The 121943-nt window shown below is 39.1% G+C and overlaps 1 protein-coding gene across 9 annotated transcripts; it reads left to right on the top strand.

Moving 5' to 3' along the window:
* Positions 1 to 44007: 44007 nt before the first annotated feature.
* adgrl2b.1 (adhesion G protein-coupled receptor L2b, tandem duplicate 1) lies at positions 44008 to 120693 on the top strand. Of its 9 annotated transcripts, XM_030160864.1 has the most exons (24): positions 44008 to 44578; positions 62636 to 62848; positions 76337 to 76550; positions 80599 to 80708; positions 82542 to 82556; positions 83727 to 84527; positions 93230 to 93529; positions 94865 to 94965; positions 96731 to 96916; positions 99127 to 99165; positions 101505 to 101688; positions 103259 to 103381; positions 105187 to 105392; positions 105895 to 106068; positions 107208 to 107417; positions 108230 to 108450; positions 109224 to 109290; positions 111256 to 111347; positions 112782 to 112950; positions 113387 to 113515; positions 114249 to 114345; positions 115404 to 115529; positions 117940 to 117978; positions 118643 to 118744. In XM_030160864.1, the coding sequence occupies exons 2-23, from the start codon at positions 62773 to 62775 to the stop codon at positions 117975 to 117977; spliced, it is 3678 nt and encodes a 1225-aa protein (XP_030016724.1). In that variant the 5' UTR covers positions 44008 to 44578; positions 62636 to 62772; the 3' UTR covers position 117978; positions 118643 to 118744. The 9 variants fall into 9 exon arrangements, with proteins under 9 accessions (XP_030016724.1, XP_030016716.1, XP_030016717.1 ...); XM_030160856.1 differs by lacking the exon at positions 117940 to 117978 and having other exon boundaries at positions 118643 to 119505; XM_030160857.1 differs by lacking the exons at positions 82542 to 82556; positions 117940 to 117978 and having other exon boundaries at positions 118643 to 120693.
* The last annotated feature ends 1250 nt before the right edge of the window (positions 120694 to 121943 follow it).

The following is a 121943-nucleotide window of genomic DNA, read 5'->3' as shown; positions in this document are numbered from 1 at the left end:
TTACTGGTCCTGCCCACTTGAGATTGAATTGGTCTGAATGTGGAACCTGAACTAAAAGGATTGTTCATATCTTAGTGTTATTTTTGCATTTCACAAATTCATCCGAAGGGCCGGACTGGACCCTTTGGCAGGCCGGATTTGGCTCCCGGGCCACATGTTTGACACCTGTACTTTAGAACAACGGTGTCAAACATAAGGCTGGGGGGCCAAAACTGGTCCGCCAATCCGGCCCAAGGGATGATTTTGTGAAATGCAAAAATTACCCTGAAGATATTAACTACAACAGTGTATTAGGACCACATAAGAAAATAAAAACTCTTGTCACTATGAGAATAAGGTCGTAATATTTTGAGAATGAAGTCATAATATAATGAGAATAAAGTTTAAAAAAAAACTCATTATTTAACGAAAATAATGTCGTACTTTTATGAGATGAGAGTCGTAATATTTCAAGAGTAAAGCCATAATATTAAAAGAATAGAAACAGAAAAATACCATAATTTATGAGAATAAAGTTGTACCCACTCTTCACATAATGGAGAACTTGGAACATTTTGTGAGGTTAAATAAATATTACGACTTTAATCTCATAGAAGTACGACATTATTTTTGTTAAATAATGAGTTTTTTGAAGACTATCTTTGACTTTATTCTCATTATATTATGACTTTATTCTCGAAATATTATGACTTTATTCTCATTGTGACAAACATTTTTACTTTTTTATGTGACCCTAATACGCTGTTGTAATTAACAATCAAGGATGTTAAAATCATTTTAGTTCAGGTTCCACATATAGACCAAAATTATCTAAAGTGAATCAGACCAGTAAAATACCATCATAATAACCTCTAAATAATGACAACTCCAATTTTGTCTCTGTTTTAGTATAAAAAAAAAAGTAAAATTACATAAAAATGTTTATATTTACAAACTATCCTTTTACAAAAAATGTGAATAACCTGAAATGTAAGTGCAATTTTAACAATATTATGCTTGTTACTTAATGTCTCATGTATTTGTAGATCCACCGTGATCTGTAAGTTGTAATGCACATGGGTTCAATCAAGCAGTAACGCATGGACACATTTTGTGTTCAACAGTCTCTGTCATGTAAGCAGAGAAACTTATATGCATGTATTATACATATTTAAGTAGGTATTTATACGCACTTTAACATTATGTATAACAAAATTTGGGGAGATAAAATTTTAAGGTGAAAAATGTCAAATTACTGCTCGGTAACATGTGGACTTGAAATGGATATCAATTTGGTAAGCTTTACACAAATATTCAAAACATGTGGGTATCGACAGAAATTGATGTCAAGTAGGACAAAACCATTTAGATATTAAGTTCAACTAGGCTGAAAATACATTTTGTAGTAAGATATTGAAAAGTCTCTGTTTTATTGACATGAGAATGTGGTAACACGTGGACAGGCTGCCATAGTAACACGTGGACGACTCTTTACCATTGTATGCATCACCCAAAATGTATCAAAAGATCATTACTTTCTGAAAGTTTCACTCAAATATCTGAATTATAAGTAACTAGAAAATTTTAAATTGGTATGTTTGTGGTAAGACGTGAACAGGGCCTTTTAAGCAACTCACAAATGTTGAAACTCATAAATATTAATAATATTCACAAAATAATGAAAATCTAATACTTGAAACTTAATAATCATCTATATAATCAACAGATTGAACACATTTTAAAAGTGTTTAGTCATAATTTTTAGTGTCAAATTCGAACTATGGCTATGGTGTAAAAAGTACAATCGATAAAATCAGTTGTAACTTTTTTTTCTACAAGTGGTATTTTAAAAAGGAGAACAGTTCCATGAAATAGAAATATTTAGCTAAAAAAAAATTAGCCCACTTGATAAATGATGTGTGCAAATTTACTTTTTCATATTGGTGTTCACTTTCGTGCCCACATGTGTAAATGAGAAATTGAGGAATAATATTGTTAAAATTGCACTCTTTTTTTTTTTTTACATTTTCATATGTAATTTTACTTTTTTCACTGTTATTATTTTACTGATTCATCCCACTTAAGATCATATTGGGCTGAATGTGGAACCTGAACTAAAATGAGTTTGACACCCCTGCTTTAGACTTATTTTCATTGTTTACTCAGAAGTTCAATGTGATATTTATGATTTATTTATGATTATGATTCACTGATGATACATGCTGTTGTCTATACCCACTGATCTTGTCTCTCTAAAAATACTCAAATGAAGGCTCTGCTGAAATGCATCACTCTTTTTGTATGATGTAATTCAAATAAGTATGTGTAATCTGATTTCACTTGGAAATATAAGATGAACTTCTAATTTTTAAAAATCTTCACTGACCTGTGTTGAAAACAAACCAAAAAAAAAAAATGATTGAAGATTTGACTGAAATAACACTGTTTCCTCAGATTCAGCAGGTTGATTGTTGACAGGTGATGGGATCATGAATGTTCATCACTCATCCCTTTGTACCAAATGTCATGAGAAAGTTGGCAGTCAGTTCCAAAGTAGTATTTTTACTACAAAATTGGAATGAATTTTGGTCTGTCACCATTGACAGTAAATAATATTCTGAAATTATTCATGAAATCCAAGCAAATTTTAGTGTCTGAAAAGGGGTGTAAAACGCTGTTGAATGTGTGACATTTGGCCTTCAGGTGACATTACAGACACAACTATGATATTTACATGAATGAGTGAATGAATATAGTCACATGGGCTCAGGAGGAGTTTTGAAAACCATTGTTACTTGGCACAGTCTGCTGCTGCATCCAGAAATACAACTGAAACCATCAATTCTTTGCAGAAATATAGATATTTTCTTTTGTAAGACAGTGAAAGTTTGTGCTGTGGACAACAATTCCATGTTTCAACTTGTTTTTGGAAAAGACATGACAAGTTCTACATGCCAAAGATGATAACGACCAAACAGACAGTTACCAGCCAAGGCGCTGAAGTACCATCCGCGATAATTTTGAGGAGGTACAACAAATATGTGATGGTACCATCGATGTGAAGGCATATATTTAAATTTTGGACATAAGCTTTCATCAAGTTGGCATTTTTTCCCAGAAGTCCAGGGTTATTTGAGCATATATTGTAGCTAGAAAATATACAGAATATTTACTTATATGTATCATAATCTGTATTTTATATATGTTTGGGCAAAAAAGCATAACACACTATTGTTGAGAATTAGCAAATGCTGCTAACCATAAAATGTTATAAACTGTTCAATAATAATAATAATAATAATAATAATAATAATCGTTGCACCAATGAACACCTATTTACGGAGTGGTCCACACATTACTAACTCATGGCCACACACACACACACACACACACACACACACACACACACACACATTTATTTATTTATTTATTTATTTATTTTACATCACCAAAGGGGCTCCGTACATATTCAAATCTGTTCATTGATATTTTTCCTATCATACAGTAATCTTTTTCAGTGTGTTGACTGTTTTCCATAATGTTTCCAACATCCAATTTCTTTCTGTCTCACGCCCCTTTAGCAGGGGTCCACCACAAACCCAGCTGACCCGGGAAGCTATTGGGCTGACCCAGCAAGACACTTAGGCTGAGTGGGGTTGCTGCAGACTGGCCTTTAGCTCTTTTTCATTGAAAAATGAACCCCTACTGGCCTGTTCTTGGCTTTGAAAAATTGTTCTTTTATGCGCATGGCCCCCCACTCTATAACTGTGCAATACTAATAATAACAACGATGAATGGAAACCTCCACACTGGACCACTTTACAAACACACAAAGGAACTGAGATGCTCCTCAGCATCTCAGTATGAGTCTGGTTATTGAGTTGCAAGAGATGAGGACCACTGCTGATGCCTTATTATCCGCAGAAAAGAATTTCTCAAGGCAAGGCCTGTCACATCACAATAAAGGCGCGGTACCACCCACGCAAATACAAAGCTAATATTATCATGGCTTAGACAGAATATTGTGCCACTGCTGTTATTCCAGCATTAAACTGGAAGGCAATGACTGCATTGTTTGAATGCATTTACTATGAATCAGCAGTGTCCTGTAGGTAGCAAAATAAAATTCAATCAGCGGCTCGGCTCCTCTTAGAACACCTGGTGAGGGGACAAGCATCACGCTGAGGGCATGCGCAGACCCCCCAGCATGAGGTCGCAAATCAAAGCATCAGAGGTGTTTTATCTCTGTGCTGGAGTCTCAGTTTTTCATCCGTGGTTAAGACTTAAAGGATGACACTTCACCTGTGGCTCCTCACATCTCCAGCCACGAGGTGGGGAGCATCGGGCATTAGAAGAAGCCAACCATATGAGTACAACAAAACGCTTTGTTCACAGCAGGGATGCCCATATTCTCACCAGCAACGATTCCTCCAACTGTTGGGCAAGGAGCTGCCTTGGGTGCTGACAGAGAATGTAAATAGAGGCGGCCTAATAGGGTATACTGAGTGGAATTGACTGCTAATTGAAGGCTTTCATCTGACATGGCAGCATGCGTGTGAATACAGATTACTATCAGCTGGAAGCAGGGCTGCTGTTAGAATGCCAAAGTCTATCTCCAGGCATTTGCCGTTTATTTAGAAGCATTCAGCCATTATGTTGGATGTCTCAACCAGTAGATGTGAACATTTCATCTTGAAACCTATACCTTCCGGGCTGACACACGGAATGGGACACATGTATTTAACTATACATGAGTATACGCATTTGACAGCACTTCCAACAGCTGTCTGATTTTATTTCAGTAAATATAATGTTCAATGAATCTGATCAGGTGTCAGTTACCAGATATGCTCTGTGCAGCATCTGTGATTAATCAACTACATCAATAGATATCCAGTCCTGATGAAGTAGCAGAAGTCTACAGAAGAAGAAGAAGAAGTGTACATCAAATAACACTTAAGACACTTTTTTGCTCTTCTTTAATTTTGATTGATATTCATTTAATCTATTATTTAGTTTCAAATAAAAATATTTACAAATATATAGTACTTGAAAGTATGTTTTTGGGAGCTTTAAGCATGCAGTGAGAATATGTTTTGGTTGGATGTACTGAATGAATTACTTGTGCTTTCATTATATAATTGATGTTTTTTTTTTTTTTTTGTATGAATCATTTAGGCCACTCAAGCTTTATTCCCCATTAATTAATTAATTCATTAATTAATTCATTAATTAATTAATTAGAATTATTAATTCTCAATGACCTGAACAGCTACAGGTGACCATAAAATATCCATAATGGTTTTTAAAAAGTAAAATTCAGTTTTTCAGCTTTTCAGAAACATTAGATGTGTCTTATTTGGACATGCAGAAGCTCCATAGGTAACATGGAAACGTTGTCATCTTCTGATACACTGATTCACCAATAAAACACTTGAAGATGACAGTGGATATAGATGCTTCTTTTTGTGTCCAGTCAATTATATATTTTACTGAAAACTATATATTTTCTTCAGTTTTATCTGTTTTGATAAAAATAAACTTTGAATCTACTCTGAGGTTTTGTGAGTATGATTTTAGTTAAATTTTGCTGAAAAATTGCAAAATGCAGAGGAAAGTTTAAATGTAGAAAAAAATTCATTTGGAAGTATCCATAACCATAGTTCTTGTTCTATAAGGATTAACATGCAGCACATCCAGAAAAAGATACATACACTGCTGCAGTTAAAATGATACTGGATGTGACGTAACAAAAAAGCTTATGTTTAAGTTTAAGAAAGTTGTCAAACCATAAAATATCAAATTTTTAGACTTGTGAGTGACCGCCATCCTACATCCCATCTGTCAATCAGCCTGGTGTACAACAGGAAATCAGCAGGGGGCAATGTTCTCACATCAAATATTCTAAATGAGTTTGCAGCAGAAAGGCAACACTTGAGTCAAGGACAGAGAAGCTCAGAATCACTGGTTTAGCTCAACTTCATGGTAGCAGTGCAGTTGTTTTTCATAGCTATTCCACTGGTCATCACTGGTGCTATTTTTTTTTTTTTTTTTTCCTTGTGCCACAATACTGACCACTTTACCCTGTGCAGATGTCCTCCTGTAAAAGGCATGTACACCTAAATATTTTACACACTGGAAGACTCAGCAATAACAACATTAGCGGCACGTACACAGTCAGAGAAAAATGCATTTAAGATCATGTATTCATAAATAATGAATGGAATTGTAACATGCGCTATTGTATGAAGGCTGGAAATCTTTTCTGTGTAAATGCAATGATGGAAAAGGAAGATGACACTTTGATGATTTTGCTGCTTTCATTTAATCTCCTTCTAACATAGAAATTTTAGTTAAATGTTTTTATTGTAAAATAACGTACAATAGACAGAAACACTGTGATTTAGTGATAAGCTCTCTGTCTCCTTAAAGAGTTTCCAGAATCCACACTGTGATGGCACTTAACTGTATAGACTGAAGTGATACAGCAAAGGTCTGATATAATCTCAAATGGATAAAAGGGAATAGATTAATATATTAAGCAATGAAAGAGATGAGAGAGGGGGGAAAAATCAGAGGCAAAGAGCTTTGAATGTGGTGAGTTCAGACCATATGTGCAGTAAATTCGAGAGCTGACTGACTTTATTGTTGGTGAATTTATTTTCCTCCTACAATTAAGTGGACTTGTAAATATGTTTATGTAAATTAACCCAGAGACCTATATGAATCTGTTCTCTGCTATTAATAGACAACTGTTTCTCAAGTTGAGCCACGTAGCTAATTTCAAGCAGAAACAGCAGATATTTTAAATTCAGTGAGTTTTAAGGATTGGTTTCACAGCCAAAGTTGGTTAAGGACAGCCAAAGTTCTCCTTTTCAATGTATTAGACCAGGATTAGTTTAATCCATGTCTGTGAAATAGAGCCTTGATTTTCTTGGTAATGTCTTCAGTGCATTATCTTCTTCAGTTTTTGTGTTATTTGCACAGGAGATGAAAAAGAAATCAAATCCACCCTTTCCCCCCCAGTTTTGATAATGATTTTGAGAAGGTTTACTGATTTACAATGTAGCCAAGAGAGGGCGGGAGGAAGAAAAGGGAAACAGTTGACACAAGAAGGAAATCAGAAAACAGAAAATGGGGACAAGTTTGGGTAAAGAACATCTGAAGGGGGGGCTGAGGGACTTTTTGCAGATATGATGAAAAACTGTTTATGCAAGTGATTAAAGCATGACAGAGAGGAAACTGATTTCACTGATGACAAGAGACTGAGGCTTAGTGAAGAACAACAACAATTTTCTGCCACTATTTTTGTAAGTTGGAGCAGCGTTTTGCAGATATTGCACCTGTTTTCCAAACACCTCTCAGAGTGCATGGTGGGGGTAAAACGTGGTAAACAGAAATATAGCTGTGGCCTAGATTTCTCTCACACAGCGGCTATTTTATTAAGTACATCCTGCTTGCAGCCGACCAGATTCTTTACTGCAGCTCATCTGTGACAAGGGCTGATGGGTTTTGTGCTATGAAATGCTGCTGTGCATTTGTAGTCTCGGCTGTTATCACCAATGGAAATTCTGAATTTGTATTTTGTGTAGTTATTCTATTGGTAAACTGTATCTCATTTCATGTGTCAGTCCATATCTCCCCAAAGTCTTCTTTTGGAGTTTTCCTCAACATCTACCATTAACAGCTAACATCTGTCTGTTACACACACACTGGTTAAAAAAAATAAAAAATAAAAATATATATATACATATCCCCGAGGAAAATAGAGAAGGAGATATTTTTTGCCTCAAACACAGGGAGTAAAATGTGACATCCTATCCCACACACTGTACTTTGTGAGTTTTATTGGCAGTTGCACAAACTGGATTCTGCGTGTGTGTGCAGTGTTTTTTTTTTTGTTTTTTTTTCCAGTGCAGTTGTTCAAGAGAGTCGCAGAAATTGCACATTTTAACACGTAGCTCATATTCCCCCCGGAATATTTTTTATTTTTGCTCATTTGCTGTTGATGTGTCCAAGTGTGAGTGTGCAAGTTTGACAAGCAAAGTGAAAATATGCTTGAAAGTGTCAGCGTATGTATTAAATGCCGTGTAATGTCAGCGCCACCTCACCTCATGAGTTTAACCCCAAAAGTCTAATTATTTCAAAACAATTTTAATAATTTTAACACTTGCACAGAATGAACAACTATGGAAATCTGAAGTGTTATTCATTGCTCTTATCCAAATTCTGGCTGTTAAATGACTCGTTTAATTCACTAAGACCCCACACATGTGCTGCTTGAACTAAAAGGAACATCTGCCAAGTGTTACTCCAACCTGCACCTGATTGTAATAACTGCTCTGAGCTTAATGGTATAATTACATCCATATGCAAAGTTAAGGACTATATTTATTATTTAACTATATGAGTCTGACTGTATGGAATATTTTTTAAAAATGTCGAAAAATTTGGAACTTAACCTTTTTTAACCCTTTCATGCATGAATTATAAGAAACTTAATCAAGATTTTTTTTTTTCCTGAGTGTTTTTATTCCTCTTTAGGCATAAAAAAAAACAAACAATGTGACTGAATTTGTTTTTAAATCAACCTGTTTTTCATGGAGTTACAAAAATGTCCACTCAGCTACACCATGAATTTTATTTTTGAAGCAAAGAAACATATATTTAAAACCCAATATCATAAAGTGATATGAAAACAGTGAAATGAAACCATGTTTAATGCAGCTAATCTGATGTTTTCTCACATTTTAACAAATTCTAATACTAGTTATTACTTAGTTCATGGAGATAATATGCAAAAAATAAATATTAACAATTGATTTCCACTCAAGAACCAATCAAGAACAGCAAAGTTACAATAATGGTATGAATTACAGTTTATGAGATGATGCATGAGTGTCCACTGTGTTGGTTGATATGGGACTAAAACGACAAAACCCATGAATATACAAGAGAACAGCTGGAGAAGAACTGTCCACTGGAATGACCACTATGTATGAAAGGGTTAAATTAGAATTTTTACAAAAACAGATTAACTAGTAACTTTTAATTGCCAGTTTCTCCATTGTATTTTTACATTTTCATAAAAAGAAAAACAAGAGATGCAGGACTGTCCACATTTCTTTCTGTGTAAACAAACATGAAGTAGCAAAAATAGAATATTTTCTGCCTTCAAAACATCATCTTAGTCACACAAACTGTCACAGCTGCGTTTGGGGAGAAAAAGCACACAGACATTTTAAGCTTCTTGTTTGTTTCCAAAATCGTGCGGTTCCTCGATGCGAACGCCATACTGTGCTGTTATTTGCTTATTTGTGGTCCAGTCTTTCACTTGCTCGATTCCTGGTTTAGTTTCCTTCAATTCCTGCCATTAATGAGCTGTGTTTTTCCTTTAGAACCCTCCCTGACAGGAGGGTTATGGGTTGTCCATTGTATGAAAAGCACAGGAGGGGTGTCTGTTTATGAGATACTAGAACCATCATGCCTGGCAAGGACAAATCAGAGCACCCTCTGTGTTGCTTAATTCTGCAAAGCCTGTCTGCTTGCTTTATACTGAAAACCCCAGCCATGTCCAACTGACACACCGTCTGCAGAGGAAATAAACATCCATTATGGACAGTGAAATGTTTCTAATAATATTCTCATTGCATTTCCCTGTTATTACAAGGATGTGTCCCAGTTATGAAATAACAACGTATTTTTGTTTTCTCATGATAATGCCCAAAAACAAATGGGAGATTTGCAAATAGTTAAGTACAAGCAAATTTCTTCTCAGCACATTGCACGTTTAATGAAATGTTTTTTTTCACTTATGCTGAGGTGCAGACATTGTTGTTTAGACTCTTTGTGCTGGGCTGTATTCATCTACTGTCAAGCTGAAGTCGATCTGCAATTCTCTTTGTACCAGATCCTCTTCCAGCATCTACGATCCAGACACACGAGGGAGAAACCTTGATGAGGCGCATGAGAGGAAAACCAGCACATTTGGGTATGACTAAAACCTTCAAAGCATTCTCAGTCAGCCAGACCTTTTGTGATTCACTCTATAGTACAGAGGAACAGCTCATGGAAAAAGATATTTTATATTTGTGGCAGCATGTGTTATTTTGTGTTCTTCTGGACCTTAAGGTTCATGCACAGCCACTAAATGAAGTGTGAGCTTGCGGGAACAGCTGCCAGACAGCGTGCAGTATCGAAATACTAGCTCCTCTGATGAGGTCGAGAGGAAAGACAAATTTTTAAAAGGGAAAAGGAAGAGAGGATTAGGGCCGATAATGTGTGTACAGCCTCCCACTATGACAAGTGTGCCCTGTTGCAGAGTACCTGTGGATTGTGCAAAAGCTGCTGACAAAGGATTCAAACACATTCACAAAGACAAAGGAGGAGCAATTTGATTGGCTGGTTGTGTTAGCAGCAGATGCGACGCTGTTTCAGTTACGTAAAATAGATGTGAAAGTGCTTCAGGATCTTCAGGTTATTCATGCATTCAGAGCATTAAGTGCTAACATATCCTTTTACATTATTTGCAAAGCTTAAATTCCTCATTGCAAAAAGCACACCATGTCACTGAAGCTGAATAAAAAGGTTACTATGGAATCTTTTGTTACCACTTCAGCTGTTGTTATTCATTCTGAATTTGAGGAATATTTGACCAAACGCCTAATATGCCAAAGCAAAAATACAGACTGTAATGGCTTTAATGGATGCCAGTGTGAAAAATTAACTCATTTCTATATTCTTATCAGAATATAGTAAGTGCAGTTGAAATCATTGGCTCGTATTGTTCACCATGTGCAAAGTGTTGACCTGGAATCCAATGTTTAGAGTTCTTCCCGGCAAAGAATGTATGTTATTCTCAAGGTTAACTCAGTCCAAACTTTGCAATCGATGTAATTAGTAAACTGAGTGGAACACATGTATATTTGCTCAAAAAGATCAGAGTAGCCAAATGCAATGGAAAAATGCCCGAAATCTAAATGTTTCCCACATTTTCCTTATTATCAAAAGCAGGTAATAAACCGTTTGATTGATGAAGTCACTGGCAGAGCAGCAAAAATTGCTCCCTTCCCATGTTTACACAGAGTACTGTAAATCACTGCAGAACAAGTGATTTGGCATTTGCGCTATTCTCAAACATTAATAAGACATAAATAAATAAAATGAGGGCAAGGTGATTATGAATGTCTGTGGGGATTTTCAAGCAGGATGGCGCTGACAAAAGAGTTCCAATTTTCTACGAGCTCCCTTGCCAAGCCTCTATCAGCTTCTTAAGTCATATCAGATGTTTGGGCTTTATTGGGACTTGAAATAGTTATTAGGCTGAGCACCCACCCGGCTGGATTTATCTCCTTCTAAATAAAGACCCACACGGTAATGAACTCTGCTTAGTGTGATATCTACTCTTACTGTTCTCCTACTATTTTTTATTTGTTTTTGTTTTGTCCTTCCAACCACAACTACCACACTGGCTTTAAAGAGGCAGTCGAGAAGGTAGTTAAAGCCAACACACCTCCTGTAACAGTGCATTTGCTTCAAAAGAGTACAGTTGGAATGAATAGAAATATTAAATAAAAAGTTAACAAGGTCCTCTTACAGCAGAATTGCTAAGATGTCGTCTTCATCGGATTAAAATGAAGCAGCTTCTGTTAGACAAAGAACACAGCTACGGTGGCTCTGAATACAAACCGGTTGCAGTGTATGACTGCAGACAGTTTGCTCAGTATGTACTGAATGTTCAGCAGGAGGGATTAGCAGAGAAGGTGGAGCATTTATGCCGTTCGCTGCATGTTTCCTAAATTACAATATGCGGGTCATTTCCATATGGGGAGAAGTAGGCCTGCAGCGTGTCTAATTTTTCTATAGAAATACAGAATCTCCTGGCAAGAGACATTCAACGTCTGCCTTTGTCTGACATCCTGTTACCGGAAATGGAAAACTGCACCAGTTTGCTGCTGATATTCCAGGAAATATAACACGAAAACAAAAACAAGTCTTTGAAAGATTATGAATGATTATATAAGATAATTTAAAAACTAAAGTATAATCTAATTACAATATTGTAGAGAATGTACGTGAATGAACATGAGCAAAAATTTTTAAATTCTTTTATCATTTGCAAAAAAAAAAAAAAAAAGAAGGATATTAATCTATAACATCTTTAAGAGAATTTTTTATTTCTCGTATTTCCATTTTTGTTTTTTGAGTCAGGTAAAATCATACTGAGCGTGAGTCTGAGAATAGAACAGAGAGAATTGTTGAAGATGCATATGTTACAAGAAGATAAACAGAAAAAAAAGAAATTAAATAAAAAGAAATCTCTTATAGTTTTACATTTTATGAGCTGGAGCAATTTATTAATATTTAAATGTCAACATTCTTTCGGGCTGAGATAATAATATAAAAGCAGTTAATACCGTTGCTCTATAGCAGTAATAGCAGTAACACCCCACTATATTTATTTATTATTATTATTCTTTACTTGAAGGCCCTGGCATGTATATATTACTTATATTTCACCTCTAGCATTTGGTAGAATGGACAAGAATTAAATATAAGAGAAACCTTGGATTCCTTGGAAACTCCATTCACTGGAGAAACGTAGCAGAGAAAGCTTTTTTTTTTTTCTTCACAGTATGTGAAATAAAAAAAAAAAAATGACCCATTATTCTCTATTTTAAAGCTGTTTAAACAGAGGCAGAGCTATTTCAACTCTTTAGAAAAAATAGCAGCACTCTTGTTATTCACACTTCACTGTTGATATGTGGCTGCAAAATGACAAGAAAAGTTGGCAAGCAAGAAGAATCTTTTTCTCAGCTTGTCTCAAATCACAGCTGATCCAAGCTACACTGGGATGCCTTTACCATTCAGGTGCCGGTCAGAGGGCTGGATGGGCTTGACTATTGCAAATTGATTACAGGGTGAAGGATGGCTGCTGGACCTAAATTTGGGAAGCTTTCAAAAGTGAGATCTAAGATGTTATACTTTTTCATATAGGCTACAGTGAGTCTGCTCCTGTCACTCAGGGTTATAAACCGCACAAGCTGCTTCTCTCCTTGTCTTCAAAGTTACACCCAGAGAACTGTTCACGACTAATCCGAGCTGACAGGGAAGCCAGAAGAATGACAGACTTTTTTGTCATTACCAAACTTTTTTAAAAACCCTAATTTTCAAGCTATATGTAATTGTCTCTTTTTTAATTATATTTGATTGTGCACATTCCTTCTGTAACCTTTTTTTTTGCTACAGATGAAGGTTAACCTTTGCTTGATGAGGAAAAAAGGATAAGAAGATAATAAGACTGTTAATTTTTTTCTTCTGCTTCCTGCTTTTTTTTTGTGCCCCAGTTAACATTTCTATTATAAATAAAACCTTCCAAAAATAGAAAAAAATATAACCTTTTGTTCTCTGATGGGTAAAACAGTTAAACACTTGAAAGCCCTTATGACACACTTTACAGTTTAACGCCTTCTGGTTCATCATTTAGTTTCGGTGTGTCATACATTCCACACACAAATATGACATTATTAACCCTGTTTTTAATCGAACAAGAATAAATACAGATCTCTAAATTAGTGAGGATAATTTTCTACATTTTTAGGTCACAATCAAATGATGTTAGAATAAAAATGCATTCGTGGTTCAGAAGTTATATACAGTACTGTGTGTATATGTATGTATGTGTGTGTGTGTGTGTGTGTGTGTGTGTTTGTGTTTGTGTATGTGTGTGTGTGTATGTATATAAATTTACAGTTTATGTACATAAATCTATAAATCTACCTAATATATCTAATGCAAGGTATATAATTCTTTATGTTATTAAAGTTGGATTAAATGTGGATTTTTACGAGGATTCTTCTTCCATAGAGACTCCTTAGAATCAGCTTCAGTGTGTTTTTGCTATTATATAACACTAAATTATACAAACAGAAATGCTTCCTACTTATATTCAATTCATAAATAAGGTATAAAAATATTATTGATTTGGAGATATTGTGCTTGGTTATGATTGATTATGTAGCTGTTTTATAAAGCAATGCATTTGTCTTTTATTTGTTTATTTGTCCAACTAATATGTACAATATCAGTCAAATTGATATATAATTTTTAAATGAAAATATAGAATTTTGTTGAACTCATTGTAAAGAAATACTGATGCTGGTTGTACTGAGTTCATAATATTGTATAGAAAGCGTTCATTTTCACCAAAGTGTGGATTAGGTGGTGAGGACTTATCCAGCAAGAGTTAATACTACATTTGAGTTTTAAATACAGCAGTAACACAAAAACATGAATTGTGATTGAAATGTCTTTTGACACTCATGTTTCAGGCGAACTGAGACCCTGCCTCGTAATCCTTGCCCCGCTCACATTCCTAAACGCCTTGCTGCTGTATAATTCTCACTACCTTGTGCCACCGCCATGTTACGTCCCATCATGCTGATAATGACACAACTCATTTATCACTTCACGCTTCGTCTTCTCCGTCGCCCCATGTTTGGATAAACATGTGAACACTTATAACAAATGCCGCTGCTGCTGTAAACCTAACACTGTTACCAGCAGTAACATGATCACTGTAACACAACACTGCCCAATTGACTGATATTAGTGTCATGTCTCTTGTTAACGGTGGTGGATCTATTTAACCACTGTGAGAGCAGGCCCTGTGTAAAAATCCATATCACTGCATGTTGTCACCACATGTCCCTTTCACTGTAACATAATTCCTATAATAGGTGTCTGGTAACTCTTGGTGTCTACTATATAATCACTGCAGAAACAGCCTGAAGGTGCTCGGTTTATTGTACACAATGAAATTCATATCGATAGGTCAATCTCTACAAGTACAACAGCACAGGGCAGTACTGCTGGAAAACTCTCCTGCTCTAACTCATTTTCTGCAGATCACTAACTGAGGATTTTCAGAGTGGTAGAGTGAATTTTGTCACACTGTATGGTGCTTAAAAACAAGAGGTTAACAAAACATAACCTGTCTGTCGAAGGCAATATGGTGTGGAGGGACCTGCTGCTTCTGCTAATTCCCAATGCAAGAAAAAAAAAAAAAAAAACATACAAAAATATCAGCAGAAAAAGTCTGTGCCAGCCAGAGAAAATAACACATTGCTAGGTTTAATTCTACAGCACATGTAATAGAGTTGGACAAGAAAACATAATGCCTAATCAGATAATTGGGTCCAGAAATTGACAAAATGAATTACCCGACTGTTTGTGTCACAGTTGTTGATAACCATGCAATTTTGATTTTAAAAACATAATAATATTTTGATGAGGGTCTGCTAAGCACTATGAGATAGGAGCCATGCTAGCCATCCAGAATGCAGCACCTTACTTAGCATAAAAGATAACCAAGGGAAAACACATTTTGTACAAGTGGCCACACTGTTTATGTTAAGTCACATTTAGATTTGCAAATTTAGAATTAATTTGACGAAAGCTGGGAGTATCCAGAATTGAAAGCTTTGTATGAAATTATGCTAAACAGAACAAATGTTTCAGTCAGGCTTTTCCACCCTAATTTTGCACTTGCAAGTAGCTGCACTCATATTCTATTATCTAAATGTGAAATGACATATAAGCTCACTCTTAATTCTGCTCACATGATTCCTAAATTGTTTACACAAAGTTCAAAGCCTTAAAATCCTGAAAAATACAACAAATCGTTGAATCCTCTTGGTGTCCTGTTAGTTATGCATGCAGAAGTTAATAGCAGTAAAGTGTTTTGCTCTGTGGAATACTAATTTTATAATAAAACTCTTTATTTGATACATACTATTCCAAGTTGTATTATTGTTATTTTATTTCTTTTGCTGTTTAATAATGAGTGTTGCTCAATGCTGAATAGAGAGAATGTGAACGCGGGCGTCATCTGCCCATGTCATTAGATCTGGCAGCATGGTTTACTCGCAGACTGAAAAGTTGCATCTCAGTAGAAACCTCTGGGCATTACCATAGGGATAGATTAACCCTGTCTTCTCCTGTTTGATGTGGCCATTTGATGTAAGGCGTCACAGCCAACAGTGTAAGGATGCATGAACCAGCCTACCCCATGATAATACTTGGATATGTGTGTGTAAAGCATGCAAACAGAGTATATGAAGCATACACTCTGCTGGCCTTCTTCCTAACAGCTTCCAGCCTAGGATGATGTCACTTGGTGCCCTGCAGTGGAGTAATCAGTCTCTTGCATGCCTGAAGGGCCCCTTAAGAGTTATCAGTCTTTGATACTTGTCTCTATTGCAACTGATTCAATCTGTAACACCACTTCAGGCCCTATGTGAGCATATAACAAACATACTTAATCATTCCTGTCTTTAGAAGTAGAGAAAATCCTCTGCGAGCCATCCTAGTTACGCTCTTGTTGGTGAGTATTAATATCAGAGGAGACAAACTGTTACGCCTTGCACGAGGTATGATTACATACATGCACATGACTGAGGGAGGCGAGGAGCGACAGAGAGCATGTACAGATTCACACACACACACCCGTAGGCCGAAACAAGCGCTCAGAGACAAACACACACACACAGCTCAGTGTGCCACTTCCTCATCTCCTGCTGCTCTGTCCTTAAACCTCTTCACCCTCCATGCAGGGAGTAGACACTGTGCTCTTTTCTCTTTGTCATGGTAATAACACTAAGCCTAACTGTCCCCCATTTTGCCTGTCAACTTGCATTTATTTTGTTTTCCTTTTTTCTTTTCTTTCTCCGGCATGTACTGTCAGGTTTCTTGGGGTACGTTTAAGTCCCTCCCTGCATCATTCACTGCTCCTGGAACCAATTATATTATCCGGCCAGCCCCTTTCAATTCCTACAGAGGCAAGGACAGAAAGAAATCTAGATCTATTCTTTATGCCAGCAGCATCTCACCTTTACTAACCTATTCCTAAGATGCCACTCAAGAGATTTTCATTCTTTGCTTCGCTTTTTTTTTTCTCTCTCTCTCAGAGTCTTCCCTCCGTAGTTTCTCATTCTTTCCATGAAGCCTCCCCTGACAATGTGAATAAGGGTCTTGTTGTTTGCGACACCAACATACTGCTGTGTGACACATTATCTGGTGTAGTCTGCCATTGCAGCAGGATGCTTGCCTTAGAGCCTTACCGTATTGTCTGAGCTTTCACCTCACCCCTGGCTATCTGCTGTGCTCTGGCTTAAGGCTTATCCCCAGGCCTCTGCAGAGCTGCCGGGCCAATGAACACTAACAACTTTCCCTTTGTATGCGGTGAGAACCTCGCTACACCAGCATTGCCACATTTAGTTTTTATCTCTACAACTGATATTACTGTGTATGTCTATTAGCACTGTACAATGAATGGTATTGTTCAGCACAAGCTTCTCTATTTAATACATAGTGTTGTGAACAATACATCGCACATTACGTTCAGAATCTCTTGCACAGTGTAGAAAAGGTGTTTTAGCTTAGACTGTATCTCTGTGTTTCTGACACTGCATTAAATATGTCTATTGATTTGCTGCTTTAACCTCATACCACCATATGTTAAAACCTGTAAAGATTTATATTCAGCCATACAGCAATTTATTTAAAAGCATATTTAAAGGTAGAGTAATAACAGTGTAGGAATGTACCTTTGGTTGTTATGTTTTGCAATGGCTGGACTTAGTTGGCATTCTAATTTCCGAAGGTGGCAGATTCTTCCACACTGAGCTTCTTAAGGCATTTCTTTGTAGATACCACTTTGTGCACTGTGAAATTGGAAAGCCTTTCCACAAACTGTTGCCCTCTATTTATCTTTATCTTTGTCTGGCTATCTGTCAGTCCTTGAGTAAAAATATCAGTTTTGTGTGACATTCTGTTGCTTATTAGGAGTTAACATATAAGAAGGCTTGCAGTCTTACAGTAATTATGCCACATCATCCATTTGACTTCCGCGTGGCCTTTTCACATTTCTGACACCACTGAAAGGTGAAAGTAATCTACACCCCTATAGCACATGCAGTACTTTTTCCCAAAGCAGTAAAGGTAGACATCACATAGTAAACTATTCTTTCATCTCCTCACAAGCTGCTATTGCAATCAGACAAGGCTTTGCCCATATAATCATTGGCTTTGATATGGATGCAGGTCCATTGAGATTTGTATATCATCAATTCTTTTTATGTTGTATTGCTCAGCTCCTTCACATTGATTTACTCTGACTGCAAAGTGATGCTTAACTTCAGACAAAATTTCTATGAAAGCAATTTCTTTTTTCCCCTCTTCTATGGCATTACACAGAAGTAAGGACTGAGGTATGAGCCTGATTGAAATTCCTGTGCTACATTCAAAGTTGTCCTCAGTTTCAGATGAAAAGCGGTCCTATGTAATTATCCTAATCGCAGTTTTAAAAGCAGTGGAGCTGTCAAATACTCCCATGTAGGATAATACACATATTGGCTAGAAACAAGCTAGTCGTCGGGCAAGGCAAACAATGTGTCAGAAATGTCACTTGCTGAACAAAATGCCTTCTATTGTTGTTCTGTGACACCTGTGGCTACCTTTTTTACTGACACCCTACAATTAAGTACTCAAAGAAAGATGTAGACAGGGAATATTAATGCAAATTCATCTACTATGGTATTTTTTTTATTATTATTTGTTATGGCCTATTATCAATTATTGCTGTTTTCCTTATATTGTATTGGTCTGCATTGCTGAAATAATTTATTATGGTTGTTCCATTTTTCACAGTGTACAAATATAGAATTAAATATAGATATAGCATGAGGAATCAATTTTATTGAAAAAAGTGCAAAAACATTTTGCAAATGGTTATTTTATAAATGTGCAGAGGTGCAGTGGGATGGTTGTATTGCGGTGTTGGCTGAAGCTCGGTTGCTCATGCAGGATGGTGCTTTTCTCAGCAGCCAATAGTATTGATCAAGATGTGAGTGGATGGTGATGGTAGGTGTTGCTATGACAAGATCTGGACTTGATGTCCTGACAGCATGGGGCAGAGCAGGTTCCTGGTGAGGCTTACAAGATCTCTGTGCACCCACACCTTGAGCATATTCAGCAGGCGCTCCTCACTGCTCAGGTCACTGACAGTTCAGGCTACCAGATTTCTTGTTCTACAGTGAACAGAGTCAGCTACCTATGAGAGAGGAAGTGCAGAAACAGACTACAGAGCTCTGCAGGAACAATCTTATTTAAATTCAGTGTATAGATTTAGCCTGACTCATCATGGTGCAGGAAGTATTAAACAGGCTGCTGCAGATCACGCAAAAAAATAAAAAAAATATCCTCCAGTGATGTCTAAACAAAAAGCAAATCAAATCAATCATTTACATATGACAGCTGGCATAAACAGCAGCCTTTGTGTTTGACTTCACACATTGCTTAAATTTTTATTAATTCCATTTTTTAAAGCCCACCACAGAAAATGACAATCAGATGTCAGCGTGTCCACATATATTTCTTCAATAAAGACAAAATAAATGTGAGATCACCAGTTTTCATCTAAGCCACCGCAGAACAGTCTGATCATTCCATTGAGTTTGCAGATCGTGCTGTCTTGTTTTCAATGAGATGAAACTGTACTACAGAAAGACGCTTCATCGTATCAGAATAACAACTGTTGTTCCTGATGCCACAAGCACAGTATAGAAAATTCACAGCTGTCTGTGTTTAAGGGTCTATTAATTCCAGCCATGACTGGGAAAAGATGAAACAGCTGGTCATAAACTATCCTGACAAACTTGTATGTTGTGTGAAAAAAAAAAAATAAAGGGGGGGGGGGGGGCAGCCTGTGTGTCTTATTTTATTTTGCTCTGTCAATAATTTTACAAGATTTCCTTAATTCTTTCAGAACCATCACATCTTGGGAGGATGGACAGTCAGCATATTTTATTTGCTAAGAGTATATATACACTGTTATAAACTGATGGATTCGCAATGAAAAAGTGGGGACTTACAGTATGTTGAAATATAATAATAATTCAACATATCTTTAATATGGATTAAAATAACTCAAACCCTCATCTAATGCCTCATCAGCCAAAGTGGATTTTGTAAAACCCACATGCTATTAGTGATGTATTTGAAGATTAGCCTTGAAGTTGCTTCCCCTTCCTGCCTGAGAAGCCAACACCTCTGGGGGGCAGTAGAGGCATCAACACCGCCTTTCATCTCATCCTACCTGCAGGAAAAGGGCAAGGTCAGAAGGGATTTGAGCTTGGCTCACCACCACATGTTTCTTTGCTTGCCCAGTTTTGCTTTAGGCATGGATTATCACCATCATGGCTACCGTTACAGTCCACCTTTGTGGCTTGTGTCCCACACTAGATCCTGATTGGCATGTCAGAAGGCTCTTTTCCTGCCTTTTCTTTCATATTTATGCAACCAGCCCCTTTCTTCATTTCACTGATAAAAATATACACAATTTAACATAAAAAAAGAGTTTCAAGGATTTCCATCCAAAATCTGTGCTGACAAAGGGAATGACAGCTTTGGCTTGAAATCCTTCACTTGCTGGAACTACATGTTTGTATTTTTCACCTTATTTGAGAGATTTTTCAGCAATAAATTGAAAAACCATAAAACTTTGATATTTTCCCTTAGATGGGTTTAATCTCTTATATTTTTGGCTTTTCTCCCACTGTTTATCAGCTTATTTCCAGGCAGGCAGTCAGCTGGACACCTCTTTAAGGACACTATACATTATAAAAGATTAATAAAGCTTTGGTAAGCTTGCAGTCTCTTTTGACAGTGAATCCTTTACATGGCCTAGATTTTTACCGATTGAATGACTGTCATAAACACTACGAGGGCTCCCTGAGATTATAGTAGTCTGTAAATTAGTGGCGTGTGGCTTGATTGTGTTAATGATCTGGCAGAGAAAATAAGTGTCAGGCTGAGTGTTACTGAGAATAAAATTTTCCAGTAGGTGAAACAACACCCCAAGCCATTATGGATCTGAAGGGTTTAGATTGTGAATAGCAGATACTGTATGTGTTATGCAAATTAATAACTTGACTCTCACTACTTATAATGTCAGCACTCATGCCCTTTTGACAACTCAAAAGGCAGAATAAGATTGACAGGCACGTTCTTTGTATTAAAATAAATTTGTTTAAAATAGCCCTCAGTCAAAGCTCTACAAAATTAGTTTTTCACACATTTGTCCTCTGCACAATAGATATTTTTAACTTAACACTTCTATGTTAAAATGAGACCCTTGGACTGTATTGACAGCTTACAACTGACAAAATTCTCACATTAGTCCCACTAATAGAAACAAACCTAAAATACATCAAACTCTTGCAGTTTTATATATTTTTCTAAATCTCCAGTGGCCACAGGAGGACTTTGCTCACAGTCCCAATATGCAAGGTCGAAGTCATCCAGCAGTGGCCTCCGTCTGGCATTTTACCCAGAGCACATCCTGTGGGAGCGGGAGCTTTGGTGCCGGCTGCGCGACCACATCAAACAATGGCTTTTTGTTGTAAACAAAGCCAGGGCAGCTTGCCGGGGGCCCTCTCTCTCTCTCTCTCCTCCCGCTCACAACCCGCATCCAGTCTGCCTACCATAATTCTGGACTGTCAGACAAATGTGCATCAATGCACCACAAGTCTCTCTATTCCATTTGTATTTGTACACAAAGACCACGGACCTGGCAGCGCAACAGACAAATTCAAATCTGATGAAAATAGTAACAAGAAGAAAAGCTAAAATCGAAAGGTTTGCCCCAAGAGGATGTTTAAAACTAAATCACCTGAACACTTGTTTGCCTGCACGACATGAAGCATAATGTCCTTATGTTTGTTTACTGGTGTAACCGCTGCTGCAGCTGCTTTTGTCCAGGGGATAGAACATAAGTAATGCCTTTGTCTTCCTCAAATATAAACCTACATCATACTAATTCAGAAGCTACACTTTATTTTTAGCACTATAATGTGTGTAAATACATAGATTTATGTATAACGGTTGTGTAACTGGTTTAACAGCATTGTGTACAACAGCTATTCATAAAGGTACACACTGTGTCTTTAAAGCTATGATACGTATGTAGCATTTCCGCATCACAGTATCAAAAGGAATTATATTACATTAAATCAGTGATTTTCAACCCGGAATTCAAATGGGGTCGCCTGAAATTTGTTGTAATTGATTTTTTTTTTTTTAATTGCTAAAAAAATATATGGTGAATTGAGAGAGACAATCACAATACGTAAAAGACATGACAAAATCTGAAGCTGAAACTGAAGCACTGTGGCACTGTTTATCTTTCAAATGTTCATTGTGGTCAGTTTCAGATGCTGCAGCTCTTTCATAATTCAAAGTTTGAGTTATTGTTTGTTCGGTATTAATTTGCAGCCTTGTAAATACAAACTGGACTGACTGTATATTCTGACCAAGGAAAATTTAATTCTCACTTTGTGCAGTAATTTCAAACTGGCATTTCTACCTCCGTCCATAATAATATACATTATATATACTAAATGTTGTCTAAAATTAATGTTTATTTGCAACATAGTATAGCAAAATATTACATGATCAAAAATAAATAATTTTTTTGCAAAAGAAAAAAGTCTCCATTTTGAATGTTTAGGGTTGCCAGAAATTTGTGATGTTAAAATGGGGTCAAGAGCCAAAACAGGTCGGGAACCACTGCATTAAATGGTTTCAGCCATATTCAAATGGAGGGGAACTCATGACTGTTAATTAAATAAAATGAACAGATTCATATGGTCGTCGATGTCATATCTCCTATACTGAAATTACTACTAATGCTACTATTTAATATTCTTTGCAGCTACTACATTTTAATGAAGTGACAGACTATGAAATAAGTGTAATTAAATGTGATGAGAACTTAACTTTCATACAATGTCTTGTTTGTAACAACTATTTCTATCCAGATATTCATTCACAACAGTAGCGATACCTTGACAACACCTTTTATTATTGGTTTTCTGATATGACTGCAAGACCCCCACACTGCCAACTAAACATCTTTTTTCAAATTCCATGTTATCCATTTATTATCCTTGTCTAAACAGTGAGGACAGAAAAAAAATAGCTGTCATGGACAATAGATCTCTTGCATGATAGCTCAGTTGGCACACTGACCAGCAGAACTAACAAGCCACTCTCACCATGAAATTATACTTAATAGGTACCCAAAGGTGGTGTGCCCCTATGTCACATTACGCTGAACCCCATCCCAGGATTGATTCAAAAACCACCAAACGCTTCAACCTATTGCAACCCCTGCTGTTTCATGTTAGTGCTATTAACATCGCTTCTGATGTGTCTCGCCTGTATTCGATCAAATGTGACAATGCTGAATGGTTTCACAGTGGAGCTCGTGCATATTTCAGTGATTAGCACCACGTCATTGTGTGGATTGTTGACTGCACTCTGTTGGTTTAGACCACTGATCACACTTCAGCTATGATAATGAAAGATTTTAAACACTCAACTAATTGAAATGCTGGTGCAAGGCAGCAGCTGTGATGCCTGCTCAGCTATTATCACCCCTAATAGTTTTGATCGGAAAGGGAAACAAGAGGCCGCGCTTTATGTCCCAGGAGCCACAGAGGCCCTTTAGGGCTATGGCACCTATGTATATTTCACCCAAAATGATATTCCGTAAGCAACTCATGCATAGTAGAATTTGGAGAGCTGGTTAATTGCGAGGTTTACTGATAATTGTTTCATTAATTCTAGCTGGCTCCCATTGTTCCACGCCAGGCACTTGGGTCCAAGTCTGTGCAGAGCTTGGCAGTAGTTTTTAAACGAAGGGGAAATGGAACAACCTGCTTCACTGCCCCTGCTGATCCCCCGGGTTTCAACTACTTTTTCTTTTTTCTCTCATACCTAGTGTGTCAAGGGCATTCCCTGTTTCCAGGCTTCTGGAAACCTGCGGAGGTCAATCATCCTAAAAGCTGGTGGGGGTGCACAGCAAAGGAGCAGATTTACGTACTCCTTCCACATTCCCTACGCCAAAATAGCTCGGCTGTTTGTCCTTAATAAATACAGCACATTTTACAGTCATGTAAAATATTCCCTTCAAAGAATATGTACACTATAAAGTTCAGACATCATTTGTTTTGTTTTACACAAAAGGAGGATTAGCATCCTGTTAACATTTATATTCTGATTCTGTTTCATATGAAGTGGAAATTATAATGGACTGAATTCTAACCAAGTATGTGCATGCTAATCATACCGTTTTGCTATTTGAGATCCACATGCTGACTGCTGAAGGGGAAAGGAGCTCCTATTGACTCTATTTGAATCTATTGGTGAGCACATGTTCCAATCTCAACACTGAGCGCTGGGGTTATAGAGTGTGGCGATGGGAAGTACACCAGAGGGCAGAGGCCAGTGGCTTTATTGCTATTTGGAGCACTGCTGTGTGTCTTCGAGGGCTGAAAAGTTTGAATTAGATTTGCTTCAGCACATCTCCAGCTGGGAACTATGTAAATTGTCAGAAAGGCACCTTATCTCTGGAAGAAAAGCTAACCTCTACCATCAGCTCTACAGCCACAGGCCCAAGAGTTTTATATCCTGTTCTCCAAATAACTAGTCTATAAATTGTCATGTACCAATGACTGCATGGGCTCCTGTGCTTATCTTGTGGCCATCAACAGCAAGAATGTAACCAAGAGAGCATATCCTGTTGATAAAATCTATTTTGGGTCTTCAGCATTTTTTACTTGGTGGAATTAACCCAGCATGAAAACACTTTTCAGTATCTTTCTGTTAAAGAAAAACAGAATGCTCAGCATTTTCAATTCATATGCACTTACTTCAAATAAAATGAGGGATCCAGTCCCTTCTCTGTGAGGCTTAGACTACATTTGAGTTTCAGTTCACAATGTAAATTTTCAATGCTGCCGCTGGGTTCATGGTAGTGTGTGGGTTGGTGTGGCCTGTAGACCTTGGGCAGGGCTTTACAGTGAGAGAAAACAATCCTCCGTCAAGCCTGGTGGCCGTTTTTCCTTGAACTGCAAAAACATGAGAGTGCCGAAGCGCCTCTGTGTAGCAGAGAAAAAAAGGCTATCATTTATTATTCAAATGAAATGAGGTCCGGCAGATGGTGGGAGAGGGGCCATGGGCTTGCGGCAGAAAACCTCTTGCTCTGTACCTCTGTGATTTCACTCAGCCCGTGACGAAATAAAAAGTTCAAAGGGAATCAGCGATCATGACGGATCTCATTAGCATATTTTCAATGAGCAACATTAGAAGCAGAGATGGGGGAGTTGGGGTTCAATCCCGTGCAGGAACTAATCGATGTATACTGCGTTTACATGATACTGCAAGCTCCTTTTGCATTTATTTACAATATAATATACCATACTGGAGGGTCCTGACTTAAACCTACACATGAGTTGTTTTTAGGACAGCGTAGATTATTATAAACAGGATTATAGCCTCAACACAGTCTTTTTTTACATATTTATATTTATTACTCTTATGTACTTTGTTGGCTGTTGTACTTACATAGTATGTTTCCAACAATAATCAAATTCAGACAATATTATATTTTGCCTCAGTTGGATGCAATGTGCAGTTTTATTTAATCTTTATCAATTTTGTGACATCTTTTACTAATGCTAACATTTAACGGTACATGTAAATATTTCATTAGCAAGAATTCCCCATTATCCCATACTACTTCACAACATCATTAAAGTACACATTATGGTATTATTTGGGTTAAGAGACCCCAGAGTGCATTTAATCCTTTCAATATAATTTTTCAGAGCTTATTTTTTTTTAGTACTAAAAGTTGAATAGGTATTGTACATTACTACAACTCAACATATTGTACACTAGACGGTTATGAATGAGTAGGAGCCCACAGTCGCTCCACTGTGCACACTGTAGAATTATGAAGAGAAGTCAGTTCATGCCATTTGCCTGAACACTATAAAACACTGCCATGTGTGAGGTGAACAAACCAAGGCTGGGCTTGTAAAAAAGCAGAAAACTCTTAAGCTGTCCTGCAGACACATAAGACTTCAACACCTGTCAAGGGGTAACTTAAGTGTCAGCCTGTAACCACGTGCGCCAAGCAAAACGCTGCCAGCCTATAGTACACAGGGTCTCATGTTATTTAGTACTTCATTCTGTAGGAGGCCATTCCCTCCTCTTTTCAGAAGAGGGGGAAAAAAGAGTATCACTCCATCTCTGATTTGAAATATTGGGCCAAGAGATGCTCTCACCCCCTAGGCATGACTGTATTTCACAAAGCTGAAATTTGAGTGAGTTTTTCTGAAGTTCCCTGTGGTGCTGTTCTTTTGGACCACAACAGGCCACAACTCTGGCAGCAGCAGTTTTCTCTCAGTGAAAATACAGAGAAACATCTACCCATTAAAGCACAAGCAGGAATTTGGTTTGTGCAGGAATGCAATAAAATGCATAAAAAGCCAAATTTGACTTTACACAAAGGATCTAAGAATGTCACAGAACCAAATGACGGATATAAAGGAACAAATAGATCACAGTCTTCATTTACGAGGTATAAAGAATAGAGCAGTCACTTCCAGCAATTGGGTTTTGGTTATCACATAACATAGGAATGCTGAATCTGCAGCATAGAAAAAGATGGAACACATAAACAATCCAATTTGTTAATTCCAATTTGGATTTGATTGTGATAAAACACTGATAATTAGCAGTTTTCCACCTATATAAATTAACAGTGTATAATTACAATATAATATTCTCTCTTTTAATGATGTGTTGCATTAGAAACTGAGAGAATCATAATGGAAATCTTTAAGCAGAAACATTTGCACATTTGGTTTGGCACCACTTTGCTCCTTTGTTCAACACAGATGAAATATGGCTTAAATACAGTGCACATTAATACAACAAAAATCCCATTGCTGGGGAAAAACCCACATCTTGCCTTATTGGCAACAATTGTTCTTAAGAATGTCTGTTTTATAGATTTATGACCAAGGCGTTTTAAACCATTGAGACAAAGACAGAACAATAGTGTGGCAGATTGTAAGCCTTGCATTTTAGATGAGATCAAGCAGACACTATTTGAAGTTGCTTCCTGATGACAGATAACCAGAGGGTTTTTTTGAGCTTGCACGTAACATTCTTGCAATATCAGTTTGTGAATCCTGCTCCTCAAAGGGAAGCATTGCAGTGTCACCTTGTAAATTCCTTCCTCCTGCTTTAAATTCATTTTAGTGCTTTGAAAATGAAGGGACCACCATATGTCGAAACATACCGCGCAACGCTTGCAACAGGTTGTTCTTTTTTTTTTTCCTGACTCCCACCCAAACACTCACACTCACTTGTTTCTCTCCACTTGGTGACCAGAATAGAAGCAGCAAAGCGACATTGACGAGCACACTGGGCCTGCAGCCTGACGTTAGCCCACCCTGGGATGGGGCTGGTGGAGGACCACCCTAGCAGGCTGCTAAGCCCAGGATGCCTTGGCCATTTTATGACACCTACAAGGGGAGATTGTAGACACTTTAGTTAGCAAGTGTCTGCTTCCTGCTTCCGTTTAGGGCCATATTCATGTTTATCAAAAAGATTCCTTGGGTATCTTGACCCGGCTGGTTTTAGTGCTCAAGTGGAATTTATTGCTGAGGTCTTATTTTTCTTTTCTTTTCTTTTTTAGGCTGTTAAATAGTAATAGCCAGGATCCAATTCCAATGTGGACTGGTCACAAGCCAAAAAAGAAAAAAAAAAAAAAATCAATGAAAAACAATGAATAAATAAATAAATAAAAACATTTTGAAAAAGCAACAACTGTGTAAAAAACAATGATAAAGCTGTCACATGCAACATGCTGTCATTCTGAACTGAAGTGGAAGCAGAGGCTTTGTGAGCAGATGATCATGAGAACAACGATGAAGAGAGCCAAACATTTTCATCAAATGACTCCCAGTAGACCAGAATTTTATCAGTCTACAGTGATGCAAAAATTGCACGAATTCTGATATGGTTGTCGAGACTGAGCGAAAAACAAAGATCACACCTGCATCAGATTTAGGACCACATATGGAAGTTACCGAAATCAGAATCGAAAAGATCAGTTTCCGTGTGCTGCTCACACTGTCATGAAAAATCTGACTCACATATGACCTCTCCTCCTCCCTAAGAAAAAATATATATTCATAAATAAATTTGATAAAATAATAAAATTAATCTGATTTGGGACACTTTTACCTGCTGTCTGAGCTTTGTCACAGTTTTTCCTTCTTTAAAATCATCATCATCATTAATGCTAATATTATTATTAACTCCTGAATTTGATCAAGTTGGAATGAGTCCTTCAAAGGTAGACTATAATTAGAAGCACCCCTCGAGTCTGACTGTACAAAAGGGTGAAATTAAGACCAGACCAGACTGTGGACGAGGCTTAATCCACAGCAGATTCTCCCCTCAGCTTGAATATAGCTTTGCAGTGTGGCTCTCCAGTATGTCTGCTTAACTCTGGTAACAAGCTTCTTCCAGGACTAGGAGAGAAAACAATTCATAAGCAAAGCAAGGTAGGGACAATCTCCTTGTCTTCCTCTTCAAATAGAGGCATGCTGAGCTTCACTGGAGAGGGTGGCGGTAGGGGGGCACCGGGGAGTATTCAAGCCCCCTCCTCTTCCACTTCCCCCACTCCTCACTTTTTAACCAGCCCTTTCCACGACCCAGTGTGCACGCAATGCAAGCCAAAATAGATAATGAGGAATGTCAGCCCAGAAACAGAAAATCACCTCTACCAAGACCAAGCTGTTCCAGAGGACTGGCTTGCATTCCACAGCAATTCTGAGTGATTTATTACAACCAAAAAAAAACACACAAGTCTCCCAAAAAGACATCTAGCTACACAGCTGGTTAATGCCAACTGGTTGTGACTTGTGATGAGTAATGACATCCCTTTGAGTCAGTAGCTTTGTTCTGCCATGTCTGGGTGATGGATCATTCTTCTAAATACGTTTTCAAGATGTGCAGATGATCCCTTTCATAATTATCATTTCTTTTACCAGTTGAGGACTATAAAAAGTAATGCTCCCCTCCGCCCGGTCAGTGGTGTTATCGCGTTTCTGCGGACTGTGAGTTGAAGCGGAGATGTCCACTTTTCACTGCACTCATCAACAGTAGATCCAGGGTCCATACAAACCCAATTAAGAATCAATTTGAGCCAGTGTCAGACAGTCTGGCGCCTGGAGAGGGGTAAATGCTTTTAATATGAACATTTTATCGTTGTCTCACAGTCTTCCATCGTCTAACAGTCTGGCATGTGTAAAGTATCTGTCAAGAAGTCTTATGCCTGAATACTACCACAGTTATATGCCGACTGGGTCCTCCACACATGGCATACATATGAAAAGGAAGGTAGAAATCCAGTGGTTACGGCACAACTGATATGTGAAACAATCCCACTTGAAAGGCATAAATCATAAAACACTCAACAATGAGATTTTGACAGTAGCGGTGATTGGCATATTTATTCTTCCTACTGTTCGGCCTCAATTTAGTTCCAAGACAAATGTCATGGCATGAAATATGCTCTTGAATCATGTCAAACATGTTTGATATGAGCTCAGATTGATGCGGTCCCCATGAATGCTTTGAAAACCCGACACCTCTTCTCCCTTATCTAACAAATAGCCTTGAAAATGCACTCCTACTGTAGCTTCCTGCCTCAACACATCTATCATAGCTCAACCATCAGTGAGATTAGTGGAATTAAGTGTATAGATCTCCCTACTGTATATTACCATGTGTGCGTCTGCGTTTTTCTTTTTTGATGATATAGTTTATCCTGAGGCATTTATTTCAAGTCTGATAATGTCAGCTGTGTGAAAAAAAAACCCCAGCATGATATATGTCAGTAGCAAACAGTATACAGTCCATGTATATATTAGACCAAACAACCACACTCGGTTCTCAGTGTGGCAGGTATGTGCTATTTATAATAGAGCCATCAAATCAATATCATACCATACTTCTGCCTCTGCTCTCACCAGGTAGCACACTGTACCTGTGTTTTCCATCAATTTGTAACATTTCAGATAACAAGAGGCAGCACTCAGAGCCCACGCTGCATGAAACCTGTGCTACAACAGCCTCTTTTGGGCATCTCTCCCCACATTGGCATACCTGTGGCTGTGAAATGCCATGGTCATAATTTGATATAGTGGTGTGTAGAAAGGAGCTCTAAAGAGATGATGGCTTCAAGTAAATGGAAATCAGAAAACACTTGTGTTTCTGAGCACGTCCACCTGCCCGTGAAGGTAATTTCTACAAAAAGGTTTTCAAAGTCAGATGATGAGTCATGTTTTTCCTGCTGATATTGATAAAACAATTGTGTTCACTTATTGACAGGATAGTTATTTTGTGGCAAGGTGTACTTGAGCAGTGATTTGTGACAGGTATAATAATACACACAAAACCACCTTATGCCCAATGGTCTGTGGGGTTAATTGATAATATGCCTTGATAATATGGGTGGCTTCATTTTGGCACCTATAGGAAAAAAAGATCTATCTTGACATAAATGACAAATCCATAACTGTTTTCTTCTTCTTCTTTAACACTTTGCAGACGGTTGAGGAATCTGGTCATGGTATTCTTTTCTATCTATCTATCTATCTATCTATCTATCTATCTATCTATCTATCTATCTATCTATCTATCTATCTATCTATCTATCTATCTATCTATCTATCTATCTATCTATCTATCTATCTATCTATCTATCTATCTATCTATCTATCTATCTATCTATCTACACACTTTATTTTTATCTCCAATTTTTGCAGTATACAGAATAAACAAATAGACAAAAAGAACAAAAAACACACCACAACAGTTAGAGCATCTAGGTTCACCCTTTAGACAAATAAGATACAGACAGATTCAGGACAAATTAGGCAAAAAAAAAGTCAAAATAAGCATATATAAGTATAAGATTATACAGGTTCAAGGATTTCTTTGATTAGCATACATATTCCAGTTTTCCCAATATTTTTTTTACATTTGTCAGTAGGGAGTCTTAATAAGAAGGTCAGCCTTTCCATGTTATAAATTTCATTCACAGCATGTGTTCAGTCCAGAAGTGTTGGGGGATCTTCACACATCCATTTTCGAATTATGGCTTTTTTTTTGCCCCTGCTAATAATATTAACAAAAGATTAAGGTCAGATTTCCTCATCCCGTGTGGTAGGTTATCCAATTAATTCACGATAAAATCAAATGATAAGTCCAATCCTATTATATTGTTGATTTCCTTTATCACCAATGACCAGTGGGGTATAATAGGTCACGTTACTCTTGATCCTACTTTTGACAGTCAATCGTACTTGGCGATGCTCGGCTGCTAATTCTTCCTTTATGTCTTTGAGCCATGTTTTCTTTGGCGCTGTTTATTGGTCTTTCCAGAGTGTAGGCCATTCTCACCAGAGCAGTTTGGGTTGGTGTTCATCAAACAGATGTAGCCAAACCATTGCAGCCTTTTTCTGGACTTGTTCTTCAAAGGAATGCTGATGACCACATTGTTTCTAGATCATCTCGTTCTGCCCAGAATCCATAACTCTCACTTACATCTGTGTTACATAATTAAACCTCAAAGTAAATGGAATCTACCACTGCTACTGAGCAAAAATATGCAATTAAATTACAGACTAATCAAACTGTACCCCTGGATAAATTTTTTCAATAAATAAAGCTTAAACATTCACTTTGTTGCTGCCCAGAAATCCCTAGGTTTCTGGACAGATCCTTCAAAGAAGTCAGATTAATTTTAGTGCAACACAATGAAGGGGTGGTTGGCTTAAAAGGAGCATCTCAATGTTTAAACAGCCTCCATTCATTTGACAATATGTGCTCAGATACTGGCCGGTGTTTTTGATCAGTTTTCATGTTTGAGTTTCAGTGCCTCTCATCTGCCAGTCAAATCAATGCACATTGCTCTGAGCAACCTGAGTCTGCCATCCCATGCTGTGACCACCCAACCACACCAAGGCAGACGGCTGTGTTGTCAGACAAGTACTCCTTTCAGTGCTGGAAATTCAACAATATTTAAAATCAAAACATTCCGATCTAGATTCAAGTTATATTGAAGAATCTTTAATAAAAGTTTGACAGTAATAAGTGTTGAGGTTTATACTTTTCAGCTATCTTGCTCACTTTTAAATATTTGTAGGGTCATCTGTAACCTTTCCATTTAACAGTAAGTAGACATACAGTATAGTAGAATAATAAAATTGTACAGTACAGAAAAATACAAAAAGAAAGTCAAAAACACAGTATTTTGTTGGACCGTCATTAGCTCTGATTTGAAGTCATGGAATAATTTATGCCACACAGTGCTTATTCAATGTCACAATAAATGTCACAACATTCATTTCTGTCCTGAATTGCATAAATTTTTTGCCAAGATCTTGTTCTGAGTCGGATCACTGTGTAAAGTCTTTTCCATCACATTCCAGCGATTCTCAATGGGGTTCAGGTCTGGACTCTGTGGTGGCCGATCCATGTGTGGAAATGACGTTTCATGCTCCTTGAACCTCTCACATGTTTATCCTGATGAATTCATCTATTGTCATCTTTGAATATGTCTGTGTCATCAGGGAAGAAAAAAAAAATCTACTGATGTTCAGACCTGGTCTTACATTAACTTCAGGTTCATCTGACCTAATATTTTGGACACGTAACATAACTGAACCTAGATGTGACCACCTGAAACAACCCCAGATCATAACACTGTCTCCCCAGATAAGCACCGTAGGCATGAGGCATGAGGCATGAGGCATGATGGGTAATCGTTTCATCCATCTCTCTTCTCCCCATGATGCCATCACTCTGGAACAGACCACATGACCTTTTTTTCCTCTGAAACACAGTCAAATGTTTATGTTTTCTATCTCAGTGTATTCATTGCATCAGTTGGGGTTAAGGAACCTGTGGCTGAAATGTCTTAATCACTACTATAATTATCCAATGGAGAGTTGTTACCTGTTTACTTAATTAAATCCAAACAGGGACTTTTTTTTTGGCTGGGTTGTATATACTGCATGGTTTAATCAAACTTTCACAAAAGTGCACAAATCTGAAAAGAAAATTCAGATGTATGCACATTTCCATTTGTTAATGCAAACATTTAGGGTTAGTTCATTATCATCAGTATATTTGCCAATAAGATGCAGTTCATATAATAACACACCTATCTGAGTGGATGACTGGAGAGCTAATATTGAATGATATTTTGACAAAACCCTGAAGCTGGCTGAATCACTGGTGTGGATCATGTAACACTATTTCAGACTCTTACAGGGTTTGTTAAAGCATTTTTCTGACATTTGTTTCTGCAGCTTTTCATACATGGCAGCATTTTGTTTCTGTTTCCATCCACTGTTCTTGTATCAATTTGGTGAACATTGCAGTCTCCTTATCCACTTGTTAGTGCTGATGTCATGGTGCACTAAAGTCAAATCTGGGCCCTAACAGTCAACACTGTTTGCACAATTATTAGGAAAATTTCTCAGGATCATAATAGAATACAATGCTTCAAATCAATCCAAAATGATTGTGAACCTCAAATCTGAATGTTCACCAAACGAAAGTGAGTGTTGACTCTGTCAGGGGAATATGTCTGTCTACATTGTTATTAGGCAACTTTTATTGTACAGCATTATTGTGCAATGAATTAACTTTTTTCTAACCCACCTATTTTAGAATAGAAGTTTTAGAATAGAAGAGAATCTATTCTATTCTATTCTATTCTATTCTATTCTATTCTATTCTATTCTATTCTATTCTATTCTATTCTATTCTACGCCACAGTTACAGCAACAATGAAAATTTGTTTAGTAGCTCTTTTCAGTTTAGCAGCAAAAACAATTCGTGCAAAAAAGGACCGTTTATAATATCACACAAAATTCTGAAAAATGTAAGCAATGTATGAAAGCTACAAAATAAAATATTAAATATACATATACTACTGAAGTACTATAAAGACTACTGAAATATATAAAAAGCTAACTCTTCTCAGAGCAAGCTAAACAAATAACTAACTCGAAAAGACAAATGAACATTTTTGTCTTTTCAAAAATATTTAGTGGCCAGTGTAAACATCTTTCTTCTTAATAACTGCTAAAGGTCTTCCATCCATGGAGTCTTTTCTTCATCTGTTCATGATCAACTTTTGCTGAACAGCAATCACAACCTACCAAATGCTGTTCTAAAAAGTGCGTACATTATATAAATTCCATGTTTGAGAAGGGCTCACGAGTTCTTAATAGGATTTAAGCCAGGTGAAGAAGGGGTTAGGTCATTATTTGGTTGTGTTTGAGGTCTTAGATGCATGTGATGGAATGTTGTCCTGCATAAGACCATGGTCTTCTTGAAAGCTGCAGACTTCTTCTCATCTACTGCTTAATTAAAGTATCTTCCAGAAACGTCCAGAGACCAGCATCACATTTGGAAGTTGATTTTCAGTCCATCTTCAACCTGAAAAGGTCCCATTAGCGCCTTCTTTTAGATATCAGCTTATACCAGACCCTTCCCTCCACTATGCCTGGTTGCCATGGTGCCCTGTGTACATTAGTGACCCAGCCACGGGCCCATCCGTCTGGTCCATCAAAAGTTACTCTCATTTCATCTGTCCATAAAACCTTTCTGCTTTTAACAATCTGTCGTCAGATATTTCTTGGTCCAATTTTGACATTTCAACTTGTGAACCCTATCCAGTGGTGGTCGTGTTTCAGCCTTTCTCACTTTGACCATGTCTTTGAACACTTCACTTCTTAAAGGTAGCTTCACACTTGATTCTGCTAAAACCTTTTTGCGTGTTTTACAATAAAACATTTGATAAACTGGTCATGCTCCAATACTTAAACTATTTCAAGAGTGTTTCATCCATCTGTAATGTGTTTTAGTGTTTTTGACACCGATTCAGTCTCTATTTTGACCCATTTTATCTGAAGTAAAGAAGCTGCCTAATAATCCTGCACACCTTACTATAGGTTGTTAATCATTTTTGGCCACACTCTCCCTTATTACACAAATATACAGTGCTTAACAAATGTATTAGACCACCTTTCCCCATTTGTCTCAGAGACCATCCAGCATTATGAAGTGCTTTAATGCGGACTCTTTAATTTTCTGTGAGCTCTCTATGTTTTACCATTTTTCAATAGGAATGAGGAATTACAAACTGATTTTACCTTTTTATTCCCACTCACTGAGCCTCTCTGAGAAGTCAGAAATTTATGAAGCATAACATTCAACCACTAAATGAATTATTCCGCTCAGGAATCCAAGTAAATAACTCTAATTTCACATCTTACGCAAGAAATAATAATGTGCTTTAATATTTTTGTAAAATAGTTAATTTGAAAATCCATGGATAGCAACAATAATTATATTTTAGTATTAGAAATATCTTTTTTTCATTTTTGGTTAAAGAGCTTCTACATACTGGTATATTAATCATTACGGAAACATAAAAAAATATATATTTTGGTGGTTGCTAATGCTGTTAATTTAGGTCAGCCCTGCCATAAACCTTACATTGGACAGTGGTGTAATACATTTATTAAGCACTGTATATCACCTGAGAATGATAACTTCAAATAACCAATTGGGAATTATGTAGTTTAAACAGTACATGATTTTACAAGTGAACTGGTTGACAAATAGAGCCAAGGTCCTAACCCCATGGGACCTAACTCTGGAAAAATATGAACAGAATATAATTCAAATACCATTAAAAAAAACTAACTTGCCTCTTGCTGTTGGCTTTAATACAGTCTGAAACAAGTGGTGTCAAACACAACAAACCCCGCCCCTTGCACGAATTGTAGCTTATTTTGGCATTGATCTAGCTGATGTCATCATGTCTATGCATGTGCTGATGCCAGCTTATCAATTGCCTCTATATATGTGCCAAGTTTGAAGTATATTGAAACAAAATTGATGTTTTTGTAGACATTTGAATTTTTGCCCATTATAGGTAAATGGGAGAAAAAAAAAAAAAATCATAAAAAATTTTAACTTTGACCTACTTTTCCTGAAATGTAAACACGTCTATTCTGGGTCACTGGCAATCTATAAACCCAATTTGGTATGAATTCAACCAAAAGTTTTGCTGCTACAGACATGTGAAATGTCACCCATTATAAGTAAATGGGAGAAAAAAAAATCTAAAAAAAATCATAAACAATTTGAACTTTGACCTACTTTTCCCAAAATGTAATCAGATCTATTCTGAATCAATGACAATCTATAAACCCAATTTAGTATGAATTCAACCAATAGCTTTTCTGCTAGAGTATTAACAATCAATCAATCAAACATACAAACCAAACCAAAAACAAAACCCCTTGCCTCCCCTTTGGGGGGGCAGGGTAATAAGGTCCCTTGGGGTGGTACTTTGGTTTTGTATACCTTTGCATATGAACTTCCTTCACTTCTTCTGTCCTTTTTCATTTCATGTAAAATGGTAGAATGACAACTTAATGTGTTTTATGGACTCAAGGGCACAGTTCTGCAGCAGATAAGATAATACAGAGTAATGAACAGAAATAAATTACAGCACAAGTGGATTGATCGATAAGCAGATAATTAGCTAAATCTTTATTGAATTATAGTTATTCATACTTACCTTCGATCGATATGACAGGGTTTCCACCTTTTTCAAAGCGCGGGAGCTTTGTTGCAATATTTCAAGGTTTTCTCGTTTGTTTTTGGTTGCAAATTGAAAATGCGAATAAAAACAGCTGGATGGAAGCGTACCTACTAGATAGGTACTAACGGTTCACGAGGGAAAAGCAATGAAAGTAACGCTACATAAGCCTCCTGCTGTTTAAAGGGCTGCACACCCACACAGGTGTTTTCATCTTGCTTGATTAGACATCTGCTCAGGTTAGTGGATCTACGCTGCGCTTTCCAATAAAGACTGTAAAGGTATAATTTGTCCTTTCCCCAACAGGTGCAAAAAACTAACAGGATAGTGAGGGAGAGCTGGTTTGTGTCACACCGTGCTGAGAAAAGTCCAATCAGGAATAAATGAAAACATCTGCTGAGAAAAAAACATTACCAACGTACCAATTTCCACTTTGTAAAAATGGTCACAAACCCTTAAAGAAAGGCAGAGGAGAGACGGGTTAGCTTGTGTTTTACTGGAATCTTCTTGCAGAGAAGGTTTGTTTCATCCAACTCTCTTTTTGAGCTGCTTTGCAATGAACCCTTGAGAGGATAATATCTTCCTGTTTGGTGGATTTATTATTTATTGCGTCTGCGTTTGTGTCAGAGTTAAACTGTATGGTATGTGTCTGTGCAGAAGCTGCTAAAAATAGAGGCAGTCCCAGAACTCCTGCCTGAGTGACAGGATTCCTTTCAGTGGCACGCAAAGATGACCCATTTCCTTTTTTCTTAAACATTAACCTTGTCCCACCATATATCAGTACTGAAATACATTTAATATTTTTTTGTGAGGTTAGTAAGTTTGTAACCAAGGGTGATATTTAATATTTATTGAGTTTTATTCTCTTTTCTGCATGTATTTATTATATTTTTTATAATAGGTCTCGCACAGCTATTCAGTGAGAGGAAAACCTGCAAAGATCAGCTACTGTTAAATTATTAGAGGCTGTAAATCTTCTTCGTTTTTGCTGTCCTTTATCCTTACCATTTTCATGCTGGAACAATGAGCATCTGTTTCCATTTTTCAATGTTTCAGCCTCTACGCGGTGGAAAAGGGAAAACTTACTGTGCAACAAACCCGAGATGCAACACTTCTAACTGCACTCTAACATAAACATTCACCATTGGGAACTAAATTAAAACAAATGTTGCCAAGTGCTTCACCAAGTGCTCAAGTATATATTGAGATGCTTTTTTCAGATAAGCTTGTTTTGGGGCTAAGGCTTGCTCATATTTTTAGAGCAAATCATACAGTTGGAAAGCAACAACTCTGTTACATTACATTTATTTGTTAGGCACTTTTCCCCATATAAGAGCATTTCTCAGGCTTCCCAAGGACATAGGAAAGACAAAGTTCTGTGAACCAAAAAGATCTAGAGAGGAGACAAGCCTGCATCTATGTTGCTTGTCAGATTTTATCTATTGTAGAGAGTAGAATTCGCTTTCTATGCTTGATCTAACTTCTGTCAGCGGAGTCTCACGGGGAAAAAAAGGGAGGATACATATCTGCCAGTGGGTAGACTTTACCGTATGGTTTCAGAAATTTAAAGCCACCTCTAAAAAGACTTTAAAATGATAACTGAAGGAGCTATTTATACAATGATTGACAGTAACTGCCATAACAGCAGATTTTTCTAATTGTTTAGTGAGGACTTTTGCAAGAGGAGGACAAGAGGAAAGCGGTATGTATCTTTTTACCCACAAGTCGTATAGACTGTAGGTCGCTCTGCTGAATAGATCAGAGTTTTTCTTTTGTCAGTTGTGGTCGAGCTTTATAATTGAGCCCATTCCATTATGGGAACTGCCATTACATGACAATCAGGATCGTGATAATTCCCACCCTTTTCTTGGTGCTCTATGATGACAGTACGAAAGAAAGCTACTCCACACAATAAGAAAGGAAATGGATGCCGCAGGAATTAGCTTTCTCTTGACTGCAGAAAGAACAGAGTGTTTCTGTCTGTGTGGAACAAGAGCATTTATCAAATCCCATAGAAAACCCTCAAAAAACTCACGTCAGATCCTTTTGATTTTTCTTTTTCTCAATAAATGGCTTTTCCTTTTAAGGTTTGAGATCGCTTTTGAGTTCACAGCTTTGATCTTAATGAGTAAAACCACCTAATAATGACTCGAGACATATTTACCACAGCATTCCCTGCTACTCTCTTATTTACCACATGGATGTTTGTTGAAACACCCCACATTATTACATGAGGTTTTCGCCCATAATGTGAATGACACATTTGAAGGAGGAACACACACATACACACAACACAATCACACATGAAACGAGAACATGTACTTTCAGAGGTGAGGGGGCTTTAAATGTGAAACTTTGCCTCTCTGTGGGGTCTCTGCAGCTCTGAAAGCCACAAAAAAATTTAATTATCACTACTATAATCCAGTGTAATGTCAGAAGTTTGGACTCGCAAGAATTGAAGTTTAAAGCATGTGGGCTGCTGTTCCTGCAAATAATTTAGAAATAGGAAAAAATTGCCAACATCAGTACAGCGTTAGAGCAATGCGGAGTAATCCATATTGTAATAAATAAATAATAACAATAAAACTGATGCAATTTAAATTTAATAGAGCAAATTGGATCCAGTAAACACAACATAACCACAGTATAAATGTACATATTCTGCACTTGTGGGATATTTATTTCAGTCCCGCATTAATGTAGCACTTAGGAGCAATAGCAGATGTTGTCATGTGTACTGTACGTATGGACAATATTTCAGCTCTCCAGGGCTAATTAAAGCAAACTGAGTAAAAGCTTAAATGTGTACGATAAGATGTAGCATGGGGCGAAACAGGAAAAGGCAGCTGTTGTTTCAATGCTTCAAAGTTTTTTTGGTCTGACTTTAACTGCAAATTCGTAAAGGCCTATAATTTACAGCAAGGAGTCTGTTTTTATGATAAAGTCTCATCTCTTTCAGTGAAATATATGCGTCAGCAACACAAAGGAGTCTCGCTCTTAGCTTTGTTTGTGTGTGTGTGTGTGTGTGTGTGTGTGTAGGTGTGTGTGTGTGTGTGTGTGTGTGTGTAGGTGTGTGTGTGTGTGTGTGTGTGATATTATTGGGGGTTTTGATTGCAGACTGAATGTGGGCAAGAATGACAGGCCGCAGTAAAAAAAAGCCAAGCCCAGCATTTTTTGACAATTTCATCCGAAAAGAAAAAAAAAAAAAAAAAGGGGAAAAACACAGCGAAGGGCCGGCTGTGTGTATTTGCATATATACTACATTGACCACAACGAATTAAACACTAGCAAACCAAGCTCTCCTGGGTCAGTTCAAATGAAATAGAGAGTTTACACTTTCAGTAGTAGTCCATACATAAACATTGTTTCTCTAAATAAGAATATGTGCCAGTGGATCTGCATCATTACATGTGTTTTCTTTTACTCTCCTAGTCTTTATTATGTAAAACTATGCCTCGGAAAACATGCAAGCTCTGCACTAATCCTCTCACTTTCCACCTGGTGAATTTGACCCAAATTCACATTTCCCCTGTGCGTCCAGGGGACGGTTTTTTATTGAAGCCACGTGTAACAGAGACCACTGACCCGGCTATGTACTTTGGCTCGTGAGAGGAAGAAGTGAAGAGAAGTGATATTTAGGACATTATTAGTTCGAAACTTGGCTATCAAGTGTTTGTTCTCAGACAGACTTTTCTCCAGCAAATGTGTTCGTCTCCTGAATTTGCACCACTGAGGTAGTGCTTTCATTACAATGCAGAAAGTACGGATCTAAAAATAGGAGTAGTGTTGGGGAAGAATGAAAGCTCCTGCTAACAGTATAATATCATGTTCAAAAGAAAACTGCATGGGGCTGAACTTTAGAAACCTGAGGAAAATGTTACCATAAACTCTGCATCCAGCTGGGCAGATCATTTTCCTTCCAGTACTTCCATTCTGAAGAAATGACAACTGAAACTTTGCATGATTTTTACAGACTAAATGACAGCATATCAAAAATTGCATGTCGCTGAGGAGAGGCAGCTCGGCTCACAATGAGAACGCAGCAGGCAGCAAAACAGGTAAACATTCCACGTCACATCAACCATTACTGTACTGTATCACTTTTACTTATCGTCTGTATAATGGTTCATAATGATAGTCTTAGTCTAGTGTCTGAATACATCAGAACATTATGAATAACATTTATTTCTTCCCCTTTTACCACTACTTTGCAAGACAGAAAAACACGTAGCCTGCAGCTGGCATATCCAAAGCTGTCAACAAATCATGACTATATAATCAGGGATCTGCTGTGCACAAACATGCCGTTGTCCAGTTTGTCATTAAGATTATATCATATTTGTTCACAAATGGCAATTTAATGCTCATGTTTTGGAGCTTACAGTAAAATCCTAATGGGCTTTCAGCTTTGAAGTGTAATTTCATTGACAAAGCAGAATCATTTCCAGTCAACTCAGTTTTAGTTTCATGTTTTGGGGTGGCAAATCAGCTACAACTCTGGCCTCCTTTTACGACCATAAAATCAGGATTCAATTTGCCCTCTCGCTGTTGTAACCAACAAAGCGAGAATGGCGCACTTCATAAATGAAGGCAATGCCAATGCAAAAAAATATTCCTTTTCATATCATGCTCAATTTCTTCACTTAAAGCCAAGCATCTGTGGACACTGGCAACACATTACACATGGATATATCGATATAGGGATCTCTGATTCAATAAAAACACATTGCCTGAGATAGACATATGGCGTGAAAAATCTCTGTGAGGGTAGTGAAAACATTCCTATGCGGGACTAGTAGTACAACACAAGATATTGACTAAATATTGGCATAAAAAACAGCCAGTTGCTGTAGTATATTCAACATAATGGACATGATGTATGCATGAATCATTCTATATAAGAGTCAGATGTAAAATCAGATTGTAAAACACATGGGATTTATTTGATTGGACACAAATCTAGCAGTGTAAAATTTCCCATTTTCCCTGTAAACATGATTTATAATGCATTTGGAAGTAAATTGTGTCTTGTGTGTGAAAGTAATCTTCCATTTGCGACACATATAATTCTATATTTACACATACAGTACACAGACAACATAATGAGGAAAGGGTGTGAAAACAACTGCACAAGGGAAAAAAAAAATCCTGCATAATTCAAAACTAATTCAAGAAAAGAAAGCGGATAATTCACAACGATGCCAGGATTCAACTCAACATTTATTTGTAATATACAGAGAGATGACTGCAACCAAAAATGCATATATTTTATGGGGGCTTCACATGTGACAATAGTGGACTTTAAATAAGATTACAAATACCAAATACATTCAAAGGTGTGTTACCCAGGGTTTCAGTGGACCATTTTAACATCTCATTAATACTGTTTCAGATGCATTTCCATATTAATAAGATGAATTTCAAAGTCATTCATTGTCATAAACATTAAAGTACTGTTTGTGTGCCCACAGTAGCAGTAGCATCTGCTCTGTCAACACACCAATACTTTTGCTGCATGTTTGTATAATTACAGGGTGCAAAGTAATGTTGTATGTTAAATTCATTGATGGTTACAGCAACAAAGAAAAGTTATTATGGAAGACATAGTTTGCATCTTAAAGTCTTTGTTGCTTTATTGCAACTTCTATATTAATATTCCTCCTGGCATACCCTGGATCTCAGCGTACTATACTGGATATAATTCTTTAGAATAATTAGAGACATTAATGCATGATGACCCAAACATTAACCGTCTACTGGAACCACTTCCTGATCTAAACTTTGTAATACCTGTTGATCCATTAATCCTGTCAACACATGTAAATAATTGGTGTAAAATACAGTTATTCATCTTTTCATGGTCATCAGAAATGACCCATTTGGACGTTCAGAGGCTTTGTAGTTACCGTGGAAACACCGTAATTTTCAACAACATTGATTTACCAGTAAAACCCATGGAGTTGGATCAATGACAGTGGATGGACACACTGGGTTTATGTTCATTTAATGAGAGGTTGGACTGGAAAAGTCACTTTGTCTTCAGTTTTCTCTGTTTCTGATATCCTAACCCTCAACTTTAATCTGAGCTTTTATGAACATCTACATGACCAGTAAATGAAATGTAGGAAAATACCTGATTTGCACTGAAAAAACACAAAATACAGAAGATGATATTAACCCTTTCATGCATGAATTATGAGAACCTTACTCGAGATTTCTTTTCCTGAGTGTTTTTATTCCTCTTTAGGCATGAAAAAAACAAAGTGATTGAAATTTTTTATGGACCTTTTTTCATGGCGTTATAAAAAATTCCACTCAGCTACACACCATGAATTTAATTTTTGAAGCAAAGAAACATGTATTTAAAATCCATCATCAGAAAGTGATATACTGTGTGAAAACTATGAAATAAAAACATTTTTCATACACCTAATCTGATGTTTCCTCACATTTTAACATACTCTAATACTATTTATTACTCACTTTATGAAGATAATATGAAAAAAAAAAAACTTTTAGAGTAAGAAAACTGTTAATTACAGATCTAACAACAATTACCAATTGATTTACACTTAAACATGTTACTGCAGATCAGGTTTACCAAAGAACAGCAAAGTTTCAGTAACTGTATGAATTACAGTCTATAGGGTGATGCACATGCCTTCACTGTGTTGGCTGACATGCAAATCAAACAACAAAACCATGAATATACAAGAGAACAGCTGTAGAATAGTCTACTGTAGTGACCACTATGCATGAAAGGGTTCAAATAAATGACCTAAGGAGGATTAAATATATACAAAAATTAATTTGGGAATTGCCAGAAAAGTAACACTGGGTCCTTTTGGGTTAAACATTTCATAATCACAAATGCGGATTCTTCTTTTTGATTACATTTTCAAAGCCATCTCTTTAATTTTCATACATTTTCATAGTGTACTTCTCAACACCCAGAGGGTTAAAAAAAACCGCTTGCCTCATTTCCAATGTTTCAAACCATATGTTTCATGTTTTCCAGTAAGAATAGAAAATTATTCATGTGAACAGCTTTAGTAGGCTAACATAGGCTATTTTTCTCTTGATAAATAGCCTTGCACTTTTTCTCATGATTAAACTACAGGGAATAGTGGAAAAAGAAGTGCGCTGCATGGTTTTATCGAAGCCTAAAGGGGAAAAGGAGGGGATGAGAGAAAGTGTTTATTTTTAACACGTACATGAGTGTGAGCATATGAGCTATGGGTTTAATATAAGCTTTATTGCGTCTGTCACAATTAGCATTTGAATCCAGTCCCCTCCTCCCTCGTCAGGAATCCGCTCCAGGATTTGCTTGCCTCCCCGCACAGCCAGCTGCTGCAGAGCAGGGGCCGGTGCGCCGTTCCTCCTCTGCCTGCTTTGCCTCTAGTCCGGCTCCAGCTCCGACTGTCTGCGCGGCGTGTGGATGAGGCGCACAGGGAACAACCGGGCGCGCACCGAAAACCAGACTAAACAAGTCATATTATCCCCGTTCGGGCTGTGCGTATGAAACGGGCCGCTGGAGACTTTCCCACAGACTTGACAGTGTGGAAGACGTGCTCGGAGTTCTCATTCTGGAACCAGACTGAGGCGCATCTCGTCTCCTTGAAGTGATCCTTTTTTATGCAGTCTATCCGTCGGAAGGAGCCCGTGTACGCGCATAAGGAGGAGAGGAGGGGGGGAGTAACGATCAGTACTTTTGAGCAGACCCCTCGCCATGGAGCTATTCGTCCGGTCTCGGACGTATTGGCTTGAAGAAGAACAGATACCTGCCACGGGAAACCCCACTATCTGCCCACTGTGAGGAAAGTGGAGCATGCAGTCGAGCCCCAGCCGTCTTTGTGCGACCCGCTGCTTAGTTTCTGGGGGCCTCTTCTGAAAAAAGGAGAGGAGGGGGCTTCTGGTGTTGATCTGAAATTCACACTTCACGCCGGGGATCCATATTTTGGCACGGCATAGCCTACCACTGTAAGTAGCCTTTAAAAGCTTTTGTCTTCCAAGGGAGATGCTGGGTTATGCCTTCCTAAATCGATACCATTTATTTACACTCCCAGGATAGAAGAAGGCAAATGTCAGAAATCAGGCCCACGGGCTCCTGTAGCAGTTGAAAACAGTTGTGATGAGACCAATACATATCCCATACCAGTCTATATGCTCCTGTTTTGTAGTTCTAAACCATTACAAAGTTGTTTGGATGGTGCAGTCCAATTAAGATTTAGTGTAATTTATCTGAGCATGATCAGATTTAATTTAAAGCCCAGACAATGAGGCATTCACTGGTACATGAAAAAATATGAGGAAGGTTTTTTTTTTTTTTTTTTTTTTGCAGATCTTACTAATGGATTTTGTTTCTGATTTAACATTTATGCAGTGAAAAAAATGTCAAGCGTATAAGTAGAAATCCAGTCCAATGAATGGGACTTGATTTATAAGATATGCAACAATGATAATCCGCGTCATAACATGGTGAAAATCTAGAGCTCACACAAACATCTCCACCCAGTCCAGGACACAAGGAGCTAAGTAGTTGGATGTCAGTTACTGTCTCCATTTACCTCTCCATTTTGCGGCTATAAAATAAGATCATTTCACAGGGCATGTATAATTCACAGACCTGAGCCAGCCATGTGTGATGATGGGACACACTCATACACTCTTTCTCACACACACACATATACACACACCTACACAGAGTTTTTACAGGCTAAAGAACCATATCTCACTCTCACGTGAAGCTTTTAGAGATAGGGCTGCATAGAAAGCCCTGAGAGAGACCAGACCGCTGTGGACTGAAATATAAAGGTTAAATAACATTTACACATATTCAATACTTTCGATGCCAAATCAGGATAGTGGTGCAACATTATATAAGGCATGCTGACAACTTAGGAAACTGAGAGCTTCTCATACTTATATAACAATTTTCATGCAGGGATGTATATGTTCTCTGTATTACCTCCTGAACTGGAATTTTTTTCTGTTACGAAAACAAGCAACATCTTATATTTTATTATTGTAAAGACTGAAAACTGCAACATTATATAAGCCCTAAACCCAGTGGGAGAAACAGACTTGCCACCAGACAAATCCCGGCATGTTTTGTCCATAGCGGATGGAAGTTTTTCAGTCAAGCCAGCCATTTTGGAACACCAGACAAAAAGTCTGCTTTGATGGGATAATGCTGAAATGTGGCTGCTTAATACGGACATACCCGACTGTGATTTTCTGAAGATGAAAAGGTCATTAGCTCCCCTGCCAATAAGCTGTAATGTGATGTCTTACTGGCATTCATGCAGGTGAATGAAGATACTGCACTGTGAAAAATCCTGCTTTTCAGTTCAGGCTAAGTCTATTTCTGGGTAATGTAAGCTCAACAGTCAAATCTAATTTACAAACTCGCCAGTATAAACAGCTGCACTGTTTATTTAATTAAATAAATTCCTGGATAGTCATGCTATCATTCAGAGGAACAAATGCTCTGTTGCGCCTCCCCTGGAACCCCTCTCTACCTCCACACCATCTCCCACTCGCCCCAGACGTGCTGGTTTGGTCCATTTGTCTATGTTGTCTTGGGAGGAAGTGCCATCTCATCTCACATTGCGCAAATGGTTTCAATGCATGCTAGTGTGAATTCTAGCAGGTTTTTGTAACTGCTAATTTCCATATCAAAGTGTCTGCATTTCAATAGGGAGAACTTGAGCTACCAGCCCCCTTCCTCTAAGCAGTTTTGTTCTGATAGAGTGTTTCTGCTGGTGGAAGCAGCGATTGCTGGACACTGCAGTTGGTTGTGTGTGTGTGTGTGTATGTGTGTGCTTGTAAGAAACATTGTGCAAGTGTTTGTGTTGGAAACAGATTTAGTGTGGACTGAATTTGTTGGCCATAATCTAACACCAAAAGCCATGTATTTAGCGGAAATGTTGGACGGCACTCTGAGACGTGGTCATGTTAAAAAGATTTCGTCTGTTAAAACATTTCCCAGTATTTCTCAGTGCGAGCATTAAATAACAACAAAGGTCTGTATTTTCAAGGAGAAAGACAACCCTCTCAGTCCGTTGGGAGAATAAAATGCACAAAGATGTTAACAGAAATGTGTTTACTCATTAAGGCCGGTATTTTTGCCACAGCAGTCAACAACTAAAATACCCCGTAATGCCTAAAACAAATGAATTTGTTTTCAACTGGTTGCAAAATAATTGGTTTAATTCCAGATTCAGTAAGTGTAGACGTCAAGACGCTGAGCGTTCACGCTTTGTGTGAGACTCTGAGTACCTAGCGGTGTCTGATTGTTTTTCTGTCGCAGAGATAATATTTATTTCCCATTCTGTGCAGCTGTTGTTTGTCAGTGAAGGAATGCAGCAAGACAGTGTTTATTTTGATGGATTTCTGCCTGTCTTCTCCTCCTTTGTCTTGTGATACACAGCTTAATGTTCTCTCCAGTTTTAGGATGGTTTTAGTAGGGCGAAATAAACATTAATGTGTAAGAGGAGGCAAAGAAGTGCTTTCCTTCCTTTGTACATGCCTTCACTTTGGAAACAGGAGCAGCACAGGTTAATAGTGAATGGAAGTGCAGTGTTTGAGATGTTATTACACAGAGACAGGGAATGTAAATGCCATTGGAAGCACAGTAGGGGTCGGTGGCCCATCCTGGTCAACCTGCTCCCGGGTAATAGCATGAGCCAACTGCTCTCCAACCTGCTGAGGCTCGTAAAGAAGAGAGCTTGCTCCTTCCTTTGTTCAGACAAAATAACACCACAAAACTTAGGATAGCCAGGAGTGGGAGGACAGTTTTTTCCGTTTTGAACCTAGAGAGTAGGAAAAAACAGAACTTCACCTGCCATTTTCACTCACGGCAGGCGGTTTGACAGCTGTCTTGTTCAATTCTTCTGACAGGCTCCCTGTGAAAAGTTGGACAAACAAATGGACAGAGAAGAGGGAAATAGGGAGAGATGAATAGATTAGATATATATATATATAAATATATATATATATATATTTTTTTTTTTTTTCTATTGCATTGGTTGTAGAGGAGGAGAAATCAGCCACAGGATACTCTTTAGACATCATACATTTATGATGCTCAGTGCATTTTATGGTCAATAGTGTCAGTTTTTTTTTTTTTTTTTTTTTTTTTTTTTTTTTACATTTGTACAGACTTCACATCACTCAGCCTCATCGACTTCCTCTTGAGTTAGTGATTTCCTGCGATGTCTTCTGACAAAGCTCAGAGAATAGGGCTCCCCGCTATGTATACATGTAGGAGGATAGAGCAGGACAGATAGCAAAAGGCAGCCTGATACGTTTGTTGAGTCAAGAAAAAGTGAAAGGAAAGTGGGAGCCATGCTGCGGTGTGTTGTGAATGGTTGTTCAAATGATTAAAAAGCTGCTGAAGACGAGAGGTACATGCATTCGGTCGAGGCCGCTATCACTGGAGAAATTGGCATCGCTGCTCCCTTTAAGATGGATTTTTTCCTGTGTGAGTGTTACAGCAAAATGGTCCAGAGTCTAGAAAATGTCTCTGATTTTGAGGGGCTGACACCAAACCTGACATTTACCGGTGATGCTGTGAAGAGTCTAAAAAAAAAATTTCTCTACTACAGCATGACATTGGAACTGTACTGGTATTCTTGTGTTATTCACATTTGGCTTGTTAGCCAGAGGAAAAAGAAAATACACAAGAGAGTGGCAAAGGGCATTCTGTTTATTTAACAGAAGTGCTTGAGGGTGAGTTTCTCATTTAACTGAAAATACCCCCAGCTATTTTGTGGCTTGACTCAAAAATAAAGAGACAGATGACTGGAACGAATGATTATGCGTTAGGGTAGTTAACCCGATGGATGGATATATGGTCTCGCTCTTTTCAACGAGAAAATACATCTGAGGAAATTCTCTCTCATACAGCCACCTCCTGTGTTTAAAATGACAGTTAACTTTCCCCCACTGCTTTAAAATGGATGTTTAATGATCAACAGAGGCTTGGAGCTTAGGTCTAACAGTCACGCTGGCTCTATATGCACTCACTGCCGAGCTTCCCGATGCAGTACTCCACTCCAGAAATCTCCCCCGTCGGTGTTGTTAAAGGACGGTACGCTTAAAGACGGCTGGTTTTTGAGTGATGGATCATCAGCGGTCTCCATGGGTGTGTGTGTTAACCCTTTGGTGTGTGCAGATCTCTCCCAGTTGGGGAGCCGTCGGCCTCATGTGATGGATGTGTCCTGGGTCTTTAGGCTCCATATATCAGAAGATTAGCACTGACCTGTGAGTTGTCTGGGCCGCCCTCAGAGCTTCTTCACCAACACAGGCTGACATTAGCATATGAGGACACTGCTCTGTCTCAGGGGGATACAAAGATGGTGTGCTTTATTTGGTTCAACCATAGGACAGGTCATAGGAAGTGCTCACATTAAAGGCTGAGGGCTTTGTGTTGGTATTAGGTGCATCTGACAGGTCATCTGTCTTCAGCTGAAGAAATGCCTTCTCTCTTCCTCAAATTCCTAAATAGTATCATATAATTATCCCAGAAATTGAGGTTTAGGGATGGTTCACTGCATAGAAATGTCTCCCTGTCCTCGTTCGTGGTATTCATGAATCACATAAAAATGTAAATCACTTGGCTGATGTGGTGTAACATTGTTATTTGTCATTTTTGTGTAGAAAAAAAGATGGGGACAGGTATACGCCCACACCCATGTTTTATTTTCCAGATGAGTGAGCTGCAAGGCCTTTGAATGTGATAGACAGCTTAAATTCTTCTATTAAGCGCTTTCACATTAAGGCGTATTTGCTTCCTGAGAAATCAGTTGTTCAGCGTGTTGAAAGGTTAAATTAAATATATATACACACACACATATATATATGTTTTCCAATTTTAACTATGCCTCAGTTTGCAATTTTTTTTTATACTTTGTTGCTTTTTTTTTTTTTCTCTCAGATGATCAAACAATCACTGCACATTCAGTTCTCTCATGCAGTGCATTTTCCATCCAACAGTTAAATGTCACCTCCCACAGTATTGCTGGCATTTGTTGTTGTTTCTTTATGTTTAGAGAATACTTTTATTGCCAGTTTTAGTGAGATGTTTTCATATGGGGGAAAAAAAAAAGCCCCAAAGCTCTAGAGACTGTTGCAAAGACACTAGATCACCTGTAGTGTTCTTCTGCCATGTCTAATGGCTATTTGATGCCTACTTGGTGTCACTTGTGTGTCTTATGATGAAGCCAATGTGTTTTCAAGGTGAGAAGATATTGTCAAAGCCCTTGAACGTTCTCTGGGCTTTGATTGGCAGGCCTTGTCACAGAAGATGAGAAGCTGTGGGAGTCACACAGCAAAGAGAATCTATTACCTAGGATGGCAAGGCGTGCTTTCACAGTGTGTCAGTGCAGTCAGCCATCTTGCTCTCGCTGTGTCTGTGGAATAGTCCCTCCTCGGTGCGACGAGGGAACAGCTTTCAAGTTTAATTTTGGCGGCTACCAGAAGTATGGTAATTGATGTTTTATACTTCTGTTTCATGGTGTGCTAAATTATCTTAAAACCAAAAAAGACATGTAAGAGTTCATGACTGGCAGTGTATAATCAGTTTTATGATTGCTGGTAGTCAACAATACATCACAATCATGCGAATTTCCAGCCTAAATAATATATTAGTCAAAATTTAAAAAAAATTTAAAAAACAACAACTAAAAGGCAACATAGAACTTAAAACCAAGCCAAGCTCTTTCTTGTGGAGTTGTGCCGATTTCCTCCATTTCAAAAGCCTCCTTAATACAGCGAGATTGCAGCCTGTATGAGTTGCAGTGAGAGGAAAAAGCTTGTTGTTGATCAGCCAAGCAAATCAGATCTTGATATTTGAAGAGTGGAGTTGTGATTGCTAATCACTCCACTGCTGAGTTTTAATTAGGAGACTCATAAGCATTCTGTCATTTCACAGCAGAGTATAGTCAAGTATCAGATGTACTTAAGAGAACAAATAATTAGTTTTCTTAGTAGACGGAGATGTAGAAATAAGCACAGGTTTTTTTTTGTAGTCTGGATTAATGGGTATTGTATTTATGTTCTTGTGATTACAACTGATTAAAAAATATTGCAGCACAAGTATGTTTTCATGTGGGTTCACGATCTTAACACTGTTTTAGGTTGTGGCTTTAGCTTCCCTCTGCCTTTTCAAGGGATAAATTAGACTTATTGTGAGCATGGCAATGCCCGGATCCCTTTTGGGCTTTCTGACACCAAAGAAAGCCTGAATCTAATCTTAAACAATTTTCTTGGAGATAGTGCTATAGATTGAACTGAGCTTATTTTCAATGGGTAGGTTTCTGTCCTGTGCTCCTAAGACCTTTGTTAGGACATTTTAATTACAGCAGAGCTGGATGTAATTGATCTAGGCTTAGAGGGATTTCACTGTCAATGAGAATGAGCCGAGGCGTTAATACAGCTGAGCAAAAGCTTCCACCTCTGTGCTGCTCCCTCTCTCATACGCACACAAGACGAGGGGAGATGTGTCCTCTCTTTGACTATCCTTAATGCAGCAAGGCATCTGTCTTTTATGTGTAATGGGTAAATCAGCCTCACAGGGCCGGCTGACACAACGGTGCAGGCAACTTATCGTCTGCCACCCCTTTAACATATCTGTTGCCGACTTTGTTGCCACCTGGAGTGTCTTCTTACGGAGCACTTTCTTCATAGTTCTGTGTTGTCACCCACAATCTTTAAAATTTCATAAGGCTGTTAGATAATGCTTCCCGATGAGGGTGAATTATTGATGGTCTTGTTCGTATGAGTGGGACAGGGCAGGCTTTTAACTCTCTGAGCTGCTAGGTCTCTTATCCGGTAACTAAGGGACACCGCACAAACACCCAAAGGAATGATGTACTGGAGGAGAAAAAACAGTGGAGGCAGGGGGCTGAAAATAAAATAAAAGAAGCATGCATCCTTTACACTACTGTTGGGCTAAGCCATAGCACAAGGAAAACTTGGCAGCAGAGAAAAGCACTACATCTACAGAAGCCCTTTCTCTGCTTTGGAAGCACTGAGAAGTGGTGGCTGTGTATTTGTTGCTTATTTTGTTGCTTTGTAGAAGGTACATACAACCTTATGTGTCTTTTTTCATTAGTTTCAACTTAGGTGTATTTATTAACTTGGGAGCTTTGTGTTGTGATGTGAAGCTTAGAATTAAATAAGTCTAAGAATGAAACAACTCAGTTTTGGGGGTTTGGGTGGACATTTTGTAGCTCTTCCTAACTGGAGAGCTAATGCAAACCATTCGCAGTCCAGTGCAAATAGCAAAACAAATGTTTTTTCAGAATTTAAATGGACCAAAATGGTTACTATGTGATCTGCCTGTATTTTTATAGGCTCAGTCCAAGTCAGCAAAAACAGTGTTTAGGAACGTTTCTGGGAGGGAGAATTTTTAAGCTGTTTCTTTGGCCTCTGAATGGTTGAATTTAACATGCTGAAGACACAAAATGCTTGTCTAGACTCACACATGTAGCTACATTTTAGTGAAATCAGTATTAATTCAGTGCTTGCAGACCTGTACTCCCTGACAGCTGTCCTGTTTCTTACAGCACGTACTACCGTCATTGTTCCAGCTCATTCTGCATGCATTCGTATGGACATCCAGTTTGCATTACAATGGCAAGAGAAGAACAAACACTTGGACGTGGTGGTAAAGCGTATAATTTGGGATGTTGAAAATAAATCAGCAGTGCTGTCATTTAAACTGCATTTTAAGGGTCCATTTTAACATTTACAATGGCCAAAAATGCTTTATTTGCACCTTGAAATGGTTTGTTTTGGTCAAAATTCTCAGATTTGTTTCATTTAAGCCATGAAATCCATCCAATAGTCTATACCAAGATTGGCCTCACATTTTTAGAAACTTATATAGGAGTTTAGAGGCCATGTTGTGTAATTATCCCGTACTTGTTGTTTTTTCTTACTCGTTTGAACTCGGGTTACTTCTGCGTGGAGCCCCTAAGAGAGTACATTTTCAGCTATTTTTAATAGAGATGTGCTGAACTGGTATGTAAGAGGAGACGTTTTAGGCCCACCGGTAAATCTGCAGAGGTCCATCTTTCAAAATGAAAATGAAGAGGTTTACAGCTGAGTCAGGGGTAGTAACTTTTAAATAACTTGAGATTGTTGCAGTGAAGACAGGAAGAGAACAAGAAAGTAATTATGTGCAAAGAAACAAGAAAAACAAGTCCAACCAGTCCCTGTTTCCCACTGGAAATGGTGCAGATTGATGCCTGAGCCGTGGTTTCCAAAGGAACAGACAGAGTGGGTGGACAAATTAATAGAAACCAATACTGAGAGAAGGACGTTGAATTGAAAACAAGCATGAAAGCCATCCAGGCCTTTAGCGCGTGTGTGCATATTAAGTCCATGGCTCATGTCCAACTTAGTACAGCCTAATGTAGAGCTGGGCAATATGGCTAAAAGATATTAGCTTGATATTTTAATCTGTGATGATAAACTTTATCTCAGCAGAAGGATTTCTTTAATCAGAGGTGTAATTAAGAATAATCAGGCTTTAATAAATGTGATTAGATTCAAACAGACCTGTACAAACTATATTTTCATTTGGCATTATTAAATTATTTTATTTAGTTATTTACAGATTTTCAAAACTAAATAATCAAAGACTGCCCCTCAAGGAGCTTGGAGAGGTTTTTTGGTGATTATTGCAGCCCAAAATAATTGGACCAGAACGTGGAGCACTTTAATTAACATTTCATTATTTTCAAGCAGAGGACACAAACTGACATTAGCTGCCACTCATGTCATTAAGAATAGCTTATTTTTGTTTCATTATTTCTTTAACCCATTCATTTTGTGGTTGAAATTTTAAATGATCAGTTATGTGCAAATTAAGCAAATTGCTACTTTGGAGAAAAAAAAAATCAACCATTGTCTGATTATTAGGTGTATTTGTCACAAAAATTAAGAAATAATTTGGTACCATGCTTGAAAATCACATTAAACAGAGTGTATGATTTTTTTAAAATACAGCACTGATATCATTCCTTGATGATATGATGACACTTGACATTGTCAGTACTCTGTGCCAAAACATTTAAGTCTGTACCCAAAGGAAAAAAAAAAACCCACCCGTAAGGTTAACAGTCCAACTTGAGCAGACAGATCTGTAAAAATAACAGTGGATGTGAATCAAAGCTCACAGACATCGATGCACCCGCACTTACAAGTGTAGCTGGTAAACACAATAAAACAGGGACCTCTGGATCTGCACATATTTGAACTAACACCCCTGCAAAACTTTCCCTGCACAATATAATTCCCAACCATCAACCCCAAAGCAGGTATTGACGGTGAGGATGCCCTTCAGAAAACACTTTAATCCAAGGCCAAGTAACAAACATGCAGCAGTGAAGGGTAGATGAGGCGAAAGCTTGAGAACTGAAATGCTACTCAACCTGTCTTGCACTTTTTCGCATTTCAGTTTATCTGCGAAGAAGAGCAAAAAGATATCAGCTGTCGGCTGTTTAACATGCTGGTGGGTCCGTAATGGTATTGGCAGCCATCTCGAGAGGCTCATTAGGACTGACAATTACTCTGCACTGTTGTGTAGTAGCCAAGGTATATGAGGTAATTTTACAGGACTCCTGTAGCTGCACCCTGTGATGCAGTGGTTTTGTGAATTAAATCAAGTCCCGCTATGGTCTCCACGCTTGCCAGATTTGAACATCATTTAAAATCATGGGACGTTTTGTAGCACAGATTGTGTCATTATGCTGAAATTTATAAAGGGACACATAGATGGCTTACCTTTAGGTTTTGTATTTGAAATAATGAAAGTTTTATTCATTATTTTCGGCATTTTTTTTTAATCGCAATGCAGTGCAGTTCGGTATTTTTCTACAGAGATAAGTCATTATATTGTTGAGTCTTGTTTGTTGTTCCAAGTATCACCTTTTGTTTTAATTCTTACTTTATTTAATAAAGCATACTCTCAGTATTTTTTGTGTAAAAGTGTTATATTCAATCAAAATGTAATAATGGCCTCTGTGTTTATGAGGGCACATTATAACTATGAATTAAGTCAAATTAATGCACATCAGACACTAAGGATGCTGAATGAATAGAGACCACACAAACCGTCCAGTTAGAATGCAACACATGTGCTGACCATGCATAGGTAATGCGAGTCAGATCGGGTTTTGGACAAAAAGAAAAAAGGCTTAAAGTTAGACAAAACCACAGCTTTTACAATGAATCCAATCCAGGAAGGTGAAGAAACCACGATGAATGTAACACCGTGTGTATAGTCTTTCATTAAGCTGTCGTGCTGAATAGTCTTTTCATTAAATGTTTCCAGCAACATGATAATAAAATAGCTTTTAGGATCAATGCAGTGAATATGAAGTGTAAATTTAGGATGTCATAAGAGGCTCTGCAGCTTGTTGAGTAGAGGTCAATCGATAGTGGATTTTTAAAGACCAGCACAAGAACGATATGATCAAATGAAATCAAACACTTCTTGAAAAAAAATGACATTGCTGGAAATTAGCATCTTTGACTTTCAAAAGCCTTAAAATTGTTTAACAGAACATACACAGAGGTTAAGAATACAGAAAATATACTCTACATGGACAAAACTACTGGGACACATCACACATACAGCTTGTAGGACCTCTCGTTCCTGTTGAGTTGACATATTATGATGACAAAATGCCCATCTTAGTAGTGTCAGTAATTATGATAAATGTCAAATCAATTTTTCTCTCCAAGTTTAAAGGCTGATTTTAATTTCTGAGTGAAAGTTAATGAAAGCGTAGGGTTATTTGTGGGTTTTACGTGGTTATTTAAGGTCAGAACATTAGAAATACTTCAGAAATGTAGAGGTAGAACATTTCAAACAATTATAATAACAATAAAATCAATGTGTGAAGATGACAGTGTAAACAAATTTACCTGAAGACAAATTAAAATGTTCAAGTTTCTGAAATTCAATGTGTCTATTTATACAGAAACAGAACTCATGAATATCAAAATGAATTTGGGACTTCACATCAAATAAACTGTAAAAAAGGGGAGCATTTTTTTTTTTTTTTTTAAATTCTTTTGAGCTATTGTTTTCTCCCAAAGTCAGTAATTCCACTTGAGAAGCCTGATATTATCCATAAAGGCGAGGGTATTTCTACCAATATCAATAACGCTGATGCAATGTTTGGTTTGCTCAACGGGGTTTTTGTATTTACAATTGTGACAAATTGAAATTGCAATGACTGTATTAATGGCACATGGGAGTTAATTTTAGAAGGTATATGGTTACTAGAAGGGGCTGACAGTAAACATAGGTTTGGGTTTACAGTTCCAGACCAGATATCGATGCCACTAATGCAAGCGATCAGACCGTATCATGCTTTAATTACACCAAATTAACAGTTAGTGATTGTTGTCTCGTATTACTGGATGTTAGATTTTCTAGCGGAGTAGCTGCATCTACATCCTATTGCTCACTGTGATAAGGAGGGGAGGCTGCATAAGATGAAGTTCTGCAGTTGAGATATTTTGCGAGATGTGTGAAAAGTAGGTTAAATCTGTGGCTGGAAACTATAGCAAACCATAGCAGCCAATAAGTTGTTGCAGTCCTCGGGCAGTACCTATGCAGCTGTTGTACTTACACTGCCCAATGTGTACTTACATTTTTGAGGGGGCGATCGTCAGCTGTGTCTGGTGTGTGTGTGTTTGTGTGTGTGTGTGTGTGTGTGTGGGGCCTAAATCATGTACAAGCTGTAGAAAGAATGTAACCCATTTATGAAAAAGTAAAAGCTACAGTTTGCAGTACATAAACTGGACTGGAAGTGCAACATAAGTGGGACCACTTAAATTCACAAATTCACTCCACTTAGTAACTGCTGACTTCACTGATGTGCCAGTGCAACTTTGCTGGATGCAGGAAGTCTTTAGGATGTAAACGTAGATATACAGTTCAAAATATGTTTTCCATTTAGATCTTGCAAGCTCTCCACAAGGATTAATTCGGCTCGATTAATGTGCATATACTTCTTAACTTAAAACTTGATATTCTAAACTTTCTGCAAAAAACAGGTCACTTTATTACTGTACCACTTTTTCATAAACCCTGTTTGATTGGGATTAGTTTTCCGGAGCAGTATAGGGAAATGTGTCTGAAAATGGAGCATGTCTGTAATTTTAGTCCCATCTGAATCTGCCATGTCAGTAACTTGCACCCAGCCAAATCTGGGACCTCCTGCGCCCAGCAGTAATAACCTCTGATAAAACCTCAGCCAGTCCCATCCGAAATGACAACCCTGAGATAGTTTGCAAATAATGTGTCATTTCCTTTGAGGAGGTTTCTGCACACTCTTCTGGCATTTTCCCCCAGACTGAGATCACTCTGGTCCAGATGCTGCGTTTCCTTTTCTTTGCAGACATATTGTAGTGTTTTGCCATTGTTTAAACATGTTGATGTCAGTTGCGGAAGTTATTTATGATTTCTGCGATACAGTTTTGATGTGATGGCAGCACATGAATGGAGTTTTGTAATACTCTAGAGTGATTACACAGATTTTCTCGCTACCCGCATGATGTTGATTAACAACGCAGATGTTATGTATTAGCAGTTGTACAGGCGTGTGCAGTGTCCTGAAAATTAATGTGGTCTGAAAGGGGCGAAAGTATGTGAAAATTTTTGCCTTGTGTTAGAATATTTTTTCCTTACAAAACATTTCTATGAACACATCACCCACTGGAAAGAGCGTAAATGACTGAGTGAATGTGTTGTAAATGTAGGTGAGGGGGCAAAGTATCCGTGTAAAAAGGTGAGTTAGCATAAGGCAGGTAGAGAGAGCGGTGGTGTGTTTATATTTGTGTGTGTGTGTGTGAGGCAGAGTGGATAAAGAGCATGTAGGGCAGTACTGCTATTGTGCGAGGAGGAGGCGAGAAGTGAGGCTTTCAGTAAATTTATGAACAGACTGATTGAAAAGTGAACCTCTCTTTGGCATGTCGGTGCCGAGTTGCTCTCTGCTCCTCTGAAGTGACCCCACTGCTTAACCAACTGCTCCGAGGTCAGCTTATTCATTTCAGTGCCAAACAGAAATGGCTGCTGAGCTCAGAGCAGCCTGTGAAGCAATATTAATGAGTTAAATAGACACTGTCTAAGTTTCCTCACATTGTCAGGCTACTGCTTATCTTTTAACCTTTTTGCATGGGAAATATTCTTGTGGTAAATTTCAAAATGTGTCTCCACAGAAAGTCTGTCTGGTCCTAAAATGCAATGTTTTAAAAAAAATTGGGAATGACATAGTTTATTGCTGAAAGCATTAATGGTCAATCAAATAGATAAAAGAAGATTAATTATGTGGTATTAATTTGGGTCAAGCTAAAACATCTAACACACACTTTTGTTATTTTTAATTTTTAGGTCATTTTGGTTTTTGTGTATTTTATATCCATTATTGATTTAATATCTTGCATCTTAATTGTGTGACTTTTATTTTTAAAAATCACTTACAGGTGAAAAGATAATGAACATTCTCGATCCTTTTGGCCTTGACTTTGAAAGGTGAAGTAGACTGAAATAATTGCCATTAGTTTTCAGGTAGGTTTCATTATTGAGCTGACACAGAAATTCACCTGAAAGTCTTGACAGAGACAGCCACTTTTCCCCTGTCTGCTCCTCCACACAGCTCTTTTGAAGACTAACACACCTCCCTTGCTTCATTTTGCTCGACACTAACCTGGTTGTTCAGCCCGGGTCTTCTTTGTTCTCGGTACTTTACTAAGCTTCTTTACTCACCCCTCTCTGTTTCACTATGTCCATCTGCCCGCTGGCACTCTATCTTATCTACTGCCTCAATCATTTGGCCAAGAGCCTCTGAACACACCAACTGTTGTGCGCTCTCAATAAAACAGTGAAGCTTTGCACCTTTCAAGGTTTTTTAACTGTTTGGACTTTTTGAGCTCTTAGACTTAAAAGCAGTTTTTTCAGAGGTCTCCTTTTTTAATTTGGATCCATTTATCCACAAAGAAAGCAAGGTATAAAAGATACAGTTTAAATGGTTTGAATAAGAGCTGTGCATATTCAAATGCTACAAAAACCTGTGGTGACCCAGACGTGTTAAGATGCCCGGAGATCTGTTAATCATCTTGAAAGAAAATATGTTTGTTAAAATTATAGGCAGTGTAATTATGATGGAATATGCAATTCATACAAACTAAGCCACAGCTACATTTTGCTTAGAGTTGACACAAACCAATGCACCATCGCTCGCTGTGTTTACTGTAACACATGCACAGTTTGCTTTGTTAAAATTGTGTAGAAAGGTTGCTCTTCAAACTGTGGTTGCTTGTACACAGAAAAGTTTGATTGTCTTTCTCTGTGTGGCTGCAGATCTTGTTTATTTTAAGTTCTACTCTATGTTATCATCTTTGCAATAAGAAAACACACTCTAAAGACTACGCTTGGTGTCGACCCCATCTCTGTCGTTGGCAGTTGACGGCAAGTTCTCTACATCACTGGTAGAGCCAAGGAAATGACATCATGTCCCTGCAGGGGTTGAAAGCGCAGCCCTGACAGGACTGTCATGACAAAAGAGTTCCTTGGGAACATCAGGGTGCACTGAGGACAGAAAAAAAATGTTTAGAGGCTGTGTTTTCTTAGTTCATGTAGTTCCTGTCTACCACTTTTAGCCCATCAACCATTTTGTGATGTTTGAAATTCTTCTCTCTCATGTTTGTCTTTTTTTTCTGTCCTGAATGTGGGACATGGGGGCGGGGCTGAAAGTTCTTCAAATTAGTAGTTATTCAAAGAGTGGAAGACGAAGTATTGTGTTGAAAAGATCCAGCTCAACAGAGCTGCATCTCTGTTTCACTTGTAGGTTTTCAGCTTACACTTGGACTTAAGCATTAGTTTTGTTCCAGTCTTACTTGATATGTATGTATGCACTCTTTATCTCTCTCTCTTCTCGGCGTTGACAATTGAAAATAAATTAACATTCCTGGGCTTTATTTTTGTCTTCTCTAAGCCTGTGGAGGAAACTTGGAGGCGAACCCAGGAGGTCAGACCATACTCACAGGCTGTCAATCCTCTGCGGTGACCCTGCCGCCCCTTTCTTTCTCCCCTTTCCATTCTTCTCCTCCTCTGCTCTCTGTCTCCCATCCATTTAGTCCCTCCCGGCTTAGAAACTCCCCAACTACCCCCTTCTCTCACTCTCTCTTTCACTGGACGCCTCTCCAGCTTGAGTGAGGCAGACACAAGCTTTGTCAAAGGAGCCTCACATTCATTCAGCCGGCTGTTGCTCACTGCCTTGTATTTCATGTTAAAACATGTGGGCTGTCTCCTTCTATCCATTTATTTTAATTACGTTTTAATTGCTTGCCGTCCTCTTTTAAATGCTTGCTTATTATTTCTATCAGACTGATGTGAAAAATTTGCTGTGGACTGTGATTTTCTCCATTATCTTAACTGATGATAGATTTCCCTCCTTGGGTTTCCACTGTGTATGCATAGGAGACAAAAGAAAAACAGATGTCGTGAATGTTTATGTATCATTTTTTATTTCATTGGAAAATTTTTTTGGGTCTTTTTTCCAGAAAAATATACTGATAGTAGAAAGAGAAAACCTGAGGGAATGTAGATTCCTGTATTTTCACAGGAAAAGGGGCTTAAAGCACAGATGAAAATGAATAACTTTTATTAGTCACTGGTCTTATGGTCTATATTAAACATTTGAGCTCATTAGATTTAGTGTAGGTGGTGACAGTTTGTCATAACTGTGTATGTTTTTTTTTTTTAAACTGTCTCAGTAGAACATGATGAACATTATGTGAAAATTGCTGGTCGAGTAACAAGTAACCTTAATTCCCAAGCTTCAGGGGGCTTGCTGTAGATATTTCCTTAACGCAGTCTCGCAGGGGTTCACGATGCCTTACTTACCTCTTAAAATAATTTTCTGCTTGACAACATTTCACCCCCCCGCCAACAAACATCATCCCGTCCCCTGATGTGATATTATGAAATTTCTGTCAGTATTTGTGCAAAGCATCTTAATGTTAATCGCATAATCCTTTTATCTCGAGTCCGAACCAATTCAGTCCAGAAATCCGACCGAACAAAACAGTGTTTAAGAAGATGAGCAGGGCTGTGTCCTCCGTCAGCTTAAGGGAAAAAGGAGACATGTTACTCAGTGGGGCGACAGAGCAGGCGGGGTTGATCAGGAGAAAGAACCCCAGGGTGATTGGGACAAGTTTGCATCAGCATGGCCTGGCAGGCTCTTACCCCCTTGTGTCTGGAGGGGCTCAGAGGCTCAGCAAGCCCAGCAGGCCAGAGGGGCAGGGGGACGTACCCCCAATAGTTTCCAATCTCCTCCTGTCAACCACCATTATGGTTACCCCATGGCCCCAGGCCTCATATTTGGGGATGATAAATGGCTGAGCGCTTAGGGAGGAAAAAGTCATATGCATCCCTGGAGATATGTTGGGTCTCAGCCCAATACTGAAGTTGATGCAGCGTTGTTAGAAAACTTAAGGTTATGAGCAACAACATCCACAGCAAGCGCAAAGTGAGACTTCCCGTGCAGGGGAGCGAGTACCCTCCAGTTTAGTCTTATCTGATCTGGTTCGGCGCCACTGGCAGATAAACAACTGGAAGACAAATAAAACTGCAATTCCTATAAAACCACCCAACTTTAACAGATAAATTATAAGGTAGCTCCATGTGTGTTTCTCTGGCAAAAAACTATGCTGCACAACTGCTCAGCCAGGGTGACCTCAAAAGAAAATAAATACTTGAGGCTGCATCAGGGTAGGTGGAGATCCAATGGGCTTTTATTCAACTGCAATACCCTGACCAGGCGTTGGTCATATATTGAGTGGATCCAATAGTGACTTAAATTATTACTCAGTGTGCTAATGTGAAAGCTCGCCATGTTTTGTGGGTTTTCATGTTGCCAAAAATATCCAAGCGCATTAGTGAGGCCTAGAGAGCGATCAGAGCTGACTGCTCTGCTGCTCAAATTTAGGTTCATTATAAAATAATCAGGGTAGTTGACGGGTGGCTGTGGAGGAGCGCATTCAGAAAAGGGAAGCATTCACTCTCCTCCTCTGCATAGCGACGGCTACCAAGTGACCAAACCGGTGTACAATGTGCATTCATGTGTGTGCATTGGGGACACACTGGATGACAGTTACATGGGAATAAACAAGATACACTCTACCTCAGTGTGTGCATTTGGGTGTATGCGTGTGCCTGCCTTTATTTGTTGTTGGATGATTTCTCTGCTTGTGTTTCTACAGTGACGCAGGTGCATATCTGCTGCGTATATGCTTGTGTAGGCATCTATATGTCAGTTTAAGTGCAGTGTTTGTGTGGCATTTAACATATGACACAACATATTCCTCCTCAGTATTTGACTTCAGTAAGCGGCTTATCTGTCTGCTGTGTTAGTCTGTCTCAGACTCTAACCTTTTGCTGCTTTTCCTGACAAAGGACTGTTTTTGCCACCCTCTTGATAAGGAAGGAGACAAAAGTAGCTCACAAAGCAGCTGTGTCTCTAATGGCGTCCTGTGTGAATGTGTTGCTGGAGCGACAAGCTTTCTCCCGTGGGGATCTGGGAGTAAATGGGGAAGGTGGAACAGGGAAGAGTGGGAGAATGAGGCAGTGTAAACATTCAGTTACAACACGCTGCTGAGCGATGAATAAGTGCCAAGCACCACGCACCGTATCTGCTTTGTTTCCTGTCGTTGCCCTTTCAGTTAGACACAAACATTCAAGAACAAAGTTTTAATATTTATCTGAAACGTGTTCTGAAAATCCCTTTATTTACTCATTCAAACAGCTACCAGGATGTTTTTTATGGGCTGCATTATGTTTCAAGGGTTTGACAACATTAGCCCCTCACACAAGTCCTGTATGCCCATGTGTAGGAGTGAGATAAAAAAAAAAAAAAAACACACACAACATGGCAAAGTCAAAGAAGTGATGATGAGGACGATGGGGCACATCCAGGTTTTCTAATGTCTTTCTTTGATTTTTTTTTCCAGATGAGAAGATGACTGGTGATGCTTCTCTGAGAACTACTGATCCTTGACATTACTCCAGGTTTCCACTCTTCCTCTGCTACACATCGAACCACTATTATTAGCCATCAGGCTCCTGGATCGTTTGCATACAGCACACAATGGCCTCTGCACTGTGGAGGTGTCCAGTGTTCCACTGCCTCCTGCTCCTTCTCTTATGCGTTCACTGTTCACAAGGTGAGTTACCATGGAGTTTTATGGCAGAAAGCATTATTAATGTAATTCCGGTCAACCCTTGAAGAATCTACCTATTATGCAGCGTATGAATCTGTTGAATGTATTAGCACACATTGTTACTGCAACAAAAAAGAAATGAAGAGCTGTTATGTAGCAAGGTTGTGGAGTTCTTCTTCAGTGGTTTTACCCTTGGAGCATGAAAAAGGTGTTTCAGACACAGAACTCATTGAAGACTCCTCACAGCCTATCGACACTTTAACTGACACTTTTCTTTACTTCCAGAACAACTCTCAAACAAAATGTCAGAGTCCTTGCCCTAAAGGTTCATAACTGCTCCTTTTCTGTACAATGAGCTTCATAACTCTGTGTTCTCTGTCAGATTGATGCCTCTGAGAATAGATACATTTTTAATTTTTACCTAAATCAGATCATGGTGAACAGCATAGTATACCTGGAACCATCAGAGGTATGGCACTTGAATGAGTGCCAGGTGCAGGAACTGGGAAAGAATGTCAGTGTTTTTAATTGTCTGCAATGACATCCCATGGCTCTTTTCTGGTTCCTTCTCCCACTTTTGATTAGTCCATTTGGCTGTAATTACAAGTATTGTCACAAAACACTCCCTTCTGTTACGTGCCCATCAAAACCACTATGCTGGTATGTCTGCTTAATGATGATGATTAGATTTTTCCCTTTTCAGTCACATTGTACAGGGAAACAAAGTAACCCAAAATCACATGCTTGTGTGCCAGGCATTGATTACAGATAGCTGTTGAGGCACATTATTTTGGGGAGCTTCCTATTCAATTTGGATTTTGTCTTTTTTTTCCTTCTCGCTGTTATGTTCTGTGATAGATTTCTCTTCCAGTTTTATTTTAGATCCGGCTGCGGTATACAATTTGTTAACAAAGATGGATTGCTATGGACCAGGCTATCCCAGCAGTCTTCAAGTTTTGTTTTTTTGTTTTTTTTTTTGTAGATTAGCATTATTGCTTAAAAATCTTACTGAGGCATTTGAAGGAAAGGTCTTTGATTTGGCCTGGCTTAGACTGAGCTGCATAGTCCTGTTGAATATCTTAGCGAGGAATACTTCTTTGGTATGCAGAAAGTCATGGTTTTGGGTTTCAGTTGATGCGAGGACCCTCATCCGTAAGAATGCATATTTGCCCATCCATCAATAAAGGAATGTGTGTGTGTGGCTCCCGCTGAAAATAAGTATCTGATTCTATCCACATGCCACTCACCTTCAGCCTGTCCAGCCCTGAGGGCCTGCGTCCCCGGTCTTATGATCTGTGTTTCCACCCGAGTCCCTGCCATGCAAACTCCACCTGATAATTACCTCCTGTCTCTCACCAGGAGAAAGGATAATCAGGTTATCGTTTTCACCCAAAACATTCCCCACGCTTTGAAATGCTCATTGACGTTGAACTCTCTCTTCTGGTTTGACTTCTCTGACCAGTGGGAGAAATGAACCCGAGTTGAGATATTGACAGACTTGCTCAGAATTTGAAGGGAAATCTGGGTTAATCTTCTCTCACACTGTTTATTTTAGTATTTACACTGAAGTGTTATTCCATTTAATTATGTCAAATGTTTTGACATCTTTTCAAAATATTGTTAAGAAAAACTCACACTATGCCTTTTTTTTATATTTTCTGTATGAGATATGCCTAGCTCTCATTATTTGTGCTCCATTTCATCCACATCCTTGTGCCATTATATAACAGATCTATAAAATGACGCTCCTGCAAAAGTAAACTAGGTCACGCAGGTATCAGTTTTGTTTTAGATGTTTCAGACCGCCCAGTCTGCAGATATGAAAGAAGACAGCCAGATTCAAAAGGAGCAACCCGCAAAGGTGGGGTGAGTGCACAGGCACATACCTGCTGTGACTGAATAAAAGCTGTTATTCAAGTCTTTAAAGTAGAGAAAGCCAGATTTAGGGGATTATGTCGTGTAGTCAGTGTCAACATTTTAGTTGGCTCCCGTGTTTAAATGCCAAAAGGAGAGCTGCACATCAGCCTTTGTGTCTAAATATTGCATGAAAGGGATATATAATGATTAAGTGTTTTTTGTTTGATAGCTCTGTCATATCTGACTGATCACAGTAAGAGGCTGTGTTTGTTTCAGTTTCAGCTTGTGTTAACAAGAGACTTTAATATGCAGTGTTTAAAAATCAAGCACCAGCATTATATATGGAAAAAAATGCAAAATGAACAATAGGCATCTAAAAAAAGATTTCCTACTCAGTTATTTTTGTTGATTTTGTGCAATATGAGCCCTTATTGCTCTCGCTCTCTTTAAGGGTGATTTTCTTGATTGGGAAATATGCTCCAGTTCAACATACCAGCATGCTTGTGTTTCTTCCTAAAAGGTTATAAAGGTTAACAACATGTCTCAGCACAACATTTATCTCAAGCAGTGCCATACATTGTGCTGACGGAGCCCCCCCTCCTTTGTGCCACACTGGTATTTCCAGTCCTGGGGTTGACTGAATGGGGAAGCTATTGTGCTCTAACTCCTCTCTGGCCTCGGGCCATACACATCCAGTCTGTCATCCATTGATATGCTTGGCTTGCCATTTTATAATTCATATTGAATGCTGCGGGTCTATGGCAGGGCGATCATGAATTATCAGCTAAACCATGGGAGATTCACAGATGACTGGTCAATCTGTGTAGTGAGAACAAGCATAGAGGAAAAAAAATGTAATATATCAGTATCACATTGAAATTCAACCCAACTGGAAGTATTTGGAGAAATAAGGCAGGGGTTCATCATCTGGATTAAATGGACATGCCTGCAGATTGGGAGTCATATTGAACCACATAAATCATCATATTTTTCATCTTTACATGTTTTTTCTACTTACCTATAGAGTTACATCAGCAATTTCCCATATAAACTGAGCACTGAGCAGATTTGTAGTTTATGTGCACTCGCTGCATCATAAAATATATATTTGTTGTGTAACAGTATGCTGTTTTAATAATAGCTGAAAATCTGGAAAATTTGGAATCATAAGAGAACATGAAATTGAAATGAACCAGAGTTATATGAATCTCCAGGATCAGTATTTCACTCAGAGGAAATGAAATACAATATCACCCTTGATAGGGTCATCCTAGATTTATTGCAACAGCGATTTCCTGAGTGCGTTTTTGGTAAAGCAAAAGCAGCAAGAATATTTCCATGCAATATGTGAGAGTAAGTCTCTTTTCCTTTAGGAGAGAGGTGTGTGCTTTTATTGTGTGATTAGACATGATTGTAAAAGTCGCTGTTATATGGCTAGCTGATGAAGGAACACTAAAATTAATGAGCAAGGAGCCACAGTTTCTGACAGTTTGATTTCATTTGTTAAGCATGCCTTAAATCTCACTTGCTTGCAGCATTGCCGAGCCATTCAATTCACACCCCTTATGGTAACAAGTTGTATAAACACTGGGCCAGATGCCCTCCTCGCTCTTTCGTTTCTTAAATGCTGTCTACACTTGTTTTTTTCTAGAGGCAGCCTAATTCAAATAATAGATGAGTCCGGCTTACAGTCACAGTACAACCAAGTAGTATGCCTCCTAAATCTAAACTTTCGGATTTGCTCCGTGTAAGTCACTGCTTTACAGGAGGGTTCAGCTGTCATAACAAAGTAATGCATTTAATCTTGAGAGGAAGCAGGAGGCTTTCAAGTAAAATCAAGTCTACACTATAGAACAGCGTAGACTTTTCTTTTCTTTGTGTGTAGGAAGGTGTTTGCCAACAACATAAATCAGGTTTGGATCAGAGACAAAAGTGCTGAAGCAGGCAACAAGAACCTGTCGGATTCTGGTGTGGTTAAATGTTCACCCAATACTTAAAAATAGCTCGGAGGCATGTCGGAAGTAATTTCACTTGAACAAAAAGTACAAGAGCTAAACAAATGTGCTAAAAGAAAAGGAGGAATATAACATTTAGCACTACAGGGATATTGTGGTAAGATAATAAAAGCAGATTGTGAGCCTGTTAAATAAATGCGGCAGTGATTTTTTTTTTTTTTTTTTTTTTAGCATTGCCACAGCTACTTTCCTCTTAATCGTGACGTACATTTTAAGCATTAATATGTTAAGGGGAACAGATTTTGGAGACACATCATGTCTCTAAAAGAACATGAAGGCCAGCTGAACAAAAACCCACTTATTATTAGAAAAAGAGCAGAAAGAGAGGCTGCAATTATATTTACTCAGCATGAAAATTGTCCAAAATGATGCATTTGTCTCTACCTGTCTTCCTCACTTCATATCAGAAATGTCATAACAGCTCAGGTCTCACATTTTTGTTGCTGTTAGTTATAATTTACACAGTAGATGTTGGTGTTAAAACTAAAGTTGACAGCGGGGAAAGGATGGCAATCAATAAAAGAAATTATGATGGATTCAGTAAATGTGCTTTTGTGTGCTTGTTGTGACTCAAGTGTGTGTTCTAGAGTGTGCACAGAGTTTCTGATGTATCCTATTAATTCACAGGAGGAGAAAATAACATAAAGGGGCTGATGTTTGAATATAATTTTAAAATGGTTTCAATGTGTTTCACCTTCCCGTGGCTTCTTGCTCATTTCACTCACTTTCGCATGGGTAACAGTCACATATGATTCAATCAGTGTAATGATGTGTGTTGGGGCTTTTCTCTGCGTCTGTCGACTAGCTCCACTACAAGCCATGAATGCAGATATGTTGCATTCACTGTATTAGTAATCTTCTCAGGCTTAGAGTCTGTGCCATAGAGCATGACCACACATTTTTGTGTCCAGGAATTAAATGTCACCTCAGGGTGGGTCACCTGCAAACAAAAGGCCACCAGTCGATTTGCAGGTATAAACAGTCTAAGATAAGGAAGCCCTCTCCTGCCGTGCAGGAAATTGAATAAGTACGCAGCATGAAAAAAGTCAGAGAAACAGTGAAGCACAAAGAGCGTTTTTGTTTGCTTTACGCTATCAGTATTGAACCCCTCTTGTAGCGCATACCCCCATTGAGTGTGCAAGGCACAATGGCCTCATCGAAGATGAGGGGCAGGAAACTGTCTGTCATCAAGATCTCCCCATCTGTGCATCTCTTATCACTGCTCCTGTTTTGTACTCGCATTGACCGGAATGCTGGTGAAAGGAAATGGGGCAAGGTCATCACGCTCAAGTCAATCAAAGTGGTCAGTGTTCCAGAGATAGCTAGAGGTTATTGCCAAGGAATGTACCTGGATATTTTTTTCGCTGACTATCCTGGTAAATCTTTGAGAAAGCCACTGTACGGTCTTTGAAAGAGCTCAGAGCTACTGTGCATTAAAGTCCTTGTAGGCTCCCCTGGTACATTATACAGTATGTGAGTGGATACGCAGTGAGCTAGCGGCACGTTTCTCTGTATAAACTCTGAGGCCTTGTTCAGTTCAGTCGTTTTATGTTAAAATGCATCCTGAGTGATCTGATCACGGCTGCGGCCAGCTCGAAGAATGCCTCTTCACACCTGGAATTAGAGCGTGTCTACAAATGTATCTTGAGTGATCATTTTTGATTGGATCTTATTTCCCCGCTCTATATGCAAATGATTAAACTCAACTGTAGCTTAAAACATAGCGCACACTTTCATTTTATGTTTTTACAGGCTGGAGAGGAAATGCTTCTTTGCAAATATGATTCACAGTGGTTCAAGGGCTGCTGGCAGTTTTTTGGCTAGAATATTTTCTGCATGAAGTGATTGTGTGAATCAATCAATACCCCTAAAATATCAATATGACATTTTAGACAATTCCATTTCTTTTGTCGGCTTCTCTTGTTTGACATACACTTTAGTGATGATTGATTCTGCGGAAAGTTCTGGAGTATCATTTTGATGCACCACCACACACATGCTCCTGTAATATACTTTATCTTCAGGGGCTTTTTGAAAAAAATCACACCTTTAAAAAAAACAAAAAAAACAAAAAAAACTAGTAGGACACCATTGGTTGTTCTGTGCTGAGATCAATGTACACAGATGACATCTGTGTATCCATTCCAGGACACATTCATGTTCACGCTGCTAAAGAATGTAGACATATGTGTCCCAGACCAGCTCTTAATGTGTTCTGAGTGAACAGATCTCGGAACGCCCTTAGCATTTTCACACCTCACATTGGAGGTGTCCACGTGAACACTCTGGCTGCATGTCAATGTAAGGTCTGAACTGGGCCAGAATATAAATATAAAAAATAGGTGTAACCAGTGTTTAGGAGGTACAACTCACAAAATTATTTTAATTGTGATCAGATAAATGTGTAATAACAGTACAATCACTAATCAAAATCTCTGTGGTTACAAAGATGTCATTGTTTGAGCCTGATTTTATTGTGCGCGGTTTAAATACATGTTTTAGGACTTTTTATTACCCAGTTAAAACCATATGTCAAAGGAGTAATGATGATCTATCAAATATAATAACTTCAATTACTTTGAAGTAACTAAACAGCTTCATCAGTTATTATATTTTAGCAGGGTAGCTACTAATCTGTATTTTATTATGTCTATTGTATTTCAAAAGTAACTTTCCCAACACTGGGTGTAACCAACAACTTTTAAATGCTTACATGTTCAGTCCTGTTGTGTATCCATTCTGCAAAAGTGGTTAAAGCTGGATGAATATAGTTAGCAGGAGCTCAGGATGTGTCCCGAAGACATTACAGATAAGTATCGGCCATTAATGTAAGCCAGCACAGAATCTGCTTTAATTGCATTAAAAATTGCATTTTAATGTGTAATGACGTACAGTAGATGAAAAACGTATGTCAGAATGAAAGAGGCAACATGAAAGGCTGTTTGTTTCTTTTTTCATTTGTACCGTTACTAGCTAAAACTGGTAAAATGGGTTGTGTTTGGAACATGCAGATATTGCAAAGACAGTGCTGTAATCACCATCATTATAAGAGATTCTGAACTGCAGCACTCAGGTTTGTCTCCATTGTGTAAAAGCGAAAAGTTGAAATCAACGTAGGCCTATTGAAAGTGATAATGTGACTGTGTTAAGGACACTGCTGACTTTACATCTGCATGAAGATAAAGCCTGTGTCTGTTATCAGCATTGTCTGTTCTCTATCGTCACAAGGCCCCGATCTCTGTTTCTAGCCATCCTTGTAGTCTCTGACTCATTATTCATGTAATCCGTGTTCCAGTTGCAGCTTCTCCTGACACCCTGTCGGCGTGACGTACTGCATAAGCCTCCTGGGTGAGGCTCTGTACAGGCAGGGCTGGGTGGAGGGTGGGGGGTTGATTAACCGGGTGAAATGGGGAGACTCTGCCCCAGCAAACAAGAACAGAAACACAGGCATGTGATGGAGGAAAAACCCACATCCTCCTTCTCCTCCCCCTCATTCTAGTCCTCAGCTTTATCCTACCCCCTTTTTCCTCTCCATCCCCACCCTTAGGGAGGCACCTGACTTATTCTGAGACATTTTCTTGAGCGGAAAATCCAGCTGGGCTTTAAGTGCAAGGGTAAAATATGGGCTTTAAGGGGAGTTAAGCATCACTCAGGGTAGATCAGACCTGTGAAGCTAAAACTCTGCTACACCTGGGAGAGTTTCTTTAACACACCTCTTTCTGCATGTTTCATCAACTCCCATGCATAAAGAGATGCAACAATACATTCGACATTGAACAAGAAATGAACTAATTCTGTCAAAAAGGCACTCTCCTGAGAGCATATAGGTTTTTTCATCTTCCAAACATTCAAACATTTCTTTTTCTGCAAATGTTTAGCCTCAGTGACAGCTATTTGTGTCATTACTAAAGGGTTGTTTTCTGTGTATACACACACAAGTTGTCAAATTATACTTTTCTTTAATCCAAGTGATGTGTCCACCAGACTTTACAAAAGAAGACATTAGATCTGGTCATGTCTTTTCAACTGAATTATTCCTGTCATGACTCATATTAAGCACTGACCTTCTTTGCATTTAGAGGATTATATGCATTAGTAATATAATGATGCTCCCCTCTTCCGTTGCCGGTTTTCTTTGATGTGCACCCAGAGGGTCAGGGATCATCCAGCCAATCGACAGAGGAGAAAACCTTGATTCTAGCAGCCAAATTAAGACACAGTCATTACAGCCTCCACTTTGTGCTTTTTTCTTTAGTTCTCATTCCCATGAGAGAAATTCTTCATTGGCAGTCTTCTGCAGCTGAGTGGACTGTTCAGTGGAAGCAAAATAATCCACTGTGTCTACTATGCATTGGTTGCGGCAAAACTTAAACATACTCTATGTGTTGTGCAGTTTCAGAGAATGGTTTCTGGACATTGAAAACAAAATGGTCCATGTAGGTGAAATACTTGAAGAAGTGGTTTGTCTTGTTGGTCTTTTTTCACAATCATAACTATTCTTTCCAAAGAGGCCTGCTACCCTTTTCTTTATGTTTTGTTGAATTTTTATGGTTTGCTTTACTTGCTGGTTGCTAGTAGCACTTGGGGTGAAGTGTTAGAATTGTATTTAAATCAGAATAAATGACGGCAATGAAAACAATAAGAGCCAGATAAAAGTAATGGCTTTTTTCTTTGCTTTTTGTTCTAAAGTTAAAGATAAAATGTAACACTCATGCACAAAGCATAATAGGAACTTCAACTGTGCGCAAATGGACCCACCTGAAGAGTTACAAGGAGACAGCAGGGTCTGTCATGTCTAGCCGCTGCAATATGACAAAGCCTTCCTTTTACTTTTACACTTGTGATGCTATGGTGCATGTTATCCTCTTCTCCCTCCCACTGCTTTTTTTTTTTTCCAAGTCAAGAAAATATTCACAAGATGAATTAGAGAAGAGGCAGTGGCAATGAATACAAATGGTGGGTTGGAATTTGAAGTGGCAACACTGAATTCATGTATCACAAGAAAGAGAAAAGGGATACGAGTTAGAGCGCTTCATGTAACCACAAATGGACTGAGTTCTATGTTGCCAGTGCTATTTTAGAATACTTATATCGGAATCAAGAGTGTCTGATAGCAGCAGTCTGGGAAAGGCGGGTGTAGCCCCGGGGTTTGTGGTCTTGTCTGACACTGTCTTTAGAAACAATTCCCAGCAAGGTGGACCAGAGCTGGGACTAAAGTGTCATGGGATATGGTGCCATATGTCCAACTAGATTTTCAGTGTTTCACCGCATTTCGACAGCTGAAATGAAATATGAGCTGTCACGGCGTAGTGAAGAGTTTTTGGGTGTTGTCTGTACTCGAAAAGCAGGTGTTATTTTTTGCGAATCCCAAATCTCCTTTCTAATCTGCCACCTTTGTGTATCTTTCACGTCTGATAGGAGGTCATGCGCTGCATTTGGGAGCTTGTGTTGCACATTTTATGCAGGAACAATGGTTACATCACAAATTTAAGGATGCGCAAATGGAAACGGAATCATTCCTACACTATTTAGAATATTTAGTCTGTCAGGGAAGAAACAAGTACATGGGTAACGTAGTGTTCAGTTTAATACATAAAAGGTTTACATCAGTCTTGTGTTTTCTTTTCTTTTTAAGCCATATTTTTTTTCCTTTGGCCATGAATCAGAATGTAACACTGAACAGATTACAAGAACTACAATAAAGATCAAAGAGGCTGGAAAAAGAGACAAAACTCTGATGACGCTTTGTTCCTTGATATTAAGAATTCAAATATGTTTTTAATTTTGTTTTTACCCAACTTTATGTGTTCCCATTGAAAATCTTTACCTCACCAGAGAAAACATGCGATGACCACTCCGGATATTGGATTATAGAGGCATCCCCTGCTGTTGGAGGAAAAGCTTGACTCTTAAGATCTGCTCTTTCTTCCAAAGATGTTGGCTACCAGTAATATCAGGAATAAAACAACATAAAAAGACAAACAATCTTCAAGTGCTCCTGCTGTGACCATGGTGGGGGCACTCTTATTTGACTAAAGGCTACACCCTCCTTTATGCTGCAGAGAAAGCGTCCCTGTCAAACCCAAGCCCAGAACAATGGGGGCCAGCCGTGGGGAAACAGGGCCATTTGCATGCAGCTGTTTGCCGTTTCCAGGACCGTTTCAAAGGCCAATCAAAAGAACCTTAATGGAGGATGACAAGCGTCAACCAACGCCTTTGCTCTCTGTCTGTGCCAGCCCTCGCCACTCTGTCTACCCTCCAAAAATGGCCCATTTTTTTTTTTTTTTAGGCTGATCAAACATTCCTCCAGTTTTTTCTCCCACAGTCCAATGTCTTGACACAGTAGAGTTAGTAGGGTTAAAGGTTGGTCACAACTGTGCTCTCAAGCAAAGATGAAGTTCAACATGTGTGTTATGGTCTGGTGCTTCCAGGTGCCAAATGGCAATATTTCAACACCAAACCTCCATTATCTTTCATTTCATCTCTAGGGTTTTAAAAGCCACAGACTGTAACTCCGTGGATGGTTTCAGATGCACCCATCTGAGCCACAGTGCCACTTCCAATTTCAAGGGTGTTGATAGAAAACAAAATATGTATTATGAGGTGGGATTGTCACTAGTGAATTATAGGCTGTCAACTGGAGAAGAAGGAAAACTCCCAGAATGCATCATATTGAGAATCGGTCCTGGCCTTTGCTTTGCTCTCTTGAGCTCAATAGAAGGCTTAGCAAGCAGGTCAGGGGGAGGAATTTGAAAAGCTACTTCCCTCACAGTCACTCACTGACCAGAATGCATGATAAGGCATTGTGTCAACAAGGCCAGGAATAGGGATCACAGCCAATTATAGCTAAGTCAAAGTGGTTACCATGGCGATTTGACTAAATGTTCTATATAGAGCGTTTTTAATTCCCTGACTGATTGTGTAATTTAATGTTAATCAGACATACTGATAAAGACTGAGCAGCCTTGCCTTTTCTTACACTCACACACGATTTGTGCTATGGATTTTTCCTCCATTTTTCTTGACACCATTTTCTCTGCAGCTGGTGCCCTTCTGTCGCAGTCTTCGACTGCTGCAAAGTTGAGCAGTCAAACAAAGCACAGCACGCAAGATGAAAAGCTTTTCATACCTCTGTAAGACATTGACATTTGTGCACACAAACAATCTGCTATTTCCACGATCTCGCATAACTAGTTTAAACCAAAAAAGAAAAAAAAAAATCAACACAGAAAAATACCAAGATCCAGAAACTTTTGTTGTCACTAGGTTTTCTTTCTTGGCTTAAATCATGATATTTTATGCAACATCCAGTTAAATCAACTAAGACTATTTTCTTTTGAATTCTGTTCTTCTCTTCTTCATACAGAGCAAAAAGCTCCTTTATTAATATATATATATATATATATATATATATATATATATATATATATATATATATATATATATATATATTAACCTTTTCGACAGATTTGTCATTACTTGCCCAATTACAAGCTGACAAGACAGTCATTAATGAGTCCAAGACTATCCACAGTTTGGAAAAGAAGCAATTTGTTCTTTAGGCCACCAGTACTGTCTAGATACTCCCCCTAATTGATGTAGTGTTAGCCTATGACCAAAGTGATCTATATGGGTGAGTGAAAAGGAGGAGGTTGGTGAGGCACAAGTCTAATCAATTGCTAGCCGTCTGTTGACAGCAGCATGCCATCACATCATAGTGCCATGATAAATGGTGGGAGTCTCCAATGGAAAGGAGGATACAAAGGCAGATGGTGTTCGTTTGTGTGTCCATCAGTTTTTTTTTTTTTTCTTTCACCAAGAGGTTGTCTCAGTTCAAAATTTCAAAACCCTATGAAATGCATTCTTTCTGTCTGCTCTATGTAGCGGCCGTGATAAACCCGTCACTCCTTCCATGAGAAATGGCAGGCGGGATGATCATTAGTCTTTGCAGTAAAGCCGGCGACTTCCCTCTGTGTTTTATCATCCACCACTCTGGACAGGTTTTCTGAAAGGTTTGGGTAATTGTATTGGTTATTGGAATAGATGGAGTGACCTCACAGGCCTCCACTTATGGTTTGGCTACCCTGACGTCTCCTAATGAGGTGATAAACAGTCCAGCTAAGCAGAATCTACTGGCCATTAGATAGATCATGGTACTATAATGAAATGTCTAGTGGCTGAATGCCAGAGAATTTATACCATTAGTTTCACATTTTGTTATACTTCTACTACAACTAGTATATGCAGGAGTTTCTCCTAATATGCGATGACTTCCACATTAGATTTTCAACTATGTATGTTTCACAGATGTCTGAGTTTTTTTTTTTTTTTTGTTTGCCAGTGTGACATGTGCAGACTGACATAGAATATCATTATAACTGAGCCAGGCGCAGCAGGCTAAAATGACTTGCAGACATGTGGGTCGGAGTTTCAGGGGAGGAATTTCAAGCCGGAATCACTTCAACTTGGAGCCGCTCAAACAATGCTAATTGCGTCAGCTCCTGACTGTCAAAAGTGTGAGGATAATTAGAGTGAGGGGGCAAAATGAACCCGGGGTGGTAAGTGTTAGTACATGACAATGCATGGGAGCCAATGGGAGCATGGAAAAGGTAACATGCTGAAAGGAGGGCTAATTAGGAGAGAGCAGTGCAGAAAATACAAATGGTAGCTGCCCCCTCAGGGACCCACCATTGCTGCAAACAACGGCGATTATTGGCAGTTCATGCAGTGCTCTGCTTGCACTTCTTAAATGGAACACATTTGCATGTTCTACTTAGATTTTACCTAATTGTTTTCTCAGAATTGCAGACAGTTACATTTTTTTCTGTGGATCATTTAAACCCCCGATAATGGATCTATCTCTTTCTTTTCCTCACCAGATTTTCACAAGTTACATCCTATTCACAACATGACATTTTATTACTCTGAAAGAAAAAGGAAACACAACTGAATACTCTTTCATCCTAATTTGCCGAAAGAGAGGACAGGACTGATTGAAATAGTTAATTTCCTCCCAAAGTAGAGCTATTTGGCTGCGCTCCCATCTGTTGTGTTCCATGTATAGATTTTTCCTCCTGTGTGGACTCCAGACAGTCCCCTCTTCGATCGCCGACACTGTAAAATGGATTATATTACACTCCATTCTGCCAGGATTCAGCCTTTTTCCTCTATCTTACTTTACAGAGCAAGTAAAGAAAAAGAAACAAATGAGGGGGGCTTGTTCGACTGTAGAACAAACTATTCTCAGTCCAGATATGTTTGGCTGAACTGGAGGTGGAGGCCGTTCTGATGCTCTGTAGCCTTTGTATTTGCTCAAGAATTTATGAGGTTACCATTGGTCTCCAGTGAGTTAGAGTTGATGTCTTAGCCAACATTCAAGACCACAGTGAGATGGAGAGATGAATTGTTTTGTCTTTCCCTATTCCTGTATCGTGTGTAATGGCCCGCCTGTTTAAAACTGCGGTAAACATTGGACTGCTGTTGCCTATTGACTTTTTTGCCAGTGGATTTTTACAGCATGATGTGTGGTCTTATTGTATTGCAGCAGTGATCCCTTTAAGTCATTAATTTTATTTGCTTAAGTTTTTCCTCTGTCTTTGTGTGTCTCGCCCTCTGACAGGGTTCAGCCGTGCAGCCTTGCCTTTCGGGCTGGTCAGGAGAGAGCTCTCATGTGAAGGATATGCAATTGATCTCCGCTGCCCGGGGAGTGATGTCATTATGATTGAGACAGCCAACTACGGCCGAACTGACGACAAGATCTGTGACGCTGACCCATTCCAGATGGAGAACGTCAACTGCTACCTCCCCGATGCCTACAAGATTATATCACAAAGGTAAAAAGCTGGGGAGACCAGGGATCTTATTTCACAAATATAACCAGGAGCTGGGGAGGCAAGGAATGGACCTCAAGGGGTCTATGTTTTTTCTTTTTTTTCTTTTTTTTTTTTTTTTTTTTTTAAACTGTGTGTGACTTTACCACACATAAGAAATCCTGTTTTACAATCTCCTACAGGCACCTACACAACGGACAATTACTCAACACGTCGCACCTTTTAAATCTTTTGGCTCCTTCATTGACTAGATTATGTAGGTGGCATTTTCAAATACATGAAACTTGGCACTGGCTAATTCTTGACAGGCAGGAATTGACAACCATGTGCTACAGCTCTTCACACCAGCCCAGTTTTGTTGCTCCTGTTTGAGTGATAATCAGCGTACCACAGAGAGACTGCAAGTCACATGAACACCCTCTTAATTCCCTATCTGGAACATTGGGCTTGCTTTGTTCAAATACTTGTACTGCATTGAAGTGGCTTTGCCTCAGGTAGTGAGCAATGCCCATCATCATGCTTTTTATCCCAGTTACCCTCTCACAGGATGCTGTTCTGCTGTCAAACGACAGTACAGCAACACTTCAACTCGACTTCTGCTTACCCCTAGAGGTGTGTGTATTTTTAAAGGGCACTGGATGAACTATTCATAAATAGTAACCAGCGCAGTTCATCGTCGAATGCACTGCCCTGTCCTAACCTGGCCCCTGTAAGCGAGCTTTTGAACATCATCGCCCACCATCTTACACCTCTGGGTTTTTTCCTGCCTCTATTCTCTTCTGTATTTACTCCTGTGAGATGCACCTCTATAAAACAGCTCAGGAGTAGATCACGTCTTTCTAAATTTACAGCACAGTCTCAGTTCCCTAACGCAGTAACACCCTGCTGACGGCGTCCATGCCCCTCGGATTGACTGCAACCTGCTTTATTGTGCATCACATCTGCTGACATGTCAGAGTCTCACTTGCCTGAGCTGCACTTCAAACTTATCTCCGTGGAAGATCCCCTGGAGGCATTGTGTAAGGGAAAGCTTTGAGAAGACTTTGTACCACAAACCCTTAACCACAATTATTCTAATGATTCAGATCAGAGGAATTGGGCTCCTGACCATAATTAAGGTTGATGTGATAACCAAGGATGTTAGAGTATTCACCATGCTTCGGAAGACCCTGATTAGTCGTCTACTACTCTGCAGCAACCTAAAACAAGGATTTTTTTTTTTACTGCATCACATTAAAGGAGACAATGCACTGCCCATATGGGGAAGATTAACAAAAGCCAATAGCAACACAGACAGATAAATAAACATATTAAACAAGACCACAGAGATGGGAACAATGAGAAGTCTGCTGCACAAAGTGGCACTTTTGTTGGTTTGGAAATTGCAACAAAAGCAGCCCAATTTCACAATGACAACACCCAGACAGGAATCAAACTACATAATTTCAACATCTGCATTGGAGGGTTTTGTCATGTGAAATGCTGGTTGCAGACAAAATATGTGACTAGATGAAAAATTTATGAAAAAACCGAAGGAAACTGTTGTTACTGGGCCTGTGTTAGAATCAGGTTATCATCTGTGTAAATAGATGCATACCTGGCCTCTCACTCTTCTTGCCTTGATCCTTCCACCTCTCTGTCCCCACTGGTGCTGGTACACAACCTGTTCATACACAAGAAGATAATACCAGGAAGCTTGTTTTGCTGAGTTGCATTGCATCATTTCACTGGGCCACCTATTACCTGACCCAGTAAAATTGACAGAATAAATCTTTTAGCTAGTCAGGAGTGCAGCTGTTAGATAAAAAGCAAGCAGGACAACACTTCCCTGACATGACTATGTGCTCAAAAAATATTTTCGAGTACATGCTGCAGTTTCAGCAGCTCTTTCAAACAGAGGAGCCATGTCAAAATGCTTAGCAACAGCATCCTCCCTTTTCTCGAAAGCTGAAGCTTAAAAATTAAAGTACAATAAATGATTGATGAAATGAATTGAGCGAAATTTTACAACTTAAAAGGAACAAGGGTGGAGGAAGTATTTAGATCTTTTTTAAAGCTGCACTAATCAATACTTTTTATACTTAATGTGGATGAAATGATCTGTCATGTGTAAAAGGGAACACTTGGAATGAAGCTGTGCCTTTAGTGTCTCTCAACTTCAAGCATTCTGGCTATAAATGATCCTGTTTTGCAGGATTTTTACCAGTTTTCTGTTTTAATTCACAGGTTCCATTAGTGTTCATTTTTTTCAGATGGTCGGCAGCTGTTTTTAGCAAAAAAAGCTGTGATAAACCCATTGCACATCCAGCACTTAACAGCAGAGTTGCAAATTTAACAAGTAGCTCATGAACGCAATAGAGTATAAGCTGCTAAATTTCCAGACACCTAAGAAATAAGAAAGACCAAAGAAAAATTGATACATTTTAGACTTATTCTTATTAAACTTTTCATGTTTAATAATAATTTTTTAAAAATTTAAATCCAGCAATACACCTCTGTAAAATCCTGCACTGAAAATAAGTAAAAACCCAAAAATGTGGTTAAATATAAAGGTTGGCATATTTGAAGTGTGGGAATTGTAATTATTTTATATCAGTCAAATAAATGAAATGAAAAGTAAAAATTCCTCAGAGATATGATGGAGAAAGTAGAATTTAAAAAAAGAATACTGCACACTATTGCTACTTCAGCTATTACTTACCAGTCCAGGTAGCATGAGTCAGTGTGATTTGTAGACTATGGACTCAGAATTAAATGTTCTACCTTGCAGCCTCACTATCATCTTCTGTCCATCAATGATGTGGACCCCCCCCCCCCCCCCCGTAACTCGCTGTACATTCACTGCAGACAAACCATTAAAGTACATTTCTTAAATGCATCTGGCACCATATTGTCCACGATGTTAAACCATCATAGGGAATATTGATGCCATTTTTTTTTACTTCATAATGGACTTTGCACCTTTTTTATTCACATATAATGTTTAATAATCCATTAGTATCAAAGGGAGAGTTTTAACAAAGGATATAGAGTGAGGTTTGAAAAGTAAAGTCTGGTTAATGTACACACATTTGTCTTTTGATTCATTATTTTAACATCCTGCATAGCGGAAAGTGCACCGTCAAAGCTTTGTGTGGTTTTCAATTTGGATGCTGTGCAGCTCAGTCCTATTTTATAGCGACAGAAAACCTCTTGAATTACTAATGGATCTTTGAAAGTTATGTCCAATGTTGAAATGTATGTCCAACTTGCATGACTGCTACTGACCTTGTGAAATATTTATCTCAGGCTTGCAAATTGTTGAATGTCCTATTTTGGTGCCAATTTTTTTTCTTGTTTGCCTCTGTTACTGCTGACATTATTCTCAATCCCTCGGCCTCGAGAGAGCTTGATTGAAGCGGAGCCAATTTCACCCTATACAGTATTTACACAAACTCCGTCCTCTGCTGTTCCTACCCAGTCCCCCCCTTCCCCTTTCATTTACTTGAACTTTTTTCACCGCCAGAAACATCTCCATGCACACACACACATATACGTGAACACACATCATACTGTTATTTCACTGCGGGACTCCATTTATATACTGATAGGGAAATCACTTCCTGCAGAAATAACACATTCACACCGTGCTTGTTGCGCACATGCGGCGGAGCTGCTCTGTTCACCAGAGGCCGCCATTCCGGTCCAGTGCATGCCACAGCCACCTGCCATGTGTGTTTTAATGAATGTCTTCCCTTTCAATAGCGGTATGAAGACGTTGTTAAAGGAAATACCATCACTAATTCTTAACATGCCTTTAGCTGCTCTGTCTCTGTTACTCATTATTACATTAATTTACATTCATTTACTCTTTCTTAATGCTTTCAATCCTTTCTCTGCCAAGGTTTACACTAGAATTCGTATAAGACAGCCCTGCCTGGGATTTCATCCATTTTAATTGTAGCGCTGCAATGAACTTTTCCCCTCCTGTGTTATTAATGTTATTTTTGGCGAGTACTCTTGCTAAGGGTAGTCATGATGAAATCTCTGGTCAATCTTTTTTTTTCTTTAGGTGCAACAACCGTACGCAGTGTGTGGTTGTCACTGGCTCTGATGTGTTTCCTGATCCATGCCCCGGCACCTACAAGTACTTAGAGGTCCAGTATGAGTGTGTTCCTTATAGTAAGTATCGCCATCCAAATCTCATACTGAACTCTTGCTGTGTTTTTTTCCAAGTGTAAAAAAACATGCTGTGACTACTGTCTTCTTTTTACTTGTATGGATTATATAGAATCTGTTGTTGAACTATATTAAAGGATATTTAATGTAAATTATTGGTAATGATGCTGAAGGTGAAGAGTTGAGTCATTGAAAGGGACGGTAACCCCAAATTAACAAAAAAATAAAATAAAATGAGATTGTTGTATTGTACATATGTCTATATTAATTGTGTTAGTCATAATCAGATTTTTTTAAGTTTAGATGTTTACATAACTGTGTTTGACGAAGGTGATGGGGAGTCAATAAAACATACAATAGGATAAATTCATGCCTTGTTAAATAAAAAAATCAACATGAAGATCATGAGCATAGACAAATATGTTTTATTTAGGAGCCACAGTGGAAATAAAAAGCACAAGGCTAAATGTCCTGTGCTTACACTATGAGGTAATAGAGTTTTCATTTCTGACATAAAAAAAAAAAATCAATAGTGAAACCTTTTTCCACTAGTCTGGATCTTAAGTCTTCTCTGGCAACCATTTTTATGGGGGCTGTTACATAGACCACATTATATTAATTTATAACTGAGAAATTAACTGTATCTTATTTTATTGTAAAAGCTTATCTAACAAAAGGGGTGAAGAAAGGAAAGACTGGATGAATGCAAAGGATTCAGTGTGAGTCTTCCTTTTTCTCATTTGGCTGAAATGAGCTTTAATTTTATTAGACTGTAAGACAGTGTAAAAATCCCCAAAATGTTTGAGATCTTTCTGCATCTTTTCTTAGATTAACCAATATCCTGTTACGGAGTGGCTCTAGTCTTTCCATTCGAAAATGTTTCGGTTTAATGTACTTTGAGAGTTGTTGAAATTCAACACCATTTTAAAGTCTTTCTGGCATCTTATTGGAGTTAATCTGCCTTAAAAGGGTGTTTACAAGTGGCTCCTAAGAGCAGCTGTGGGTTTCATCCCTCCTGTGAAAGTACTTAATATTAAACTGATGAAATGTAAACATTTTCAGATATATTGACTCTTTTTTTTCTTCTTTCAAACAGACCTCCCTTTCACCTCCTCTGCAGCTCCCCCTGACTAACCTCTTTGCTCTCATTTTTTTAACTCTCAATTTTTCATTTACCGTCTCTAGCCTCTTCCCCTGACCCAGTGTATGCAGAGTCCGCTGAAGAAACTCCACGTTAGGCAGACTGTTCATCAGTCATCTCATGTGCTGCTGCGCTGTTTAGCTCATTTAAGAGTTTGGTCCGTAACATGCACCGTGTCATGTTTAATGTGTGTAGGCGAGCGAGCTGGAATCAAGTTTTGATTTGTGTTTAAAAAGTTTGAACAAATCCCACCCTCAGTCAATAAATATGCCAAAAATAACTTCTTTGCTGTTTGTCTATGAATGTTATCCATCTAAATATGTCCAGGGTTTCAAAAAACAGACATGCATTTTTTTTGGAGGGATTTATTTTGCATTTACAGTGGCCAGTACATTATTTTGTCAGCAGTTTAAAGATGATATAGGAATGAAATGTTTAATGTGCTGGAAAACGTTGCACATACTGTAGCTTGTCTCCAGCCATAACTTGTGTGACTTTATATCCTAGGATGAGAAGCCTTTCACTAACAAACATCATCTTTTCTTCTAGCTTTTCTTTTTACAACAGCCCTGCAGTTCATCTCATGGTCATATCTTCCAACTAGTATCTTCGTTTGTACCTGGTAGTTGACTAATGATAACCTTTCTCTCCCTTTTGCACTCTTTTTTTGCTTTCTTTTCCAATGCCTGAAATAGAAGTGGAGCAAAAAGGTAAATGAGTGGTCTGGTCCTTTACCCCCCCTCCGGCTCCTTGTTCTGTGGTGTTGAGCACAGCTCCCCTCACGTCTCCTCCCCCCTGATTGCCTCTCCTGTCAAATCCTAAACCCTTAGGAGGATTGTATGCACCAATGGAGTCCAAATGAATTCCAAAACAGAATTTCAAATGACATCCACGGTCATCGAATGTAGTTTTTCCTCTTAATGCGAAAGAAAAACACCAACTGTTCGGTGTCTATTTTTTCAGGGACTCTTACTTAGCACTGTGTTCACCCTTGAAGAATAAATTGTTGTGTATATATATATATTCTTATTTGGCTTAGTCGTAGTTTGCTTGGCCCTACTTCTGCTGCACCCATAGCACGTGATGTGAAATAGCAGTGATGGCTGAGTGAGATTGGCATGGACTAAATGCAAGTTTGAAAAGAAGAGAATTCATTGTGCTCATTTCTATCCAGAACCAATTAATTTAACCCGTCTAAATGGGAACCTTGCCATGGCCTCCCTCAACCATCAGTGGTTACTCCTGTCTTTTGCCACAGAAGTAGTGAAAATCCTTTACCACTGTTCGATCTACTTCCCCAACCTTCACTTTCATCTTACCTCTGCTTTGCTGCCGCCACCACCATTGACAACCTGTTGTTCACTCTTATCACAAGATGTGAAGTCTGTTCCCTTATTGTTTTCTGTTTATGACCCCAGTCATGTGAATATGCATGTGCAGTGTGTCCATACACCCAACTGTTCATGTGGCATTTGATGCCAAATGCAAGCTGGTAAATTAAAAAAGAAAAAAAGACAAATAAATCTGTGAACTTCTCCCATTTCCCATATCTTTCGTTTGCAGGATTTTACCTTTTTTGTTTATATTTTGTTTTGTTTTGTCCCTGTTAGGTGTAGCAGCAGAACCTTGATGCAAGTTTTCTTAACCTCACATTTCTCATACTGATTACACTATGACACATTCATTTTTTTTCACTATTCATTAGCAATAGTACACAGCATTAGTAAAAAATATTCTTCCAAATTCACAGTCCCTGATCTTTTTGTCCTGCACTTATATTGTACAGCAGCGAGAGTGATGCGTGTCATAGACAAATGTGCTATATGTCTTTGTCCTATTTTGCCTCATTGTGTTTTTGTTATTCTCTTCTTTGTCACTAGTTTTCATTTGTCCTGGGACTCTGAAGGGTGTAGGAGCTGCCACCTTCCTGTTTGAAGCAGAGCAACAAGCAGGTTCATGGTGCAAAGACCCACTGCAGGCTGGAGATAAAGTGTTCTTCATGCCCTGGACGCCGTACCGCACTGACACCCTAATAGAGTACGCCTCTTTGGAGGACTTCAAAAACACTCGCCAGACAACCACTTATAAACTGCCACACCGTGTTGACGGAACAGGCTTTGTGGCTTATGATGGTGCTATCTTCTTTAACAAGGAACGCACAAGAAACATTGTCAAGTTTGACCTGCGAACACGCATAAAGAGTGGCGAGGCCATTGTTAATAACGCCAACTATCACGACACCTCGCCATACCGTTGGGGTGGCAAGACTGACATTGACCTGGCAGTAGACGAGAGGGGCTTATGGGTAATCTATGCCACGGAGCAGAACAATGGGCGCATTGTGGTGAGCCAGCTCAACCCATACACGCTACGCTTTGAGGCCACATGGGAAACAACTTATGACAAACGCTCTGCTTCCAATGCCTTTATGGTGTGCGGCGTGCTACACGTGGTGCGCTCGACCTATGAAGAGAATGAGAGCGAGGCCAGCAGAAGCCAAATTGATTACATCTATAACACCAAGCTGAGCCAGGGCGAGTACACTGACATTCTCTTTCCCAATCAGTACCAGTACATAACCGCTGTGGATTACAACCCCAGGGACAACCAGCTTTACGTGTGGAATAACTTTTACATCCTCCGCTACGATCTGGACTTCGGGCCACCAGATCCTGCTGAAGGTGAGATCTGCTCCATCTCTGTTTGGTGCATCATCTTTATGTAATGCTTTTGTTGTGCGGTTGCGGCACAGGAAGTCACAGATGGCTGCCTTTTAATTTTGGATGCAATTCAGGTGTGATAAAGAAAAGAGGGTTGTGTTAGTCTTGGGGAAAGGGCTCATTTGCAGACAGAAATTACAGATTCACCTTGGAATGAGGGATAGCTCCTGGAGGGATTTCACCGCTACAGAACCGGCTTCTTTATTACCATGAGGCAAGCTGAGGCACTCTCTTCAGCTGAAGCTCGGACCCTATCAAATTCTTTAATCTCAGGCCTTATCCAAAACCATTATGAACACTGCCCTCCTGAACTTCCCTCTAATGCTCGGAATACATTTGAGAAGTATTGTGCTCACTATGTTGGTTATCCTCTCCTCATTACCTTGGGAGTTGAAGTTGTGTTGCTATGGCTACCTCATCAACTTCACAGGAGTGTAATAGATCAGGAGATAACAGTCGTCCTATTGTGACAAAGTATTTTTAAAACCGCCACGCTGAAGTGTGTGAGTTATGCGCCACATGGTGAATCAAGGTAGATGAATGGCTGAAAGCTGTAAAGAGAGATCAATTACAGTGAAGAATCTTGTCTGGCGGTTAGGGGGCTTAAATTAATCTGTGAAGTGTTGAGAGGCGACATACGTGTCATTAGACAGGGACCTTACATCAAGCTGATAATAGGCCTAATTACCTGACAGCAGCCACCTTATCCCATAGAGCCGGGCTAAGGCTCCTCTATGAAGTGAGAAAACAAGAATCTTGACCTGACTTCGCGTGGTGTCAGAGGCTCAGATTGCCCCTGAGCACTGGTTCGGATTAGGTTATGATTTTTAACTTCTGGATATTGGGGAGGGGTTGCCGGGGGGAAATCTGATTCTTGACTTGTGCTGTTAAAGGAGGTCAGTGTTGATGTCTTAATGGAGGCTGTGTGCGCCTGAACTCTGGCCTCTTGTCAACACGTCTGTTTGTTTTCCTGCCTTTCCCTGGAATCTCCCCAGCATGATACCTCGACACTCGAGGGGGCTCCAAGTTTGTGTCTGTTTTGCTGAACAACGAAAGCCTCAATTAAGAGTATGTTAGAGGAGGTATGAAAAATACTCAAACTTTAATGAGTTCTCCATGCATGGAAACTGCCTGCTCGACTCTACACATCCTGATGTATGTAAATGTAATTAACAACTGAATTATCATAATTACCCTCCTTGTCTCAAAAGAGGCTTAGGGAGAAGAGGAAAGTGGCCATCACAGAGCATTTTCAATGAAGGGTTTAATGTGCTCTCTCAGCGACTGTAATGCCTCGGTAAACATAAATGCCATATAGCCCTGGTGTTGCCACTTGCTGCAGGAACAGTACATTTAATCAACAAACTCAACAGAACATAGTTGTTGATTTCACTCATTATTCTAAGTACCCGTTTCCGCTGCAGTTATTGGGATCCAATCAGAAATGCATCTTTGCAGCGCAACGTCACTGTGGATCATTAAATGTGTTTTATAGGAACATTTTGAAATGTTATGAGCTCAGGAAGAGAGACGAGGTAACTAGAGACACTACTGCTAGCAGCAGTACACTGGGCCCCGTGAATGGCACTTGAAAATAATTGGTTCTTTGTTTATTAGTGTTTTTTTTTTTGTTTTGTTTTTTTTTTTGCTTTTTAGATCTGCACCGTTCCAGGGCTGAATTGTAAGTGATTAAGATTAAAAATAAACTCTAGAAGATAATTGCGGTGCTGGCATCCAGTGCCAAACTCTGAGAAATTGGCAAGATAACACTTCTATCTTAATCTTTGCATGGCACATCTATTGTTTATGATATAGCTGGTTTAGCTCAATTTCAATGATTCGCTATCTCTGCAACACAATATAATGATGTCTTTGACATGAAATCAAAGCTGGTATTTCCTTACACTGTTGATCGCTTTTACAGTTTTTAAAAATTCCAAGTTCAGTGGAAAATATTTAGGGGCATCTAATTGCAGAAATAATATGTGGTGTTCATAATTATGTTTCATTACTGTACAAAGTATACTGAGAATGTACAGAGAATATGTTACTTTAGTGGTTTGGGAGTAGGTTGTGTATTGCCATATTTCTGCTATAGCTCTGTATGGACTCTTTTTCCTCTCTCCATTTTTATATAAAAATACTACCAATTGCCCCTTTAACTTCTTTACTGTGTAGCTGTAAGGATTTATTGCTTTCCATGATATGGCATTGAATTAAACATCCTATTCTACAGGGTAATCTAATGGTGCTGAAATAATGTCTCTCTCTCTCTCTCTCTCTCTCTCTTTCTCTCTCTCTCTGAAACGGAGGGGCACTTGAGGCGTAAAGGAAATTAATTGTGCCCATTAAGATTCATCGACCACAGACTGAAGTTACCTCGAACACCAAATTCAGAGTATTTCTCCCGTTTGTAAAAGTCATGTAACACAATAAGAGTCTGTGTCCTTTTCTGTCAGAAGCATCAACCTTGGCTGTAATGCTCATCCTAGACAGGCACTGAGGTGCCAGCAGGATCCAAGGGTTATATTAGAATTTTAGCAAAATGATCAAAGCAGAAAATAATTGACCGTTGCTACTTGTCTGTATTTTTCTATATTTAAACCTAAGTGTTTGTAGTGTTGCCGATTTCCTAATTGTGGTCCAGGTTGGAGTGATTAGCTGCAATCATTTACCATATTGATTTTTCTGCTTATTGTTCTAAACAGTTCACACCTATTTAAAGAAAATGTCTATGTTGTGCTAATGTGTTGTGAACACAAGGCGTCCATGATCGATACTTAGAGAGTATACCTCCTTAGAGGTCTCTTCAAAGAGGTACATGCCAATAAAAAGCACCACCAAGCGCATGTTGTTACAAAACTTAGGGGGACACCAGTAATGTATTTTCTGTGATGTGCACAGACGTTAACTGAATTCAGTCCAATGAATTAAAAAAAAAAAAAAACTATCAGAAAAGCCAGTAATTGCAGAGAGAATTTCAAGCTAACAAGGAGAGAAAGGAGAAAATTAATTTGTCTTTGAGGTAGCATTGATCTGAGGCCTAAAGACGAGAGGCATAAAATGAACGGCTTTGTCCGAATCACTGAGGCACTTGGAGTAATCTGGTAGCAGTGAACACAAGTGGGCTCCACACTGGATTGAAATGTCAAGTAAAACCCCTATTTCATATCCTGCATACCACACATATCTATCAGCACAAAGCTGATGCTTTTGCTCAGCCATTTTGTGGCTAAACGCAGCTGTGCACCTCGCTGCACTTTGGTCTGCTTTTATATCACTGAATGACGCCTCCAGGTGAGCCTTCAAGAAGGGGGACATTTATAGCTGTATCATGCGCTAAGCTTGTGTTCCACCCTCTGAAGCAACAGAAATAGAGGCTGAGGTACAGGAGTCAGGAGACTAGAAAAAGCTCTAATTGTTGGGCTTGTTGCTATGGCTTATCACTTTCTGTATTTTGGCAAGAAGTTGTTTAAGACGACATTATAAGCATGGATAGCAGGGAGTTTCAGAGCATATTTATTTGTGCCAATATACCCTGTTGTCTGCATGTCTGTGATTATATGTGTCTTATTGTGTATTGTCTTGCCACCTTCCTCTCATTCACTCCATCTACTTGTGACTGTGCTACGTCTGCAGCTCTGTAGTATTCAGTTTCAGGCCTCATAAATTACCCCATGCAAGACACAAGATATGTCCACCAGAGCTTTTTCTGTCTATGGCTCTTTTAGAGACAACTGCCAAAAAGCAGTAGCCCTCATAAAAAATAAAAAATAAATAACATTCTCAACAGCTTTAGTCTTTTCTTTATTTATGGCTTTTTGTTTAGACAAATAATGATATTTTCCACAATGCTGAATGGAAAACTACACATGAATTGTCTTGTGGCCCTTACCTTCGATGCCAAGCCCTGCGTCCCCGTCACGTAGGCTTGAATGAAGCAAAACAGCATGAGCGCATATAAACAGCCTAATGTATAATTCATGTCTTGTGGGATTTGTTTCTCTGTCATTAATTACTGGCTTTGGCTCTAGGTAAAAAGGCAAAAAAGACGGAACAGTAGCTCCTGGACTGTTCATAGCTCTGTGAGACAGTCTTATCAAGCCGTGCTGAAATGCTCAATGAATAAAGACACATGGATCGAATACATAAGGATCAGCCAACACACACACAGACATGGAGTCACACCATGTATTACTCATCGTGGTATATTGGGCATCATTAGAATGGCAACATGCCTTTTAGCTTGGTTAAGTGCTAACTGGTGTTCTCTTCCTATCCTTGTGCTTTTTATGTGAGAAAAATGATGCTTCTGAAATTTGGATACATGACATTGCTCATTATTTTACACAATTTAGAAAAGGATTCCTGCTAATATAAGAATGATTTTGGTCCACGCTGTGCATATTTGATATTTCCTTTTGCTCCATTTGCTGTAGTGGTGGAAGGATTAGCCTTGAGTGATTCACCTTCCAATTTTAAACCACCTTAATAATTCATTAATACCTTAATTTTGGCTCTAAGTTCACATTGCTGTTCATAATAGCAGGTATTAGATAACTTACATCGCTATATTCAGGTTGGGTTTGGGTCAGGTAGATTTGTTTAGATTAATTTTGACTATGTGAGTTAAAAGGGCTTTTTCAATGCAGTGACATAAGCTGCAAAGATGAGAAGAAGTGCAATTTCTAGGCCTCTCATCATCTGATTATGGTTTAATATTTTTGTCATTTTCCTAACAGATACCTCTGAATTTTCTCTAGGGGGTTATAAAATTGTAAAACTAATTCTACTCCATCTCTGATGTCTTGACTAATGACATCACATAATGCTTTTTCTTCCTCTTAGCCCTGTTTTAATTTACACACTCTGTTTAGAGTCTGGTGACAGTCATTTTTCAAGTGTTCATTCTCAAACTTTTACATTATTTACAAGAGGTATTATTCAGCATATGGCAACAGTATGCCTTTGGTGTCAGATTGCCCATCAAGAGTGACTTCACTGCCTCTTGAGAGAAATGGTAGTTAATTGGTGCAGCCCTCTCTTGGTTGAGTGCTATCAGAGGACACAGGACTCTTACTGGAGGGGAATTTTCTCCTCACAATCAAAAGAAAAATTGTTGCGTGTATGGTGCAGACACATCAATGTATGCTCACAAATACATCGACATCTGACAAGCGCTTTACTTTATGTAGTATTGAATAGATATGTTGTATACTTGATGTTCTTGATGTTTTTCACAATCACACTGTGATACCAAACCCAAGACACATTGACTACAAACATCCAAAGAGATTGTATCTTCTCTTTGATTAAAAAAATCACTCAGTCGACATCTGAGTGCCCTTCCTAATTAAAGCGATATGATTCCATGCCTGCAAGAGTGAACACAAGCAAGGCAGTGTCTAAATGCCTCATAACAAGAACTCATACATAGTTTTAATTGTGAAAAATAGTACATTTCATGCTTGTTTTATAAACTTGAAATTAAGTATTTTAAGCCGAGGCATCATTTGAGGATGAATGTACCAATAGGAGGAGCATAAATATGGATGTGTGTGTGTTTTTCTGGAGCAAATTTATGTGGAAAATTTTGTTTGCTATTTTATTGTATAACTTGTTCTCACCTCATTATCATCATTAACTGTGAAAAAATGTATTGCAGAGAAAAAGACCAAAATAAAAATTAAGCTCAAGCAAAAAATATTTCCCTATGATTAGATGTGTCAACTATTTTGACTGTTAACAACTATTAACAGAAAATGTAAAGCTTTGTCTTAGGAAACTGTGAGGAGCATGTTTTCTGTAATTTAATTAGTCAAACTAATATTGAAAAAATAATCTGGAGGATAATAAATAACATACAGTAGTTGCGGCTCTTGACACTATCCTATAATTTTATAATTTGTGCTGAAATGTTTGAAGAGCAGCTCCGGGCTCCGTGCGTTGGAGCAATATGCTCTCAGGAGCCAGTTAATCAGGTGATGCAAGCATGCTGTTACAGGCAGATGCATATTAGAGCTCATATCAGCCTGTGGAAAAGCAGAAGTTTGCTCAGGTATTGAGAGGTTTAATATTCTGAAACCCAATTACACTTGCCCTTGTATTGCATTATATGCAGATATTGAATCAACCAAGTCAGGCTATGAATCATCTCACTTCTCCTGAGTCAATAAAAAATCTTCACCAGCGATACATTGTATATTTGAAACAGTTCACTTTTTTATTTTAGACGTCACATTGTTATACTATTATGTTACAGAGGTAGCTGTATTTTATTTGTCCATTTAAAGGAGAAAAATAAGTAATTGATTATAGATGTAGCTTCCATTATTTTATATTGTGTGACTTCAACAGACTTGGGAGAGTTATTTATACAATGTATTTCAGTATAAACTGCTCAACACATGCCCTTAAAAATGAGATGGGGCATATTCTCTCATATTGCATGTAACAATGAACATCGCATTTGCACAGCACTGCTACATAAAGTGGGCTAAACCAAGGACTATATGAACACTTGCCATTGAGATCTAAACTATATAGGCTATAAGCGTACAAACACAAAAGCAGTGCAGTGTTTTGTCAGCTTTCCTTGACCTTTTATTTTCCACAGCTAGAGTGAGAACCAGCGAACAATGATGAAATTAAAGTATGTGAATTTACAGTTCGTTTGCAAAACACTTAGTTTTCGAAGTTGCGCTAATCCTCTGGCATCGGAAAAGGCGGTTTTTACCTTATCTGTTTTCACACAGCGTGAAATCTGTGAAAATGAACACAAATAACAACAATCTAAATTTACTGTGTAATCCATCATGCAGCCTGACTGCCCATTGTAACTCCATCCTCTGTGTTGTAGGGTATATGCTATGTAGACTATTATGATGCTGATGTTTATGTGTTATGGGGATTTACTCATGGTGTTTACATTTTCAGAGTGAGTAGTGATTTTATAAAAGTAATGGCTATTCGGTTTAAGATGGAAATGTATTCTAATTACCACCTTTCATAGCAGTAACTATAACGTAATAGAGTTTCTCTTGTTTTACTCCTTAAATGCATGTATTCCACTACTGGATTAAGCAACAAAATACAGTAAGACGACTTTTCTATCCATGGTGATATTACATCTTCTGCATGACCAGACAGTGTTCCTCTAAACAGAACGAGAGGTTTCTAATGATCTCAGGGGATTATGCTTTCAATTTCTGGTCATTTTAGCACTTTTTTATTCAGTCGTTCACTTACCGCATTTCCTGTGGATTAATCCTAAACTCCTGAGTAGCTCTTGCTGCTAAATAAAGGCTTTTCCTGTTCATACTAACCACACATGTCAGCTGTTACTTTTGTAGCCATGCCGGCCAGAACAACCTGTGAATGTGTGGGTGACAGGCACACAATGACTGGACTAGTTTAAGGTAATTAGCCAGGGCTCTTATCAGGGGAAAAGGTCACCAAATAAAATGTTCCAATTCTTTCACGTTACGGGGGGGGTCCAGGGTTCATTTTTTTTATAGCAACACAGGAACAACTGTCTGTGGCCTCTTGACAACATCACCAGATATCGGCTTTGTAATAAGTTGGATATTTCAGCGGAATAAAAAAGCAAAGACTCCCCCGACTGGCTGATTAGTGTGAAATGTGAAATGTGGGCTTTGTCACCTTTCTCTCTCAGGAAATGGAGATATGTGTGTGATGATGGAGTGTCAGATAGCATGATATTGCGTTTTCCCAGAAGCACCCGGGGAACCTGAAGACAACACTGTAGTGCTTTTCATGGCGGCGGACCTCATTGTGGGAAGTTGCTTTTATCTTCAAATACAATCAGGTGGTTGTGGGCAAAATGTATGATCATTCATGCAGGAGACAAGTAGTCTAGTATATCTAAGTAGACACACATGCACATACACACAAACATTGGCTGTGTTTTCCTTTTGACTTGTATTGGCTATTCATACAGTATAAAATTTATAGACTTCCTATTTCGGCTCTCATTTCCTAGTTATCTCCAGGCTTTCTGCGGCAGATATCCATCTATGTGCACACACTGATTTTAAACAAGAACACACCTGAGCAATAGAGCAAACACATATGCACTTACACACGTGCATGTGCACAGTCGCACGTAGATTTGCTTCACAGGGTAGGCGTGGATTGAATACAGTGGAATCGCATTATTGCTGATGTATGGTTTTTGCTCGGAGCAGTGCAGTTCTCCTTCCGCACATAAGCTTTATCAAAGTGAGAGAGATGAACTGGGCAGAAAAAAAGTCAAATGCAGGCAGGCTTTGTCTTCATTGTTGACATTTAATCAGCCCAAAGTACTGGCTCTATTGGGGCCAAATCACTGCTGTGTCAAAGGATGCCCCTAACATCAGTGCTTGTCTTATTTATGGGTTTAAGTGTCTAAAAATAGAAACAGATAGTGTGGCGTTGGCAAATTTGGCTTTATTTTATTCTCTGGAGGAATAGAAAAAGAGGATGAGCTACCAGAGGAGGCTGTATTAAGAGTTTGATTTCCAGGTAATAAACTGGCAGTGCCAAAAAGCAACAGGAATCAAAGTACCGTAGTTGAGGTGTCCTTCCTGCTCGGTATAAAAATAGACAAGGACATTCTGCCTTCAAAGACACATCCTAACATCTTGACTCTTCTTGTGCTCTAGTGCCAACCATCGAAGACTTCTCCGTCTCATCATCTGTACCCAAGACCAGCACGGTTTTCACTACCACCGCTGTATCCACCATAAAAGGCCATGGTGACACCACAGTGGCTGGCGCAGACCCAAGGGAAGGAAGGGACCCCTTTGAGGACTCTCGTGGCCAGGGGACGGTGGAGCCTACTGTACCAGAGCTGCCACCGACACCGAGGCGCTTCTGTGAAGCGACCAGAAGGAGAGCCATCGACTGGCCTCAGACCCACACTGGCACCACTGTGGAGAGGCCCTGCCCTAAAGGGACCAGAGGTAGGCCCAACACAGGACTGGTTCATGATTTCATGTAAACACACCACATAAACATAGACTAGAAGGGCAAAGTGTAGACTGTGTAGAGAATATTATTAAATGACAAAGAAACCACAAAACTGTTTTTTTCCTCTGTCAGCTTGTAGTATTGGTGAGTAAAACTGATTTTTATTGTAGTAACAATGGTATTAGCATTAATTCATCACTTGGTGCATGTTAGCCAAGAACGAAGGAGAGAGGAAACTCCAGAATCTGCTTGTTTTTCTGTCTCTGCCTCAACATTTCAGAGGTTTGTCTTCAGCTCACTTCCTACTCTTCAGCCAGTTTTGTGAAAATGGGTGCAGTAGTTTTTGTGCAACCCTGCTGACTGACAGTTAGACAGACAGGGCTGATCACATTACCTCCCGGGCTGAGGTCATAACTAATCACCGTCTCTCTGAGGTCAAAGTCAACAGCATATACACATTACACACATTTCACTCTCCCAACTCCAAAATCCATTACGTCTTGCCACAAAGCTCGTGCATGGAGTGCACAGTGCCCATTTCCCTGTTTCACAAAGCACATACATCACCGGTGAAAATGATGGATAATATTTGGAAAGGTATAAAAACAAAGTTCTACAAAAGACCAGTGTTTCTGAATTCTCTAATTACATCCAGAAAGTACATTCGGCTGCAGTCATTAAATTACAACCGCTTTGCATGGCTAAAATCTCTAGAAGTGTAGGAAGTCAGCCATCAAAAGAGCCGGCAACGGGAACATTGCGCTGATGGTCGTTATACCAGCTCAGTTGACAGTGATACTCACACAAGAATCTCACACAAGTTACCTTAACACCTCATCACAGAGACTGACAGAACTGTCAAAATAAAAAGCAGGGCTACTGTGGGATGAAAGCAAGCAAGAGACAATGTTTTGACTGTGGGGTTGAAAAGGGAATGAGTCTTGGATTACGTATGTTGCTGCTGTTGTCAGTGAAGTGGTACTCATTAGGAATAATGCTGTATTTTAACTAGACATTTATAGTATGGAATATGCTCACATTACGTGGAATTCATTTGTTTCGGGACAATAACATACTCCCTTTTGTCGTCATGTTTGTCCAAGCTTTGTTATAACTTGATAGTCTTTTAGTTTTCCTCTTCCCTTTTTTTTTCTCATATGAACTGCACTTTGCTGGCAGCCTTTTGAAATTGCTGAAAATGGTCGTTCCTGTTGAACAGTTATTTTCCTCCACCGGGTCTGGATGAATGAAGGATCAGCAGGAGAAACTGTATCTGAGCAGAGTTTTGGCTTCCCTCCAACAGTTGTGTTTATTCTGTGGTACTATAGGCATCGCCTCCTTCCTCTGCACGGTGGCAGGGACTTGGTGCTCCAAAGGGCCAGACCTCAGCAACTGCACCTCCCACTGGGTGACTCAAGTGGCACAAAAGGTAAGACAGGGCTGTATCAATTACAAAATAGAGCGGCAAACAAGCATCTGTTTGCTATTTTTAACCCATTTATTTCTTTATTCATCCCTCTCCTTAAAAAATAACCCGCCAAAAGTACTTTAAAAGAAAATACTTGAGCCCATTCCTGTGTTTTTACATTACAATTTCAGTGAAACAAGAGAGAAACTATCTATAATAAAAGCAGTGCAGTCAATGCTAAGTTCTAGTTTGAGTTCATCAGAATCAAAGAGCCAGAGTCTCTTCTTTCTGTGTCTCCTCTTCTTTGATGTTCAGCAAACATGCAGGTAGAAATGGAACAGACGTACAGATGCACATTTTCAGTAGCCAGAACAAATCGCTGTGGCATGCAAACACACAACACGTTACATTTACAACAGAGAAAAAGCTTAATTGAAAATTGCCTGTCTAATACAATAAGCTTCGACAGGATATCTGTATCAGATGTGTTTAGCTGTCATCAGAAAAAATATGATGTGTCTCAGATCTATACAACTTATCAATTCTGCAGGTTTTCTATCAAAGTGATACTCAAGAAAGGAGACATGTTACATAACCCTGAATGTGCTGCTAAAATTTCCCCATAAAATGAAGGAAATGAAACTACAGGAGCTACTTACAGATGCAAATAATTAAAATATTGTTTGGATTGTGGATGATGGTGAGACGGCTCTGCAATTATCTTTGGAAAAAACATTCAGACTGTAAACACATTTTGCTCTCTATTTATTGTGTATAATCAACAGGCTCAGTCGAAGTGTAAACAGATTTTGTCAAAAACAGTGATAATTAATGTATATTTCTTACTCCATGCAGTTGATGCATACAGGGAATTAAAAAAAAAAGCAATACTTCATCTTATATGTTTCCTGAAAGAAACGAGCACAAAAATGTGGCCCCTACTCTATTTTACAACTTGCAGATACCCCGATTATTGTTTCCAATTTCTCTTAAAATCCCAATTTCCCTGTTTGTTTCATTATAATATTTGTCATTCCCTGAGCAACAGACAGTGATTATCAGGCGTATGAAGACCATTCACCCGGTGCATTCCTGTTTTATTGGGCAGGGACCGAAATTATCAGTTGTCCAGCAGTGTCTTGGGTGAATCAGTGCAGGAAGGAGCCCTAGGGTCTGGTGAACAGGTTGTTTGAAAAGCACTGATCGAGCAAAATGCGTTTGGCAGGTTGACCAAAAAAAAAACGGTTGAAATGGGACACTGAATCCTAAAATGGGTTATCGCTAGGCTTGAAAAATGGAGAGCGGTTCACATTTTTATACCTCTTTCTGTACAGAAGTGACTTAAAGATAATTTTTTTAATAGGAGACACCTGAGATGCAGACCTTCTTTACATGTTGCCATATGTATCACTGAGTTGTGTAATTTTTTAGTTTTTTTTTTAGACACCCTGTAGTATTGGATGAATGAATGCATTAAAAATTAAAATACTTTCACAAAGTAACTTCTTGAAAACAGACTGGAGATGGTAACACCCACAGTGTATTATTACTATGCAGCGCTGATGTGTTTTAATTACCTAAGCCTGTCTGTCACTATTACTCCTACACTTGCAATACCTGTGTTTACAATCATTCTATGCACATTTAATGTTTCCCTCTGAGCAGACACTGTCATAATGGATTATAGTTGTAACATGATATGAGGTAGATTACTTAATCTCCGCATTACAGGCCCATCATCATTAACTTCACATGGTTTATTCTTCTCCTTTTTTTTTTTTTTTAGATTCGAACTGGTGAAAATGCAGCCAATCTAGCCAATGAGCTGGCACGGCACACTCAGGGACCGGTGTTTGCTGGAGACGTCAGCTCCTCTGTGCGCCTTATGGAGCAGCTCGTGGACATCCTGGATGCTCAGCTACAGGAGCTCAGGCCCAGCGAGAAAGACTCAGCAGGACGGAGCTTCAACAAGGTACTGTGAAATTCCTCTGTGGCCTATTGTAACCCCTCATTAAATTTTGTGCCCCTTTTTGCCCTAACACAGTGTCTGCATGACTCAGGACATTCATTAGCAGATTAGCTGGACACCTACCGACGCGCACAAACAAAACCCCAGGGTGCACTCACTTACATGTGCATACGCAGAGTTATGGACACACACAGACTTATGGTCACACAAAACCCCAGGTGAGAAGCAAAAGAGGCAGGTCTAGCCTTGAGGGGAAGCTCATTCCTCTACCACTCCTTGGTAATTACAGGCTTTGGAAACACAGCTTCACCTGGCAGCTGTTCCTTAAAGGAGCTAATGGCCATGAGCCCCCCACTAACACAAAGAATAAGTCTTCATTGTCGACAAGTGTGGAAGTGCTCTCTCCTGGAGTTTCTGTAGGCACTCAGCGAGAAAAAAGTAGGCCCAAGACGCACCTCCATTTCTCAGCTGCTGGCAGTGCCATGGAGAGATGAGTGACAGTTTGAAAAATTACATTGTTATTCAGACTTTCTAGACAACATTTGCTCTGTAAACACAGTGATTTGCACCAAAATGACGCCTGTTGTTTGTGCCCTTATGTTCAGACAGCTACATTGCTATTATGCATTTGCAGATAAGAGCTAACAGGTTTCTCCCTGCTGATGGTGTTGCATTGATTTGCATCACAACATGATTGGTTGTTGACTAACAGCATTATCAGAAATTAAATGACCAGCGATTTTGCATTTTTCATTTTTGCACCTTTTTGCATCGACACTCACCATTTGGTAAATTGATGTTTTTTTTTTTTGTTTTTTTTTTTCATTACCTAGCTTATTTCATTTAGATTGGCTTTCATTTCTTTCTCCACAATATGAAAATCTATTGGCAGACTTTTGACTGCACTAACCACATTTCTTGTTTGTGTGACATTTCTAACCAACTTACTGCACAAAGACAACTCCAGCCCTGTTAATTAGATGGGCCGCCAATTGATTTTTATGCTCTTACAAATGGTTTAAACCCAAAAGGTTGCAGTAACAAAAAACATAGTACATCAAATTTGAAAATGTCAGAATAGAAAGGCTAAAAGCGTTAGCTATAAGCCTTTTACATCCATATAGTTAATTGGCCCATTTCAATCACTGATAAGGTGGTTTAAAGCTCTATATACAATATTTCCATGTATTTAGTTGATTTGTCTACATACATTATCAAATTTATACTAATGCATAATTTTATTAAATCTAACAGCTTGTTTCTTTTGGTTGCCTGCCAATGCTGTCATATCCCCTTTACTAATATTAGCAATGCAGCTGTTTCATTACAATGACATCAATTTCACATGTTTCCGTGGACAGTATCTGAGTTAAACCTTATTGCATTACCCCATCTGTAAACACTGACTCATACCTAATTTTCACAAACAGTGGTTGTGAAAAAAAAAAAAGATGTTCCCAGGGTACTTTACAATCTACATCTACTCTCTCAGCTCTTATTGTTTTGATTGAGTAATCCTAACTGACAGAAATTACATTCTGTGTGTTTAACAAGCCAAAATTTGCAAAGAAAATGTTGCTTTTCCACTTGTGAATAAGGAAACGGTGGGGTCCATGGCTGCAGTGTTGAAGAAAGAGATTGGTTTTTGCTAGGTCTTTTTGATGTGAAGCTTGTAACCTGAATGGAAAGAACATTTTATCTCTTTGCTTTTCAATTTTATGTGTAACCTTTAGTATGTGATCTTTAGTTTGACTCAATTAGGTGGGAAAAGGTGACTTATTTAAAGCCAAGAAAGCGACAAAAGGTTTTATAAAGAGCTAGTACCACATTATTCTCCCCATGCCATGAAATACAAATGACCTCGTCCCGCATTGTTTATCTTCCCGATGTATTTTAAAGCATCACTAATGGGCAGCATCAGAATCTAGTCTCAGCATTTTTTCCCCCACGCAGCTGTGTATTTTTCAGTTGTTCTTCTCATTATGTGATCCATATTCATATTTAGCATTCAAACACCGTTCCCCTGAAAGCATTTAGAGCTGTCGCATCATTTTAAGGTGCTACTTCATAGGCCTGCACTTTTTTTTTTTTCTGCCTTTCATTAATTCTGTAATTTTTGGTAAGTGGCATGATTCAATGATTCTTATGTATGAGCTCTTTTCTTACGACCTCTTTCTACAATTTGTCTTTTGTGCTCGAACCTCTTGTTGTAGCTTCAAAAAAGAGAGAAGACATGCAGGGCGTATATGAAGGTATAACTAGGCTTTCCATGTTGCCTTTTCAACTTGACCACTACTGCCTGACCAGCAGCATGCAGCCCTGTCTGTCTCCGTGTCCTTGATTGTCTTGTTACAGTATGTGCCTGGTGACCTGCTTGTACAAGATACTTCTGCTTCCTCATCTGACTCGGCTGTCTGTTCCCCTGTCATTCCGTCCATCTAAGAGAGCCTCTGTCAACATCACTCTGTGTTTGTCCTATTTCTCTCCTCTTTGCTATCACTTCAATATCTTCCTGTCTGTCTCCTCTCTCCTTCCTCCCCCTCTTTTTCTCCTCTGTTTCTCTTATCGGCTCCTTATACGTTGTGTGAATAATTGCCTTCCCACGGTCGTAATTGCACCTCCCTGTCAGCCAGAAGTGTGATCAAAGTGGCACTGTGTTCCGTTTTTCCCTTGCTTGCATTGTGCAGTTTCTAGTCTCACTTGTCCCTTTAGTAAAAATTAAAAAAATCGATAAATAAATGGATTCTCCCCCTTTGTGGTTGGGTTGTATTTTAACCCATTCATACGTTTATGTTCCATTCTGACTTTTCAGTCTCTCCTCTAGACATGTTTCTTTTCCCTGTTTCTTTCAGAGGGGTGTATTTCTCCGGGTAGGTTCTGCTAAAAGACAAGGTCACGGTGTAAGCACTGGGGATGCAATGCCTCGCTCGGCACAAAACAGAAGATCAAATTTTTATTCCCTTCTATAAGCAATGCCTTTCTCTCAACAGATTCAGACACTGTGTTGAGCACTGTGCTATTTTTTGCATTACAGTACATTACCTGCCGCTGTTCCTGGAATCTATGTGAATGTTCGCCAAGCTCCCAGCAAACAATACATTAAGCTAGCCAAGGGGCCTCCCCTGGTAACACCCCTGTGATTTGTAAAGTGACCTCCACCCAGACGGGAATTAAAGAGGATTCAATCAGAACACAGTTTCTCTGCGCTGTACAAATTAGAGACAGCAGACTTTTTTTTTTCCCCCTTTTGGATTTCATGGGTCCTTTGAGGATGGCACACCAGGGGGGGAAGACCATTTAGTGTCTGTCTGGTTGTAATGGCTCCGACCCTGTAATCGCCACTACTCTCTCTCTTGCACCCACACTCGCACACACACACGCTCACGCTTAACTCCCATCATAGTCACAGCTCACAAGCTTCTAGTTCCCTGCAAGGTCAGGGCCAAAGAGATTGATTTCTGTGCTGAGGCCTGAGATATAAAGACATGCTGAGAGCCTTGTGTCTGGACGCAGTCATCATCACTGTGGTTAATATGAGCTCTGTGGTTAAATGTTGCGGTTAATCATATATTGGTGCAGACTTTGGTTGATCCCCTTTCTTGTTATTCCAGGCAAATGGATAATCCTGTCTGTGGTCAATTAGTGTTTTGGATAATCACAGCTGTGACTAATTGGTACAGTGAGCAAGGGCTTGTTGTGGTTAATTACCGTTATTGTGGTGGGCCTAGCTGCGGTTAATGGCACCTATGGTTAAATTGTCACTCTGATTTATCACACCACGGGTTGCTCTAGATTCAGAACCTTGTACAACTGTCTGTCTTCAGTGGGAAGTTACTTTGCCAAGCAGAAGTCATGAACTCACCCTGCCAGGGTCAAAGGAAAGTCTTGTTTTACGAACATATGATACTTGTGTGGGTTCTGTGGAATGTTTTGCTTACTTACTGCTTATCAGAAACCAGGAAATGAAAGGATTGCCATTGAAAACAAGCAGAAATTTTCCCCATCTTGACTTAGATTGCCACTCCTGACATGGATTTCGTGATAATGCCACTTTCCTGTAGGAGAATAGCGCTCAAGGCCATTATGGGCAGATCCTGTTATGGAAATAAGACTGTAGTTCATGGAGGTAATTGTTCTCTGGAAAATAGCTGCTTAAAACTGGTAACTGAGAATATAGGCAGCTTTGTTTAGGAAAGGGAAAAAAACATTTGCTTTGTATTCTGTTTTTCCCCTCAAGCAATTTTACATTGTTATTCAATAAAGAAATGGGTCCAAACTGAGGGAAACGGAAGGAGGCTAACCCAAATGTTTTGTTTTTTTTTTTTTTCTCTAAAATGAGCATAATAATATGAATGCATTCATATTGTATTTTATATCATCATTATTATTTTACTTACCCTTGACTTCCTCAAACCCTCATGTCTTCAAACTGACTGAGCTTAATATTTCACTTTCAGTTGTCGTTGCTGTCACTGTTGGCCATGCATGCCCTTTTATCATTTGCTGCCCAGTCTCCCCTCTTAGTTATTAAACTGGAGTTATGATGGGAGGAAACACCAAGCTGACATTTCACTTGTCTCCATGGATACAGGCAATCGTGGACACTGTTGACAACCTCCTAAGGCCGGAAGCTCTGAAATCTTGGAAAGACATGAATTCTACGGAACAAACGCACGCCGCCACAATGTTACTGGATACCCTGGAGGAAGGGGCGTTTGTCCTTGCCGAAAACCTGATTGAGCCAGCAATCGTCAAAGTGCCTGCAGAGAATATCAGTAAGTTCCTCTCCAATAACTATAAACCAGATAAAGCTACACGTACTCGTCTGCCAGTCAAAAACTATGATGCAGATGGTTATTTTTCTTTCTGGCTGTGTACCAGTGTCTCAGTAAAATTGTCTCAAACTGAGTGTCAGAATTGTCTTCGAGGCAGTGTTTTTGTCTTATTTATTCACACAGATGAAGCACCTATATCCATAAGGAGAATATCATTTTGAAAATCGCCACATCTCATCCCTGCTGTCACAGAAAGAGATTTGGTGTCTCCTCAATAAGCAGGAGAATATCTCCTGATTGGCAGTTTATTAGCACTGTGATATCATTTTAGTCAGATTTGTGCAGTGAATTGTCATATTCTACTCATAGCTCTTTGTTACTATGGTTATGGTCTCCTGCTCACCCTTTTTGTCTTATACCTCATTGATTTTTAATCTTTTTCTTGCATAGTAAAGTCACCTCATTGAATGTGTGCTGCAAGATGAACTGCCCAGACCTCTTGGGGAAAACAAAGAAACCAATTGAATGGCATTGTTCCATTCACTCTGTACTCTATCTGTTCTCTCCAAGGCTTTCCCATTAAGTGGTAGTTGATAAGGACTAGTTGCTCTGTCGCTACCAAAGCACTGATTAATATGTTGTGTAATATACTGTATATTGGCTACTTAATCACTATATTGAGGCAGTTTTATGAGCTTGTCGAGCTCTTGCTTATCTGTGCAGTAGAGATAATATTCCAGGGAAAACATAAATATAGGCGTTTGAGAAAACACGCAGCGCATTCTTAGAGAGCCGCTCACCTGACCTCCCTTCGACAGTTGACGAAAATGACTGTTGCTCCTAATTAGCAGTTTGTCGAAGCCCAAATGGCACCCCAAGGCGCATCAAGGACGAGATGAAGGAAGAGGGAGGGAGAGCAAAAGAGGGACTAAAAACTAGACAAAGGAGGAGGGCAACAAGAGAACAATTCCACATCTCGGTCTGTCAGAAGCCATCTATCTGAGGAAGTGAGGCCGTTTCTGATGGGAGGGAGTGTGCTGATACGTGTGTCCTCCTGACCCTTCAGTAATTTCACACATCAAAGGGAGCACCACCCGGCAGCTGGCATACCGGAGAGAGGGGCTGTAGGAATTTGGAGGATTTTCAGAGATTTGCTCGTCGAGCCCAGAGTTATCTGAACCCACAGGGGAAAGAAAAAGTAAAAGTAAAAGCTCAATGATATTTTTGATCCTATGAATATTTGACATTCATGCTGCAGTAGGCTGTGTGCTTGCTTTTGCTCATCCTCTATCTCGCCCTTGTTGTTACGTTTTTTTTTCTTGCCTCTGAGGGTTTCACAATGCCAACCAGCAGCTTAGTGACACCGTTTCTTAGTAAATTACACTCTATGGGGTCATGCCAATAAGATTGGATTCAGTTACTGCTACAATGAATTGCAAGTCTTACACATACCCTGCTGGGCATTAACGTTAGAAGTCTATTAAACACCATGTGCTGCTTTTGAAATTATTCCTTTGAGTAATTCATCTCTCTCTCTATCTCCCTCTCTCCTCGCTTCTACATCTCTTAGTGCTGGATGTTTATGTGCTCAGTACTGATGGTCAGGTGCAGGACTTCAAGTTCCCTCAAACCAGCAAAGGTGGAGCGACTCTTCAGCTTTCCTCCAACACTGTCAAAGTCAACAGCAAAAATGGTGAGTACAACACATCTGCTGCAACAACTTTTAATCAGGAATTTTGCTTTCCTTTGTCGGGTTGTTTTTGACGCTAATGATGTAAGATTACCTTCTGGTGGATATGTTACTTGTCATCTAAGCGATAAAAATTGGACAGCATTTGTACTAATTGGACAACATGGGGCACTAATGCAACACAAGAAATTCTGAGTTGAAATTATATCTGAGATAAGAGCTGTTGAACTAGGATGGCAATTGTTTGGCTGGAAAGTGAGATCTCAATTCAATAGATGTTGATCCTAATCTGACATGTTATGCTACAGAAGAGTTTTGTGTGACATGTCTACATTTCTAAGTGGATGGATGCGTCTAAGTTCATTCTGGCTGGCAAATGTAAATACAGAAATAGAAAAGCTGTGCCATGCTGTTTTTTTTTATTCCATAGTACAAATTCATCTTGTGGTTATTGTCACTTAATTGTTAACTGTGGTTATCAGCAGGGTTGTTATGATAATGAAACTGTCATGTAAATTATTAATGATATAACTTTGTTTTCTGTTTGTTCAATGTTAGTAGTATAGTAATAGTCTACCAGTGTATTAGTAATACACATACAGTGCAACCTAAAGAAGAGCTGCTGATTTGTAGTGAACACTAGAAAACATAAATAGAAAATTGCTTATTTATGCAGCTTTTAGGCTTTGTTAACATTGATTGGACAGGGCAGAGTTGGCATCGCTAAGTTAAATGTACTGAAGCAGGGGTGTCAGACTCATTTTCTTTCAGGGGCTACATTCAGCCCAATCTGATTTCCAGTGGGCTGGACCAGTAAAATAATGGCAGAGTTGCCTATAAAAAATGACAACTCCAAATTTTTTTCATGCAAAAAATAACATTAAATCATGAAAAACATTTACATTTTACAAACTATCCAAACAAAAAGGATGTGAATAAGCTGAAATAACTGAAATTTCTGACGAAAAATAAGAAGAAATAATAAGAAAAATTTGATCAATATTACGCCTCAACAAATGACTTCTACATGTGCAATACAGATCAGATCTACCAAGGCACAAAACAGGCAGAAATTTGTTAAAATTGTACTTACTTTTCTTTAGACATTTAAAGTGGTTCATATTTGTTCGTGTTATTGACATTTTATTATTAAAGGATTTCAGAATTTTATGTTCTTTGCAATAAATCAAAGAGAAAAAATGGGTGTTGCCATTATTTATAGATATAATGTCATATTATTTTTTTTCACATTAAACTAAGAAGGACACTTAGAGTCATTAATTCTAGGTTATTATGCTATTATTTTTGAGTTTGATGCCCTTGACTGTTAATATCTTCTGCACTTTGCAAATTCATCCTGTGGGCCGGATTGGAACCTTTGGCGGGCTGGTTTTGGCCCCCGGGCCACATGTTTGACACCTGTCTACTAAAGCCTATTGCTCAAATATACAAAGATACTACTGAAAATGACAGGTACCGATAGAGGCTAGTGCCTTGAGATTTCTGTTATTAACAAAGTACCTGTCAAATCTCAGTTGGTGGGGAAATAGTGATCGACGTGTGATGGATGTTTTTATACAGGGGAATGGAAGCAGTTATCACAATTAGGCTAAATAATTTCAGTGAAGCGATTATGTAATAATAACACAGAAAAACAGACATAGAGGGAACATTAATCCAAACAGAAATTTGTACACTTGTTTGGTATAAAATAGAGCTAATTTATCTTTTGTCTAAACAGATTATTGTGTTGGTGTTTACATGTGCTCTGTCTGTACATCTGCTGAACTCCTTGTTGTTGGTTGCAGGTGTCGCAAAGCTGGTATTTGTGCTGTACAAACACCTGGGTCAGTTCCTCAGCACAGAGAATGCCACGCTACGAGGAATGGGGGACCTGAACAAACGCAACCTCTCCCTCACGGTCAACTCCCACATCCTGTCAGCCTCTATTACCAAGGAGTCCAGCCGTGTGTTTGTGGCTGACCCCGTGATCTTTACACTGGAGCACCTGGATGTAAGCCTCCTCCTGAGACTCCCCCAGACCACACTCAACCTACTGAAAAAAAAAAAAAAAAATGAAAATGGCAGCACAGCCTTTTGCCTAGTGCCGCAATATGTTAGAATAAAAAGAAGCCAAACAATCATTATAATGTTGTATTGTTGATATTGTCATGGGCAGTGATTAGCACTCATCAGGCATGCTTTTTACGTGCAAATTGCCATAGTAACCCATCTCATGCTCTCAAATCAGATTAATATTCTGCTTACCTTCTGTTTGGATTTCTTTCATCCTTTTTTCTCAACGACCCATTACATCTGTGGAATTTAAATTTAACAGATAATTGTAAAAACTAGCACGCATAAACACATCATTTACACATTTCATATGTTTGCGCACAGTGGCTCATCCTTAGATGTATAAAATATACAAAGTGTGTTGTACAGTTTGTATAGAATCATGCATATTGCAAAGCACATTCATGTATGTTTAATCTTTTTTTTTCTCTCTTTTGTAGAAGGAGCACTATTACAATCCTAATTGCTCCTTTTGGAATTACTCTGAGAGGAGCATGATGGGCTACTGGTCCACTCAAGGCTGTAAACTACTGGAAACCAACAAGAGCCACACCACTTGCTCCTGCAGTCACTTGACCAACTTTGCCATCCTCATGGCTCATCGGGGAAATGTGGTAAGTGGCCCTTGCACTATGTTTGCACAAGCCTTTTCTGTTTCAGTTGGTTGTTCTTCTGTCTTGCTGATAGATTTTTGCTCACACAGCAAGAAAAAGACTGGCATTTCAGTGAAGATAATTAGATTGTTGCTGGAAGGGAAAAGGTAAAGGGGAGGGGGAGGGGTGCTGGAAAGAGGTGGCAAAAAAGGAAGTGAGCTGTCACTTTAAAAGAACAAGATTGTGGATCAGGATAGGTAGTGCAATACCATTATCAGAGGTAATTATATTTTACCTATGATCCATGTCTAATATCCCTCCATGCATATGTTCCTGGGAATCATGGGAAACACTACAACCTCAGCTTAAACTTATATTTCCACTCCTCTTGAAGTGGTGTAGGATCCATTTGGTCGCGAAATGCAATTACAATCCAATTACACGATAAATAGCATGTGTAGCACGCATCAAGCCAGTAATAAATGTGGAGGATAAGTTTGCGGTTCATTTAATAATACGTCGCAACTCATGAACTCTGTCCCTGTCATCTGTCTTAACCTCAACCTTAACCACAGCTTGAAACCAGACCCCTGAGGCAAGGCTTACCCTCACACCAATTCCCTACAAATCACCTCAACTGCAACTCCTGCCCTCAATAAAATTACAAATATCACAGGAGAAATTGCCTCACTTTTAGGCCACCCTGTCCTTGAGTGATGTTTTGTATGGAAAGGTTTGCTATTTTCACATTTTCCTTGTGCCGATCTTGAAGATCAGTTGAAAGCTCGGTTTTAGGTCTCATAAAACATACTATCCTTTTGTTATTAAAAAAGAAAATGTATATGTGGACATCACATCTGAACGGGACCCCTGTTTGTGGTAGGTCTTCATTAAGTGCCATTCAGTGCAACATAATGTAGAGTAAGTGTGTTCAGATTGAATACAAGGTGTTTTCAGGAAGAAGCACTTAAGGATTTAAACGCTCAAGGGCTACCTTGAAAATTTAATCTCCATAGCAACATTTTATGTACACTGATGTTTTCAATAACTCTGTATTTACACTTCAATAAATATAGCACCTATCATTATGCTTAATGTCACCAATCATTGTGACAAGTGTAGAGATGAAGGTCAGTTTGTATGTGTTCATTTCTCTGTAGGGGGAGGGAAGTGTCCATGAGCTGCTTCTTACCGTCATCACCAGAATGGGTATTGCAGTGTCGCTCGTCTGTTTGGCCATCAGCCTCTTCACCTTTTGCTTCTTCAGAGGTCTGCAAAGTGACCGCAACACCATCCACAAGAACCTCTGCCTCAACCTCTTCATTGGCGAGCTGGTGTTTCTTGTGGGCATCAACATGACAGAGCCAAAGGTAGTGGAAAATGACACTGCAGAGGGAATAGTCGTCAAACTAATGATGAATTCTATGCAGTGATTAACCTTTAAACTCATGAATCCCCCTTCTTTTTCGTGGTGAAAGAAATCCATATTAAGTGAAAATGTCACAACCATTTATTCATTTTGTGTCATTTTTGTCCAGCACACTGAATGCTATATTCTGCTGATTCTGGTCTATAGCTTTAAAGGTGCATTGTGTAGGGTTTACAGACATAACAGTAGAAGTTGTGGGCTACAAGTAACCGAGTTACCCTCAACCCACCCTCCACTCCCAAATGGGTAGAAGAACCCATGTGCTAAAAAAAAAAACCCAAAATGTCCTTGCCAGAGGTGCCTACTGCCCCTGTAGATGCAAGTGGCTCATTCTAAGAAAACCCAACAGTTCCTATTTTCAGGTGATTATACATGATGATTATTCCATTTCAGCAAATAGATGCCCTTAAATCTTACACACTGCCCTTCACAGCACAATGTGTCTTTGTATGCTCTCTTTGGGATTTTTGGAATATTGTGCAATCTCGTACATAATAAGTTTAAAAAAGTTATCATTGATGTCTTTGTCTTTGTCTCTTTGTCTGAATATCATTAAATGAACTCAGTTTTCAAGTTATAGTAGTGTAGTGTATAGTGAGCCTAAAACAGCGTAGACACCTTCCTTCTGATCATTAAGTCGTCAAAAAGTAATTCTGGGTAACCAGAAACCAAACCAAGCCAATCCCAGATGAAGCCTTTCAGTCTCCTCTTACCTTTGTGTGTAACATCTGCATCTCTATCTCTTCCTGTCAGCTGGTATGCTCCATCATCGCCGGGGTTCTGCACTTCTGCTTCCTGGCTGCGTTCGCCTGGATGTGTCTAGAGGGTGTGCAGCTGTACCTCATGCTGGTCGAAGTTTTCGAGAGCGAGTTCTCACGCAGAAAATACTATTACATCTCCGGGTACCTCTTCCCAGCTGTGGTGGTGGGCATCTCAGCAGCCATTGACTACAGGAGCTATGGCACTCAGCGGGCGTAAGTCTGGCTTCTCTATAGAGCCTCTTGTTTTGTTTGATAAAATCCTCAAGTACTAGTCCTCCTTTCTCCCCATCGAGACACTCCCACATGACATGCGTGTATGTGTTAATGATACTAATATCACAAAGAGCACGCCACCTCTACCCCCTGACAAATTTACACCCTGTCACTGCTAAAAGAAGAGGCTGTGAGCAAAGCCGCAACATTAATGAATACACCAGCTAGCTGTACTGGCCTGCTGTGTTTTTATTCTGCATGTGGATAATTGCTGCCCTTGTCAGTTAAAAGTTTATGCACTTCTCCGCTGGTCTTCATCCAAGCAGCAAGCTTTATGATTTGTAAGACTGCAATCCTCTAATTTATGGCAGTTAAGTAAACTCCCTTTTTTTAAACTCTATTTTATTGCTATAGTTTTCACTTCATTTCTGTTTCCTAGTGATAAACACAGATTAAGGTGCAGTTCATTCTTGAACTGTCTATAATACATTGTTTACTGGAGTCTTAGATACACACAGTAAGACATCTCACATTTGTAGACATTTGCAGACTGTGAAGTCATGAGTCCAATAACCACTGCCTTTAAGAGTGCAGCTTCTCATGGCGGCAAGCCAACATTCCCTCAAGTTCTGGTTTTCTGTGGTCACTGGAGTTTCTATTCTGTTTCTGTAGCCTGTATCATCCCGCCAGCTCTGCCAGGTCCTGATCGATGATATACAACTTTGTTTTGGCAATGAGATGATGAACTAAGTATCACCTTTTACAACCTATAGATGCTGGCTGAGGGTTGATAACCATTTCATCTGGAGCTTCATTGGACCTGTAACCTTCATAATTGTGGTAAGTCTGTAGACAGGTATAATATTTCTTTTCTTTTTTTTTCACAGAAGAGTTGAGAGAACAGATTATAGATTTTTTTCTCTGTGTGCTGGCAGCCTCTTACCCTGCTTTCTCAGATCAATTTGCATGAAAGGAAAGTGGGCCCATTATAGCTGACATGAGGACATCAGTGTCCACTCAGCTATGAAATCCTCTGAAATCAGAACTGGTGAGCACCAACAACTTGAAGTTGTTTGGTCTTTGCAATACATTGCGAGAATACTCTCCTCCTGCAATCAGGACGAGAAATCATCTCAGGCATGAAGGTCATTTGCTCAGTGGGAAAACAAGGGTGGTGGTAGAGAGGGGTGAACATGGAAGTAATGAGTGGGTGGGCCAGACAACCATTACCACAGCTCATAGCCCTGCTGAGGATCATGACACGTCCCCAGCCAATCCCAGCACGCGGACATCTCCATCTTCACCTTTTAATATTTCATAGGGTGTGCTGGGCACTCACAATGACTCACATGCACACAGACACACAACACTTGCACATAAATACATGCAAGAATGCATATCCATACAGGCACATATGGTAATACACATGTAAATCTGTCCATAGGCTGTAAATACATGCAAAACCTTGCAAAGTGCTGCGTCGGCAGCGGTGTTTTTTGTGATATATTTGGCAGAGAAGTGAGAGACCTAAATATTGTAACGGACGGCCCCTTGGAGAGTGGGCATGACGGGGAGTCCAAGCAGTTTGCCTCAGCTTTCTGCAGAGTACCTCCCTGCCTCATTGTACGTCCATTCGTCTGTCTCATTGGATCTGTGTCATCACTTGCAGCTGTGTTAAATGCATCTCCAGCCACATCGACTCATAGAGACGTAAATCGGCCCCAGTGGCTGGGAGACAAAACTCGGCATTACTCTAAGCTGCGATCTAAAAGCCTCTTTCTGTCTCCTTAGCCACTCCTTTTCTTCCATTTTTCTTGCCGTTGTTGATTTCCATCTGCTTTCCACTCACTCTGTAAACCCCCTTTCCTGTTCTACCTTGTAGTATTTATGAACACATCCGAAGGGTAAAACAGTTGTGAAGGCAAAAGAATAAAAAAATAAAGGCACTGCATACACACAGAACATGATATCTAGATTTTTATTACTTTGCTTCTCTGTCATTTATTCATGTACAGTAGATTGGTCACGCTTTCAAAATACACACTTGGAGCAACAACGGCATACAAGTTTTTAATAACATAAAATTTAGGATATAAAGGCGCTTTTTCATTGAATATTTACTGAACTGCTTTTCAAAGGTTTTATACGGTTTTGGGCCAAATTGAAGCACATCTCCTCCCTTTGCCTCAGCGGCCACAGGCCCTCCAGTGCTTACACACAGACATCCTGAAAGCATGGAAACCTTTCTGGATGTATGGCTTGAATCACTTAAATGTTTTTCTTGGCCTCAGAAAATTGTTTCTAAAATATGGCACTAGGCTATGTTCTTTCCTGTCTCTATTTTTTTGGATCTTTTGTCCACTGTACATCAGATATGATGAGGTTCATTAGATATAATTCTTATTTTCTACCCTCTGTCCAAAAAGAACCTACATTTGGGTACATCAAGGTTTAAGATTGAGCGTAATGTCAACTAAGAGAAAGGGAAAAGAAATTGTGAATGCAGCTCATGTTGAAGGCCAGAGCTGTGTGAAGTAGACCAAAGCGTTCACCTCTCACTGTTATTTTTTCTCTTGGAAGTCACTGTACTTTATGATCTGCACTGAGGCATTAAATTTTCATATTCCTCTCAGTAAAGGTATGCTGGTATTGACGCTCTCTTTTGACTCAAAACCATTATGGATTAAGCAGTGTTTTAAAGCTGCTGGTAAGTCATTGTGAAACATAACTATAGACGTTAGCAGCAGGAACTGGATGCCTTTCTAAGAGGAGTGTGTTAACCCTGATCCGTGTCTGTTTTGACAGGTCAATGTCATCTTCCTGGTGGTGACGATGTACAAGATGGTGAAGCATTCCACCTCCATGAAACCCGACTCGTCCAGGCTCGGGGGTATCAGGTGAGGGGTGTCACTCCGGGAGATTATGTGGCCGAGCTACGGTTGCTCGGTCTGAGGCTGTGTGAGTGTGTGCTGAGTGGGGAGGGCGGTCAATCATGTGTGAGAAGAAAAATAATATGCACCATTACTGTTTTTGCCTCCCTCCTGAAGTTTCAAAAGTGCATTTGACCTACACATTTATTTGATTTTCTCTTCCTTTAAAACTCCTCCAGATTCTTCTCTTAAACTCTACCAGGCAGATATTTTCATTTCATATTTTATTTCTGCACGTAGGTGGTGCCTCTTTAGATGATTTATGAATTCAGTATTTGCACTGCATACGGTTATATTGCGTTTTTATTCTTTCATAACTGCATTGTGACCCCCTGGTGTCATTTGCTCCTGTGCTGGCATGCTTTACAAGCTTCCACGGAAGATGGACTCAACCACATGCCTTGTAGATTTAAAGATGGTAAAAACTAAAATAGGGCCCCCCATCTTTCCTCTTCCAGTAGGTTCCATTGCTCAATAAAAACTCCCTGACCATTCCAGTGCCTGGATTCTTGTTCAACAGTATGTTTGAGGGCAGGCCAACATATGTTATGTGGGTGTTGCAACTTTTGTTTTAGGCAGCCAATGTGATTTTTGTCCAAACTGAGAGAGGCACTGAATTAGCTTTCAGGGTTTTTTTTTTTTTTGTCATTGTTTTTTTTTTTTTTTTTTTCATTATAAAGATGAATGCTATTGCCAGACAGAAAGTGTGTGTGCTCACAAATCCTAATGATGGATTTCACACGTTATCAGAAGCAGGCGAAGCCCATTACCTGTCATTAATTAGAGCCTACCGCACACCTGCATTATGTATAAATATTCAGAAAAGAAATATAAATAGCCTCGCAAACTGATGGACCCTTCAGCATGTTTTAACAGCCATCACTCACGAAGCTGCCTCTCATTTTTCCTCCCGTTTGTCTCTGGATCCTCTCTCTCAGTGACATGCTGTTGTCCCATTTGTTCTCTCCTCTCCAGGCTCACTGTATCTCTCTTGGGGCAGCTCACTTCTCTCTTGTGTTTCAATAACGACCAGCCATCGTCATTGAAACTGACTGTTGAGTTATCTTATTTCTTCTAGGCTTTCCTGGAAGCTGCCTTGGAAAACATGCTGCGTTTGCAATCTCTGTAGCCAACTCTAGGGAAGACTAAGGAAATATTTTTTGACTCGGTGTCAAATGTGATATGCATATTCATTCTAAAACTTTATATCAGCATTTATACACTGTGTGCCACTAGTGCAGCGTCTCCAAAAACTAAATTGCAAATGAGCGTTTTTTTTCTTTTTTGTTTTGTTTTGTTTTTTTAGCTGCTGTCCATCTTAGAAACAGCAAGTCAAATGAAGCAGTGATAAGGTGTGTGTCAGTTTTGCTGTTTCACAACATCATTCTTGCTTTTTCACAGGTCTTGGGTGTTGGGAGCATTTGCACTACTTTGTCTTTTGGGCCTGACTTGGTCCTTTGGTTTGTTCTTCCTCAATGAGTCCTCCATCGTCATGGCGTACCTCTTCACCATCTTCAACACTCTGCAAGGGATGTTTATTTTCATCTTCCACTGTCTCCTTCAAAAAAAGGTAACATTTGCTCTTCATGAATCCCATGTAGTGTTAATATTTTGCAGCTTTTCACTTGTTATTGTTACTGTGTTATAGACTGAACAAATTTTATATTTATTAAAAATGTAATTGGCATTGTTTGAGTTTTGAATTATTAGTTTAATTTAATTACAGCAGGATTTCTGTGTTTCTTTGTAATCATTTTTGACATTTCATACTTTTAGACATTTTACTTTTGCTTTTAGAGACGCCCATGTCAAAGTGCTTCCACTCTACAATATTTTAACATGTTATCATAGTGTTTGTCATCCCTGTCGTTACACTGGAGCCATTTAAACTGCTGTCAGCTGGGTGGCATTTGATAAAGATTTGGGATTTCCAGCTCTCGTGGGGGGATTGTGTTGCTGTCTGTGCCTGTGTGCTCAGTCTGTCCTGATCTTTTGTTCCTCTGCAGGTTCGCAAAGAGTACAGCAAATGTTTCCGTCAGTCCCAGTGCTGTGGAGCGCTGCCACCTGAGGGCTCCCACAGTTCAGCCAAGACAGCCACATCCCGATCCACTGCTCGCTACTCATCTGCCACACAGGTACTAGTCCCAGCATGTGGAAAATATGGGTTGTTTTAAGTTTTTGGGTTGTTAAGAATGAAACTCTGTCATCTCACTTGATATTTTTTTTTGTTTAAAGCAGAGTTTTGTGGTACCTACTACACTGGACTTCACATTGTGATATTAAGCTTAGCCACCGAGCTGTTCGCTGCCAAGGTTATATATCAATGGATGGGATTGAATTTTATTATCAAGAAATATTACAGCCCTACAATGTAGCTAGCAGAAGGCACAAATGTGATCAAATGTGATCAAACATCCTTGTTAAATGAATGAAAATACATTTCTGTCCTTTAATGCCTGTTATCATGGTTGATACAGATAAGGAAATATCATTGAATGAGACATGCAGACCCCTCATAATCTCTTCTCTGGTGACTTTCTGAGATCTCAAGAGCACTTCTGGGAATTTGGTAGAGACTGCTCTTACTATTAAGAAATAAAAGAATCGCTTAGGGCCAATCTCTCAAATTACAGGCTACAGGATTCATACTGAGTATCCATTTTTGGTTTCGATCGCATCAATAGCACACGTGGGCTTTGTTTTACCGTAGCATTATTGTGTCATCAGGCAGTGGTTTAGACAAATTGTGTAGACAAGTAAGGTTTGAATCACAAACCCATGTAGCCACTCAATCCACAGGGCCTTAAGCCTGAATAACGGAGGCACCATGTTGAGCCCTGATCAATGGCTCCTTTTCTTTCTACTCAGAGCCGCATCAGGCGGATGTGGAACGATACTGTGAGGAAGCAGTCGGAGTCCTCCTTCATCTCAGGAGACATAAACAGCACCTCCACGCTCAACCAGGGTAAGCAACTACTTCTCCCACCATCAGACGAGACACATGCTTTATTCTCTTTGTGATAAAGCGTAGAATTCACAATAAACACTTCAAGAGATGCAGCCTACATGACACGGTGGCACCTCGGAAGGGAGAGGATGAAACGGAAAATGAATATTGCATTTCTTAGTCTTAAGCAATCAAAAATAGCGTTAAATACCGGCTGGGTATCAAAGTTCACAGATTTTTTCAGTATGGTGAGATCAGCTAAAGGGAGAGGAACAGTAACAGAAAAGAAAGGTGATATTTAGCCTGGCATAAAATGTTACTGATGAGCATTTGAGTGCAAATCATAGTAACACTGAATAGAGCGGCTGACTGTGCAGCAGCCTCCTAACTCACCCTCTTCACCCTGCAGTGATCATCAGGATGAAGGTAGGGGGGTAAATGAGTAATGCCAAGGCGAGGTCACAGTGGGGGTTTTTTCAGATAGATCCTGGCATCTTGAAGCTCAGGCACCAGGCTGTGACATTGCAGAACTCGCAGTAGTTATGAATCACTTTAGATTTTTTTACACATGCCAGCACAGGGTTTTTCAGCGATCCATCCAAATGACTGAGGATAGTTATTACATTCCAGAGGATTTACATAGACATGCTGTGGACGATAGGGATACTGTATTATTCATGGCAGCCTACTTAGACATGTTTTGTCTAGTGTCTCGACTGGATGAGTTTGTTTAGATGAATTTGTTTCACTTAAACACTGGAGCTGATTGTGTTGCTATGCATCGGTCAACACTTGTCGTGATAATATTGTTTGTCAGTTACTGTTTGGATAATGTCTTACTTCGACTGAATGTTTCTGTGGCTGCTATGTCCATAATAGAAGGCAGACGGATCGTAGGTTATAAATCTTTTGTGGTGTCAGATTTTGGACAGGGAATGTCAGTGTTTGTTTATGTCGACAGCTATCCAGTGCACCACCACAGACCATAAAATACTGAATCTCAAGGTTTTTCTTCAACTGCTTTTTTTCCCTCTGTCCCCCCTGATTTTTCTCCTTTTTTCTTCCTGTTATTTTAGGGATGACTGGGAACTACCTCCTAACTAACCCTCTCCTCCGAACGCACGACACTAACCCTTATAACAACCTGCTGGCAGAAACGGTGGTGTGCAACACCCCCTCTCCACCGGCTTTTCACTCCCCAGGTGCACATCCACCCTCAACCTTTAATCTTACATAGATTTTTGTTTGTTTGTGTTTGTTGAAGAGTTACTGGAAACAAGATGGATCTTAAGGTTATGACTTCAGCTCAGCATGCGTTGAAAATGTTGAGGATGGTTACTCTAGATTTAACGTTTGTTTTTCATCTCTACCTTCTGTGTATTTCAAGTACTTCTCACCTATACACATTTGTAAACAGCAGAGATAAAGCCTAAAGATGTCAATGCTATCTCATCGTGTTGACTGAGCAGTCATATGGGAAAACCTCTCTGCTGAATATGAGCTATATATATATATATATATATATATATATATATATATATATATATATATATATATATATATATATATATATATATATATATATATATATATATATATGTATATGGTTGTCGAGATAATTTATGCTATTACCCTATATGCTTGGATGATGTCTCTACAAAGTGTTGCAATCTATACATTTTGTTTACTTCACTATAGATTAGACTTTGATTTAAGTCATGTCAGTGTTTATGGTGACCTAGTTCCTCACTGGCAGAGCAAAAGAAACTCAATCAAAGAAAAAAAACAGAACCACATGACGCAATGCGGGCATAGCCTTCAGATACTTGCAGGCATTTGATGATAAAAGAGAATAATATACAAAACAGCAGTATGGCAAAAGTGAGAAAGAAAAGGATATGCACATATAGCCTTAACCAGGGCACTATTCTCAGTCTTGTTTTTGTGTTGCTAGCTTACTAAAAGCACAATGAGAGCACTTCACACCCAGAGATAATGAAGCAGGGTTGGGACCAAACAATGTCTGCACAGAAAATCAAAGACATTTCGTGAACCCTGTTTTCTGTGTGCTCAGCAGCAGCCCAGAAGATCCAATGCAGAACTGTGTGTGTGCAGACAGCTTGTACTTTATTGCTTTAAAATGTTTAGCTGCTTAATCATTGTAAGATAATTGCATGTTAACATTGGAGCATCGTAGACAGATAAAAAGTGGCAATATTTAATTAACAGGTAATTTTGAATGTCACAATAAACATCTCCTTTACCTGTAGAAACACTTTTTCTTCCTTGGGGAAGGGTTGTACTTATCCCTGTTTAAACACAGGAGCAACAGACTGTAGTCTGAGAGGCAAGAGGCAATGCATAACTGCAGTTTGATTTCTGAAAAGATGAAAGAAATCAAAGCAAATAGGAAGAAATGCAAGGATTTAACATATGGAAAGAAGTTTAGCAATAGGAGAGACATACAAATGTCAAAATCTTGTGTGAAGATCACCAAGACAGTATGAAATCCGCACAGAAAGACTGCTGAACTTCGCATAATTTTGTCTGCTATTGTCATTACATTTAGCTCCCGAAAAAGGATGAACGTGTCTTCCATTATAAGTGTATTAATACTAAGTAATACTCTGCAGATGTTCATTTGATGCAGTAAAATCAGTAAAGCGAACATCTTGGATGAATCTCTCTTGGAATGGTTCCCAGAGTGCAGCTGTCGCGGTGTCCAGTTGAATTCTGTTCACATCGTTTCCCCCCCCGATAGACAATACCTGCCTGCAATAAACCCACATCCTGCGCATAAACAAATGCAAATTCAGAGTAGGGTTCTGTTCGAGTTATTAACGAACTTTTGCTCTCTGCACTTTTTTCACTCTTTTTTTTTGTAAGAAATGTCCTTGATGTTGTTTTTTAGAGCCACATCTTTTTTTTCAGTTGCTATCATCCATTTTCAGACACACTCATTTCAAACCTGTAGTTTCCCTTTTTCTTGGTGTAAAGCCGGGCAAAGACTGTCTGTGAAAACATCCCCTCTCTCTACAAAATGTCAGCCTTTCACTTACAGACCCAGTAAATAAAACTCTCACATCAAATCAAACTACCCCCCCCCCACTTTCATCCAGCTACTTGAGCTTAAGTACAAGGTTATGTAAAATTAGTACTCCACTGTGTGTGTGCGTGTGTGTGCGTGTGTGTATTTAGTTCACGTAAAACTGATAAATACACACTTGAAAAAGGAAGGAAATGCATCGTTGAATGATAGAAGGAAATGATTTCTTGTGGAAATGTTCCTTTTTGACTGTAGACTTAAAAAACTGTGCTTGCTGCTGAACCCTTTCACCTGCTGAGTCCAGGATTCAGTTATCCTTGATTTGTCCTCTATCTCTCTTGAACTGTTAAACACATAATTTTGCTGTCAGTCTCCATCCACCTACAACAATTTGAACAAGGCATCACATGGGCTAAATTACAGTTAATTGCAAGGACACAATCTGAGGTGGATCGACTGAATCCAGGCTGGATGTTACGAGCTTCCACTTTTGTCTTATTTCAGTGATTTTGTTGTTTCTGCTGCAATTGAAAAAAAGCATCTGTTTTACTTTTTTTGCACATCAGCTGTTCTTAGGCCAGATAGCCTGAGCAGACACACTTGATGTGAGTGGTGGCAAAGTGAGTCATTGCACCGTGCCTGTCTGTCGTGGTGTGGGGGTTGTTGCTGTGCTTGTGGGGCCCCCGTGCAGAGAGGTGGATGGCCATCTGTGTTCGACATTACACTTTTGTCCCATTTTCTTTTAACAGGTGGAATGTTTTATTCATTGTTAGTGTCACAACACTTCCTCATCAGCTTTTTTTTTTGGGAAGATATTTATTTATTTATTTGCTTTACTCCAGCCCTTATCCCTTCTGTTGCTTTTTGTATGCTGCTATGTTGTTACCTGGTCATCAGCTTCTTTATAGTGTGTGGCTGTTTTTATATATATATATATATATATATATATACACACGTATATATTTATATTTTTATATGTATATATATTTTTTTCATCTTTCTTCCTCATTTGTCTAATATTGTTCAGGATGATGTCAGATTGGCTATAATCATATTCGGCCATAATCAGGATGGACACAGTGGAGAGATAATTGGGTCTCCTTTGAATTTTTCAACTTTTGTATTTATGTAAAATCGAAATTATCCCAAAGATCAAAGAGCACAAGTTTCCTGAGCAGTATAATTGTATGTGGATGGCGTGTTGGAGGCTGTTTTATATTCAGAGGTGAAAGATTATATCTCACCTGCTTTTTCTGCCTTTCATTGCAGGACAGCACTCTCTCAGCAACAGCAGGGACATCAGTGCCATGGACACTCTCCCCCTCAATGGCAATTTCAACAACAGCTACTCCCTGCGAGACGATGACTACGAGGCTGTGGGCGTCCGGGCCCCGGGTGACCTGGGGGGCCTCAACTTGGACGATGCTGCCTTTGAGAAGATGATCATATCTGAAATCGTCCACAATAACCTGAGGCCCCGCGGGGCTCCCAAAGGTCACGAAGCCCCGAGGGAGCGGGACAGAGCGTTACCTCCCCAGACCAGGGTGACAGTGGACCAAGGCGGGGGTGGAAGCGGCAGCGAGGATGACGCCATTGTGGCAGATCATGCCGAGGCGTCATCCCCCCAGAGAGGAAGTGGAAGAGGAGGCCACCCCACCCTGGAGCTGCTGCTGCACCCCCACCATAAAGAGGCGCTGGAGGCCCCCTTACTGCCTCAGAGGACTCACTCCCTGTTGTACAGCGCCCAGAAAGCCCCCCGGCGCCTGGAGGGCCAAGGTGGGCCTGGCGCTGAGACTGTTACTGCAGTGGAGGACATAGGCTCCAATTCACCCAACAATAACAGAGACTCCCTTTACACCAGCATGCCAAACTTGAGAGACTCACCTTCACCCTCCACGTCGCCGTACCCCCCGGAGGAAGAGGAGGAACTCTCCCCTTCGCCTCGAAGCGAGAGTGAGGACGCGTATCATAAAAGCATGCCTGAGCTTGGCGATGCACCACAGCCTCTATCCTACTATCACATAAACCGAGGCACAAGTGATGGGTGCATCATTCCACCCAACAACGAAGACTGTGTGCAGGAGGGAGAAGCCCCCAGCGACGGACAAATGCAGCTCATCACCAGCCTTTGAGCTGTTCTTCATTGTTTGCACAGGTTTTAATGGATGGGTGCTTTTGGTTGATGTCAAGAGAGCTGGCGAGTCTGGCTCCGCACTCCACATGCTCTTCCTGTTAGAACAGGAAGTGAAATGTTGTTGGGTGGGAAAAAGAATGAATAAATGACTTTTTGCACACAGATCTCATTAACACACAAAACACGTTCATCCGAGGCCAGACAAATGTGGACTGTGAAAGCTCTGCTGTTGGACTAAAGAGGTGCAGAGAATTACACACAGATCACTGTGTCAGAGATAAGTCTGGTATATCTGTTGTACTGAAAGAAGAGCTGAAGAATAATGGATAAAAAATACTCCAAGCAAAGAACTGAACTGATTCCTGACATATCTCTGGGGGACTTTGCAGAACCAGGGTCTTTTTAGTCATGAATTACAGAACTAGAACTAGTGTGGCTCCACTACACAGTCAGGATTGTAAAGTTAAGAAACCACTAATTCAGACTCAGGCCTTATATTTTCTCTATTGCACATTTAACTGTTGTCAAAGTAACAGCTAAAGAAAATATATTTTGCTGTACCACTAGTGTAAAAAGTCAATAAAGTTAAAAAAGAAAAAAAAGAAAAAAAAAGAAATGGCAACCATTCAGTAGTTATGCCCTTTCAATGTTAATAAGCCTCTTCAGACAAGGTTAATGAAACTGGTGGAAATGTGCTTTTCCTCTCACACTTGACTTGTTGTAGTATGTTTGAATATGAAAAGAAACGTTTCAAGAGATATTAGTCCATATGAAATCATGCTCACGTCTCTGCTTGTGAAGTGCTTTTGCTTTCATGAATGATGAGTTTTTTGCCAGTAGTATATTTGTTAACACCGGGCCATGCACAGATTTGGAGTGAATTGGATATAATTTATTTTACTTGAAAGAAATTGTCAGGTTTTAAGACTTATTTTGGTGTCAATACGAAATTGCAGTTCTGCAGACATGTTTCATCCTTTGACACTAATTAATTTATTAACTGAACTATTCAGAAAAAAGGTTTAAAAAAAAAAAAAAAAAAAAAGAATGACCATGGTTAAGAAGTGTGACTTGTTACAGCACTGATTAGGTTCATTTTATTTCTTTTGTAAGAGCCCATCATCAGCTGATATTTAATTCAACTCCTGTTTGATATCAAATAAATGTGAATTTTTTCTTGTTCGCAGATGTCTGACTGCTTATTCTTGTTTTACGTAAAAAATGTGCTGTAATCCATAGTATAGCTGCCAACATACAAATACTGCCCGACGGTAATTATTCTAACAAGATATGCCATTATCATTTTTTATCATTTTCGCTATTAAAGCCTTTCTAAATTGTAGCTCATCACCCAAGGAGACAGAATGGATGAGACTCACACCACAGATTTAGAAGATTTAGCATTCAGTATGTCTATCAGTTGGCTTTTGTAGGAGTATCCCTCTCTGACTGACCACACACACACTCGGCAGCCGTAGAGTACATGCTTTAGTTGCTGTAGAGGCTGGGTGGTGCACTTTATTAGATAGAGCTGGATGCCAGTTTGCTGTCAAGAGACTGACGCAGAGGCCAAGACAAAGCTCAGAGTGCACTATGGCTCCTTGCCTTGTTGTTTGAACACCAGACTCTCGGTTTACACAAAGCCATCCAAAAGCCCTGGAAGACACCAAACTGGTCTATAAATTATTCGGAAACTTGGCTTCCATTCAGTTATAAATCAAATTAAATGTAAAGTTGATGACTCGCACATAGTTGTCTGTTAGAGTTTCCTCATTGCTAAACACAAGGGGATCGACATGGTGGCTTACGATAGGCTCCACGTGAGGCGAACCCTTAAGGGTGTGTGTGATGTCACTGCGAGATGAAGTTTTCATAACAGACAAAATCGTGATGAATGAACACACCTCGCTCCCTTTGCAAAGCATAAGGATCGGTTTTGCATGATGCATATATATTGGTTCATTATCACTAAGTCACCTGTGCTCTGCATTAGCTCTGTCACCCTATTATCTTAAAGGACATTGGATTCTGAAATTGAACAATATATAGATGATGACATCCTTTTCCCAATAAGACTGGGGGCATTCTTGATACAAAGATCAGCATATCTCGGGCTTTCCTTATCCCGCTGTGATGATTTCCAGCCATACTTCCTCTTCAAAGATTTATTTCCACCTCTGACTTTCTGACCAGTCACTGACATTACCATCTGTGATTATCTGATTACATTATGATGCAGTGTATTAGCCATGCAGTGTTTGTGTTGCAAATGAAAAAGTTGTCAAAGTTTGTTGCAGATGAAAGTGCTTCATTTATCAGCTCATCTTTTATCTGTTCACACTCAAAGCCCAGTTTCCATGGGGCAGTGGCAAATGAAGGCGCAATAAGGCTCAGTCCAAGAAGACATTACCGTGTTTTCATTTGGAGCTGTTTGAT

This window comes from Sphaeramia orbicularis, chromosome 17, assembly GCF_902148855.1.
Source record: "Sphaeramia orbicularis chromosome 17, fSphaOr1.1, whole genome shotgun sequence".
NCBI classification, from domain to species: domain Eukaryota; kingdom Metazoa; phylum Chordata; class Actinopteri; order Kurtiformes; family Apogonidae; genus Sphaeramia; species Sphaeramia orbicularis.
Note: the sequence above shows the minus strand (reverse complement) of the source record. Positions and strands in the feature narration are given on the sequence as shown.

Bases quoted from the DNA above. Each gene is read 5' to 3' on its own strand.
- adgrl2b.1 (XM_030160856.1), top strand. From the start codon at position 62,773: ATGGCCTCTGCACTGTGGAGGTGTCCAGTGTTCCACTGCCTCCTGCTC. The intron at 76,551-80,598 runs GTAAAAAGCTGG...TTTTTTCTTTAG, and splicing joins TACAAGATTATATCACAAAG to GTGCAACAACCGTACGCAGT. The intron at 112,951-113,386 runs GTAACATTTGCT...GTTCCTCTGCAG, and splicing joins ACTGTCTCCTTCAAAAAAAG to GTTCGCAAAGAGTACAGCAA.